This window comes from Arachis hypogaea, chromosome 18 (assembly GCF_003086295.3).
Source record: "Arachis hypogaea cultivar Tifrunner chromosome 18, arahy.Tifrunner.gnm2.J5K5, whole genome shotgun sequence".
NCBI classification, from domain to species: Eukaryota; Viridiplantae; Streptophyta; class Magnoliopsida; order Fabales; family Fabaceae; genus Arachis; species Arachis hypogaea.
Window position 1 is genome coordinate 100280592 of NC_092053.1, and position 144179 is coordinate 100424770.

Sequence of the window (144179 nt, forward strand, 5' to 3'; positions counted from 1 at the left end):
AAAGCCTGGAACAAGGAATTGGGCATCGAACCCTCACCGGAAGTGTATCCGCTCTAGTCGCTCAAGTGTATAGGGTTGATTCACTCAATTCTCTTCTAATCATGCTTTCCATGATTTATTTTTCATCTAACAATTAACAGTTATTCAATGCATGCATACAATTATCATGAGGACTTATTCAAAGGTTGTAATGGGTTTAGGGTAAAGGTAAGGATGCATATGGTCAAGTGAGTTTGAAATTTGAATCTTTGATTAACCTAAGCTCTCACCAAACACATATAACAACCTATACAATTCTAATACAATACCTAGCTACCCATGATTCCCACTTTTCTCACATACTCATGCATTCTCTTTAATTCACATTCCATATGCATTGTTATTATTACTTTGCTTTGGGGCATTTTTGTCCCCTTTTTATTGCTTTTCTTTTTCTCTTTTTCTTTTTCTTTTGTAGATATATTTTTTTCCTTTTTATTTTTCTTTATCATTTTTTTTCTTTATCATCATTTTTTTTCAAATTATATACAAACATATCAATGCATATGGTTTTACATATTTAATGCATGAGCATGTACCCTCTCCCATGATTTTCAACAAAAATATAAAAAACACACTTTTACCTCAACCAATGTTCCCAAATTTCCCATACTCATACGATACACACCCTCACTAGCCTAAGCTAATCAAAGATCCAAATTAAGGAACATTTATTGTTTTCACTTAGTGGTAATGATGTGCTAAAATTAAGAACAAAAGGGATTAAATAGGTTTAAAATTGGCTAACAATGGTTGATGAAAGGTAGGCTATTTGGGTAAGTGAGCTAAATGAAATGATGGCCCCAATCATATAAATTCATGTATACATGGAATAATGGACATAAAGAATCAAACAAATCAAAGATTACAATCATAGAAAGAGAATAATACACACAAGAATGAAAATAGTGGTTATATGATGTAACCACACAATTAGGCTCAAAACTCACATGCTTGTGTGTTCTTAGCTCAAAAACCATGTTCCAAAATTTACTCCTTCAAGCTAGTTCAACAAAAAAAATTTCAAATTGGTAGGGTGCCCGAAAAACAGTTTCTTGGAAAAGAAATTATCACCCTAACCAAGTAGTCCTAACAAAAAAAAAGTGGTGAAATATATACAAATTCTAACTATCATGCAACCTATCATGCAATGCAACAACTGACTTAACAAAGAAAATTAAGAATTGGTGTTCAAAAAAGGAAGTGGTTACCCACGGAGGTCGGTCGGACGACCTCCCCACACTTAGAATTTGCACCGTTCTTGGTATATGCAAAGAAGAGCAAGGTGGATGGGTTGCTACAACTGATGAGCTCCTTCAAAGGATTCTGCGGATGAACTTGTTTGTTGCCCTATTTTGAAGCTTTTCCTTTCCCTCTTGGTGGCTGGCCTAAAGGGGGAGAAAAAGAAAGAAAATTAAGCCTACAACAAAGATATCAAAGCAAATAGAACATAGGGGGGCCTATGCCAAGTAAGAGTATGATTTTTTACTACATGGTAGCTACAGCATGTGAGCGAGAAAGCAATGTAAGCTAAGGCATATCAATTAATACTTGATGCAAGAGTAAAATCAAAGCATAAGTAAATGACATGAAGAGAATACTCGAACGCATCAAGTTCAAACATGGAAGAGTGGGTCATGAAAGACAATAGGAGTTCATATCAATGCACAAAGGATACAAGAGTCATCAAAGATTAAGCATTGATTTAAAAGTTTCATCACCCAACAATATCAAACAAGTCAAGAAGCACCAAGATGATCCAAGAAATATTCAACAATTGAGTAGAAGGATTCAACACCAATATTAAAATAAGAAACTTAGAAAAGAAAATAAGAACAAGCTATACAAACAAAATTAAAATGCTATGAATGAAAGTATGCAAATGCAATAATCAAAAGAAAATGAAAAATGAGAAAAATGAGGAATGGAATTTTGAAAAGAGGGAGAAGAAGAAATAAAAAGAAGTAAGAAAGAAATTATGAGAAATGTGAGAAGAGAAGGGAAGAAAAGAAATGGAATAAGGGAAGAGAGAAGAAGAAGAAAGAAAGAAGAAGAAAGGAGAAGAAACTTAGGAGAAAAAGGGCGTGAGGCAACACGTGCGCTGATGTGCGGAAAACGATCCGACACAAAACTCACCGGCAAGTGCACCGGGTCGCATCAAGTAATAATAACTCACGGGAGTGAGGTCGATCCCACAGGGATTGAAGGATTGAGCAATTTTAGTTTAGTGGTTGATTTAGTCAAGCGAATCAAGATTTGGTTGAGTGATTTGTGATTTGCAGAATTTAAATTGCATAGAAAGTAAAGGGAATGGGTAAATTGCATGAAATTAAAGAGAACTAAAATTTAAAGTGCTGAATCTTAAAGAACAAGAAATTAAATGGCAGAAACTTAGAACGCAAGAAATGTAAATTACAGAATCTTAAAGTGCAAGAAATGTAAATGGCTTGAATTGTAAAGGGAATTGGGAATTGGATTTGCAGAAATTAAACAAGGCAAAGTAAAATTCAACAAACATAAGAGTGGAAGATGAATTGGATTGAATCGGATCTTGAAATAGAAATGTAAATGAGCTTGAAAGCGGTAAACAGAGAATGTAAAATGATAATTCAGATCTCAGGACCCAAGAGACTAGATAACCAAGTCTAGATCTCAATGCCTTCCTAGATCCAACAAAAACAATTGCAAAGGAAATGTAAATTGCAGAGAAAGTAGATGAAGAAGCAATTAACAGAAATTTAAATTCAATTGTGCAGTAAAGAAATAGAGAGGTCTCAGGATGAGATTGAAACAGAATTCCTTCAATTCTCCAACCCAAGATCCAAGACAATTGTAATTGAAATTGAAAGCAAGAAAACTAAGAGGAAGGGAATTCAATTCTCCTTCCCCGAGACTTAGAAATTAAAATTTACTCCACACCAAAAGCTCTCCGAAAACTCTCTATCCAAACTAAAGGAAAAGCTCCCCAAAAACTTAAATCCTATGCTATTTATACACTTTCTTCAAATGGTCTTCAAGCCTTCAATTGGGCCTTTGCTCTTGATGGAATTGGGTTGATAGAGGCCTTGGTTGATTGCTCTTGGAGTCTGGAGAAGAACCGAAGTGAACCGGGTTTGGAATCATGTAAGCTTGAGTAAAAGTTTGAGTAAAAGTTTGAGGCAAACTTTTACTCAAATTTTTCATATCAGCCACCCTATCTTTGCTGCTACCAACGTTTGAGCCAAAGTTTGGGGTCAAACTTTTGCTCAAACGTTGGCTCCCCCTTGCACACTCATGGCGCCAACGTTTGCCAAAAAGTTTGAGGCAAACGTTGGCGCAAGCTTTTGCTCTCCAGGGTGTGTTGTTCATGGCGCCAACGTTTGCCAAAAAGTTTGAGGCAAACGTTGGCGCAAACTTTTGCTCTCCAGGGTGTTGATTTGTGATGCCAAAAGTTTGCCAAAAAGTTTGAGGCAAACTTTTGCTCAAGCTTTTTGCCCAAAAGTTTGCACAAAAGTTTGAGGCAAACTTTTGGTCAAGCTTTTTGCTCCCTGGTTCGTTTTCACTTATTCCAAAAGTTTGAGCTAAAGTTTGAGGCAAACTTTTGCTCAAACTTTTTGTCCTCTCTTCCTCCTAGCCATTCCTTCTTGCTTCAACCTTTCTCCAAGCTTTCTTCACCTATCATTAATAAACCAAACACATCAAAGCTATGCTCAAAATCATGAGATATTCATTCTTTCATAATATGTGACAATTATAGCATAAAACCTCATGAAATTGCATTAATTCATCTATGGTTGATTAAATCAAAGGAAGCATGAAAATCTACCCAATTGGCTTGCTTATGGCTCAAGAAAGTGCATAATTCAATTGAAAACAAAAGAAAAAGGCTAGTGAAACTAGGCTAAGATGACTTGTCATCATGCGCATGGGTGATGCGCGCGTGCGAAAAGCAGAAAATCGAAGTCACGCTTAAGCGTCGTCCACGCATACGCGTGGTTTGCAGAAAAGACAAGTGACGCATATGCGTGGAGCTAAATTGTGCTCTCAGCACAAGTGCATCACCACTCCATGGCAACTCTCTGGTTTTTGTACCAGGTGTAGCAACATCAGCGCTCACGCTCATGCGTGGGTATGCAATAATGACCAGTGACGCGTACGCGTCGCCCACGCTTACGCGTGGGGCGACCCTCTTTTTTTATCATTTTTTATTTTTTATTTTTTTTCTTTTTAAGTGTAAAACAGAAACAGGGCACTCTCCTATCCTACAAACAATCTAAAGCAACCAAAATTCAAGTTTAACAACAAATCTTTTGGTTTTTGAAAAATTTTCAAATACAAAACAAACAAAACTTACACTTTAAGCAAAATACAATTCAACAACTACTATTCTAATCAAAACATGAATCTAATAAGCAACCTATCAATCAAAGCAATATGTAAAAAAAGTGTATAGAAATTAAGAAAAACTACCTACAATGGTAACTCAATTCCTTCATTGATTATATCTACAAGAGAATGGAAAGAGGTTACCATGGTGGGGTGTCTCCCACCTAGCACTTTTAGTTTAAGTCCTTAAGTTGGACACTTGGGAGGCTCCTTGTCAAGGTGGCTTGTGCTTGAATTCCTCTTGGAACTCCCACTAATGCTTGGTCTTCCAATGTGCTCCAAGATTTTCAATGAGTTGCACCAAGTCTTGATAAAGTTCCACACAAGCTAAGAGCTCCCAAAGTTGATCCTCATTTTGTATTCCTGGATCCCAAACCTTATTTTCAAACCCATCTTTAAGTTGATCATCATGATTCCATCCGGGTGGTAATTGATCCGAATTCTCATTTGAGCACCTAAACATTCTCCTAGGCCCAAGTAATGTAGCTCTACATAACCCATTGCTCTTAAACCTTGAGCTTTCAACCATAATAAACCTAGAGTGATGTTTCTAACCACTAACCATCTCCCTTTTGCTCTGTAACCACAAAGAGCTCTAAGTTGCCCATCCGTCTCAAGCAAACCATATTCAAGTGGGATAATAAAGCATAGAGATGAGAGATTTACCCACTTGAATGAAAGAATGGACAATGATGGCTTGGGGAGAGGTATCTCCAATGTCCTTGGAAGCTCTACTCCCTTGTGTTCTTCCGTGACAACTCCCACCTCTTTGCAAGCTTCTTCAATTTCAACCTCTTCCTCTTGGTAGCTTTCTTCCACTTCAATCTCTTCTTTATTGCTTACCAAGGGTATCAGAGGTGAGGTATCTTCTTCTTTAGTCTCTATGTCAAGCCCAGTGGGAGAGGATCCAATTGTAGATAGAAACTCATCAATGATTGAATCCATCTCTTGATCAATCTCTTCAAAGTTTTCAACTGTGATATGCTTTGGAGGTTGTACACCCTCCTCAACATCAATATCAAACTTCTTGGAAGAGGGTTCTCTAATTTTACATTCTCATGGACTTCCAACATCTCCTAGGTCTTCAACCATTCCTTCTGGCTCAATTGTCTCTACTCTCTCCCCTTGTTGCAATTCTTGCCTCAACTCCTCTTCTTCATCTTGAAACTTCAAGTTCACTCCCTCACTATGCTCCTTGATTGCTTCTCCACATTCAACAATGGGAGTGCCTTGATCGTATAGGCTTAAGCGGGAGGAGATCATGTTACTAACGGCTTCTTCCACGGTAACAATCATGACTTCTAGCTTCATAAACTCCTTTTGTGTCTCCTCTTGCCTTTGGATGTAAGAGCTAATATCTCTTTGTTGTTCTAGAATGAAGGCATGGAGAGACTCATCCATTGGAGGTGGTGGGGGAAGAGAGGGTTCATTGTTTGGGAGAAAGGGCTCATAATTGGAAGTTAGTTCATCTTGGTAAGGGTATGGAGATGGTGTATATGGAGGTGGTTCTTGGGAGTAGTTGTGTTGGAATTGTTGTGGTTCTATGTATGGTTCATATGTCTCATAAGGTTGTTGGTATGGTGGATAAGGGTGAGGGTCATATGGAGGTGTTTGGTGGTAAGGGACTTGTGAGTATGGTGGTTCAAAATTATGTTGAGGAGGTGGTTCATAGGTATATGGTGGTGGTTGTTGACAACCACAATGAGGGTCACGACATCCATTAAATAAATATGCATTAGGAGTGGAATTATACCTATAAGAAACCGGAGGAGGTTGTTGCCAAAAGGGTTGATTAATTCCTTGAGGTTCCTCCCATCTTTGATTGTTCCACCCTTGATGCATATTGTCATTGTAGTTTCCATTACCTACAACATAATTTGAACCAAACTCATAGACAAAGTGGTGAGAATTCATGGTGGCAAATAAAAACCAAAGCTAACAAAGATAAGCAACAAAGTCCTAAAGTTAACAAAAACTAACAAACAAGAAAAAGGAAAACATATTCACAATATTCACATATATACAATAACCAATAACAAGCACATATTTCAATTCCCCGGTAATGGCACCAAAAATTTGATAGTGAGGATTTATACCGATTAGGAATTTTAGCAAAATAATTTCGTTGTTAGCATAGCCCAAACCGATAGTCGATCCTCACATCAAATTTTAATAAATTGGTTGTCACAAGTACAAACCCCAATGAAAATTTACCGAAGTATTTAAACCTCGGGTCGTCTTACAAGGAATTGCAATGAAGTGGTCAATCATTGGCTATGAAGGAAAAAGGGGGGCTTGCTTTAGTAAAAGGTGCAAGAAAATAAATGGCAAGAGAATTATAGTAAGCAATTAAAGAAAGCATTAATAAAGAGAGACATTCATGGCAAGAATTGAGAATATAGGCTTTCTTTCCTAGTCATTAATCATAACACAATAATTATAAAAAGTTTATCCTATTTCGTCATCTTCAACATCAGGAGAAAGTACAATATCATCTCCAACATAGGAAGAAAGTCAAATAAGACTAGTTAATCTCAATCCAAAAGTTCTAATCAACTTACTAATTGAATTAGCAAGAGATTAGAGTCAATGGAAACAATATTAACTAATCACTCTAGATCATCAACATGATTTGGGTATTTATGACTCAAGATCACCTAATTTCTCTTTCCAAGCTAAGAATGCTAAAAAACCTACTCTAACATCCAACCAAGCATTTTGTCAAATACTTGGAAGGTATAAAAGGAAAGCATAATAAATTGCAAGGAAAGATAAATTCTACAACTACCAATTACAAGGAAACAATAACAACAACTCAATTAAACAATAAAGGAACATAAAACATAAATTGCATTGAATGAAGAGCCAAATCCAACAAGAGTATTCATCAACATAACAAGAGGCATAAAAGAGAAATTAACAAGAAGAAACTAGGAAATTAAAGTACCAGAACAAGAAATTGAAAGGAAAATAAGATGAAAACAAGAACTATACCCAAGATCTAAGATGCAATTAATCCTAAAACCCTAATTCTAGAGAGAAGAGGGAGCTTCTCTCTCTAGAAAACTAACCTACAAGACTCCTAAGCTAATCTAATTGCTCCCTCCCCCCCATTCCATTGCCATCCTTAGGTTCTAAAGCATCATAAATGAGTTAGATTTGGGCCTCCTTGAGCTCAGAAATCGCCCCCAGCGTTTTGCCTTTAAGTGAGTCACGTGACCAACATCACTCGTGCGTGTGGGTGACACGTGCGCATCGCTTGATGATTCTCTGGTCTCGCGTGCGCGTGGGTGACGCATGCACGTCACTGGCGAATCTCCTTCTCATGCGTACACATGGGCGACGCGTGCGCGTGACCTTCAGTTTAGCAAATCCTCATTTTTTCATGAATTCTCTATTTTTGCATGCTTTTTCTTCATTCCTTCAACCCAATATTTACCTTCTAATCCTGAAATCACTTAACAAACATATCAAGGCATCGAATGAAATGAAATTAAAGTGAATCAAAATTAGTGATTTAAAGGCCTAAAAAGCATGTTTTTACTCTTAAGCACAAATTAGGAGAAATTCACAAAATCATGCTATTTCATTGAATAAATGTGACAAAAGATGTTAAAATCCCCTAAATTCAACACAAGATAAACCACGAAATTGGGGTTTATCAAAGAGGTTAAGCGAAATTCTGATTTAATGTCGCACAACCTTTCAAAAGCTATCCCTGATAAGTTTGAAAAATTATGAGAAAAAGTTTCAAGCTAATCCCGATATTAACTTTCCCAAGAGAATAAAGAGATCCAAAATAGAATTAGAATATTTTCCAATATTTCTAACCATTAAGATGAAGAACGAATCTTAGTTCTTGAAAAATAACAATGCATTAATAAAAATAAAATAAACAATCAAATTACCAATCCATGAAAATAAAAGAGAGCTCCTAACCCTAACAATAGAGGATTAGTGACTCATGATAAATAGAAAAATAAACTAAAATTAATGAATGAGATGCTGGATGATTAATGATAGATTAGTGAATCATCTCTTCCTTATTTATATCCTAAGTCCTATCCTAAAATTCAAATTCAAAAATAAATCTAATCTTATCTTTCGAAGGAAAAGATAACTAAAACAACAATTCAAATCTAAACTAAAACCAATTTTTATCTTTTTGGAAGAAGATAACTATAACTAAACATTCAAATTAGAGAATCTTGGCTGAAAAAAAATTACTAGAAGAGAATTTTGGGCTTGGCGATATTCTTGGAGCGTGGGTGCCTAACTTGATGTTCTGTGCGCTAGACTTGGGCATTTGGTGCTAGACGCCAATGCATTTTTAGACCCCTGGGAGGTGGAACGTGTAATACCCTACCACATAGAGATTTACACTTATGTCGTAAAACAAAAGTGGTGTGGTATTATGACCACTAAAACAATAATATATATATATATATATATATATATATATATATATATATATATATATATATATATATATATATATATATATATATATATATATATATATATATATATATATATATATATATACGTATTGTTGAATGAAAGTATATCGAGGAGCCTTGAAGGAAGTTTAAAACAAATTCGCAGAAAGAAAAACGCATCGCACACGTAAACAAGAAACTTGAAGAGGAAGAAAAGCAAAGAAATATATAGATAAAGAGTGGAATAGCAAAAGATACAGAATATCAAGCTCCAAGCTCAGCTTGCGAAACTAAGACCGGCTGAAGAATATCATATACATATACATACAAAACATAAGACCAGAAACCCGTTTCTCGACGTCAACCTCTAAGAGGGACAAACACAAGTTACATATAAAGAAGATGGTCTATAAACATGAATACATAACCAAGAGTCCAAAATATAACATCCCAAAACTAAACTTTGCTTACTCAGAAACTCTAGACGCTCAGTGAGGTGCCTCTCGACCTGCATCTGAAAAATGACAACATATGTATGGAATGAGAACCAGAGGTTCTCATCAGGGTAATGGTGCCAACATAGGTAATATATAAGGTCTCAAAAAAGCCAGAGGCAATCCGAGAACTCCGTCACTCAGATTTAAAACTTAGGGTTATAAATTAAACCAGAAATCAGGTAAACTATCTAAGGTACTCAGGTTCTAACCCAAATATAACTTACACTTCAATCTCACTCTCCTCCAACCCTCTGAAACACTGGTGGAACTACCCTCGTCACTCCTCTACCAAACAAGGGATCTCTCAATTGCATAAACATATAATACAGACAAAGAAAACACAGTAGAATTCAGTTACAATAGGTAGAACATATAGCAATTAGGCATAGTTAAGCAAATAAGAAAACACAAGTAATGCACACCCAAGCAAAACAGACAAATGCATATGATATATACCTGTCCTATGGCTGATGAGTCTCATCTGTCAGTTATATAGCCAAACCTGACATGTCATTAAAAATCTATTTTTACCAAAACAAATCAAAACCCTTATATTTCCAAAACCTCAATCCATATCTAATTATTTCACATCAAACACAACCTCAATACTCCCAAAGTCATATTCACCTATTTTTTAAACACTCCTTATTATCAATTCATTCAATAAATTTAACCTAAAACAATCTTTATTCAACAATTTCATATAAACTATTCAATAAATCCTCAATTTATCATCATCAATCTTCACACAAAACACAAATCATTCAACAACCCTCATGAACAACATCAACCAACAAAAATTCATCATGAACTTAACATTATTACCAAATTTACTAAACGTTAATAATTCTACCTAGTTCAGCTAATCCTACGATCAACTAGCCTAAGTTTTTACGTAACATTATATATTATCTACGAGAAAACAAAACCATACTTTTGTCGATTCCTCTGTAAGCCTGGAACACCTCAATTATCACTGTTTCACAACCATCCAAGGCTCCAAATGTATATCAAACAGAGAATTCAGCTCCCAAGGTCCAAATTCAACAATTTAACCACCAATTGTACTTAAATCAGCATATCTCAATCTATTTTCACATTACATCACAATAATCAACACCAAAACTTACTAATTCAATAATTTCACAAAGGGTTTAAGGGTTTTTATCCTGCCCATGATTCTATGAGACAGAACCTAACAATTTCTCAAGCTAATTTTGTCCTAAAACACCAAAACCACATAATCTCTCAAATTCAAGTTCCAAATTTTCAAAATCTAGGAGAGGAGGATTGAGAAAGAAATATCAAGGCACTTACCACTTTTTTTTATGGGTTTTATAGAGCTCCACTCGGTGGTCGGGTGGCTGCAGACGGTGTGGCGAACAGAGCTCCGGATTGGAAGTTATGTGAGATTGAAATTGAGTAAGGGTTTGGGTTATGGTTCTTGGCTGTGGCTCCCCCCTTTCAGTGTGACTCCATTGTGTTTTTGGAGGAAGAGTTGCTGAGTTATGTTTCTATTTGATGGGCCTTGGACACGGTCCAACTGATTTGGCCTGTTGGCCCGGTTTTAGGCTAAGATCTTTAAAATTAGTGCTGAAATTCATATTTTTAATATTTTTACCTCTTTGGATTAATAAAATTTACTTTCCTAGTTTTTTTCATTAATAATTAATTTATTGACTAATTATTCATTAATTACGCGGTGTTTATAGAATGGTGTTCAAAGTTGGGCGCCCTTGTTGTGGAATTGCTGGCGCTGGGCACCACCCTTGAAATTGGGCTTTGGAAGCCTGGGCACTGGATGCTCACTTTCTGGCACTGGACGCCAGCCTTTGGTTGCTTCATCGAAGGTGTTGGGAGCCTTTGGGTGCTGGCCTTTGGTTCTTTAGGCGCTGGTGAAGAACTGAAGATTGATTGTTTAGAAGTTATAGTAAACTCTCGTTGCAAGTATAGTTACTAAACCAAGCAATCAACCTTTCTTACAAACGTTTGGTTGTCACAAGTAACAAACCCCTTTAAAATTGATAACCGAGTATTCAAACCTCGGGTCGTCTTCTCAAGGAATTGCAGGGAGGTGTTCTTATTATTGGTTATGAGTTGTAAATTGGGGTTTTGGATCAAGGTCAAAAGTATGTTGAATGACAAGTAAAATAAAATAATAATAACTGTAAAATAAACTCTTGGCAAGGTATAAGAACTGGAAGTCCTATCCTGGTTACCCTTATCAATTGTGACGAGAATGGATTTTTCTCCCACTTTGTTAACCTCTAACTATGAAGGTAAGTTAAGTGGACGAATTAATTCGAATCCTCAAGTCCCAGTCTTTCCTTGGGAAAAGTTAGAGTTATTGGATCTCGAAGTAATTCTTGAAGAATTCCAATTTTCAATCAACAATGAGTTTGATAACTCAAGAGTCTCCAATTATTTAACCAAAGCCAAAAGGAAAAAATCCAAATTATTTATATAAATAAAAGAAAGAAATCATAAGTCTGAAATACCTCAAAATATATTAAATAGAAAATAAATCTAAACATAGAGAGTCATAAACAAAATTGAGAAAAGAAATAAAAGAACATTGAACCTGGGATTGAGAGTCACTCCTAAAACTAAGAGAAGTCCTAAATCCTAATCCTAAGAGAGAGGAGAGAACCTCTCTCTCTAAAAACTACATCTAAAACTAAAATTGTGAATATGAAAGCTTCTCCATGAATGAATGGATTCCCCCACTTTATAGCCTCTAATCTGTGTTTTCTAGGCCGCAAACTGGGTCGAAAACAGCCCAGAAATCGCTGGAAAAGAATTCAAACACGCTGATTTCCGTTACTGCGACGTGACCGCGTGGGGCACGCATTCGCGTTGCCTAGCGTTAGAGCAACTATGGCATATTATATATCAAATCGAAGCCCCGGACGTTAGCTTTCCAATGCAACTAGAACCGCGTCGTTTGGATCTCTGTATCTAATGTTATAGCTGTTTGAGTGCGAAGAGGTCAGGCTGGACAGCTTAGCAATTTCTCCAACTTCTTGTATTCCTTCCACTTTTGCATGCTTCCTTTCTATCCTCTGAGCCATTCCTGCCCTGTAATCTCTAAAATCACTTAACACACATATCAAGACATCTAATGGTAATAAGAGAGGATTAAACATAGGGAACTTAAGGCCAAAGAAGCATGTTTTCAATCAAAGCACATAATTAGGAAGGCAAATGTAAAACCATGCAAATAGTATGAATAAGTGGGTAAAGAGTTGATAAAAACCACTCAATTGAGCACAAGATAAACCATAAAATAGTGGTTTATCAACCTCCCCACACTTAAACATTAGCATGTCCTCATGCTAAGCTCAAGAGAAGCTATAAAGATGAAGAGGAATGGTAAAATGCATGAAATGCAACCTATCTATGTGAATGCAACTACATGCAAAATTTTTCTACCTACTTAGTTAAAAGTAAACAAATCCTTCAAGAAAAAATATGAACTGGATTTCACTAATTCAAATCATGAAAATGAAGTACAAATAGACTTGCAAGAAGAAAATATCTCATGAAAGCAGGGAACAAGGAATTGAGCATCGAACCCTCACTGGTAGTGTATACACTCTAATCACTCAAGTGTTTTAGGTTCGATTCTCTCAATTCTCCACTAACCTTGCTTTCTAAGGCTTGCTCTTCATCTAATAATCAACATAAATTTAATGCACAGATACACATATCAAGAGGTCTTTTAAGGGTTGTAATGGGGTTAGGGTCAAGGTAGGATTGTATTTGGTCAAGTGGACTAAAATCTGAATCCTTAACTAACTTAAACTTTCCACCTAACTTTAGACAATCCATGTAATCATAATACCACATCTAACTATCCATTAACCATGTTTTCCACATATTCATGCATTCTAATTTCAAGTACAGTACATATGCATTCCTTTCACTATTTACTTTGGGGCATTTTGTCCCCTTTTTGCCTAATTGCTCTTCTTCTTTTTTTTTTATATATTTATTTTTTTTCTTTTATTTTTCTCAATGCATATGATTAAGATATTGAATGCATGAATCATGTTCTAAACATTTCTTTCACATTTTCATAAAGATATATAATACCCAATTCTTAAACTAATTGTTTCCAAATCCACTTTTCCCCACACTTAATTCATGAGCACTTTCACTAGTCTAAGCTAACCAAGGATTCAAATTAAGGACATTATTGTTTTTCGCTTAGAGTTAATGATGTGCTAAAGTAAAGAACAAAGGGGTAAAATAGGCTCAAATTGGTTTACAAAGGATAATGAAAGACAAGGCCATATAGTTATGTAAGCTTAGTGAAATAAAGGCCTCAATCATGTAAGTGCATGCATACATCAAACCATGGAAATATAGAATTAAGCAAGACAAAGATCACAATTTTAGAGAGAAAAACACACACCAAAAATAAAATATTGGTTGGTAAAATACAACCAATTCACATAGGCTCAAAAATCTCACAGGTTTTGTGTGTTCGAGCTCTAAACCATGTTCCAGTATAATATTTCTTCAAACAAGTGTAACATTAAATTTTTATTCAAATTAGTGAAATGCTCTTAAAGGTTTCTTGAAAAAGAAAATATTACTTCAACCAAGTGGTAAAATATGCACAAAATCAAATAAATATGCAATCAAACATGCAAATGCGACAATGAACTAACAAATAAAGTAAAATATTGGTGTTGAATTAGGAAATAACTAACCCATGGAGACCGGTATCGACCTTCCCACACTTAAAGATTGCACCGTTGTAAGACCTAGAAATTTTGAAAAGTCTTATTATGACCAAGTCTCAAATTATATAGTTATTTATAGTCTTAATTTCAGAGATTACTTTCTTAAGGATAATTAAGGCAAGTTGTGATTTATTGAATTTGAGATGAGTTATGATTATTATCCAATTTTATAATTATTGGATTATTTTCTATATTTAAATTATAAAGTTGGTAGTTGTGAAATAATAAGGATTTTATATGATTTGGAATAAGTAATTAATATTTTAAATATTAATACTGCTATTTTGGAAACTGAAGAAACTAAGTATATTATTTCTAATTATTTGATTTGAACATTTTATTGAAAATAATTTGTGAGAGTGATGAACAAATAGCATTTTCTATATACAATTAGTGTTGGATTTAATTTGGGTTTCAATTACTATATTATTTCCGATTTTATTCGAAACTACCAAATTACCCCTAACCCTAATTTTCAAATAAGGAAAACCCTAACCCAGTAACTCGCTACCCGACCCGGTTCCCTTGTGCCCACACTCAGCTCCCTAGCCCTCAGCAGCCGAAACCCTTTTTCCCCAAAAGCAACAACACACGCAGCCCCCTTTGATTCTCTAAAAGAAAGAAACGAAGAAAGGGAGGAGGGAAACGGGAGATCAGAGAAGTGGAGAGGGGAAGAGGAAGGACGGCGCCGGCGGGCATCACTGTCGCTGCGCCGTCGTGTTGCCGTCGAAGGAGAGGAAGCCGTGGACCATAGTCACGGGCGGAAGAGAAAGCGCGAGCCAGGGCATGCGAGACGGAGCCGCCACTACTGGGTCGCCGTCCAGCCTCGCCCCATCTTCTAGCCTTCATCAACACTGCGTCCACGCCGTGCCGCCGCCTCTGTTCGTCACACCGTCACTCCTAGCCGCGCCGTCACCAGTCATGCGAGAGAGAGAGACGCGCCGTGAGGGGGTAGCCACCGCGCTCTGCCGCTATCACCTCCTGCCACCATCGGAGCTCGCGTCACTGTCACCCATGGCCGTCGCTCCTACTGTGCTCCATTCGGGTTCTGGGTTGAGCGCACCACTGTTGCCACTGGAAGCTGCTTCTGAGGTCGGGATGCTATGGTGGTTGCTAATGGAGCCGCCGTTGATAAGTGTGATGCGGCTCTGCTGATTCTGAGTCACTGTGTCACTACCAAAGTAAGAAAACTCACTGGAAAAGCATCATCAGAGCTGCTGTTCAGTTGATGCCGCTTCTTAGGTCGCTACGGTACAAGCTGCTGTTGATGGAGCTGCTATGTTCAGCAGATTCCGCGAATTTTGACTTTTCAGTAAAGGTTTTAATTGAGGTTTCTGCCTTTTTGGATTTCGAGAAGGTTTTAATGCTGCTTGGTTTTTATAGTTGATCTATCGAAGCTTCTGGCCGCCGCCGGAGCTGTTGCCGGGCCTGTTTGAAATCGCAGCTGCTTCGTTTCACTAGTTCAGTAAGTATTTATATTTCGGAAAGCCTCGCGTTAGTATTACGTTATGTTCGGTTAATGAATATGAGTTTTGATAACGTGGGGTCGAGTCCTGATTATTGTATGTTGCGATTAGTGTTGCCATTGTTATTGCGCATGTGACTGGGAGCTGAGGTTTTGGTTGCCGTCAGTTCGGATTGAGGCGGAAAGGACTCTGTGAGACGTTTGGGTTATGGAATTGCGTTTTGAGGTAGGGACGCTTTCCAAAAACTATATTTTGTATATTGGAATTATTACATATGGGTACTGATGTGAGGATGTGTATTTGGTGACTGTATCAGTCCTATGTATCGTTTGGTTGTTTAGTATGATTATGGGTGTTTGTTTGACTCGACTGTTATGTGGCTTTGTGAAACGAAATGCTTTTGAAATTGATTCTTTTAAAGCTTTGAGATCGAGTTGGATCCGTTGGAAATTGATTTGAATTGAATGGATTTTCTTGAGAATGTGTAAAATAGAATACACTCTTGATTTCAGCCTGGCTGGCTTTAAATGATCTGGTTTTTGATAAACGATTGTTCCTGAACCGTTTCTTTGAAATTTTAGAAATGAGTTTATTCGGCTGATAAAGATTTGATTCTTGAAAAGGTTTCCTTGAAATATGGAATTGAGATGAATGTTGGATTTGGCTTGCCTTGAACTGACTTTGGATTTTGGGCTGTTGAAAAGGATTTTGGAACGGTTTAGTTGGGACCCGAACCGGGTGGCAAAGTCCAAGTTTTAGGGGAGGTGCTGCCGAAATTTCTATAAAATCCGAGTCTTTATTGAAATGTTGTCTGGAAAAATGGCGAGTTAAAGATTTCTACTATTTTATTTGAAGTATCAAGAAAAGGATGATTCATGCTTTTGAAATGAATTACTAAAGAGGAAATTGTAATTTAGTCTTGCTTCTTAAGAAAGGCATTGTATCTCTTTCAGGAGAAAGCTATTTAGATGAAACTTATGTTTTAAAGCTGTTTTAAATGTGACAAGTGCAATGCCTTTGAATTTGACTTGAGGGTTTCAATTAGAGGAGTTTCAATGATTTTGAAAGAACCTGAATGTCTGTTGACAAGTTTCATTTTGAAATGTTTTGGAAAGGTTTAAGTATTCTTTGAATTTTGAATTTTTGCAAGACTAAAACAATTTTGAACAGTTGAAACGCTTTAGAATTTATCATGGGGGTTAAAGCTGGTTTTGCCTAAGTAAAGGAAACGGCTTTGAAAGAAGTAAAGGATTACGTGGCTCGGTTTGTCTTAGACCCTATTTTATTACTCAAATCGGAAAGCCAAGGTTTTAATGATTTTAAATGAATTTGGCGAAATGAGTTATGTTATTCTCCCCTAAAAAGTTGGGACTCTGCCGAGAAACTTTGTTATAAAATCCCATTGATTGGATGGATGATTTTGAATGTTTCAAAATGAATGTTTAACTTTCCATGGTTATGGAAGTTTTGAAAAGAGGATACCGAGAGTGGCATGGTTTTAAAAGAGGAATTTACCTTGAGTAAAAGTGGCTTATGAGCCTGAGATGATTTGAGGAATGAAATCTTTAAAGCCAAGGCTGAAAAGAGTTGAAACTTGATTTCAAAGTGAAATGATTTGGGAAAAAGTGATTTATGGCTTAAATGTCGATTTTATGAATTGATGATGTTGACTGTGGAAGTGCTGTTTTGTTGTGAGCCGGAATGGCTGTGTATGATTATACATATTGGTTGGTTCTGGATTGAACCGTGAGCCGGAATGACTGTGTATCATATGAATATTGGCCGGTTCTGGACTGAACCGTGAGCCGGATGGCTGAGATGGATGTTGATCCATGGATGAGATTGAATGCATGTTTATGCTGAATCATTGATAAATGAGAATGTTGCACTTCCACTATCGGAGATAAGAGTTTTCCTGGGAGAAAGCAGTGGATAGCCACCACGTGCTCCAGGTTGAGATTCGAAGCTCTTTTGACCCTATGTCGTAAGTGTAGCCGGGCACTGTGAAAGTCCCGGATGAGCTCACCCCCGTAAATATTCACCAGTGAAGGTGATGGATATGGATCATGATTATGATCAAGTTTATGATGAGTATAACTCGAGTTGGGGATGCGCGACAGAGGGACAGTCCAATGGTTAGCTACTAGGACTTGTCGGGTTGGCTCTATAACCGACAGATGATATCATCAGCCACTAGGGACAAGCATGCATCATATGCATCTATGTGACATTGTTTGGGTGTGCATATTATACTTGGTGTGATTATGTGATTAATTGCTAATTGTTCTACTTGCAATAACTGTTTGTTTGTGCTTGCATCTTCCTATTTGTGTTTGCTACTAGAACTCTGTTGGACTGTGGTGATTGGTTGATGGTTGGATTGTTTGGGCCTAGGGCCGTGGTTGAAATGAGATGAACTGATGGTTGATTTCGGTTTTGTGTTTCTGGTTTGGAATAAAATATGAAAGGCTGTTTTAGTTCAGCATAGATAAACCGTTTTGAAAGGCTTTTGAGTTTTTGAGAATCGAACGGTTCTTCTTTCAGAAAAGATTTTCAGACTTTACTTTTACTGTAAACCGTTGTTTTTGGAAACGAGGCATAAGATGGTTATTAATCACTAGTACGGTTTATCTTCACGTATCCTATTACAGTAATTCCCAAAAACCCTCTACTGAGAACCCTTTCGAGGATGATGTTCTCACCCCCCTACATTTTTCCCCTTTCAGGATATGGGCGCAGCAGTTACGAAGAGCCTATTTAATTGTTGTTGTGATGCTCTGTATTGTTTTAGTTATGGTTTACTGTACCCTCGCCTTTATCTTGATATAATCTGTAAGAGGGATAGGAATTGTATTGGATTATGTTTGTAATATTATTTATATATATTTATGTATATATATGGATGTACTCTTTATGAGTTGTTGTAAGTTGAATGGTATTTATGGATGTACGTTATCGAACGAAAGTATCTTTGGGAGCGGTATTGCGGTTTAAAGTTTTAAACAGGCTCATATTTTAGTATTAAATAATATAAGTGTCATCGTAATGTCCGAGCTATCAGAGTCGCGCAGCCGGAAGCGTGAGCTTTGGTAGTTAGGGTGTTACATTATGGTATCAGAGCAGTCTTTCCTGTAGAGCCTAAGGAATGGACCGACTATGCTTCAATTGCATACTCTGAGCGTTTGTCATGTATTAGGTCTTGTCGAATGACGAGAATTAGAGCTTTATGCACATGACGGTCTATTGATTAACGCTGTTAGACTTGCATTGCATAATTCTTGGTATTAAGTTTGGCCAGCTTAATACTAGTGAATTATGTATATGAAGGCACTGATGGGTTATCATAGATATTATATGAGTTTTGAGTAAAGCGAATTGCGGGTTTTGGGAACGTTAGAAACTATTTCTCGAGGCTATTCAGCTGTGTATCTTGAATTCTGTTCGAGTCGACATGTTCTTTCATGTCCTAACTTGAAGTTATTGTTTGCTAATCCTTTTGAAAAGTAGTTTGATTCTTCAATTCTATTCCTCTATTCCTATACATTCTTGTTTGATCTTAATTAAATAGGCTTGTTTGCAATCCTTGTTACATCTATCTTTCTCTGTTTGAGTTCTTCTTGATTCAGGTATTCTTTAAAATAGTTTTGAACTTGTCTTAATGCACTGTGCCTTTTAACTCCGGGTTCTGAGTCCATTCTTTGAGAAATTGTTGATTCAGTTTTTCTCTTACTTGACAGTGATTACAGCCAATTTTGAGATTTTTATAAAAGTTGCTGTTGACTAGATATACACTTATCTATATGTGGAACTTTGAAGATTTCTTATATAGTTTAACAACTATTTATTTCTAATACCTCACCTTTACTTTTACTGGTTTGCGGAACTGCATTTACTTTAGATACAATTTGACTTCCTAGTAATTTTACTATAGTTCCAATGCACATCTTCAATTGACTATATATTTGGGGTATTTTTCAAAATTTTGGAAAGAGAGGATTTTTCGCTTTTGTTCCGGTTAAGTTTCGTTTGATAAGCTTCACTTAACTTATTTTGAATTGAGTTTGGTTTAGCATACTACATGGTTTATGCCATTGTTGTTTTTTTGAAAATATTGGACTCAGCTTTCTTCCCATGAACGGACTAAATTCTCTATTAAACCTTCCATCTCTATGAATGTCATACTTGACTTTGTTTTTAACTAATCTTTTACATCTTGTGAACATTACCATTGATCTTGGTTGTCCTCTCTTGTGAATCTCATCCTTACGTGAGTCAGTTTGATTCGTTTCAAGTTAGTGCATTGTTTATTCTCTCATTATCTCTACAAGAGTTATTAGTCAAAAATTTATCCTTGAGATATTACAAATGATTGAGTTGTCTTTTTCTATGACTTTTGTATTCTTTTGAATCAATTGAAAGCTTGTTTGATGACTCATGCCTAGTGAATCTTGTTTGAACTACTGATTTAAGATCCTTTCTTGTATGGCTTGACTCCTTTTCAAGTACATCCTAATATCCTTGAATATCCTTTTGAAATGGTAATTTCAAGTATACTTTTGGAGTCTTGTTTTGAACTTTTAAAGAAGTTTTGAATTCTCTTGTAAGAAGTTTTAAACGGAATTTATTTTCTGTTGCTTGATTTAGATTGAAACCATTGTTCAATTTTGACGAAGTTAATTTAAAGTTGGGATGCATTATTTTAAATGAAGTTTTGGAAAGTTTCCTTGTTTAGTGGAAACCGGTTCGTTTGTAACGCACCACTTGTTTCCTTTACCAATTTACAAGCAAACTTTTACCTCGGATTTTCTTTTCCAAATAAAGCTTAACTTTCTCTTTCGACCTTGCTAAGATTTTTTATACACGCTTGTTTGAATATGGACTTTGAGAATTTTTGAACAAGCATTTGATTCTCTTTCGAGTTTTATGATTGTTTTTGGTTAGGTTGTGCACCTAATTATCTTTCTAAAATATTTGAGGAAATATTTTAGCTCTTAGCCAAACTTGTGTGCATTTTGTTTTTAAAACTCTACATGATCTACTTCAGCATGAAATTGTGTTGAAGTAAAGCCACATTTATGCTTTTGCTACTCTTTTGAAGAATGTTTGTTGCTCAACTTTTCTTCTAGACTGCAAAGTAGTTTTTTTGCAAGTTTTTGACTTTTTCATGAACAATGTATTCGAAAGTATTTGTAATCGTGCTCTTGAGTTCTGTGAGCTTTGTCTTGGGTTTGATATTCATTTCTGTAAACCTCTTACTTCTTCGACTCAATTTGAATTTGTTTCGAACTAAGGTGCTGGTTCTCTTCTTATTGGTCCTATTGAATTTCTTGGATCCAAGGGTTATCTTTGGAGTTGTCAATCGATTCATTTCTAGCAAACTTCTTTGCTTGGACATCTTTGTTTATCTGGGAATTGGATACATTCTCTTAAATCTATGAGCATTATCCTTGATATTGTTCCTCCTTGCTAGAATCTTGTATCCTTCTGAGTAGACTCGAGAATTGTTTTGATATCACGTGCGACTTGTAGACATAGTAACGCGATGCGTTAGTTCTTTAAGACGTGATATGGGTATACGGAAGTTGAAGCGGTAGGTGTGCGACGTTATAAGTTGTGGGTGTTTTGTTCCTTGCGAACGGGTTTGCGGTTGTCAGGCTTGTGATCGAGTATGGGGATTGTAAAGTGCTTGATGGAGTTGGAAAGTTGAAACTTTGAGGTTGATATGAGATTAGTGTGTGGATGTTGAACACGTCGTTTTAACCCCATCATGTTTTATAGCCCTCGATGCCTTGCTTTACTATCACATGTTTGAACCAAGTCATCTTTTTGCATTAAGCCTATCTGGTAATGTTTACCTGGAAATCACACCCCTACCTTTGTATCCTTATGCATACAACCACCCAAGTATTTGAAAACCGTATATATGTTTATATTTTGACATATTTTTTCTTCTTCCTTAAATGTATTCAAGGGTGAACTGATATGAAATTTCTTTCGTTTTATAACAATTTTCGAGGGCAAAAATTTTTATAAGGTGGGTAGAATGTAAGACCCAGAACTTTTGAAAAGTCTTATTATGATCAAGTCTCAAATTATATAGTTATTTATAGCCTTAATTTTAGAGATTACTTTCTTAAGGATAATTAAGGCAAGTTGTGATTTATTGAATTTAAGATGAGTTATGATTATTATCCAATTTTATAATTATTGGATTATTTTCTATATTTAAATTATAAAGTTGGTAGTTGGGAAATAATAAGGATTTTATATGATTTGGAATAAGTAATTAATATTTTAAATATTAATACTGCTATTTTGGAAACTGAAGAAACTAAGTATATTATTTCTAATTATTTGATTTGAACATTTTGTTGAATATAATTTGTGAGAGTGATGAACAAATAGCATTTTCTATATACAATTAGTGTTGGATTTAATTTGGGTTTCAATTATTATATTATTTCCGATTTTATTCGAAACTACCAAATTACCCCTAACCCTAATTTTCAAATAAGGAAAACCCTAACCCAGTAACCCGTTACCCGACCCGGTTCCCTTTTGCCCACACTCAGCTCCCTAGCCCTCAGCAGCCGAAACCCTTTTTCCCCAAAAGCAACAACACACGCAGCCCCCTTTGATTCTTTGAAAGAAAGAAACGAAGAAAGGGAGGAGGGAAACGGGAGATCAGAGAAGTGAAGAGGGGAAGAGGAAGGACGGCGCCGGCGGGCATCACTACCGCCGCGCCGTCGTGTTGCCGTCGAAGGAGAGGAAGCCGTGGACCATAGTCACGGGCGGAAGAGAAAGCGCGAGCCAGGGCAAGCGAGACGGAGCCGCCACTGCTGGGTCACCGTCCAGCCTCGCCCCACCTTCCAGCCTTCATCACCACCGCGTCCACGCCGTGCCGCCGCCTCTGTTCGTCACACCGTCACTCCTAGCCGCACCGTCGCCAGTCGCGCGAGAGAGAAAGAGACGCGCCGTGAGGAGGTAGCCAACGCGCTCTGCCGCCATAACCTTCTGCCACCATCGGAGCTCGCGTCACTGTCACCCATGGCCGTCGCTCCTACTGTGCTCCATTCGGGTTCTGGGTTGAGCGCGCCGCTATTGCCATTGGAAGCCGCTGCTGAGGTCGGAATGCTATGGTGGTTGCTAATGGAGCCGCCGTTGATAACTGTGATGCGGCTATGCTGATTCTGAGTCGCTGTGTCACTACCAAAGTAAGAAAACTCACTGGAAAAGCATCATCGGAGCTGTTGTTCCATTGATGCCGCTTCCTGGGTCGCTACGGTTCAAGCTGCCGTTGATGGAGTTGCTATGTTCAGCGGATTCCGTGAATTTTGACTTTTCGGTAAAGGTTTTAATTGAGGTTTCTGCCTTTTTGGATTTCGAGAAGGTTTTAATGCTGCGTGGTTTTTATAGTTGATCTACCGAAGCTTCTGGCTGCCGCCGGAGCTGTTGCCGGGCTTGTTTGAAATCGCAGCTGCTTCGTTTCGCTATTTCAGTAAGTATTTATATTTTGGAAAGCCTCGCGTTAGTATTCAGTTGTGTTCGTTTAATGAATATGAGTTTTGATAACGTGGGGTCGAGTCCTGATTATTGTATGTTGCGATTAGTATTGCCATGGTTATTGCGCACGTGACTGGGAGCTGAGGTTTTGGTTGCCGTCAGTTTGGATTGAGGCAGAAAGGACTCTGTGAGACGTTTGGGTTATGGAATTGCATTTTGAGGTAGGGACGCTTTTCGAAAACTATATTTTGTATATTGGAATTATTACATATGGGTACTGATGTGAGGATGTGTATTTGGTGACTGTATCAGTCCTATGTATCGTTTAGTTGTTTTGTATGATTATGGGTGTTTGTTTGACTCGACTGTTATGTGGCTTTGTGAAACAAAATGCTTTTGAAATTGATTCTTTTAAAGCTTTGAGATCGAGTTGGATCTGTTGGAAATTGATTTGAATTGAATGGATTTTCTTGAGAATGTGTAAAATAGAATACACTCTTGATTTCAGCCTGGCTGGCTTTAAATGATCTGGTTTTTGATAAACGATTGTTCCTGAACCGTTTCTTTGAAATTTTAGAAATGAGTTTATTCGGGTGATAAAGATTTGATTCTTGAAAAGGTTTCCTTGAAATATGGAATTGAGATGACTGTTGGATTTGGCTTGCCTTGAACTGACTTTGGATTTTGGGCTGTTGAAAAGGATTTTGGAATGGTTTAGTTGGGACCCGAACCGGGTGGCAAAGTCCAAGTTTTAGGGGAGGTGCTGCCAAAATTTCTATAAAATCCGAGTCTTTATTGAAATGTTGTATGGAAAAATGGCGAGTTAAAGATTTTTACTATTTTATTTGAAGTATCAAGAAAAGGATGATTCATGCTTTTGAAATGAATTACTAAAGAGGAAATTGTGATTTAGTCTTGCTTCTTAAGAAAGGCATTGTATCTCTTTCAGGAGAAAGCTATTTAGATGAAACTTATGTTTTAAAGTTGTTTTAAATGTGACAAGTGCAATGCCTTTGAATTTGACTTGAGGGTTTCAATTAGAGGAGTTTCAACAATTTTGAAAGAACCTGAATGTCTATTGACAAGTTTCATTTTGAAATGTTTTGGAAAGGTTTAAGTACTCTTTGAATTCTGAATTTTTGCAAGACTAAAACAATTTTGAACAGTTGAAACGCTTTAGAATTTATCATGGGGGTTAAAGCTGGTTTTGCCTAAGTAAAGGAAACGGCTTTGAAAGAAGTAAAGGATTACGTGACTCGGTTTGGCTTAGACCCTATTTTGTTACTCAAATCGGAAAGCCAAGGTTTTAATGATTTTAAATGAATTTGGCGAAATGAGTTATGTTATTCTCCCCTAAAGACTTGGGACTCTGCCGAGAAACTTTGTTATAAAATCCCATTGATTGGATGGATGATTTTGAATGTTTCAAAATGAATCTTTAACTTTCCATGGTTATGGAAGTTTTGAAAAGAGGATGCCGAGAGTGGCATGGTTTTAAAAGGGGAATTTACCTTGAGTAAAAGTGGCTTATGAGCCTGAGATGATTTGAAGAATGAGATCTTTAAAGCCAAGGCTGAAAAGAGTTGAAACTTGATTTCAAAGTGAAATGATTTGGGAAAAAGTGATTTATGGCTTAAATGCCGATTTTATGAATTGATGATGTTGAATGTGGAAGTGCTGTTTTGTTGTGAGCCGGAATGGCTGTGTATGATTATACATATTGGTTGGTTCTGGATTGAATCGTGAGCCGGAATGGCTGTGTATGATATGAATATTGGCTGGTTCTGGACTGAACCGTGAGCCGGATGGCTGAGATGGATGTTGATCCATGGATGAGATTGAATGCATGTTTATGCTGAATCATTGATAAATGAGAATGTTGCACTTCTACTATCGGAGATAAGAGTTTCCCTGGGAGAAAGCAGTGGATAGCCACCACGTGCTCCAAGTTGAGATTCGAAGCTCTTTTGACCCTATGTCGTAAGTGTAGCCGGGCACTGTGAAAGTCCCGGATGAGCTCGCCTCCGTAAATATTCACCAGTGAAGGTGATGGATATGGATCATGATTATGATCAAGTTTATGATGAGTATAACTCGAGTTGGGGATGCGCGACAGAGGGACAGTCCAATGGTTAGCTACCAGGACTTGTCGGGTTGGCTCTATAACCGACAGATGATATCATCAGCCACTAGGGACAGGCATGCATCATATGCATCTATGTGACATTGTTTGGGTGTGCATATTATACTTGGTGTGCTTATGTGATTAATTGCTAATTGTTCTACTTGCAATAACTGTTTGTTTGTGCTTGCATCTTCCTATTTGTGTTTGCTACTAGAACTCTGTTGGACTGTGGTGATTGGTTGATGGTTGGATTGTTTGGGCCTAGGGCCGTGGTTGAAATGAGATGAACTAATGGTTGATTTCGGTTTTGTGTTTCTAGTTTGGAATAAAATATGAAAGGCTGTTTTGGTTCAGCATAGATAAACCGTTTTGAAAGGCTTTTGAGTTTTTGAGAATCGAACGGTTCTTCTTTCAGAAAAGATTTTCAGACTTTACTTTTACTGTAAACCGTTGTTTTTGGAAAGGAGGCATAAGACGGTTATTAATCACTAGTACGGTTTATCTTCACGTATCCTATTACAGTAATTCCCAAAAACCCTCTACTGAGAACCCTTTCGAGGATGATGTTCTCACCCCCCTACATTTTTCCCCTTTCAGGATATGGGCGCAGCAGTTACGAAGAGCCTATTTAATTGTTGTTGTGATGCTCTGTATTGTTTTAGTTATGGTTTACTGTACCCTCGCCTTTATCTTGATATAATCTATAAGAGGGATAGGAATTGTATTGGATTATGTTTGTAATATTATTTATATATATTTATGTATATATATGGATGTACTCTTTATGAGTTGTTGTAAGTTGAATGGTATTTATGGATGTACGTTATCGAACGAAAGTATCTTTGGGAGCGGTATTGCGGTTTAAAGTTTTAAACAGGCTCATATTTTAGTATTAAATAATATAAGTGTCGTCGTAATGTCCGAGCTATCAGAGTCGCGCAGCCGGAAGCGTGAGCTTTGGTAGTTAGGGTGTTACAACCGTCCTCGGTGTGCATGCTAAGATATACAAGTGGACGGGTTGCTTCAACTGGGGCTCTTTTTGTTCCTTTCCTTGCCGGTGATTTGGGAGTAGCTTTCTCTTTACCCTTCTTGGTGGCCATCCTGAAAAGGAAAAAAGAAAGTGACTTTTAATGTTAAGGGTTAAAGCAAGGAAGAGAGCGGAAAAGGTGGTAGTCAATGCACAATAAAGAAGAATGACGTTAACACACGCTCATGAATACATGTGAAAAGTCATCAATGGAAAATAGCTAGTGCATATGATGACAAGTGAATGCAAGGTGTTTATTGGCATGCTGGCAAAGGCATGAGTAGCATAGATCAAGCATTCAATGTCCAAGTTAGATTACCAAGTCTTTCAAACTAATAACATGTTTGTAATAACAATTATATTTAATTAATAAAATATAAAAAAGATTTTATGAAAAACAAGCATTTATAGTAGTAGATTAAAAGAAATCTTAAAAATAGTGCACAATGTCATACGGGCGTTTTCACAAACACATAGCATGACTGGTAAATAAGCTATTTGAAAGTATTAAATTGAACATGCAAGCAATCCTTTAAAAAGTAATATATAATTGTCAAATAATTCCTCTAATAATCCACAAGTAAAATATAGAAATAATGACCCAAATAAATTTCTAACACCAATGAAAATAATGCAATGAATGAAAGTATACAAATAAATTAAAATAAAATAAAAAGAAAAATAAGAAGAATGAGAAGGGAAAGAAGGGAAGAAATAAGGAGGGAAAAAAGAAAATAGGATTTGGGGAAGAGAAAGATAAGATATTTTGGCAATTTAGGTTGAGCTGTGCGGCGAAAGCGACGCGGACGTGTGGGGCACGCGGTCGCGTGACTTGTGCTTTTAAGTTAATCGACGCGGTCGCATCGGTCACGTGGTCGCGTGACACGTTTTGTGCTACTGGCGCGAGGGCAGCCTCGCGCTCGCACAACTCTCTGTTCAAAATCTTATTTTGCCAAATTTTTGGGTGACGCGATCGCCTGGATGGCCATTTTTGGAAAACGATGCGGCCGCGTGGGGCACGCGTTCGCGTTGGAGGGCTTGGGCTTCCAGCACAAGTCTAGCCCAATTCTAGCTCAACTTTCGGCCATACACCCTTGTTACGTCGATTTTCATGGCACGCGGCCGCGTGGGTGACGCGGTCGCGTGGGAGGCCAAAATTCCCACATGACGCGGTCGCGTGGCGTCAAATTATGCTAAAGGCGCGCCTCCAGCTACACTTTCGTGTGACTCTTGTGTTCAATTCTTTTCTCCCTAACGCACTAGTGACGCAGACGCGTCAGCGACGCTGCCGCGTCGCGTGCTTTTTTTTTTTTATGCAATATGTAGATGCAAATGCAGTGCTGATATGGATGTTATGAATAATTCCAGGTTCAATAAAAATAGAATAAAATAAAATAAAAAACAAACAAACAAAACGAAATAAAATTAAAATTGAGAAAGGAATGATTATACCATGGTGGGTTGTCTCCCACCTAGCACTTTTAGTTAAAGTCCTTAAGTTGGACATTTGGTGAGCTTCCTGTTATGGTGGCTTGTGTTTGAACTCATCCAGGAATCTCCACCAATGTTTGTATCTCCAGTAACCTCCGGGGTCCCAAACTAAGCATGTAAAGCCCTTAAGAAGCTTCAAACAGATTCTTAGGCTCCCGGGGTAACAAGTGTCAGAACAGATTCCAGGATCCCAAATCTTGCTTTTACACCCATCTTTGTCGGGATCTGTATTTTTCCAACTGGGTGATAAGTAATTTGAATTCTCACTGCAGCTACCAAACAGCTTCCTAGACCCATTCAATTGAGCTTTACACCAACCTTTGTGTTTAAACTTAAAGCTTCCAACCATGATGAACCTTGCAGGACAATTCTTACCACTGGCCATCTTCCTCTTACTCTTAATGTTACAAAGAGCTCTAAGTTGACCATCCGTCTCCAGTAGCCCATATTCAAGTGGAATTAGAAAGCTAAGGGATATGAATTTTACCCACTTGAATGTTGTGAAGGATGATGCAACTTAGGGGGAGGTGTTTTTAATGAAATTGCAAGCTCCAATCTCTTGTACTCTTCTCTGATAATTACCACCTCTTTGCAAGCTTCTTCAATTTTAACCTCTTCCTCTTGGTAGCTTTCTTCCAATTCAATCACCTCTTCATTGCTTTCCAAGGGCATGGGAGGTTGTGCTTCTTCTTCTTGAATCTCCATCTCTTGATCAACCTCTTCCAAGTCTTCAACTGTGATATGCCTTGGAGGTTGTACACCCTCCTCAGCATCAATTTCAAACGTCTTGAAAGGGGGTTCTATGACTGGACTTTCCCATGGAGGTTCTGCATCTCCTAAGTCTTCAACCACTTCTTCTTCTTCAATAATTCCGGCTTCCTCCACTTGTTCCAGTACAAAGTCATGTTTCGTACTGTTCACTGGAGTTTCTAGTATCTCCTTCATGCTACGTTCTTCATTAGATTGTCCACATGAAGCCATGGGGGTTCCTTGAGTGTCCGAACATCGAGAAGCTAATTGATTTATTGCTTGCTCCAATTGATGAATGGTTGCATGAAATCGATCCACTGTTTCCTTGAATCGATCCTTTGCTTCTTGATGCGCTCGGCTGTCATAAGTAGGATCATAGTGCTCTTGGATTGATGGATATAGAGATGGTGAATATCGAAGTGGTGGTTCTTGGGAGTAATTGGGTTGGAATTGGGGTGGTTCTATATATGGTTCATATGGCTCATAAGGTGGTTGGTATGGTGGTTGAGGGTTAGGGTCATATGGAGGTGAATGGTTGTAGTTGGCTTGTGAGTTTGGTGGTCTAAAGTTATGTTGAGGAGGGGGTTCATAGGTGTATGGTGGTGGTTGTTGATAATCAAAAGAGCGCTCACCACAGCCATTGCCTTGATATGCATCACAGAATGGTTGTTGATAGTACATTGGAGGTGGTTGTTGCCATGAGGGTTGATCAAATCCTTGTGGCTCCTCCCATCTTTAATTGTTCCAACCTTGATGCCTGTTCTCATTGTAATTTCTTCTTCCTGCAACATTATTGTAACCAGACTCATAGCCAAAGGGGTGAGAGTTCATAGTAGTGAGAGAAAATAAAAACAAAAACTAACAAAAAGAAAATATTTTGAAAAAGAGATGATTTAAAAAAATTTAAATTTTGAAAAATAAGATAAGATAAAAAATTTTAAAATAAAAATCTGAAATTTTTTTTTTAAATATTTACAATAACCAATAATAAGGCACACGTTTGCAATTCCCCGGCAACAGTGCCATTTTGAAGAACTGAAGATTGATGGTTTAGAAGTTATAGTAAACTCTCGTTGCAAGTATAGTTACTAAACCAAGCAATCAAACTTTCTTACAAATGTTTGGTTGTCACAAGTAACAAACCCCTTTAAAATTGATAACCGAGTATTCAAACCTTGGGTCGTCTTCTCAAGGAATTGCAGGGAGGTGTTCTTATTATTGGTTATGAGTTGTAAATTGGGATTTTGGATCAAGGTAAAAAGTATGTTGAATGACAAGTAAAATAAAATAATAATAACTGTAAAATAAACTCTTGGCAAGGTATAAGAACTGGAAGTCCTATCCTGGTTACCCTTATCAATTGTGATGAGAATGGATTTTTCTCCCACTTTGTTAACCTCTAACTATGAAGGTAAGTTAAGTGGACAAATTAATTCGAATCCTCAAGCCCCAGTCTTTCCTTGGGAAAAGTTAGAGTTATTGGATCTCGAAGTAATTCTTTAAGAATTCCAATTTTCAATCAACAATGAGTTTGATAACTCAAGAGTCTCCAATTATTTAACCAAAGCCAAAAGGGAAAAATTCAAATTATTTATATAAATAAAAGAAAGCAATCATAAGTCTGAAATACCTCAAAATATATTAAATAGAAAATCAATCTAAACATAGAGAGTCATAAAACAAAATTGAGAAAAGAAATAAAAGAACATTGAACCTGAGATTGAGAGTCATTCCTAAAACTAAGAGAAGTCCTAAATCCTAATCCTAAGAGAGAGGAGAGAACCTCTCTCTCTAAAAACTACATCTAAAACTAAAATTGTGAATATGAAAGCTTCTTCATGAATGAATGGATTCCCCCACTTTATAGCCTCTAATCTATGTTTTCTGGGCCGCAAACTGGGTCGAAAACAGCCCAGAAATCGCTGGAGAAGAATTCAAACACGCTGATTTCCGTCACTGCGATGCAGCCGCGTAGGGCACGCATTTGCGTCGCCTAGAGTCAGGGCAACTATGGCATATTGTATATCAAATCAAAGCCCCGAACGTTAGCTTTCCAACGCAACTGGAACCGCGTCGTTTGGACCTTTGTAGCTAAAGTTATAGTTGTTTGAGTGCGAAGAGGTCAGGCTGTACAGCTTAGCAATTTCTCCAACTTCTTGTATTCCTTCCACTTTTGCATGCTTTCTTTCTATCCTCTGAGCCATTCCTGCCCTGTAATCTCTGAAATCACTTAACACACATATCAAGGCATCTAATGGTAATAAGAGAGGATTAAACATAGGGAACTTAAGGCCAAAGAAGCATGTTTTCAATCAAAGCACATAATTAGGAAGGCAAATGTAAAACCATGCAAATAGTATGAATAAGTGGGTAAAGAGTTGATAAAAATCACTCAATTGAGCACAAGATAAACCATAAAATAGTGGTTTATCAGCTGGGCTCCCGTTTTTGATGAATCTAGGATGTTTAGCATCCGTTTTCCTGGGAGTTCACTTGGTGCCTTTCTTGTTTTCTTTTCTTCACCTTATTTCTTTAAAGAACAATCCTGAATGTACAATAATTTTAAAACAACTCTAAATATATTATTAGCTATGAAAGCTTCATTTAAAACAAGAAAACTTCAAATTAACCATAAGAAAACTACTAAAAAAGATATGTAAAAATACTAAAGATGCCAAGGCATCACAACACCAAACTTAAAAATTTTTTTGTCCTCAAGCAAAACAGAAGAATCAACAGAGGTTATCGAAGTGATAAGAATTGAAGAGTTTATTAATTCAAATCTAAATTCGATATTTAAAATAGAAAGTGGGGTTTATAATAATCCCTATCTTGATGAATCTTGCATACTTATAATTAAGAATATCCAAAAACTCTAATCCGAATGGGAATGCTTTTTTTATTTTATGACCTTGAAAGCAGCTTACTTTTCAAAAAGTTTTAACAATTTTTCTTAGCGAGAGATATACTTTAAATTTTTTACTCTAAGTTTTTCGTCTCAAGGAGGATCTTAATATATTGTTTTAATCGATAATTCCGAACCAGTTGGATCAAGTTATCGAGTGATAAAGCATCCCTCGAATTTAATCACTCAAGCCTCTCCCTGACCCAATCAACACTACAAGCATATAACTAGGAAAATCTTTTCATTTATCCAGACATAGGTGCTCAGAGCCTCTCTGGAATCTAAAGGATTTATCCCAAGGAAACTCTTAATTTAGGTTTTCAATCGATAATCTCGGCAAATTGGCCCAAGTTATCGAGTGATGAGGCACCCCTTAGATTTACTTACCCAAGTCTCTCTGATGAAGAGCCAAAGTAGGTTTGGAATTTCACAAAATAGAGTTTCATTACATGTATAGTCCAAATCCAACAATTGACCATCAATCAAAGTTTAAATCAAAGAATTGTCACAATTTAAATCAAATTAACCGGGAGTTTTAAGTCCCGGGTTGTTCTCCCTAGGAATTGCAATGAAGTGATCAATTATTGTCTATTAGAAGAAACGGGGTTTGATGGCAATAGGCAAGAAATGTAAATAGCAAGAAAGTAAATAAGCATGCAAGGAATTAAAATCAAGCAAGTAAAGCGATAAAAATGGAAATTAAATGGCAAAAGGGAACTCTTGGCAAGGGTTGAGAGTTATGGTTACCTATCCTAGTCATTGACCACAAACATATGATGATTATGAAGAGTTAATCCTACTTAGTCAACCCTAACATTGAGGATAAGTCAAATAGGCATAATTGATCTCAATCCATAAGTCATAGTCTACTCACTAATTAACTTAGTGAAAGACTAGAGTTAGTGGAAACCAAATCAACTAACTACCCTAATATTCCAATCAAGAATGGACATCAATGACTCAAGGGTCACCAAAGTCCTCAATTCCAAGCCAAGAGTGAAGAAAAACTACACCAAAGCTAAGCAAAGCATTTTATCAAATATTTGGTGTGCATGAAAATAAAAGCATATTAAATTGCAATAATAAAAATATCTAAAGCTACCAAATGCAAGAAAATAATAATAACAACTCAATTAAATAACAACAAACAAAGAAACATTAAATTGCATTAATAAAAATTCAAATTAGCAAGAGTTCATCAATAATAAAATAACTAAATAAAAGAAAATAACAAATGAAACTAAAAGAAGCAAGATGATAGAACAAGAAATAGTAAAGAAACTAAATCAAGACAAGAATTAAAGCATCAATCTAAGAGAAAATTAACTAAATCTAACCTAATTCTAGAGAGAAGAGAGAGCTTCTCTCTCTAGAATAACCTAAAACATGTTACTAAAGCTAAACCTAATTGCTCTCCCCTTGTCTCCTCTTGAATTAGGGTTAAAATAGCTTCAGAAATGAGTTGGATTGGGTTCTGGAGGCTCAAAATTCGCTGCTAGCGAATTGCATTAAAAGAGGTCACGTGCTAGGACTTGTGCATACGCACACTTGCTAATTTTTCCACTTGTGCGTACACACAAGAGGTTGTGCGTATGCAGAACTGTATACTTCCACCTGTGCGCACACACACTTGCTGAAAAGCTCTAAACTCCATTTCTTCATGATTTCTCCACTTTTATATGCTTTTCTTCATTCCTTCATTCCAATCTTTGCCTTACAAGCTTGAAATCACTCAACAAACACATCAAGACATCAAATGGAATTAAAATAAATAAAATTTAGCAATCAAGGGCTTAAAAAGTATGTTTTCCCTTTTAAGCACAATTTAGGGAGAAAAAGTTGATAAAATCCACCCAATTATAACAAATAAATACCATGAAATGTGGATTCATCACTCTCCTTGACACAATAGCATCACAAGCACATAACTTGACTCGAGTCATTGGTGCTCAGAGCCTTATTATTTTTTTTATTTTTTTATCTCCCATTTTTTTTCATTAGATGACTGCTTCATGGTTTGGACCTTGGATTCTCATAGTACTTTTCTAGATTTTTGCTTTTGAATATTCTATCTCTCTTTCTGCAAGATTTATATACATTGAGTCCATGAATGTAATCATATTCTTTTATACGTGGCCCACTTTTATTTTAACCTTCCTCTTGATCTTCAATTCCTCTCTCTCAAATACTATCATTATAAAGAAAATTTGCTGGAAGAACAAGCAAAAAAAATTTTAAACAAACTAGATTTATGAACAAAATAGGAAACATAAAGAAAAACATGATATAATTCCAAATATAAGAAGAAAAGAAAAAGTAAAAAGATAGATGAACAATGCATGCAAAATTGTTGAAAACTAATTTTTGAATTTAAGTTAAAATCCATGAAGAAAAACTATGAATGAAGGTACTTGGAGATCAATGTAAGCGAGGAAGAAATTATTGAAGGCATTGAACTTGAGTCTTTGGCATTGGACTTGAGTACCAGGCATTGGACTTGAGCCCTGGGTGCTAGGCGCCCATGCTTGTAGGTTCCCTGGCGCTAGGCGCCAACCTTGAAGTTAGGCGCCAGTTCTCAAACCTTCATCGAAGGTGCTAGGCACCCTCTTTGGGTGCTGGGTGCCAAACCCCTATTTTTTTTTTTTGGAAAACCTAATTAATAAAAGAAATGTATTTTAATGACAAAGAGAAGAAAGAGAATAATACTTTAACGAGAAATACTTTAATGAAAAGGAGAAAAAAGAGAAAAATACTTTAATACAAAAGGGAAGAAATTGATACTAACTGTGGTTGGGTTGCCACCCAACAAGCACTTTTTTAACATCATTAGCTTGACTCACAACATTACTAGGGTGGGAGTCAGACGCTTCACTACACCTTCTTCCAGTGCTTTCCTCCATTGAATGCGCATCTTCTAGATCTTCTTCCTTTTCATAGCTTAAGTACTATAGAGAGTTCTCAATGGCTCTTTTATCAACAATTTCTTGGGCTAATAAATCAATTATATCTACCCTCATTCAACTTTCTGATTCACTAGGGTATTACACGGCTTTAAAGACATTAAAAAATATTTGTTCATCATGCACCCTTAGTGTTAGCTCATCTTTTTGGACATCAATGAGAGCTCGTCTGGTGGCTAAGAAAGGTCTCCCTAAGATTATGGAAGCATCCTAAGCCTCTTCCATGTCAAGGATTACGAAATCAGCAGAGAAGATGAATTTTTTGACGTTGACTAATGCGTTTTCCACTATCCTGATTCGTGAGCATTTTGTACCCTTTTTTCCCTATTTTCTAGTTGCTTTCAGTTAGAATTTATTAAGTTTTACTATATTTTAGTGTAAAAATTCCCTTTGGATGCTACTTTGAGTTGTTTTAGTATTTTTATGATTTCAGGTAAAATTCAGAGCAATTTGGGAGGGTTTAGAGCAAAAAGGAGAAGAGTTGGTGGTGCCACTCAATTGGGCGCTTAGCGCCAGTAAGCCTTGCAACCAGGAATGCCTCTGCCTCCTTATTGACGCTAAATGCCCATCTGGCGTTTAGCGCCAGGTAGTCTAAAACCAAACCCACACTTTGGAGCATCTATAGTTGGATTTATCTTGTATTAGTTATCTTATCTTTTATTTTTGTAATTTTTATTTACAAGCAATATCTTTTAGTTTTAGGATTTATTACTTTATTTTATTTTCAAATCAAATTAGGTTAGATATAAAAGGGAAAAGATTTACGCTTTTGAGGGGATCATCGGACCTTCAGATTTTTTCTCTTCCGAACTTTTTAGAACCCTAGTTTTTCTCTATAAATTATGAGCCACTAAACCTCTTTGGTTAAGGTTAGGATCTCTGTTTATTTCTATGGATTAAGACTATTACTTTTCTATTTTACTTAATGTACTGATTCAATTTCAACGATTACTTTCGTTCTTAATTTTATGAATCTGGGTAGAACGAGAGTATGACCTTATTCTAGATGCATTCTTGTGACCCTTGGGATAGGTGATGAGCGGATAATTTATACGCTTTTTGGTATTATTTTTACATAGTTTTTAGTATGATTTAGTTAGTTTTTAGTATATTTTTTTTAGTTTTTAAATAAAAATCACATTTCTGAACTTTACTATGAGTTCGTGTATTTTTTTGTGATTTCAGGTAATTTCTGGCTGAAATTGAGGGACTTGAGCAAAAATCTGATTCAGAGGCTGAAGAAGGACTGCAGATGCTGTTGGATTCTGACCTCCCTGCACTCAAAATGAATTTTCTGGAGCTACAGAAACCCAATTGGCGTGCTCTCAATTGCGTTGGAAAGTAGACATCCAGGACTTTCAAGAAATATATAATAGTCCAAACTTTGCACGAGTTTTGACAATGCAAACTGGCGTTCAAAAGCCAACTCCTTGCCCTATTCTGGAGTTAAACGCCAGAAACAAGTTGCAAATCAGAGTTAAATGCCAGAAACAGGCTACAACCTGGCGTTTAACTCCAAAAAGAGTCTCTACACATGAAAGCTCAATCTCAGCCCAAGCACACACCAAGTGGGCTCGAAAGTGAATTTCTACATCATTTACTTATCTTATGTAACCCTAGCTACTAGTTTAGTATAAAAACTACCTTTAGTGATTTATTTCATATCTCTGGTTAGTCTTTGAATAATTTTATGTTCTGAGATCATGTTTAGGGGGCTGGCCATTCAGCCATGCCTGAACCTTCTTCACATATGTATTTTCAACGGTAGAGTTTCTACACACCATAGATTAAGGTGTGGAGCTCTGCTGTTCCTCATGAATTAATGTAAAGTACTATTGTTTTCTTATTCAATTCAAGCTTATTCCTATTCTAAGACATTCATTTACACTTTAACATGATGAATGTGATGATCCGTGACACTCATCACCATTCTCAACCTATGAACGTGTGCCTTACAACCACTTCCATTCTACCTTGGATTGAGCGTTTATCTCTTAGCCTCCATTCCAAAAGATCGGAGTCTTCGTGGTATAAGCTAGAATTATTGGCGGCCATTCTTGAGATCCGAAAAGTCTAAACCTTGTATGTGGTATTCCGACTAGGATCTGGGATGGGATGACTGTGACGAGCTTCAAACTCGCGAGTGTTGGGCGTGTGACAGACGCAAAAGGATCAATGGATCCTATTCCAACATAATCGAGAACCGACAGATGATTAGTCGTGCGGTGACAGTGCATTTGGACCATTTTCACTGAGAAAACGGGAAGTAGCCATTGACAAGGGTGATGCCCAACATACAGCTTGCCATGGAAAAGAGTATGAATGATTGGATGAAAGCAGTAGGAAAGCAAAGGTTTAGAAGGAACAAAAGCATCTCCATACGCTTATCTGAAATTCTCACCAATGAATTGCATAAGTATCTCTATCCTATTTTATATTTTATATCATAATTATCAAAATTCCATAACCGTTTGAATCTGCCTGAATGAGATTTACAAGGTGACCATAGCTTGCTTCAAGCCGACAATCTCCGTGGGATCGACCCTTACTCACATAAGGCTTGTTACTTGGATGACCCAGTGCACTTGCTGGTTAGTTGTATCGGAGTTGTGAAAAAGAATTTGAGATTATAAACGTGCGTACCAAGTTTTTTTGGCACCGTTCTAAAGATCACAATTTCGTGCACCATGTTTTTGGCGCCGTTACCGGGGATTGTTCGAGTTTGGACAACTGACGGTTCATCTTGTTGCTCAGATTAGGTAATTTTATTTTAATTTTAAGCTTTTTGTTTTTATTCTTTTTATTTTCGGAAAAATCATTCAAAAAAAATTTCAAAAAAAAATAAATTATTCTATGTTCTTCAGAATTTTTAAGAATGAATTCTAGAGTTTCATGGGATATGTTGAATCCTGGCTGGCTGTTAAGCCATGTCTAATCTTTTGGACCGAGGTTTCAACTATCCTTAGAAGAGCTTCTTTGTCTTTCTCAGCAATTTAGCTGTTGTATGTAATGATCTGCTAAAGCTTGGCTGGCCATTGGCCATGTCTAGTGTTTTGGACCGAAGCTTTCACTGAAAGCTTGGTTGGCTAGTAAGCCATGTCTAATTCCTGGACTGGAGCTTTAGACTAACGTTGCATGGTTCCTGGAATTCTCATTAAAAATTTTGAAATCCTTATTTTTCTTTTTCCAAACAATTTTTGAAAAATACAAAAAAAAATTAATAAAATCATAAAAACCAAAAAATTGATGTTTCTTGTTTGAGTCTAGTGTCAATTTTTAAGTTTGGTGTCAATTGCATCTTTTTAATTTTTCTTTAAATTTTCGAAGAACACCTGCATGAAACTGTTCTTCATGATCTTCAAGTTGTTCTTGATGATCTTCTTTGTTTGATCTTTGCATTTTCATATTTTGTGTCTTTTCTTGTTTTTCATATGCATTCTCAATTTGTTAGTGTCTAAAGTTTGAAAATTTCTAAGTTTGGTGTCCTGCATTTTTTTCTTTTCTTAAAAATTTTCAAAAATAAGTCTTGATGTTCATCTTGATCTTCAAAGTGTTCTTGGTGTTCATCTTGACATTCAAAGTGTTCTTGCATGCCTCATGTGTTTTGATCTTGAATTTTTATGTTTTGCATCATTTTTATATTTTTCTCTCTCCTCATAAAAAATTCAAAAATAAAAAATTATCTTTCTCTTTTTCTTCTCATAAATTTCGAATATTTGAGTTTACTTTTTCAAAAATTTTTCAAAATTTAGTTGTTTCTTATGAGTCAAATCAAATTTTCAATTTAAAAATTCTATCTTTTTCAAATCTTTTTTTTTAAATCAAATCTTTTTCATTTTTCTTTCATATTTTCAAAAATTCAAATTGATTTTGAAAAATCTTTTTCTTATTTTATTCCATATTTTTCAAAATATTTACTAACAATTAATGTGATTGATTCAAAAAAATTTGAGTTTGTTACTTGCCTATTAAGAAAGGTTCAATCTTTAAATTTTAGAATCATATCTTTTAGTTTCTTGTTAGTCAAGTAATCAATTTCAATTTTCAAAATCAAATCTTTTTAATTTCCAATTCAAATCTTTTTCAAAATGATTTTCAATCATATCTTTTTCAATTTCAATCATATCTTTTTCAAAATCAATTTCAAAATCTTTTCTAACTTCTCACCCTTTCAAATTTGATTTTCAAATCTTTTTCAATTAACTACTTGACTTTTTAGTTTATTTTTAAAAGTTTTCTATTTCAATCATATCTTTTTCAAAACCACCTAACTAATTTTCTCTCTCTAATTTTCGAAAACTCCTATCCACTTTTTCAAAATTTTTTCTAATTAACTAATTGTTTTAATTTTTAATTTTTAATTTTACTCCTTCTCGTAATTTTCGAATTCTAACTACATTTTAAAATAAAAACAAAAATATTTTTCCTTTTAGTTTAAATTAAATTCGAATTTTCTCCCCCCCTCTCTCATCTCCTTCTATTTATTTAATTATATACTAACACTTCTCTTCTACTCATAATTCGAACACCATCTTCTTCTCTGTGTTCGAGTTTTTCTCTTCTCCTCCTTCTATTCTTCTCCTCTTATACTCACATAAGGAATCTCTATATTGTGACATAGAGGATTCCATTATTTTTTTTCTGTTCTCTTCTTTTTCATATGATCAGGAACAAGGATAAGAACATTCTTGTTGAAGCTGATCCTGAACCTGAAAGGACTCTGAAGATGAAGCTAAGGGAAGCTAAAGCACAACTCTCTGGAGAGAACCTGACAGAAATTTTCGAAAAAGAAGGAGACATGGCCGAACCTAATAACAATGGTGGAGATGCAAGGAAGATGCTTGGTGACTTTATTGCACCCTCTTCTAACTTCTATGGAAGAAGCATCTCACTTCCTGCAATTGGAGCAAACAACTTTGAGCTTAAGCCTCAATTAGTTTCTCTAATGCAACAGAACTGCAAGTTTCATGGACTTCCAATGGAAGATCCTCATCAGTTTTTAGCTGAATTCTTGCAAATCTGTGACACTGTCAAGACCAATGGAGTGGATCCCAAGGTCTATAGGCTTATGCTTTTCCCTTTTGCTGTAAGAGACAGAGCTAGAACATGGTTGGATTCACAACCTAAGGATAGCCTGAACTCTTGGGATAAGCTTGTCAGTGCTTTCCTGGCCAAATTCTTTCCACCTCAAAAGATGAGCAAGCTTAGAGTGGAAATCCAAACGTTCAGACAGAAGGAAGGAGAATCCCTCTATGAAGCTTGGGAAAGATACAAGCAACTGATCAAAAGGTGTCCTACTGACATGCTTCCAGAATGGAGCATCATAAGTATATTCTATGATGGTCTGTCTGAGTTGTCAAAAATGTCATTGGACCATTCTACAGGAGGATCTCTTCACATGAAAACCCCTACAGAAGCTCAGGAACTCGTTGAAATGGTTGCAAATAACCAGTTCATGTACACCTCTAAGAGGAATCCTGTGAACAATGGGACACCTCAGAAGAAGGGAGTTCTTGAAATTGATACTCTGAATGCCATATTAGCTCAGAACAAAATATTGACTCAGTAAGTCAATATGATTTCTCAGAGTCTGAATGGATTGCAAGCTACATCCAACAGTACTAAAGAAGCATCTTCTGAAGAAGAAGCTTATGATCCTGAGAACCCTGCAATAGCAGAGGTGAATTACATGGGAGAACCCTATGGAAAAACCTATAATCCTTCATGGAGAAATCATCCAAATTTCTCATGGAAGGACCAACAGAAGCCTCAACAAGGCTTCAATAATAATGGTGGAAGAAATAGGTTTAGCAATAGCAAGCCTTTTCCATCATCTTCTTAGCAACAGACAAAGAATTATGAACAGAGCCATTTTAGCCTGGCAACCATAGTCTTTGGTCTATCCAAGACCATACTATGTTTCATGAATGAAACAAGGTCCTCCATTAGAAATTTGGAGGCACAAGTGGGTCAGCTGAGTAAGAAGATTACTGAAACTCCTCCCAGTACTCTCCCAAGCAATACAGAAGAAAATCCCAAGAGAGAATGCAAGGCCATAACCTTACTTGGTGTGGCCGAATGCCCAGAGGAGGAGGAGGACATGAATCCCAGTGAAGAAGACCTCATGGGACGTCCTCTGAACAGAAAGGAGTTCCCCTTTCAGGAACCAAAGGAATCTGAGGCTCATACAGAGACCCTAGAGATTCCATTGAACCTCCTTCTGCCATTCATGAGCTCTGATGAATACTCTTCCTCTGAAGAGGATGAAGACATCACTGAAGAGCAAGTTGCTAAGTATCTAGGAGCAATCATGAAGCTGAATGCCAAGTTATCTGGTACTGAGACTTGGGAGGATGAACCCCCCTTGTTAACCAATGAACTGAATGCATTAATGAGGCAGAAATTACCTCAGAAGAAACCGGAACCCGGAAAATTCTTCATACCTTGTACCATAGGCACCATGACCTTTGAGAAGGCTCTATGTGACCTGGGGTCAGGGATAAACCTCATGCCCCTCTCTGTAATAGAGAAACTAGGAATCTTTGAAGTACAAGCTGCAAGAATCTCACTAGAGATGGTAGATAAATCTATGAAACAGGCTTATGGACTAGTAGAGGAAGTGCTAGTGAAGGTTGAAAGCCTTTACATCCCTGCTGATTTCATAATCCTAGACACTGGGAAGGATGAGGATGAATCCATCATCCTTGGCAGACCTTTCCTGGCCACAGCAAAAGTTGTGATTGATATTGACAGAGGAGAGTTGGTCCTTCAGTTGAATGAGGACTACCTTGTATTTAAGACTCAAGGTTCTCCTTCTATAACCATGGAGAGGAAGCATGAGAAGCTTCTCTCAGAACAGAGTCAAACAAAACCCCCACATTCAAACTCTAAGTTTGGTGTTGGGAGGCCACAACCAAACTCTAAGTTTGGTATTGAGAGGCCCCAACATTGCTCTGATCTTCTATGAGGTTCTATGAGAGCTCACTGTCAAGCTATTGACATTAAAGAAGCACTTGTTGGGAGGTAACCCAATGTTATTTAATTATATCTATTTATTTTCCAATGCTATTTTATGTTTTCTTTAGGTTGATGATCATATGAAGTCACAAAAATAGCTGAAAAATCAAAAACAGAATGAAAAACAGCATTAAAAATAGCTCACCCTGGAGGAAGAGCTTACTGGCGTTTAAACGCCAGTAAGAAGCATCAAACTGGCGTTTAACGCCAGAAAAAAGCATCAAGCTGGCGTTAAACGCTAGAAACAAGCACCAAACTGGCGTTTAACGCCAAGAATGGGAGAAAAGCTGGCGTTAAACGCCAGAAACAAGCAGCAAGCTGGCGTTTAACGCCAGACATGCATTCTAAGGGTGTTTTGCATGCCTAAATGGAGCAGGGATGCTAAGTCCTTGACCCTTCTGGATCTGTGGACCCCACAGGATCCCCACCTACCCCACCTCTTCTTCTCTCCTCTTCACACCTTTTCATAACACTCTTCCCCAAATACCCTTCACCAATCACCTCCATACCTCTTCCTCAAATACCCTTAACCACTCACATCCATCCACTCTTCCCCATAAACCCCACCTACCTCCAAAATTCAAATTTTTTTACTTCCCAAATCCAACCCTAATGGCCGAAACCTACCTTCTTCCACCCCTATATAAACCCATTAACACTACTCCATTTTCATACATCACAAACACTACTTCCCCCTCTTGGCCGAATACACTCTCTCACTCCATCTCCTCTATTTTCTTCTTCTTCTACTACTTTCTTTCTTCTTTTGCTCGAGGACGAGCAAACCTTTTAAGTTTAGTGTGGTAAAAGCATTGCTTTTTGTTTTTCCATAACCATTAATGGCACCTAAGGCCAGAGAAACCTCAAGAAAGACGAAAGGGAAGGCAATTGCTTCCACCTCTGAGTCATGGGAGATGGAGAGATTCATCTCAAAGGTCCATCAAGACCACTTCTATGAAGTTGTGGCCAAGAAAAAGGTGATCCCTGAGGTCCCTTTTAAGCTCAAAAAGAGCGAGTATCCGGAGATCCGACAAGAGATTAGAAGAAGAGGTTGGGAAGTACTCTCCAATCCTATTCAATAAGTCGGAATCTTAATGGTTCAAGAGTTCTATGCAAACGCATGGATCACTAGGAACCATGATCAAAGTATGAACCCGAATCCAAAGAATTGGCTTTCAATGGTTTCGGGGGAAATACTTAGATTTCAGTCCGGAAAATGTAAGATTAGCGTTCAACTTGCCAATGATGCAAGAAAATGCATGCCCCTACACTAGAAGGGTCAACTTTGATCAAAGGTTGGACCAAGTCCTCATGGACATATGTGTGGAAGGAGCTCAATGGAAAGTTGACTCAAGAGGCAACCCGGTTCAATTGAGAAGACCGGACCTTAAGCCTGTAGCTAGAGGATGGTTGGAGTTTATCCAATGCTCTATCATTCCTACTAGTAACCGATCCGAAGTAACTGTGGATCGAGCCATCATGATCCATAGTATCATGATTGGGGAGGAAGTAGAAGTTCATGAGATCAAACCTCAAGAACTCTACAAGGTGGCTGACAAGTCCTCCACTTTGGCAAGGTTAGCCTTTCCTCACCTCATTTGCCACCTCTGCAATTCGGATGGAATTGACATAGAGGGAGATATCCTCATTAATGAGGACAAGGCCATCACTAAGAAAAGGATGGAGCAAACAAGAGATCATGGACCTCAACAAGAGCATGAGGAAATTCCTCACCATGAAATCCCTGAGATGCCTCAAGGGATGCACTTTCCTCCACAAAACTATTGGGAGCAAATCAACACCTCCCTAGGAGAATTAAGTTCCAACATGGGACAACTAAGGATGAAATACCAAGAGCACTCCATCATTCTCCATAAGATTAGAGAAGATCAAAGAGCTATGAGGGAGGAGCAACAAAGGCAAGGAAGAGACATAGAGGAACTCAAGAACACCATTGGTTCTTCAAGAGGAAGAAGACGCCACCCTCACTAAGGTGGACCCGTTCCTTAATCTCCTTGTCTATTTATCTTTTCTGTTTTCATTCTCTATGCTTTATTTTTATTTATGTTTGTGTCTTATTACATGATCATTAGTATCTAGTGTCTATGCCTTAAAGCTATGAATGTCCTATGAATCCATCACCTCTCTTAAATGAAAAATGTTCTAAAAACAAAAGAACAAGAAGTACATGGATTTCAAATTCATCCTTGAAGTTAGCTTAATTATTTTGATGTGGTGGCAATACTTTTTGTTTTCTGAATGAATGATTGAACATTGCATATTTTTTATATTGTTGTTTATGAATGTTAAAATTGTTGGCTCTTGAAAGAATGATGAAAAAGGAGAAATGTTATTGATAATCTGAAAAATCATAAAAATGATTCTTGAAGCAAGAAAAAGCAGTGAAAAGCAAAGCTTGCGAGAAAAAAAAAATAAAATGGTGAAAAAAAGAAAAAAAGAAAGAAAAAGAAGAAAAAGCAAGCAGAAATAGCCAAGAGCTCTTAAAACCAAAAGGCAAGAGCAAAGAGCCAATAACCCTTTAAACCAAAAGGCAAGGGTAAAAAGGATCCAAGGCTTTGAGCATCAGTGGTTATGAGGGCCCAAAGGAATAAAATCCTAGTCTAAGCGGCTAAACCAAGCTGTCCCTAACCATGTGCTTGTGGCGTGAAGGTGTCAAGTAAAAAGCTTGAGACTGAGTGGTTAAATTCGTGATCCAAAGCAAAAAGAGTGTGCTTAAGAACCCTGGACACCTCTAATTGGGGACTCTAGCAAAGTTGAGTCACAATCTGAAAAGGTTCACCCAGTTATGTGTCTGTGGCATTTATGTATCAGGTGGTAATATTGGAAAACAAAGTGCTTAGGGCCACGGCCAAGACTCATAAAGTAGCTGTATTCAAGAATCAACATACTAAACTAGGAGAATCAATAACACTATCTAAATTCTGAGTTCCTATAGATGCCAATCATTCTGAGCCTCAAAGGATAAAGTGAGATGCCAAAACTATTCAGAGGCAAAAAGCTACTAGTCTTGCTCATCTGATTGGAGCTAAGTTTCATTGATATTCTGGAATTTAATAGTATATTCTCTTCTTTTTATCCTATTTGATATTCAGTTGCTTGGGGATAAGCAACAATTTAAGTTTGGTGTTGTGATGAGCGGATAATTTATACGCTTTTTGGCATTATTTTTACATAGTTTTTAGTATGATTTAGTTAGTTTTTAGTATATTTTTATTAGTTTTTAAATAAAAATCACATTTCTGGACTTTACTATGAGTTCCTGTGTTTTTCTGTGATTTCAGGTAATTTCTGGCTGAAATTGAGGGACTTGAGCAAAAATCTGATTCAGAGGCTGAAGAAGGACTGCAGATGCTGTTGGATTCTGACCTCCCTGCACTCGAAATGGATTTTCTGGAGCTACAGAAACTCAATTGGCGCGCTCTTAATTGCGTTGGAAAGTAGACATCCAGGGCTTTCCAACAATATATAATAGTCCATACTTTGCACGAGTTTTGACGATGCAAACTGGCGTTCAAACGCCAACTCCCTGTCCTATTCTAGAGTTAAACGCCAGAAACAGGTTTTAAATCAGAGTTAAACGCCAGAAACAGGCTACAACCTGGCGTTTAACTCTAAAAAAAGTCTCTACACATGAAAGTTCAATACTCAGCCCAAGCACACACCAAGTGGGCCTAGAAGTGGATTTCTACATCATTTACTTATCTTATGTAACCCTAGCTACTAGTTTAGTATAAAAACTACTTTTAGTGATTTATTTCACATCTCTGGTTAGTCTTTGAATAATTTTATGTTCTGAGATCACGTTTAGGGGGTTGGCCATTCAGCCATGCCTGAACCTTCTTCACTTATGTATTTTCAACGGTAGAGTTTCTACACACCATAGATTAAGGTGTAGAGCTCTGCTGTTCCTCATGAATTAATGCAAAGTACTATTATTTTCTTATTCAATTCAAGCTTATTCCTATTCTAAGACATCCGCTTACACTTTAACATGATGAATGTGATGATCCGTGACACTCATCACCATTCTCAACCTATGAACGTGTGCCTGACAACCACTTCCGTTCAACCTTGGATTGAGCGTTTATCTCTTAGCCTCCATTCCGAAATATCAGAGTCTTCGTGGTATAAGCTAGAATTATTGCCGACCATTCTTGAGATCCGGAAAGTCTAAATCTTGTCTGTGGTATTCCGAGTAGGATCTGGGATGGGTTGACTGTGACGACCTTCAAACTCGCGAGTGTTGGGCGTGTGACAGACGCAAAAGGATCAATGGATCCTATTCCAACATGATCGAGAACCGACAGATGATTAGCCGTGCGATGACAACGCATTTGGACCATTTTCACTGAGAGGATGGGAAGTAGCCATTGACAACGGTGATGCCCAACATACAGCTTGCCATGGAAAGGAGTATGAATGATTGGATGAAAGCAGTAGGAAAGTAGAGGTTCAGAAGGAACAAAAGCATCTACATACGCTTATCTGAAATTCTCTCCAATGAATTGCATAAGTATCTCTATCCTATTTTATATTTTATATCATAATTATCAAAATCCCATAACCATTTGAATCTGCCTGACTGAGATTTACAAGGTGACCATAGCTTGCTTCAAGCCGACAATCTCCGTGGGATCGACCTTTACTCACGTAAGGTTTATTACTTGGATGACCCAGTGCACTTGCTGGTTAGTTGTATCGGAGTTGTGAAAAAGAATTTGAGATTATAAATGTGCGTACCAAGTTTTTTTAGCGCCGTTGCTAAAGATCACAATTTCGTGCACCAATAGGTCATTCACCTCAACATAGTTTGAAAGAAAATTCTTCCAAAATTTCTAATTACTTGAACTAATCTGGATATGTGACATATAATCCATTTAACCTTGGGTAATTAGGGTTTTTATGGCCATAAACTAGATTTGAACTTAGCCTTCTATTCAGAATCAAGTGACCAAGAGATTGTCGGTTAATGAAGGTTAGAGGAGACTAAATCACTAAGGGATTACGGTTTAGTCAATTACAGTTTGCCATTAAATGAATCTTGCATCATTAAAATAGTTAGTAAGAAACCTAAATCCAGAAAAGTAAACATCTCTGATACTTTAAATATTTCTCTCATTAATTTCTACACCAAATTCATTATTTGCTTTCTTTACTCTTGTTCAATTATTTAATGCTTTTACAACCCACCAAACTAACTCTTCTGTTTACCTGACTAAGCCAATCAGTTGACCATTGTTGCTCAATTCCTCAGTCCTCGTGGGATTGACCTTCACTTACCTAAAGTATTACATGGACGACCTGGTGCACTTGCCGGTTCAGTTGTGGACATTCTAAATTTTGCACCATATCCCATATGGAAACTTTATTGATCTGTTGGCCAGTTGCAAGGATACTTTTGTTGGCTTCACTTTTTCAATTTGTAGCTTTCTCATCATAGACAGGGGCATCAAATTAATGCTTGCCCCTAATTCACAACATCCTTTTCGATTGTGACATCCCCAATTATACAAGGGATTTAGAAAATTTCGAAATCTTTCAGCCTCTGTGGTAGTTTTCTTTGAACAAGTGCACTGCATTCCTTGGTGAGTATCACTGTTTCATCCTCCTTGAGGGTTTTTTTTCTTGGATTCAGTTCCTTCATGAACTTAGCATAGTGCGGCATTTGTTCTCAAGCTTCTGCAAAAGAAATGTCGATTTGCAGCTTCTTAAACACCTCAAGAAATTCAAAGAATTAATTCTCCTGATTCTGCTTCTATAGCCATTGAAGATATGGAATTCTTGGTCAATAGGCTTTCACATTCTCCTTTTTTATTTATGTAGGAGCAATCTTCTTTTTTTTATTTCTCATCCTTTTTCTCTTTTGAAGGCTCCTCAACTTGTCCTTCATTCACCTTGGGAATCTCCCTGTTAACTACTATTCCATTCTTTAATTTGATAGCCTTGTACTCCTCTCTAGGATTTGGTACTGTGTCACTTGGAAAGAAATTTGTTGGCTTCTCTATCAATTGCTTGGCAATCTGTCCCACTTGCACTTCTAGATTTTTGATAAAAGCTTATTGATTTTGAAATTTACTCTTGTTTCTTACAAGAAGCTTTGGGTTTATTGAACAAATGCATTAGTGGATTGGGGAAGTTTTTATATGGCAAGCTCAAAAGGTAATGATTTCTGAGAGTTTACTTACTTTTGGTATAGAACATTGAAGGAAAATTAGGGTGATTCTTCCAGTCAGTCAGGGTTGTAAGATTTTGAAAACGGATTGTTCTCTGGCTTTGAGGAATGTCCCGTGAAATTCACTTTCTCATTGAATGGACGAACTTCTTTGAATAATTCACACCCTTCACTTTGATGTGCCCCTCCACACAAGTCACATGTAGCTTGTATTCCAATTACTAAAACTTGCCTCTGTTTTAGTTGTATTGTGAACGAGAAGATTTGTTAAGACATAATTCTATTTTGTGCTAGGATTGTGTACATGGTGTCCAATGCCATCACTCCCTTTTTTGAGGTTCTTTCGGATGAGTACATGAAATTATTGGCTGCCACTATTTCGATCAACTCCAATGCTTCTTCCGGTGTCTTTCTATGTAATGAACCTTTTGCCGATGAGTCGATCATGGTTCTTGAGGCTTCTGAGACTCCATCATAAAAATTTTATATTTGCATCCACTCAGGGAAAGTATGATGTGGGCATTTTTTGAGTATCTCCTTGTATCTTTCCCATGCTTTATAGAGTGATTCATCATTCTTTTGGGAGAAAGAATTTATGTTATTCCTCAACCGAGCCAACTTCTAGAGTGAGAAATATTTAGTTAAAAATTTGTTAACTAAATCCTTCTACGATGTTCTGCTACCCAGAGGTTGAGCTTGGAGCCATTGCTTATTTCTATCTTTCAAAGAGAATGGAAATAGTCATAACTAAATGGGTTTGGGACTAACTCTATTACTCTTTATCGTGTTGCAAAGTTGCAGAAAACTAGCTATGTGGACATTAGGATCCTCTAGAGGGCTACCACTAAAATGATCTTGCTGCACTACATTAATTAGTGAGGGTTTTAGTTCAAAATTGTTTGCTTGAACCATGGGCCTCATTATGCTGCTTCCACAGCTATCAATGGTAGGTGTGGTATAATCACCAATGGTCATTCTCACATTGTTGTTCTCCTTTATCATTCTCTCTTCTTCTTCTCTCTTAGCACTTTATTTCCTCCTTAATTGTGCAAATGTTATTTCTATTTCAGGATTAAAGAGTGTGAAATTTTCTCTCCCTTACAAACAAAAATACAAAAATAAATAAATAAATAAAATTCACTATATAGAATAAAGAAGAAGAATAAAAAGAAGATTGAAAGATCTAATTTAGTGATTCAATAAAATGTGTGTTGTCTAAAACTTCACATGTCAAAACTTGATGGCACTACTCTTGCCAAGTGCACCAAATCGCTTCAAGTAATACCACAGTGAGTGGATATCATTTTCACGAGGATTAAATGATTGAGTAAGCAACTTCTAATTAGATCAACCGAACCTTTACAAGAGGATGGATATGAATCTTGAAATAGTAAAGTAGAGTGTTTTGTGTGAATGAATTCGTACGAAATAGTTAGAGAAATAAACAGTGGAATGAGATGTTAAGGTTCACCAATTCCTTAGTCAATCAATTAAGAAAAGAGATTAAGCACAATTCCAATTTAACATCGCACAACCTTTCAAAAGCTATTCCTGGTCAGTTTAAAAATTATGAGAAAGAGTTTCAAGCTAATCCCGATATTAACTTTTCTAAGAGAATAAAGAGATCCAAAATAGAAGTGGAATATTCCCTAATACTTCTAACCATTAAGATGAAGAACGAAACTTAATTCTTGAAAAAGTATCAATGCGTTAATCAAAATAAAATAAACAATCTAATTACCAATCTATGAAAATCAAATAGAGCTCCTAACCCTAACAAAAGAGGATTAGTGACTCATGATAAATAGAAATATAAACTAAAACTAATGAATGAGATGTTGGATCATTGATGATAGATTCGTGAATCATCTCTTCGTTATTTATATCGTAAATCCTATACTAAAATTCAAATTCAAAAATAAATCTAATCTTTCGAAGGATAAGATAACTAAACCAACAAATCAAATCTTAACTAAAACCAAATCTTATCTTTCGAGAAGAAGCTAACTATAACTAATCATTCAAATCTTAAAAAGTCTGGGCCGAGTAAAAAATTTTTGGAAGAGAATTTTGGGCCTAGCGCTGAAGTTGAAGTCTGGGCGCCTAACTTGAAGACTTGATGTTCTGGGTGCTAGACTTGAGCATTTAGCGCTGGACACCAATGCATTTTTTACCTATGGGAGGTAAAATAGTCTTCAAATTTAGGCACCAAGCATGGGTGCTAGGTGCCCTTCGGTGGAATTGCTGGCGCTGGGCACCAGGCTTCAGAAGTTGGGCGCCAGCCTTGAAATTGGGCTTTGGAAGCATGGGCGTATGGTGCCCACTTTCTAGCATTGGGAGCCAGCCTTTGATTGCTTCACCAAAGGCGTGGGTGCCTTTTGGGCACTGGGCTTTAGTTCCTTGGGTGCTAGGATTTGGTTCCTTAGATGCTGGGTGCCCTTTTTTATGAATCTTGGGCGTTTAGCACCATGTTTTTCTACGAGTTCACTTGATACCTTCCTTGTTTGCTTTTCATCATATTATTTTTTTAAAGAACAATCCTGAATGCACAATAATTCTATAATAACTCTAAATATATGATTAGCTATGAAAACTTCATTTAAAATAAGGAAACTTCAAATTAAACATAAGAAAACTACAAAAAAAGATATGTAAAAATCACTAAAGATTTCAAGGCATCAACATTCCTATTACTAAGACATTAATCAAAACTTTTTAGCTGAAAAAGGCAAAATATTTATCAATAACTCAACAAATTAACAGAAAATAACTGATGCATCTTGATAATATAAAATTACCCAAAAATCAATTAAGTTTCTGATGAGCCAAAATTTAATGTGCTCGGATATTGGCAAGTGCACCAAATCGTTCAGGTAATACCACGGTGAGTATCGTTCCCACGAGGATTAACAGATTGAGGCAGAAACGTCTAATTGAATCTCTAATTAGATCAATCAAACCTTGGCAAGAGGATTGTGGATCTTAAAGAAAAAAAAGAACGAATAAGAGAGAATTGATTTTGTTTAGATTATTAGGCGAGAAAAGGCTTAGAGAATTAAGAAGTAATCTATGAATGAGAATGTTGAAGGCTTTGGAGATGTTTGATTCTTAGAAGAACAATGCTTATGCTTTCTTATTTCAACTTATACAAAAAATCTTTTCATAGTAAATCATTGATAACTAAATTCCAATTCCTTGATAATTCAATTTCTCTTTACATAATAAATTGCCAATCCCTTGGTCATCTAATCAAGAGAAGAGGTGAAGAACGGTTTCGATTTTAAGCCACACAATATTCAAAAACTATACCTAGTTGAATTATATGTTAGGTATTCAGAGACTAGTTCTAAATAATTGAAGATTATGAGATGAGTTTCAAGCTAATTCCAAAATTAATTTTTCTAAAGTAATAACAAAATCTAAGACAGAATAATAATATTTTCTAATACTTCAAACCATTAGTAATGAAGAACGAAACTCAATCTTAAAAAGTAAAAAAGCATGAAATAAAATAAAGAAAACACTCACATTATAAATATATAAACCAAACAGAGCTTGGAGGTTTACTTACTCATGATAATAAAGAAAACTAAAGAGAAGAGTGGAAGATGAAGGTATGAGATCTTGGTTTGGGATCCAAAGATCTCCGATCCCCCAGATGCCTCCCTCTGTGAACTACGTTCACTTATTTATATCCTACTTCTACCTAAAATTCAAATTCAAAACTAAATCTTATATTATCTTTAGAAAGAATAAGATAACTAATATTAATAATTCAAATCCTAACTGAAACTAAAATCAAATCTTATCTTTCTAGAAGAATTTAACAACAACTAATCACTTAAATTTGGAGATTTGGGCTTAATTCGAAACTTTCTGGAAGGTGGATTTGCCTCGGCACTAGGTTTCATGCTTTTGGGTGCTAGGCTTGAGGTTTTGGGTGTTGGGCGCCCAATTTGGATGCTGGGATTCACATTTGGGCGCCAAGCACTGGTAGTTGGGCGCTGGACGCTGGTGTTTGTGCACTGGGCACCGATGGAAAAGAATTGTGGCGTGCACGGCTCATACTCAACATCCACTATAGACATATGCATATCACTCTGAAGCTCTAGATGTTAGCTTTCTAACGCATTAGAACTACCTCATTTAGACCTCTATAGCTCAAGTTATGATTACTTGAGTATGAAGAGATCAGGATCAGCATTTGCAAATTACTCTTTAGTTGTAAATTTTCTTGAAAATATAACCTGAATCCACAATAATTCTAAAACAGCTCCAAATTTATGATTAGTTATTAAAACTTCATTTAAATTATAAAAACATAAAAAAATATTTAATATAAAGGATAAGAAAACTACTAAAAAATATATAAAATCACTAAAAATGTCAAGACATCAGTTTCTAAACAGTTGCTTATGAGTTAACACACATTAGAAGCTACTACTTGAAATTATATATCCAGAAAGATTAAGGTGAGGGCCAGAAACATCAAGGAGTACCTTGTATAATGGTGATATGAGGGTTGAGCAACAACGAAAGTTACAAGAGAAGGACAGTTACGGGTTGTCAGGGGAGAGGCAGCGACGGGTGCTGATCCATGAAGGGAGAAGCGATGACTGAGTATTTGTGAGAGAGAGCGAGCATCGACGAAGGGTTTGCAAGAGAGAGTGAGAGTTGAGGGAGGATTTGCAAGGAGAAAGTGAGTATCAATGGAAGATTACGGGTTTACAGCGCCGACGGAGGGAGCGCTGACGAAGGGAGCACCGACAAAGGGATTGTGAGAGAGGGTTGTGGTGCACGAAATTGTGATCTCTGAAACGGCACCAAACACTTGGTACGCATGATCTTAATCTCAACTCTTTTCACAACTCCGCACAACTAACCAGCAAGTGCACTGGGTCGTCCAAGTAATAAACCTTACGTGAGTAAGGGTCGATCCCACGGAGATTGTCGGCTTGTAGCAAGCTATGGTTATCTTGTAAATCTCAGTCAGGCATATTCAAATAGTTATGAGGTTTTGATAATTAAAATATAAATAAAATATAAAATAAGATAGAAATACTTATGTAATTCATTGGTGAGAATTTCAGATAAGCGTATGGAGATGCTTTGCTCCTTCTGAATCTCTGCTTTCCTACTGTCTTCATTCAATCATTCATACTCCTTTCCATGGCAAGCTATATGTTGGGGGATCATCGTTGTCAATGGCTACCATCCGTCCTCTCAGTGAAAATGGTCCAAATGCGCTGTCACCGCATGGCTAATCATTTGTCAGTTCTCGATCATGTTGGAATAGGATCCATTGATCCTTTTGCGTCTGTCACTACGCCCAACACTCGCGAGTTTGAAGCTCGTCACAGTCATCCCTCCCCAGATTCTACTCGGAATACCACAGACAAGGTTTAGACTTTTTGGATCTCAGGAATGGCCGCCAATAATTCTAGCATATACCACGAAGACTCTGATCGTGAACCAGGAGGCTAAGAGATACACACTCAAGCTATTGCAGATAGAACGAAAGTGGTTGTCATGCACGCGTTCATAGGCAAGAATGATGATGAGTGTCACGGATCATCACATTCAATAGGTTGAAGTGCGAGTGAATATCTTAGAATAAGAATAATCTTGAGTTGAATAGAAAAACAATAGTACTTTGCATTAATTCATGAAGAACAGCAGAGCTCCACACCTTAATCTATGAGGTGTAGAAACTCCACCGTTGAAAATACATAAGTGATGAAGGTCCAGGCATGGCCATGAGGCCAGCCTCCAAACCTGTACAAAGGTCTCAGTTTCGAAATATGAAAACTGGATTCAGAATAGATCTCTAAAAGTAGTTTTTATACTAAACTAGTAGCTATGGTTATAGAAAATAAGTAACTAAGTGCAGATAGTGTAGAAATCCACTTTCGGGGCCCACTTGGTGTGTGCTTGGGCTGAGCATTGAAGCTTTCAAGTGTAGAGACTTCTCTTGGAGTTAAACATCAGGTTGCAACCTGTTTGTGGCGTTTAACTCTGGTTTGTAACCTGTTTATGGCGTTTAACTTCAGAATAGGGTAGGAAGTTGGCGTTTGAACGCCAGTTTGCGTCGTCAAAACTCGGGCAAAGTATAGACTATTATATATTTCTGGAAAGCTCTTGATGTCTACTTTCTAACGCAATTGAGAGCGCGCCAATTGGGTTTCTGTAGCTCCAGAAAATCCATTTCGAGTGTAGGGAGGTCAGAATCCAATAGCATCTGCAGTCCTTTTTCAGCCTCTGAATCAGATTCTTGCTCAGGTCCCTCAATTTCAGCCAGAAAATACCTGAAATCACAGAAAAACACACAAACTCATAGTAAAGTCCAGAAATGTGAATTTTGCATAAAAACTAATAAAAACATAGTAAAAACTAACTAAATTATATTAAAAACTACCTAAAAACAATGTCAAAAAGCATATAAATTATCCGCTCATCAGGTTGGAGTAAGGTTGACCAATGAGGGTTGAAGGGTGCCCCAACAAGATAATGATGAGCTTTGTTTTTTTCAAGATTATTGTGTTTCTCAAGGTTGGGGCTCTTTTATCTCAATGAAGATAGTATAAATGTCACCAATAATTATTTACTAGCAGATTTTAGGAATTTGATGTTTCGAGGGTAATTACTTCAGAGTGGCCATTTTTATTTGCTATTACTGTTGGAAAAAATTCTACGATAGATAAAGTTGGCGGTGGGAGGAGACATGACAAAAAGTTGCTACGATACTCCCACAATAGTAGCAACGAGAGAGGAGGGTTACAGCAGCCAAACGGAGGAGGGAGAAGGAAAAAGAAGAGAGAGGAGGAGAATAGAGGAAAAGAGGATTCGCAGAATGAGAGAGAAGGGGTGCGTTTCAAATTTCTCCCAAATTTATCGTTGGATTCACTGGCGAAAGATCTGATGGAAACAATTTGCTAGTTATCAAAATGACGCATTTCATTTTTTAACGTTACCGTCAGATTTTTTCATCGGTAAATTCGATGGTAATGTTGGCACCATCAAATTACCTATTCACGCCAAAACGTACCATTGGATTTTGGGGCGGGCTACCAAATCCGATGATAATATTTTGGCCAAACAAAATATTATACAAATCCTACATAAAATCTAACGATAGTGTCAGTTGTTCAAACCAAGTTCTTGGAGCTTGCTTAGAACCATGAAGAGCTTGTATCTACTTGTATGTATTGTATCTACTTGGTCAAAACAATTTAATTTTCAAGAAAGTATATAACAAATAGGGCTAAAACAATATGCAATCAATGTAGTCCCATGAAAAAGTTTGAGTTCTAAAAAGAATGAACAACTTGCAAGATAAGAGATCATAATAGTTGGAAACATAGAATTGAACAATCGAACCCCTCACCGGATATGTATACTCTCTAATCGCTCAAGTGTATAGGGTTGATTCACTCAATTCTTCTCTAATAATTTTTTCTAAGATTTGTTACTCATCTAATTAACAATCAATAATTATTCAATGTATGCATACAAATATCATGAGAACTTTCCCAATGTTATAATAAGGGTAGGGTAAAGGTAAAGATGTATATGGTCAAATAGACTAGAATTTGAATCTTTGATTAGCCTAAACTTTTACCTAAGCTATGATAACCTATTCAACTATAATGCAACCTAACTACCCATTATTCACTTTTTCACATACTCATACATTCTTTTCAATTTACATCACATATGCATTAATTTTTCATACTTTTCTTTCGGGGTAACCTTTGTCCCTTTTTTATTATTTTCTCATTTTTTTCTTTTTTTTTCTTTTAAAACATAATATAGACACAAACTTTTTTTCAAAAGATAAATGCATATAGTTTAAGCATTTAACGCATGAATATGTATTCAATTCTCAAAATTTTAATAAAAAATGCACCCATTTTTTCTTTCTCCCAAGGTTCCCAAACTATTCTCTTACAATCTCAAAGAAACTAAAATTGAAAACTCTCTAGAAACAGTATATGGGTTACAAATGAAGCACTGAGTTACTCCAATGATATCTCTCAAATTTGAGAATAAAATCACCTGAAAACTTACGAAATGAACAATATAAGAACATAAGTATTTGGTAGTGTATGTTATGAAACAATACCCCAAGAATCTCCTTTTACAGAATTCCAAACCTTCATAAATGTGGAAGGTGGTTGGGATACGTTTTAAAAAATCAAAAACATATTCTTATTTTGAAATAGAAGCCCCACAGGATTGATCCATAATCGATCCTCCCTTTACATATGGATGGATCCTTTAAATTCAAATTTTTATTCGTATGAACATATGAGGATTGATCCTTCCATTCATATATCATTTTTCATCTTCTATTAATCAAGTAATTTATATCATTATATATACTTTTATTTAAAATAAAATTAATAATTTAATAAATTCTAAATTCTAAATCATAATTTTATTCTTATATGGCATGGATTATTGACACTACAACAAATAAGGCTTTTCGCAACGGTTGAAAACCGTTGCTATAAATCAGAAAACCATTCCTAAAACTTTAGGCAACGGTTCAGCAACGGTTTTTGACCTGTGGTATATGCGACCGTTGCCAATGCTCAAAGGCAATGATTTTTTATCTAAGGCAACGAAAACAAAAAAATCGTTGCCATAGTGACTGCTATAGACAACGGTTTTGACAATTATTTTTAAGGAATGGTTTTGAACCGTTACTGTATAGACAACGATTTTGAACCGTTGTCTTTGATAAAATCAACGTTTAATACCATAGCTAAATAGGCAACGATTTTAAACTGATGTAGTTTTGTTGTTTACAAAAACAACGGTTTTAAGTTGTTGCCTTCATTTTTTGCAACGGTTTTAATACCATTGTCATTGTGTGTCTGCCTTTGGCAACAGTTTTAAGACCATTGTCTTTTGTAACTTTTGACAACGATTTTTGTAATTATTTAATTCTTTATTTACAACAATTTTCTCATGTTGTAGTGAAATTAGTTCCAACTATTTTTTTAATTTAGTGTCAATAAATGATCTTAATTATTTGAATCAAATTATTAAAAAGAAGTAATTGAACATTTACCATCAAATATGATATATAAAGTATTATGTAAAATCCACAATCTTACATTACATCATCATTGCAAAATGCCATAATACTAGTCTAAGTCATAATTACTTCTAATTGTATTATCATCATTTTTCAAAATACCATAATACTAGCCTAAACCATAACAACCTGGAACTATATCATCTAAATTTGCAAAAAATATAATAACAAAAGAGAGTTGAAAAAGCTAAGTAACAAGGAGGTTTATCATCATCATGTCCACAAATTCATGACTTTTACTCTCTAACATTTGCACTTCAAAATTTGTGACCTTAATTAAGTTCGATTTCCCCTTCAACATGATTTTCCTGTAAACAAAACAAAAAATAGTAAATAAAATATAAAATTACACATTTCTAATACTAATAATGTTTGCTAAGAAAATATTTGAGAGAGAAGATAGAGGTATATAAAACATTCTTCTATTTGGATACAAAAAACGATTGAATCAATTTCAACATAAATCAACAATTATTTAAAATATGATCACTTATAGCAAGTTTTATAACAAATAATACCTTCTCATTAGCATCATTGTTCGGACTGCCTGGAGTGCTTCCTAGTTGAGCAGCTAAAATCTCAAGGTCCACTCCTGAGCTTTTTTGTTGCAGCATTATCCTAACAAGAGACTTTAGTTCATCTACTTCTTTTTGCATCACATCAACCTTACCCTCTAATGTTGCTTTTTCAGCTGCATGTTGCTGCTTAAGGGTGGCAATTTCTTCATTTTTCTTCAACAAAGTTGGTGTGGTAACTCTTCCGTGGTATCGCACTCGCCCTGCCTTCTCTTTCCCAAATATGGATTGGAAAGCTCTAATTGCCGATTCTTTAGACTTTTTATTCTCAGCTTGTAGATGTGCCTATGTTAATTTAAAGAAAAATAAGAATAATAAAAAAAATAATGTAACTAATTAAACAATTGGACTAAAAATATATATTGACAATATCCAAGCAAATACTACAAATTAAGAATATCATCAGGGCACAAGAAACCATAACCTATTTTACCTAAATTAACTCCCAATACTTACAATAACATCCAAAGTGTCTTCATCCAATGATTTGCCCTTTATGTTTTGGCGAGTCTCAACAAACATTTCTGCTTGAGTAGGTGATTCATTATTTTCCTTAGAAGCAGCCTGTAAGTTCAGTTCCAATAGCATTTATATAGAGTTAAAATAAGTTTAGTTTCTTAAATCAACATATACTTGATACTCAAAGACACATACTGCAAGAGACACAAATATACAAGGTTTAAAAATTGTACCAATCTTGCACGTATATTCTTGCAAAACTTATTGGCTCCTTCCGATGCACAAATTTCTGTTGTGCCCTATTTTTCTTATTTTGCGCAGACATTTTCTACATAGCAAGAGACAAATATTATAAAAAAGTCATCACTTTTCGGTCATAAATGTATATAATATAATTGCATAAATAATTAAACTAGGTTTCACATAGCTTACCTTAACTTTCTCAGTTCTCCAATAAGCAATCAACTTTCGAAAATGACTCTCAGGTATGCTTTTAGGACGATTTTTCAGCATCTCATTAATACATTTGTATGGCAAAAAGTGAGTTTGCTTGATTGTGGTCTTATACCGTCTCCAATTGTCATTGACACGAGCAAGCACCATCTTTTTTCCTTGAATTGGAATATTGAATTTAGCCTACAAAATACAAATATTATTTGATAGTAAGGATAAAATATATGTGCATGTTTTCTTAAGTTTTTAAAAAAAAACAAGACTAATATTCTCACTTGAACATATTCCCAAATAACCTCTTTATCCTTAATCCCCTTCTAATTTGTGTAAATTAATGGACAAAAATCTGAATTTCTTGCCACCGTGCCCAAAAATTTGCTCAAGTTGTTTACATCTTCATCAGTAGGACCAATTGCCTCTCCTTCAATATCTAGAGTAATTTCTTCTTTATCTTCCAACTGTCTTACATGAATCTTCAAGCACTGCGTAGGTCCTCGTGTTTTTCTCACAGTTGTCTCTATACAAATATACTAATAAAATTACAAAAATATATTTAAAGAGACTAAAATACCACAACATATTTAAAAAGGCCAAAAATTTACCTTTCAAAAAAATATAAACAAAGACTAAAAGATACTTCATATATAATGTGTAGTTTGTACACATTTGCACCATGTATATATATATATATATATATATATATATATAGTGCATTCTTTAAATATATACTGTGTAGTTTGTATATATTTGCACCGTGTGTGTGCAGAAACCATGTATATATATAGTGCATTCTTTAAATCATATATATATATATATATATATATATATATATATATATATATATATATATATATATATATATATATATATATATAGTGCACTTAAATATACACATGTGCACCATATATAAGTGGTGCATTTATATATACACATGTGTGCAGAAACCATGGATATATATAGAGATTTTATATATACACGTGCACCGTATATAAGTAGTGCTTTAATATATACACCCTAGTCTTATGTTACGAGATTCTTGATGCCAGGGCATCTTGGCCAGTTTCACTGACTTTTTCTTTACTATTTTTAGGTTAGTTTCATTCATTCCCTTAGGAAATAAGTTAGTTTTGGGTAGATATTCACTTACACCTTGATTCAAGCATACATTGTGCATTTTACATTATTTCATGAGGATTTTGCATGAGTTTAGTGACAAATTATATGTTGCATTGCCCATGACTTGGACTAGAACTTTGATGCGCTCTATTGCTTGATTTCAGGACCAAAGGAAGCAAGGAATGGGAGGTAACTTGCAAAGTTAATGAGAAAAGTGATTGCCAATAACGCTCTCGAAGCCATCATTGACCACGTTAAGAGTCACGTTAACTAAGTTAACGTGAACTCTAACGTGGAGAGGGGAAGTTGAACCAACGTTAGTGACACTTAACATTGTCACTAACGTTGGCAAATGCTCATAAGTGGCCACGTTAGAGTCCACGTTAACTTAGTCAACGTGGCCTCTAACGTTAAAAGGGGGGAAGAAACGCCAACGTTAGTGACATTCAACATTGTCACTAACGTTGGCCTAAGGAGAAACATACCACGTTAACTCCCACGTTAACTTGGTTAACGTGGGAGCTAACGTAAGAAGCAAGAGTGGTCGACAACGTTCGTGACACCCAACATTGTCACTAACGTTGGAAGCAACCACACAACCCCCCAAGGAGCCACGTTAACTTAGTTAACGTGGAAGCTAACGTTGATGAGTGAAAGAAATGCCAACGTTAGTGACATTCAACATTGTCACTAACGTTGAGGATGGCTAAGCATGGCCACGTTAGAAGCCACGTTAACCTAGTTAACGTGGACTCTAACGTAAGACATAGGGGCACCTTGGAACGTTAGTGACAATGTTGAGTGTCACTAACGTTCTCGAAGGATGGCAAGCCCACGTTAAAGAGCCACGTTAACTAAGTTAACATGGGCTCTAACGTGGGAACAAAGGAGTCTTTTCAAAGTTATTCGAAATGTTAAGTCTCAATAACGTGTGCGAAGGACTTAGAGGCAACGTTAGTGGCAACGTTTGTGCCACTAACGTTGAAGTTAACGTGGCTTTTACTTAGGAACGTTAGTGAGAAAGTTGATTGTCACTAACGTTCTCGAACTCATATTTTCACTAAACGTTAACACCCCTAACGTCCTGAGCTAAAGTCTCTGCCCACTTCACACTTTCTCTCTGCAAGTAAAGCCAAGCCCAAATGAAGAAGAGAACTGCTTCAAACTCAAGATCCAAAGGCCCAAGACTTGAAGAGCCAACTAGAAGCTGAGAAAAGTAGTATATATAGGAGTAGCTTTGAATTGTTTAAGGAGTTCTGGAAAGTTAGAAAAGAGAACTACTCTATGTATTTTACCTTCTCTGCATTCTTCTAGTTTTATGATGTATTCTCCATCTTTGTTTTTATTTTCTAGAGCTATGAACAACTAAACCCCTTTCATTGGGTTAGGGAGCTCTGTTGTAATTTGATGGATCAATACTAATTTGCATTATTCTTCTTCTATCTTTTCTCTTGATTTTACTTGAAAGCTTTCGATCTTCATCCAATTGAGTAGTTATCTTGGAAAAGAAGCTATTCAAACTTGGATCTCTTCTGAACCTTGAAAGAGGAATGAAGAGATCAAGCTAGAAATGCTTTCTCATGCTGGACTAAATTGGGTTTGGATGGGTATGTGACTATAACCCTCTCAATACTTGATTTGGGAAATGCATGTGGTATAATCAGTGACCATACTTCATCTCTTCTCATGAGCAATTGACCAAGGAATTGGCTATTGATCAAGATTTGAGAGATTGAATTGCAAGAAATTGTAATTCAATCAATTAAGATTGCCAAGGAGATCAATGAGTGCATTGATTGAGGAAGAGATGAAAATGAACATGATCCGGAGAATTGCAACATGTCCTGAGCCCAATGAACTCCCCATCTCTGATCTTACCCATTCTCTTTAATTTCTGCCATTTACTTTTATGAGCAAATCCCCCATTCCCATTTACAATTCTGCAATTTACTTTCAGTCATTTACTTCCAGTCCTTTAATTCTAGCATTTACTTTTCTGTTATTTACATTCCCGCATTTTATTTTTTGCAACTCTCAACCCAAATTCTGGATTCGCTCAACTAGAACATTCTTCTAATTAAAGTTGCTTGATCAATCAATCCCTGTGGGATTCGACCTTACTCTATTGTGAGTTTTTACTTGACGACAAATTCGGTACACTTGCCAAAGGAAATTTGTTGAGAGACAGTTTCCACCCGCATCAAGTTTATGGTGCCGTTGCCGGGGATTGATTGTGCATCAACAATGATTAAATTGGAAGATCACTAGATTGAGCATTTTTATTTTGTGAATTTCATTTTCTGTTTGAGTGATTTACTTTCTGTTTTAGTTAAACTTCTTCCCTTCCCCCTCTACTCTTTTGTTTTTCTTTGTTATTTTCACTTCTGTTTGCTAACCCACTAACTGTTTGATATATTGCATCACCCACAACTAACAGTAATTCTGACAAAAATACTTTCTGCACCTATCTTTTCTTGCTTGAACTTGATGGTTGTATGACAGGGAGAAGAAGCGGGGCTTGAACTTCCTTCGGTTCTGAACCTGAGAGGACCTTCCTTAGATTAAGGAGGGAGGCAAGAGGAAAGAAAGTGGTTGGTGCTGAGGAAGAAGAGGAATTCTTTGAACCAAACATGGAAGACAACATGGAAAACCATCATGAAGAAGAGGATCACAACCATGGGGGAGGAGGTAGAGTAAATCATGCTGGGGAGGATAGAAGAGTTTTGGGCTCTTACATCAATCCAAACCCAGGCAATTGTGGAAGTAGCATCCAAAAGCCAACAATCCATGCCAACAACTTTGAACTTAAACCACAGCTCATCACCCTTGTTCAGAACAACTGTTCGTTTGGAGGAGGTGTTCAAGAAGACCCCAATCAACATTTAACCACCTTTCTGAGAATATGTGACACAGTGAAGTCTAATGGTGTTCATCCTGACGCCTATAGACTGCTCTTATTTCCATTCTCACTCAGGGACAAAGCAGCCAAGTGGCTGGAATCTTTCCCAAGGGAAAGCTTGACAACTTGGGAAGACGTGGTGAACAAATTCTTAGCAAGATTTTACCCTCATCAACGAATCAATAGGCTGAGAGCTGATGTCCAAACTTTCAGACAACAAGATGGTGAGACTCTATATGAAGCATGGGAGAGGTTTAAAGACCTAACAAGGAGGTGCCCACCAGATATGTTCAACGAATGGGTGCAGCTGCACATTTTCTATGAAGGGCTTTCTTATGAGTCAAAGAAGGCCGTAGACCATTCATCCGGAGGATCTTTGAACAAGAAGAAGACTATTGAGGAAGCCATAGATGTTATTGAAACAGTAGCAGAGAACGATTACTTTTATGCTTCCGAAAGAGGGAACACAAGAGGAGTAATGGAGCTAAACAATGTAGATGCTCTGTTGGCCCAAAACAAGCTCATTACCCAGCCGCTGGCTGACCTCACCAAGAAGATGGAGAGGAACCAAGTAGCAGCAATCTCCACTTCATCAACAACCCAAGAAGGAGTGAATGAAGAAGCAGATGGTAGTCAGGAGCAAGCCAACTACATTGGGAATTTACCAAGGCAAAACTATGATCCATACTCCAAGACCTACACCCCTGGATGGAGAAACCACCCAAACTTTGGGTGGGGAAGTCAGCAAGATCAAAACCAAGACCAGAGACGTTACAACTCCAACAACAATGCAGCTCACCAACAATTCACACAGAGGACATCTCAACACCCCCACAACAACACTTCTCCACAAGCCTATCAAAACCAAAACAGCACATCTGCTCCGAATCACCCATCAATTGATGACAAGCTCTCTAAGATTGAAACCTTACTTGAAGGAGTATGCAAAGACATTCAAAACAGTAAAGCATTCTGAGAAGAAGTGCAGTCAAACATGCAAAATCAAAATGCTGCCATCAAGAAACTAGAGACATGATGAGCGGATAATTTATACGCTTTTTGGCATTATTTTTAGTATGTTTTTAGTAGGATCTAGTTACTTTTAGGGATGTTTTCCTTAGTTTTTATGTTAAATTCACATTTCTGGACTTTACTATGAGTTTGTGTGTTTTTCTGTGATTTCAGGTATTTTCTGGCTGAAATTGAGGGACTTGAGCAGAAATCAGATTCAGAGGTTGAAGAAGGACTGCTGATGCTGTTGAATTCTGACCTCCCTGCACTCAAAATGGATTTTCTGGAGCTACGAGACTCAAAATGGCGCGCTTCCAATTGCGTTGGAAAGTAGACATCCAGGGCTTTCCAGCAATATATAATAATCCATACTTTGGTCAAGAATAGACGACGCAAAATGGCGTTCAACACCAGCTCTCTGCCCAATTCTGGCGTCCAGCGCCAGAAAAAGATCCAAAACCAGAGTTGAACGCCCAAACTGGCACAAAAGCTGGTGTTCAACTCCAAGGAGGACCTCTACACGTGCAACACTCAAAGCTCAGCTCAAGCACACATCAAGTGGGCCCCGGAAGTGAATTTATGCATCAATTACTTACTTTGGTAAACCCTAGTAGCTAGTTTATTATAAATAGGACATTTTACTATTGTATTTGATATCTTTGGATGCCTGGTTCTTAGATCAGAGGGGCTGGCCATCTCGGCCATGCCTGGACCTTTCACTTATGTATTTTTAACGGTAGAGTTTCTACACTCCATAGATTAAGGTGTGGAGCTCTGCTGTTCCTCAAAGATTAATGCAAAGTACTACTGTTTTCTATTCAATTCATCTTATTTCGTTTCTAAGATATTCATTCGCACTTCAACCTGAATGTGATGAACGTGACAATCATCATCATTCCTTATGAACGCGTGCCTGACAACCACTTCCGTTCTACCTTAGATTGAATGAGTATCTCTTAGATCTCTTAATCGGAATCTTCGTGGTGTAAGCTAGAATGATGGCGGCATTCAAGAGAATCCGGAAGGTCTAAACCTTGTCTGTGGTATTCCGAGTAGGATTCAATGATTGAATGACTGTGACGAGCTTCAAACTCACGATTGCTGGGCGTAGTGACAGACGCAAAAGGATAGTAAATCCTATTCCATCATCATCGAGAACCGACAGATGAATAGCCGTGCCGTGACAGGGTGCGTTGACCATTTTCACTGAGAGGATAAGATGAAACCATTGACAAGGGTGATGCCTCCAGACGATTAGCCGTGCCGTGACAGGGCATTTGGATCATTTTCCCGAGAGAAGACCGAAAGTAGCCATTGACAATGGTGATGTATCACATAAAGCCAGCCATGGAAAGGAGTAAGACTGATTGGATGAAGATAGCAGGAAAGCAGAGGTTCAGAGGAACGAAAGCATCTCTATTCGCTTATCTGAAATTCTCACCAATGAATTACATAAGTATTTCTATCCTTTATTATTTATCTTTTAGTTATCTAATCCAATCACATTTAACCCTACCTGACTGAGATTTGCAAGGTGACCATAGCTTGCTTTATACCAACAATCTCCGTGGGATTCGACCCTTACTCACGTAAGGTATTACTTGGACGACCCAGTGCACTTGCTGGTTAGTTGTGCGAAGTTGTGAACCATGGTATTGGCATCATGTTTTTGGCGCCATTACCAGGGAAAGAAAGAGCAATGAATTTTACATAATCAAATTGTAATCACAATTTCTGCGCACCAAGACACAAATCAACATACCCTTTGCTGAAGCCATAGAACAAATGCCACTCTATGCCAAGTTTTTGAAGGAGCTAATGACTAAGAAGAGAAGCTGGAAGAACAATGAGACTATGATACTAACCGAAGAGTGTAGTGCTTTCATTCAGCACAAACTACCCCAGAAACTGAAGGATCCTGGGAGTTTTCAAATCCCTTATATTATAGGAGAAATCACAGTAGAGAAGGCTCTTTGTGACTTAGGGGCCAGCATCAATTTGATGTCAGTAGCTATGATGAGGAAGATGAAAATTGAGGAGGCTAAACCAATAAAAATGGCCCTACAACTGGCAGACCGATCGTTCAAATTTCCTCATGGGATAGTAGAGGATTTGTTGGTAAAAGTGGGAGATTTCATATTTCCAGCAGATTTTGTGGTGCTGGACATGCAGGAGGACGCCAAGACCTCCATCATCCTGGGAAGGCCATTCTTGGCCACTGCTGGGGCTGTCATTGATGTTCAGAAGGGTGACCTCACCCTGAGATTACACAATGAAAAGATGACATTCAATGTGTTCAAGGCCATGAGTTACCCCCCAGAACAATTGGGGGAATGCATGAGGTTAGATGCACATGAGGATGAAGTGCAGGAGAATTTTGAAGAAGAAGAACCTGAAGAGGACGAGAGATTGGTGGAGGAAGAATCTGAATCAAGTGAAGAGGTGGCCACAGCAGAAATTCATATACCAGATGCACCAAAAGAAGGGAACGAAAAGTCAGAAGCACCCAAACTTGAACTCAAAGCACTGCCACCCACTCTCAAATATGCATATCTAGGAGAAAATGAAAACTACCCAGTGATCATAAATTCATCCCTCAGTCAAGATCAAGAGGACGAGCTACTCAAAGTGCTGCGGGAGCATAAGGATGCCATTGGATGGACCCTTGCTGACTTGAAAGGAATCAGTTCAGCCATATGCATGCATAAAATACTGTTGGAAGATGATGCTAAGCCATCCATTCAATCCCAAAGAAGGCTGAACCCAATCATGAAGGAAGTGGTACAGAAAGAGGTTATGAAGCTTTGGCAAGGAGGGGTAATATACCCAATTTCAGACAGCCCTTGGGTTAGCCCCGTACATGTTGTGCCCAAGAAGGGAGGAATCACTGTGGTTCCCAATGAAAAGAACGAACTCATACCTACAAGGACCGTCACAGGATGGCGGATGTGCATAGACTACAGAAAACTCAATGAGGCTACACAAAAAGATCATTTTCCCCTTCCATTCATGGATCAGATGTTGGAAAGACTTGTAGGGCACGCATATTATTGTTTTCTCGACGATTATTCAGGATATAACCAAATAGTAGTTGATCCCAGAGACCAAGAGAAAACCTCATTTACTTGTCCGTATGGAGTGTTTGCCTATAGGCGCATGCCATTTGGGCTATGTAATGCACCTGCAACTTTCCAACACTACATGCTTTCTATCTTTTCAGATATGATAGAAAAATTCATTGAAGTTTTTATGGATGATTTCTCGGTATTCGGAGATTCCTTTCCTAGTTGCCTACATCACCTCGCCTTGGTATTGAAAAGATGCCAAGAGACCAATTTGGTCTTGAACTGGGAAAAATGTCACTTTATGGTGACAGGAGGAATAGTCCTTGGTCACAAGGTCTCCCACCAAGGCATTGAGGTTGATAGAGCTAAAGTAGAACTTATTGAAAAACTACCCCCACCCAGTGATGTCAAGGAAATTAGGAGTTTTTTAGGGCATGCTGGTTTTTACAGAAGGTTCATTAAAGATTTTTCAAAGATAGCCAAGCCCTTAAGCAGTCTCCTTGTATCTGATACACCATTTATCTTTGATGAAACATGCATGCTAGTATTTACACATTTGAAAATGAGGTTGTCCTCTGCTCCTATCATTTCCCCACCTGATTGGAACCTACCATTTGAATTGATGTGTGATGCATCTGATTTTGCAGTTGGGGCAATGTTAGGACAAAGGAAAGATAACTTAGTTCATGTGATATACTATGCTAGGAAAGTCCTTAATGAAACTCAAAGAAATTATACCACTACTGAAAAGGAGTTGTTAACAATAGTTTTTGCATTTGACAAATTTAGATCATACCTTATTGGTGCTAAAGTGATTGTCTTTACAGATCACACAGTACTTAAATATTTGTTTGCCAAGCAAGAATCAAAGCCAAGACTAATAAGGTGGATCTTACTGTTGCAGGAATTCAATATTGAAATCAGAGACAAGAAAGGAGTGGAGAACAAGGTGGCAGATCACCTATCCAGAATCCCTCATGATCAAGGTGGAGGAAATGATACAAATGTGAACGAGCTCTTCCCTGATGAGCAGTTGATGACAGTTCGCAAAGCACCATGGTTTGCAGATATTGCAAATTTCAAGGCAACTGGGGCATTACCCCCAGGGATCAATAAACATCAAAAAAGGAAGCTCATGAATGATGCAAAATACTTTGTCTGGGATGAGCCATATCTCTTCAAGAAGTGTTCAGATGGAATCCTTAGAAGATATGTTTCGGAAGAAGAAAGAAGAGAAGTCCTGTGGAATTGCCACGGTTCATGTTATGGAGGCCACTTTGGAGGGGACAGAACTGCAGCAAAGGTGTTACAAAGCGGATTCTTTTGGCCCACCCTTTTCAAGGATGCCAAGGAACTAGTAAAAAGCTGCAATGAATGCCAAAGATCTGGAAATTTGCCCAAAAGAAACGCCATGCCACAAAATTTCATCTTGGAACTGGAACTGTTTGATGTGTGGGTAATAGATTTCATGGGACCATTCCCAACCTCATATGCAAACAAGTACATCTTGGTGGCAGTAGATTATGTTTCCAAGTGGGTAGAGGCTATTGCAACCCCAACTAATGATAACAAGGTAGTCATGAACTTCCTCAGGAAGAATATCTTTAGCCGGTTTGGAGTTCCAAGAGCCCTCATCAGTGATGGAGGGAGCCACTTTTGTAACAAACCACTAGAAGCTCTCCTCCTACGATATGGGGTAAAATACAAAGTAGCCACACCTTACCATCCTCAAACAAGTGGGCAAACTGAGATATCCAACAGAGAGCTGAAGAGGATCCTGGAAAAGACTGTGGGTGCATCTAGAAAGGATTGGTCGAAGAAGCTGGATGATGCTCTTTGGGCATACAGAACAGCATTCAAAACGCCACTTGGAATGTCTCCATATCAACTGGTCTATGGGAAGGCTTGTCATTTACCACTGGAGCTGGAACACAAAGCTCTCTGGGCTATCAAGATACTAAATTTTGACAGCATTTCTGCTGGTGCAAAAAGGATCTTGCAGCTGCAAGAGATGGAGGAATTCAGGTCACAAGCCTATGAAAACACTAAGATGTATAAAGAAAAGGCAAAGAGAAAACATGACATGCATCTTGCGCCCAGGAGTTTCGAAAAGGGGCAGCGAGTACTCCTTTACAATTCTAAATTAAGGCTGTTCCCAAGAAAACTCAAGTCAAGGTGGTCCGGACCTTTCATGGTTACAAAAGTATCACCATATGGCCACATCGAAATCACGGATGAAGGTTCAGAGAGGACTTTTACAGTGAATAGACAAAGACTCAAGCATTATCTGGACAACATGGGGGAAAACCCCAGAGTAAAGTACCATCTCAAGTAATTAAGGACTCGTCGAGCTAGCGACGATAAAAGAGCGCTCTGTTGGGAGGCAACCCAACCTCAGGTAGTTTCACTTTCATCTTTATTTCAATAAAAATCACAAGTTGTTTCCCCTGCATTGTAAGGAGCTAAGTTTGGTGTTCCACACCAGAACAATCCAAGAGTGATAGTGTAATTCTAAGTTTGGTGTTCCACCAAAGGACATTGGTTAGAATTACACTCCACTCCAAAAGAACATTGCTAGCTCCATCCAATCAAGAGAAACCACTTAGATGTAGTTAGACTATAGGTGATCATTGCTTTGTTGATAACAAGATATGAGGTTCTCTGCATATATGCAATGTTTTGTCTGGGCAAGGAACTAAGTTTGGTGTTCACACACCAAATTGAGTTCAAGAGGCACAAGCATACATGCAAGCTAACTATGTCTCAAGTGCTTTGGGAACAAGCAACTTCCAGTAATCTTGCAGGAATCTTATGAGGAAATGGTGCACCTTCACCCAAAGAAGCGAGGCAGCAAAAACTAGGATGATGACAAAGAGAGAGGGCAACCAGAAATCATCACCCGAAGGTTGTATTGTTACTTAATTCCATTATACTCAGAATTGTTGAAAGTTGGAAGTCCGAATGCACTTTTGATTTGTAGTTACGCATATTTGAAACCTTTTTTAATTCTGTCTTTTAAGTTTTCTTTCTGAATAGATGTACGTGTGCTAGTCTTTATGTCACTGCATCCTCCTTAACTTACTTGTATGCTTGTCCCTTTAAATCAAATGAAGAGAGAATGTTTATGTTTCAAAAGACCAGAGTAGAGTTCATACTATGGAGTACATTCATGAGTTTGTGGTATGATCATAAGTTAGCTAAGTTGGTTCAACCATAAGGTGGGATGACAACTATCTGGCCTGAATACTTTGCTTTGAATATACTCATGAGACTAAGTATATGACAAGATCTTAATAAGAGAAAGAGAAAAGAATAATGAAAGTGGAAAAACAAAAGAAAAAGAGTAAGCAATAAGGCTAGGCACCAATGGTTCTGATCTTAAGATATGTGTCTGTGGTGTTCCTGTGTGAGGGATCTACTTGGATGAATAAGCTCTTAGGGGTGCTTTATCACTTGGTAACTTGGGTTAACTAACCTGGGATTATCAGCTGAAAGTCCATTATCAAGAGTAACCCTCACTACAGAGCATTTAGTAACCCAAAGAGGTGCTGGACACCAAGGTCTCAAGAAGGAAAATAAATGAACTATATGCCTGTGGTGTGTATGTATGGGGGAGAGACTTGAGGGAGTAAGTCCTTAGGGGTGCTTCAACACCTAGCACCTTGAACCAACTGTTTCGGGAGTGTTGGCTGAAAGCTTATCTTAAAAAGTTGCCCCCTTACAGAGCACTTAGCCTAAGAACACCAATAAGCTCTGAAATGACAATAAAGGGATCAATGAGTAAAAGTCTCATGGGATGTAAGCAAGGTGAGTGTTTTAGGACATGATAAAGGTCTGAAAGCCAGTAAAGGAATGAACCTAAGTTGCTATGCATGAAACCACCATAAAATCAGTGATATGACTTCCACAAGAATGACTCATCTCTCTTGGCATTCCATTCATCATTCTCTTGTTCCAGTACTTGCTTAGGGACAAGCAAGCTTTAAGTTTGGTGTTGTGATGCCAGGGCATCTTGGCCAGTTTCACTGACCTTTTCTTTACTCTTTTTAGGTTAGTTTCATGCATTCCCTTAGGAAATAAGCTAGTTTTGGGTAGATATTCACTTACACCTTGATTCAAGCATACATTGTGCATTTTACATTATTTCATGAGGATTTTGCATGAGTTTAGTGACAAATTATATGTTGCATTGCCCATGACTTGGACTAGAACTTTGATGCGCTCTATTGCTTGATTTCAGGACCAAAGGAAGCAAGGAATGGGAGGTAACTTGCAAAGTTAATGAGAAAAGTGATTGCCAATAACGCTCTCGAAGCCATCATTGACCACGTTAAGAGTCACGTTAACTAAGTTAACGTGAACTCTAACGTGGAGAGGGGAAGTTGAACCAACGTTAGTGACACTTAACATTGTCACTAACATTGGCAAATGCTCATAAGTGGCCACGTTAGAGTCCACGTTAACTTAGTCAACGTGGCCTCTAACGTTAAAAGGGGGGAAGAAACGCCAACGTTAGTTACATTCAACATTGTCACTAACGTTGGCCTAAGGAGAAACATACCACGTTAACTCTCACGTTAACTTGGTTAACGTGGGAGCTAACGTAAGAAGCAAGAGTGGTCGACAACGTTGGTGACACCCAACATTGTCACTAACGTTGGAAGCAACCACACAACCCCCAAGGAGCCACGTTAACTTAGTTAACGTAGAAGCTAACGTTGATGAGTGAAAGAAATGCCAACGTTAGTGACATTCAACATTGTCACTAACGTTGAGGATGGCTAAGCATGGCCACGTTAGAAGCCACGTTAACCTAGTTAACGTGGACTCTAACGTAAGACATAGGGGCACCTTGGAACGTTAGTGACAATGTTGAGTGTCACTAACGTTCTCGAAGGATGGCAAGCCCACGTTAAAGAGCCACGTTAACTAAGTTAACATGGGCTCTAACGTGGGAACAAAGGAGTCTTTTCAAAGTTATTCGAAATGTTAAGTCTCAATAACGTGTGCGAAGGACTTAGAGGCAACGTTAGTGGCAACGTTTGTGCCACTAACGTTGAAGTTAACGTGGCTTTTACTTAGGAACGTTAGTGAGAAAGTTGATTGTCACTAACGTTCTCGAACTCATATTTTCACTAAACGTTAACACCCCTAACGTCCTGAGCTAAAGTCTCTGCCCACTTCACACTTTCTCTCTGCAAGTAAAGCCAAGCCCAAATGAAGAAGAGAACTGCTTCAAACTCAAGATCCAAAGGCCCAAGACTTGAAGAGCCAACTAGAAGCTGAGAAAAGTAGTATATATAGGAGTAGCTTTGAATTGTTTAAGGAGTTCTGGAAAGTTGGAAAAGAGAACTACTCTCTGTATTTTACCTTCTCTGCATTCTTCTAGTTTTATGATGTATTCTCCATCTTTGTTTTTATTTTCTAGAGCTATGAACAACTAAACCCCTTTCATTGGGTTAGGGAGCTCTGTTGTAATTTGATGGATCAATACTAATTTGCATTATTCTTCTTCTATCTTTTCTCTTGATTTTACTTGAAAGCTTTCGATCTTCATCCAATTGAGTAGTTATCTTGGAAAAGAAGCTATTCAAACTTGGATCTCTTCTGAACCTTGAAAGAGGAATGAAGAGATCAAGCTAGAAATGCTTTCTCATGCTGGACCAAATTGGGTTTGGATGGGTATGTGACTATAACCCTCTCAATACTTGATTTGGGAAATGCATGTGGTATAATCAGTGACCATACTTCATCTCTTCTCATGAGCAATTGACCAAGGAATTGGCTATTGATCAAGATTTGAGAGATTGAATTGCAAGAAATTGTAATTCAATCAATTAAGATTGCCAAGGAGATCAATGAGTGCATTGATTGAGGAAGAGATGAAAATGAACTTGATCCGGAGAATTGCAACATCTCCTGAGCCCAATGAACTCCCCATCTCTGATCTTACCCATTCTCTTTAATTTCTGCCATTTACTTTTATGAGCAAATCCCCCATTCCCATTTATAATTCTGTAATTTACTTTCAGTCATTTACTTCCAGTCCTTTAATTCTAGCATTTACTTTTCTGTTATTTACATTCCCGCATTTTATTTTCTGCAACTCTCAACCCAAATTCTGGATTCGCTCAACTAGAACATTCTTCTAATTAAAGTTGCTTGATCAATCAATTCCTGTGGGATTCGACCTCACTCTATTGTGACTTTTTACTTGACGACAAATTCGAGGGGGCAGCTACCATGTGCGAGCTAGAGGAGCTCGTCCCTACCGTTCTGCCGTCGACGTTGAACCTTGACCGCCACCGTCGGAGGAGCCCGAGGAGACAGAGAGAGGATGCGACGGGAGGAAGGGGATAAGCCACCGCGACGCCGCTGGAGCTCCTGTCGCTGTCAGAAGCGGCCACCACCGCCGCGCCCAGCTGCCGCGGGCTGCTCTGCCGCTGGGAACGCCTCAGATCCGTACTGTCTCCACTACCGTTCACCGCCGCTGATGTTGGCCTTCGCTGCTTGCCGAAAACCCCCAGTGCTCCATAACGCTTCTGTTGCTCTGGGCCGCCGCTGCTGCTTGCGCTGTGAGCGGCTGCACCGCTACTGCTGTGGTTGGGGGTCTGCTGTGTATGGTCGCCAGAAAACCTTTCTGCCGCCGGAGAACGCTTTGCCGGTAAGGGTTTTATTTGAGGTTCTTGTCCTTTTTGAATTCCGAGAATACCGTAGTCACTGCGTGTTGGTTTCAGTTGGCGTGATCGAAAATTGTCGTCGCTGTCGCTTAAGGTGGCTGCTGGGCTGCCGCTGAACCGGTTCACAGACCGTCGCCGTTTCTTCTTTGGTTCGGTAAGCGTTTCGATTTGAAAGCCCTTTTGTTACTGTTCTGTTATCTTACGCTGAGGTTTGTGGCGTTAATTGCTATACGATTGAGTTTCGGTTGTTATATGTTGCGATTAGAATTGTTGAGACTGTTGCGAAAGTGGCGTGGAACCGAGGTTTTGGCTGACGGGATTTTGATTGTTGATCTCGGGTCAAGGCGGAAAGGATTCTGTGACGTGTTTGGGCTATGGTTTTGCGTTTCGAGGTAGGGGTGCTTTCCGAAAACTACAGTTTATTATTGGAATTATTACATATGGATACTGATGTGAGATATGGTGTAATTAGTGATTGTATCTGCCTTATGTATTATTTGATTGACTCGAATGATTATGGATGTTGGCTTGGCTGAATTGTTATGTGGCTTGTGAAATGTAATGTTTGAAGTTGATTCTTTAAATATTTGAAATGAGTTTAATCCGTTGAGGATTGGTTTGAATTGAGTCAATTATTTTGATGATGTGAAAGATAGAATGCTCTTAAAATTTAGCCTGGGTTGCTTTAAATGCTCTGGTTTTGATAAATGATTTATTGCTGAACTGATTCTTTAAAGCTTTATAAATGAGTTAAATCGGTTGATATTGAGTTGATTTTTGAAATGGTTTCCTTGAGGTATGCCATTGAGGCGACTGTTGGATTTAGCTTACTTTTGAATTAATTTCTGGTTTTGAGCTGTTGAAAAGGAATGAGAAACGGTTTAGTTGGGACCCGAACCGGGTGGCAAAAGTCCAAGTTTTAGGGGAGATGCTGCCGAAATTTCTATAAAATCCGAGTCTTTATTGAAATGTTGTCTGGAAAATGATGAGTTAAAGACTTCTACTATTTTATTTGAATTATCGAGAAAAGGATGATTCATGCTTTCGAAATGAATTAATAAAGAGGAAATTGTGATTTAGTCTTGCTTCTTAAGAAAGGCATTGTATCTCTTTCAGGAGAAGGTTATTTAGATGAAACTTGTGTTTTAAAGCTGTTTGGATGGGAAAAGGGTTTATGCCTTTGAATTTGACTTGGGGGTTTCAATTAAAGAAGTTTCAATGACTTTGAAAGAACCTGAATGTCTATTGACAAGTTTCATTTTGAAATGTTTTGAGAAAGGTTTTAAGTACTCTTTGAATTCTGAATTCTTGCAAGACTAAAACAATTTTGAACAGTTGAAACGTTCTAGAATTTATCATGGGGGTTGAAGTTGGTTTTGCCTAAGTAAAAGAAACGGCTTTGAAAGAAGTAAATGATTACATGACTCGGTTTGGCTTAGATCTTATTTGCTTACTCAAATCAGAAAGCCAATGTTTTAATGATTTTAAATGAATTTGGCGAAATGAGTTATGTTATTCTTCCCTAAAGACTTGGGACTCTGCCGAGAAACTTTTGTTATGAAATCCCATTGTTGTATGGGTGATTTTGAATACTTTGAAATAAATCCTTAACTTGCCATGGTTTTGGAAGTTTTGGAAAGAGAATGCCGAGAGTGGCTTTGTTTTAAAAAGGGAACTCACTTTGAGTAAATTTGGCTTATGAGCCTGAGATGATTTGAGAAACGAGGTTTCTAAAGCCAAGGCTGAAAAGAGTTGAAACTTGATTTCAAAGTGAAGCGATTTGAGAAAAAGTGATTTACGGCTTAAATGCCGGTTTTATGAATTTGATGATGTTGGATGGAGGAAGTGCTATTTTGTTTTAGGCCGGAATGGCTGTGTATGATTATGAATATTGGCTGGTTCTGGATTGAACCGTGAGCCGGAATGGCTGTGTATGATATTGATTTATGGCTGATTGCCGAATGAGTTATGGGCCGTATGGCTGACTATGAATTATGAATTTAAGCCGGATGGCTAAGATGGATGTTGATCCATGGTTGGGACTGAATGAATATATGCTTGAGATACCTGGGTAGTAGCAAGGGTTGTGGTTCCTCCCACTTGCTCCAGGTCAGAGATTGTGACGCCTGGGTAGTAGCAGTAGTTGTGGTGATTCCACTCGCTCCAGGTTGAGCTTTTAAACACCCGCCTGGGTAGTAGCCGCAGTAGTGGTTGTTCCACTGGCTCCGGGTTGAGCGGGTAGTAGCAATGGGGTTGTAGCTCAAACCTACTTGCTCCGCGAGTGGTGTTTCTGTCCATGGTTAGCTACCAGGACGTGTCGGGTTGGCTATATAACCGACAGATGATATCATCAGCCACTAGGGACAGGCATGCATCATATGCATTTATGTGACATTGTTTGGGTGTGCATATTATACTTGGTTTGCCTATGTGACTAATTGCTAATTGTTCTACTTGCAATAACTGTTTGTTTGTGCCTGCATCCTTCTATTTGTGTTTGCATCTGGGACTCTGTTGGATTGTGGTGATTTGGTTGGTGGTTGGATTGTTTGGGCCTAGGGCCGTGGTTGAATTGAGATGGACCGATAGTTGGTTTCGGTTTGGTGTTTCTGTTTGGAAAAATATGAAAGTCTATTTTGGTTCAGCATAGATAAACCTTTTTGAAAGGCTTTTGAGTTTTTGAGAATTGAATGGTTCCTCTTTCAGAAAAGATTTCCGACTTTACTTTTACTGTAAATCGTTGTTTTTGAAAAGAGGTATAAGACGGTTATTAATCACTGGTGCGATTATCTTCACGTATCCTATTACAGTAATTCCCAAAAACCCTCTACTGAGAACCCTTTCGAGGATGATGTTCTCACCCCCCTACATTTTTCCCCTTTCAGGATATGGACGCAGAAGTTACGAAGAGTTTATCTAGTTGTTGTTGAGATGCTCTGTATTGCTTTAGATTATTATTCTTGTACCCTCGCCTTTATCTTGATATAATCTGTAAGAGGGATAGGGATTGTATTGGATTATGTTTGTAATATTCTTTATATATATATTTGTATATATATATGGATGTACTCTTTATAAGTTGTTGTAAGTTGTTTGGTATTTATGGAAGTATGTTATCGAACGAAAGTATTTTTGGGAGTGGTGTTGCGGTTTAAAGTTTCAAACAGGCTCATATTTTAGTATTAAATAGTATAAGTGTCATCGTAATATCCGAGCTATCAGAGTTGCGCAGCCAGAAGCGTGAGCTTTGGTAGTTAGGGTGTTACATTATGGTATCAGAGCAGTTCTTCCTGTAGGGCCTGAGGAATGGACTGACTATGCTTCAATTGCATACTCTGAGTGTCTGTCATGTATTAGGTCTTGTCGAATGACAAGGATTAGGGCTTTATGCACATGACGATCTATTGATTTAACACTGTTAGTCTTGCATTGCATAATTATTGGTATTAAGTTTGGCCGGCTTAAAACTAGTGACTTATGTATATGAAAGCACTAATGTGTTATCATAGACGAAATACGAGTTTCGAGTAAGCGAATCGCAGGTTTTGGGAACGTTAGAAACTATTTCTCGAGGCTATTTAGTTGTGTGTCTTGAAATTCTATTCGAGTCGACCTGTTCTTTCATATCCTAACTTGAAGTTCTTGTTTGCTACTCCTTTCGAAAAGTAATTTGATGTTTCCACTCTATTTCTCTATTCATATGCATTCTTGTTTGATCTCAATTGCATATGCTTGTCTGGAATCCTTGTTGCATCTGTTTTTCTCTGTTTGAGTTCTTCCTGATTCCAATATTCCTTGATGTAGCTTTGAACTTGTCTTAATGTGCTGTGACTTTTAACTCCGGGTTCCGAATTCATTCTTAGAGAACTTGTTGATTCAGTTTTTCTCTTATTTGACAATGATTACAGCTAATTCTGAGATTTTCATGAAAGTTGCTGTTGATTAGATATATACTTATCTACACATGTGGAACTTGAAGATTTCTTATAGAGTTTTACGACTATTTATTTCTAATACATCGCATGTGCTTTTACTGGTTTATGGAACTGCATTTACCTTAAGTTACAATTTGGCTTTCTAGTAATTCTACTATAACTCCAGTGCACTTCTTCATTTGATTATGTATTTGGATATTTTTTAAAATTTTGGAAAGGAAAGATTTTTCACTTCTATCCTGGTTGAGTTTCGTTTGATAAGCTTTACTTAATTTATTCTGAATTGAGAGTGGTTTAGCATATTACATGGTTTATGCCATTGTTGTTCTTTTGAAAATGTTGGACTCATAGCTTTATTCTTATGAATGGACTCGTTCCTTCTTAAGCTTTGCACCTCTATGAATGTCATATGTGACCCTGTTTTTAACTAATCTTTTACATCTTGTGAAATTACCATTGATCTTGGTTGTCCTATCTTCTGAATCTCATCCGTATGTGAGTCAGTTTGATTCGTTCCAAAATAGTGCATTGTTTATTCTCTCATTATCTCTACAAGAGTTTTAGTCAAAAATTTATCATTGAGAAATTACAAATGATTGAGTTGTCTTTTCTATGACTTTTGTATTCTTTTGGATCAATTTAAAACTTGTTTGATGTTTCATGTCTAGTGGCTCTTGTTTGAACTACTTTAATTTAAGATCCTTTCTAGTATGGCTTGACTCCTTTTAGTGCATCTTAAACTTCTTGAATGTTCTTCTGAGATGGTGATTTCAAGAACACTTTTGGAGTCTTGTTTTGAACCTTTTAAAGAAGTTTTGAATTCTCTTTGAAGAAATATTAAACGGAATTTATTTTCTGTTGCTTGATTGAGATTGAAACCATTGTTCAATTTTGACGAAATTAATTTAAAGTTGGCATGCGCTATTTTAAATGAGGTTTTGAAAAAAAAAACTTCCTTGTTTAGTGGAAACCGGTTCGTTGTAACGCACCACTTATTTCCTCTACCAAGTTGTAAGCAAATTTTTACCTTGGAGTTTCTTTTCTAAAAGGAGTTTAACTTCCACTTTCATCCTTGCTATGAATTCTATACACGCTTGTTCGAATATGAACTTTGAGAATTTTTGAACAAGCATTTGATTTCTCTCCCGAGTTTTATGAACTGCTTTTGGTTAAGTTGTGCATCTAATTACCTTTCTAAAATATTTGAAGAAATATTTTAGCCTTTAGCCAAACCCGTGTGCACCTTGTTTTTAGAACTCGACAAAATCTATTTCAACATGAACTTGCATTAAAGCAAAGCCACGACTATGCTTTTGTTACTCTCTTGAAGGATGTTGTTAATTAACCTTTCTTTTAGATTGCGAAGTGGTTTTTCCGCAAGTTTCGGTTCCTTTATGAACAATGTATTTGGGAGTACTTTTAATCGTGCTCTTGAGTTTTGTGAGCTTTGTCTTGGGTTTGATATTCCTTTTTGTAAACCTCCTACTTCTTCGACTCAATTTGAATTTGTTTCGAACTAAGGCGCTGGTTCTCTTCTTATTAGTCCTATTGAATTTCTTGGATTCAAGGGTTATCTTTGAAGTTGTCAATTGATTTATTTCTAGCAAACTTCATTGCTTGAGCGTCTTTGTTTATCTGGGAATTGGATACATTCTCTTAAATCTATGAGTATTACCCTTGACAATTGTCTCTCCGTTCTAAATCTGGTATCCTTCTGAGTAGACTCGAGAATTGTTTTGATATCACGTGCGACTTGTAGACGTAGTAACGCGATGCGTTAGTTCTTTAAGACGTGATATGTGTACACGGAAGTTGAAGCGGTAGGTATGCAACGTTATGAATTTTGGGTGTTTCGTTCCTTGCGAACGGGCTTGCAGTTGTCTGGCCTATGATCGGATATGAAGATTGTAAAGTGCTTAATGGGGTTGGAAAGTTGAAGCTTGGAGGTTGAGATGAGATTAGTTTGCGGAGGTTAAGCACGTCGTTTTAACCCCATCATGTTTTATAGCCTTCGATGCCTTGCCTTACTATCACATGTTTAAACCATGTCATCATTGCTTTGTGAACGCCCATCTTGATTTGCATCCTATTTGGTACCTCAAGTTTTTGTAAAGCTTTGAGATCATATGACCTTGTGCATCGAGCCTATCTTGTAACGTTTGCTTTGCAATCACACTCCTACCTTTACATCCTTATGCTTATGACAATCAAAGTATTTAAAAAAATAGTATATATGATATTATTTTGAGATATTTTTGCTTCTTCCTTAAATGTTTTCATGGGTGAACTATTATGGAAGTTCTTTCATTTTGTATCAATTTTTGAGGGCGAAAATTTTTATAAGGTGGGTAGGATGTAAGACCCAGAACTTTTGAAAAGTCTTATTATGATCAAGTCTCAAATCCTACAGTTATTTATAGCCTTAATTTCAGAGATTATTTTATTAAAGATAATTAAGGCAATCTTTGATTTATTGGATTTGAGATAAGCTATGATTATTATCCAATTTTATAATTATTGAATTATTTTCTATATTTAAAGTATAAGGTTGATAGTTATGAAACAATAAGGATTTTATATGATTTGGATTAGATAAGTAATATTTTAAATATTATTACTGCTATTTGGAAAATGAAGAAATTAAGTATATTATTTCTAATTTTTAGATTTGGGCATTTTATTGAAAATAATTTGTGAAATTGATGAGCAAGTAGTATTTTCTATATACCTCTAGTGTTGGATTTAATTTGGGTTTCAATTATCATATTATTCTCAACTTTATTTGAAATTACCAAAATGCCCCTAACCCTAGCTTTTGAAAATAAAACCCTAATTCCTAAGCATAGCAGTCGCCACCCCTTTTCTTCTTCCCTTCAGCAAACCTGCAACCCAACAATTTCCTAAGAGAAAAGGAAACAGAAGCAGAAAACGCAGAGAAGGGAGAGTGCGCCGGCCAGGGGGGAGAGAGAGAGAGAGAGCTCACTGCCGCCGCGCTGTGCAGAGCCGCCACTGTTCGCTCCCCAGTTCGCCATGCCTTGTTGATGCCACGGCACCGCCGCCACCGTGCCACGCCTCGTCGTCGAAGCTCGTCATTCGCCACTGCCAATCGCGAAGAGAGAGAGACAGCAGCGCCGAGAAGGGGGGTTCGAGGGGGCAGCTACCATGTGCGAGCTAGAGGAGCTCGTCCCTACCGTTCTGCCTTCGACGTTGAACCTTGACCGCCGCCGTCGGAGGAGCCCGAGGAGACAGAGAGATGATGCGACGGGAGGAAGGGGATAAGCCACCGCGACGCCGCTGGAGCTCCTGTCGCTGTCAGAAGCGGCCACCACCGCCGCGCCCAGCTGCCACTGCCTGCTCTGTCGATGGAAACGCCTCAGATCCGTACTGTCTCCACTACCGTTCACCGCCGTTGATGTTGGCCTTCGTTGCTTGCCGAAAACCCCCAGTGCTCCATAACGCTTCTGTTGCTCTGGGCCGCCGCTGCTGCTTGCGCTGTGAGCGGCTGCACCGCTACTGCTGTGGTTGGGGGTCTGTTGTGTATGGTCACCGGAAAACCTTTCTGCCGCCGGAGAACGCTTTGCCGGTAAGGGTTTTATTTGAGGTTCTTGTCCTTTTTGAATTCCGAGAATACCGTAGTCACTGCGTGTTGGTTTCAGTTGGCGCGATCGAAAATTGTCGTCGCTGTCGCTCAAGGTGGCTGCTGGGCTGCCGCTGAACCGGTTCGCAGACCGTCACCGTTTCTTCTTCGGTTCGGTAAGCGTTTCGATTTGAAAGCCCTTTTGTTACTGTTCTGTTATCTTACGCTGAGGTTTGTGGCGTTAATTGCTATATGATTGAGTTTCGGATGTTATATGTTGCGATTAGAGTTTTTGAGACTGTTGCGAAAGTGGCGTGGAACTGAGGATTTGGCTGACGGGATTTTGATTGTTGATCTCGGGTCAAGGCGGAAAGGATTCTGTGACGTGTTTGGGCTATGGTTTTGCGTTTCGAGGTAGGGGCGCTTTCCGAAAACTACAGTTTATTATTGGAATTATTACATATGGATACTGATGTGAGATATGGTGTAATTAGTGATTGTATCTGCCTTATGTATTATTTGATTGACTCGAATGATTATGGATGTTGGCTTGGCTGAATTGTTATGTGGCTTGTGAAATGTAATGTTTGAAGTTGATTCTTTAAATATTTGAAATGAGTTTAATCCGTTGAGGATTGGTTTGAATTGAGTCAATTATTTTGATGATATAAAAGATAGAATGCTCTTGAAATCCAGCCTGGGTTGCTTTAATTGCTCTGGTTTTGATAAATGATTTATTGCTGAACCGATTCTTTAAAGCTTTATAAATGAGTTAAATCGGTTGATATTGAGTTGATTTTTGAAATGGTTTCCTTGAGGTATGCCATTGAGGCGACTGTTGGATTTAGCTTGCTTTTGAATTGATTTCTGGTTTTGAGCTGTTGAAAAGGAATGAGAAACGGTTTAGTTGGGACCTGAACCGGGTGGCAAAAGTCCAAGTTTTAAGGGAGGTGCTGCCGAAATTTCTATAAAATCCGAGTCTTTATTGAAATGTTGTCTGGAAAATGATGAGTTAAAGACTTCTACTATTTTATTTGAATTATCGAGAAAAGGATGATTCATGCTTTCGAAATGAATTAATAAAGAGAAAATTGTGATTTAGTCTTGCTTCTTAAGAAAGGCATTGTATCTCTTTCAGGAGAAGGTTATTTAGATGAAACTTGTGTTTTAAAGCTGTTTGGATGTGAAAAGGGTTTATGCCTTTGAATTTGACTTGGGGGTTTCAATTAAAGAAGTTTCAATGACTTTGAAAGAACCTGAATGTCTATTGACAAGTTTCATTTTGAAATGTTTTGAGAAAGGTTTTAAGTACTCTTTGAATTCTGAATTCTTGCAAGAGTAAAACAATTTTGAACAGTTGAAACGTTCTAGAATTTATCATGGGGGTTGAAGTTGGTTTTGCCTAAGTAAAGGAAACGGCTTTGAAAGAAGTAAATGATTACATGACTCGGTTTGGCTTAGATCCTATTTGCTTACTCAAATCAGAAAGCCAATGTTTTAATGATTTTAAATGAATTTGGCGAAATGAGTTATGTTATTCTCCCCTAAAGACTTGGGACTCTGCCGAGAAACTTTTGTTATGAAATCCCATTGTTGTATGGGTGATTTTGAATACTTTGAAATAAATCCTTAACTTGCCATGGTTTTGGAAGTTTTGGAAAGAGAATGCCGAGAGTGGCTTTGTTTTAAAAAGGTAACTCACTTTGAGTAAATTTGGCTTATGAGCCTAAGATGATTTGAGAAACGAGGTTTCTAAAGCCAAGGCTGAAAAGAGTTGAAACTTGATTTCAAAGTGAAGCGATTTGAGAAAAAGTGATTTATGGCTTAAATGCCGGTTTTATGAATTTGATGATGTTGGATGGAGGAAGTGCTGTTTTGTTATGGGCCGGAATGGCTGTGTATGATTATGAATATTGGCTGGTTCTGGATTGAACCGTGGGCCGGAATGGCTGTGTATGATATTGATTTATGGCTGATTGCCGAATGAGTTATGGGCTGTATGGCTGACTATGAATTATGAATTTAAACCGGATGGCTAAGATGGATGTTGATCTATGGTTGGGACTGAATGAATATATGCTTGAGATACCTGGGTAGTAGCAAGGGTTGTGGTTCGTCCCACTTGCTCCAGGTCAGAGATTGTGACGCCTGGGTAGTAGCGGTAGTAGTGGTGATTCCACTCACTCTAGGTTGAGCTTTTAAACACCCGCCTGGGTAGTAGCCGCAGTAGTGGTTGTTCCACTGGCTCTGGGTTGAGCGGGTAGTAGCAATGGGGTTGTAGCTCAAACCTACTTGCTCCGCGAGGGGTGTTTCTGTCCATGGTTAGCTACCAGGACGTGTCAGGTTGGCTATATAACCGACAGATGATATCATCAGCCACTAGGGACAGGCATGCATCATATGCATTTATGTGACATTGTTTGGGTGTGCATATTATACTTGGTTTGCCTATGTGACTAATTGTTAATTGTTCTACTTGCAATAACTGTTTGTTTGTGCCTGCATCCTTCTATTTGTGTTTGCATCTGGGACTCTGTTGGATTGTGGTGATTTGGTTGGTGGTTGGATTGTTTGGGCCTAGAGCCGTGGTTGAATTGAGATGGACCGATGGTTGGTTTTGGTTTGGTGTTTCTGTTTGGAAAAATATGAAAGTCTATTTTGGTTCAGCATAGATAAACCTTTTTGAAAGGCTTTTGAGTTTTTGAGAATTGAATGGTTCCTCTTTCAGAAAAGATTTCCGACTTTACTTTTACTGTAAATCGTTGTTTTTGAAAAGAGGTATAAGACGGTTATTAATCACTGGTGTGATTATCTTCACGTATCCTATTACAGTAATTCCCAAAAACCCTCTACTGAGAACGCTTTCGAGGATGATGTTCTCACCCCCTACATTTTTTCCCTTTCAGGATATGGGCGCAGAAATTACGAAGAGTTTATCTAGTTGTTGTTGAGATACTCTGTATTGCTTTAGATTATTATTCTTGTACCCTCGCCTTTATCTTGATATAATCTGTAAGAGGGATAAGGATTGTATTGGATTATGTTTGTAATATTATTTATATATATTTGTATATATATATGGATGTACTCTTTATGAGTTGTTATAAGTTGTATGGTATTTATGGAAGTATGTTATCGAACGAAAGTATTTTTGGGAGTGGTGTTGCGGTTTAAAGTTTCAAACAGGCTCATATTTTAGTATTAAATAGTATAAGTGTCGTCGTAATATCCGAGCTATCAGAGTTGCGCAGCCGGAAGCTTGAGCTTTGGTAGTTAGGGTGTTACATAAAACTTTTCAGCATCTTCGTTTGGTCCATCACCGTCTTTATCTCCTTCAAGCACATGCCTAATGTCTCGTTTAGCAACCCTTCAATGTCATCGACAAATCCTTGTTGGACCTCAACCTCTTTGGAATGAATATCCACGTGACTTATCCTCTCGCCATGATGAACCCACACAGTGTAACCTCTTTGAAATCCCTTACTTATTAGATGATCATAAACTTCATCCCTTCGCCCCCAACTAAAGTTGTTACATATTGAACAAGGACAAAGGATTTCTTGTCCTTGTGGTCTACCTTTAGAAAAGGGAAAATCCAAAAAAGAATTAACACCATGTTGGTACTCCTCAGTATGTCTTGGTAAACTAGTCCACTCTTTGTCCATTACTTTGTCAACTAAAATAAAATTTACGAACATGGACTTTAGACTAACGATAGGTGATTTTTTCAATCAAGAGCAGATTAATTTTAAAGGATTCCTATAAGTCAACTACTAATGCTTAAAAGAAACATCTCAAGTAATCATGAAACTAACAATTTGTATCAAATAAAGTATTCAAAGAAGCTTAATCAATCAATCAATCACTAAATGTTCTTAATAATTAAATCTTCAAAAGAAATCAAAGAGATAACATGTTAAATTATTTACCTGTAGTATAGTTGAATTTCTAAGATGGTGGCAGCTACAAAGAGTGGTGTAGTTGAATGCTTAATACAGTGCAATTCTCAACAGCTTGTGCTTTGTCGTTACTTAGAAAGTGCTCAAGTTAGTACTTTTGAGCTACGACATGGATGCCTTAATAATTAAGTAGAAAAAACAAGAAGAAATTTAAAAGTAATAGAAAACATCAAATTAAAAAACTAATTGTGCCATGTTTTGAAAACCAAAGCTAGTTTGGCATTATTAATATTAGTCATTAACGAATGTTAACATTTTCTCAATATTAGTGATTAGTGAATGTTAACATTTTTTCATTGAAAACTTTTCAAACAAGCTATTTGAAAATCAAAATTACAATCCATAGACATTTTCTTTATATAATCATTAATTAATATAGCTGAAATACTTTAGAATTCTTAAAAAAATAATAACGTTGCATAACTGTGAGGAAAAAAGAAATAACCGGAGCATATTATAAATTAGATAAGAAGGTTTTGGGTCGTTGAGGGAAATGACTAGTACTAAATTTGGTACTAAAATATGAATATGAGTCCTAACCATATATATACTAATCGAATTTAATATAAGTTATAATTAAATATGCAATTTTATAGTTACACGTGGTCTTAGACATGCAGATTAAAAAGTTAATTCTCCTGTACTTATTCTAAACAATTTGCTTGAATTTATTGAAATCAATAGCATATTCATTATGAGTGTGAAGATAATTAAAAACTACGGGCTAGTAAAGAGATTTGAGCTTTGAGGCAAAGAGAATAGCAACTGTTTAATGTATAGTAGGTTTTTAATGTTTTTCCCCAGCTTTTTTCGCCTTTTAATTATATAAGTCAATGTGCTCTTTTTTTCTTAAGTTTTTTCCCAGTTAAATTTTTTTACAAAGTTTTAAAAAGCACAACTTATATACATTTTGTTGTACTTATAGTATTATGTTTTATTTTCCTTTAGGTGCAATAATGGTGTTGTAACTTGTTTTTCTCTTCGAAAAAATCTAAGATTAGTTAACATAATTTTATTGTAAAATTATTTTTTTATTCTTCATCACTTTTTAAACCATTAAGAGTTTTGAATTAGAAACTTAGAATTTAGTATTTAAAATACAGGATTTATTTTAATTTCTTGATCATAAATCACAAGTTCTTATTTCTTAATTTCAAACAAGCTATTAGAAATTAAAATTAGTATAAATTTTGTCCTAGTCAACCATATTAAAAAGGCAAAAAGTTTTTTAACTTAGTTTATATCATTCATAAACCTAAAAGCAATACCTTACTTACATAAACAGTTTCTAAAAATCCCAAAATCTAATTGAAAAAGTACCTTATTTAACTATTGAAAGAATCAGCTCTAAGAGGGAGCCATTCATGAACAGCTTCACGCAGTAACCGTGAATCAACTTAGGAAAATCCCCTCCTCTTACCTGTACTAGTATTGTTTCAAATCTAGATTAGAGGAGTGAGTTATTTTCTAATTTAAAACATTGACATAGATAGATTCTATTAACAAAAGAGAACACGGTTTTCTCCATATGCCCTGCTTCTAAGTTCCTCTATGTATATATTATTATTATTCATGAATCACAAAATATTGATTTCAATTAAATAGTAGTTAACAGTAAAAGAAAAGAGAATGTAAGATCGAAGCAATATATAAGATCGAAGCAATTTATTAATAAGAAGAGACTTGAGTTACCTAAATCGGTGGTTGAGCCACAACGAGCTGAGGAGGCAAGGACCGCGCACAATTCAGAAGCAGAGCAACCACGACAGGGGAGACCACGACCCAATGCAAGGAGCGGCTTTAGCAACGACGGCCAGGAGACAACCAGTAATGACCACGCATTCTGGGAAGAGGAGAGGGGCAGACACAACCAACGTTCGCAGCGAGGAGAAGGGCAGACGCGACCTACGTATGCGGCAAGGACAGAGGCAAAAACGGAGCAATAGCGCACCACGAACGGCTTTCTTCGGCGGTGGGTTGGGGCTTCCTAGTATAGAGAAGGAAGATGGTGACTAATGGGTTATGCTGGTGGGGTTAGGGCTTGCTGATAAAGGGGTGGGAAGATGATGAATCGCTAGAGGAATGAGCGGGAATTGGAAGTCTTCTATTGGGCTCTGATAGATTAACTTTTTGGATATTTCTTTTAAAGTGTTAACGGAATATTATATTAAATTTTGGAGGAACTGAACGAAACAAAACCTAACATTTGTTTTAAATTTATTTTTTTTATAAACAATACTTATTAAATTATTTAAAGAATATTAAAAAATTATTATTTTGGATTTTTTTTAAGTGTCAAAACAATATTATATGTTAAATTTTAGTGTGAAAATTCAATGAAACAAAAATTAATATTTGTTTTAAATTTATTTTTTCCATAAATAATAATTGTTAAATTATTTAAATTACATTTGAAAATTATTTCTTAATAAAAAAATTGATGTAATGGTTATAAAACCGTTCTTTAAAATAGTCAAAGAGAACGGTTTTACTTTGTTGCTATAACATAGTGAAAAATTGAACTTCAGCGGCAACATCGTAAAAACCGTTCTCTAAAATAATCTAATAGAACGGTTTTAAAGTGTTACAATATTGGCAACAGTTTTTATGCGTATCCTTTGTACAAATATTTAAACAACAATAAAAAACCGTTGCCTAAAAACAAATCATTGTAACGGTTATAAAATCGTTCTTTAAAATAGTCAAAGAGAACGGTTTTATTTTGTTGTTATAGTATAGTAAAAAATTAAACTTCAGCAGCAACACTTTATAAAACCGTTGTCTAAAACCATCTAAGAGAACGGTTTTAAGGCGTTACAAATTTTGGCGTTGCTAAAGCCCATATTTGTGGTAGTGTGATGCGGGTCAATCGTCGGTCTAGAATTTTCTCAAAAGTATTGCGTTGTAAGTATAGTTCCAAACCAACAAATGCCCATAATCAAAGTTTAGATTAAGATTGTCACAAATCAAAACAAACAACCAGGAGATTTAAATCTCAAGTCATTCTCCCACAAAATTACAGTGAGGTGTGTGTATCATTGGCTATGAGAAGTCGAGGGTGAGATAGCAATTAACAAAAAATTAAATTGCAAGAAAATAAAGAAGCAATAAAAGGTAATTAACTAAGAAAATGAATAGAGATTCAAATGCTAAAAAGGGTCTTGACAAGGGTTGAGAGTCAAGATTTTCTATCCTAGTCATTGACCACAAACATGACAATTATGAAGAGTTAATCCCACTTAGTCAACCCTAACATAGAAGGTAAGTCAAATAGGCATAATTGATCTTAATCCACAAATCCTATTTAACTCACTAATTAGCTTAGTGAAAGACTAGCATTAGTGAAAGCAAAATCAACTAACAACTCTAAATCCCCAATCAATATTGGACATCAATGACTTAAGGTCACCTAAGTCCTCAATCCCAAGCTAAGAGTGTAAAATCTACTCTATAATTGAAAGAGACATTTTATCAAACACTTGGAAGACATAAAAGGAAAGCATCATAAATTGCATGAATTACAAAAGCTATAACTATCAAACTCAAGAAAGCAATAACAACAATTCAATTAAGTATCAATAACATCAAAAATATCAAAATTGCATTAAAGGAAAAAAATTTCAACTAGAATTCATAAAACTAAAATAGCATGAAACAAGAAACTAACAGCTAAAAACTAAGTGAATTAAAATGATAGAACAAAGAAATATAAAGAAAACTAAATTAGAACAAGATAAAAACCTAAATTTAAGGAGAATTTAAACTAAGAAACTCTAAATTCTAGAGAGAAGTTGGAGCTTCTCTCTCTAGAATTCTATTCTAAAACATGATAAAAAATCAAAATTTTTAAAACTATTCTAACACTACTCGGTTCATTTTCCCTTTGTCCATACTTTAAATGCTTCCGAAATGAGTTGGATTGGGCTCAGAATTGGCCTAAAATCACGAGTCACGTGCCATTTTAAGTGAGTCGCGTTGCAAGTCGTGCATACGCATCTGCCATACGTACGCGCAAAATTGAAGAAGATGTGTACGCATAAGCCATGCGTACACACAAATAGAAAAAGATGCGTACGCATAAGGCATGTGTACGCACAACCCAGAAATCTTCCAATCTTCATTTCTTCATAAATTCTCGACTTTTGCATGCCTTTTTTTCATTTCTTCAAGCCATCATTGTCTTCTAAACCTTAAATCACTCAAACAAATACATCAAGACATTGAATAGAAAAAAAGTAAATTAAATTTGACAATTTTAAGCATAAAAAACATGTTTTTCATAATTAAACATAATTAGAGAGAGATTCACAAAAACATACAATTTTAAAGAATAAATATAAAGTAAGTTAATAAAATTTACTCTTTTCAAACAAAAAATTATTGTAAAATATAAATTTATTAATTATTATCATTGTTAATTACCTATTAATAATGGCAATACCATGTTTTTAAATGCCTTATGAATTTTAAGATTTTACGAGTTTTGAATATATCCATTAATGGCTTGTGCCAATTTATACCATGACCCTTTTATATTTTATATCAATAGATGAAATATTTTTAACAAAATTATTTCTTCCCTCTAAAAGAATAAAAAAAATCTGTTATCCAATTTTTCAAAGTTCTAAAAAATGAACTTGTTATCGAACTTATAGAATTAGAGTTTTAAAGTCTAAAAAATCAACAAAGGTTCGAGTTCGATCCGAATATGATACAATAATGTATATATATATATATCAATCAGTTAACTCTTAAAAACTAAGCTAATTTGACTGTTTTATCAATTTTTTTAGCGGTGGACGATTCTTACACCATAAAAAATGGTATTTTTGCGACATTTTTTTAATGTTTGGCGATAGTTTTAACCGTCACTAAATATTTTTGTGACGGTTAAAAAAGCATGACAGATTTGAGCGTCGCCAACTGATATAGTAACGGTTTGGATCACTGTTGGTGATCTTCAATTTGCACTTCTTCTACCATTCTTTCAGGTTGGAAGCGTAGTTCCTCTCGAGTTCGAATACCATCAAGTTTAATAGCATTGACTTCTTTTTTTTTTCGGACTACCTTTTAAATTGAGACTTTCATTGTAACATTTGCGTGCTAGTTTTTTATCTCTCTTTATTGTAGCAATTCCTTCTGTTGTTGGAAACTTCATGTATAGATGTGGCATAGAGACAAATGCTGAAAATCAGTTCAAGGTTGTCCGACCTATTAGGACATTATATGCTGAAGTGACGTTGATCATGATGTAATCGATACTTAACGTCTTTGACCTCGCGCCTTTTCCAAAAGTAGTGTATACAGAGATATACATCGGAAGCTAGATCCGTGCGTCCCTCAGTCCGAAGAGGTTATCTAGGTATGCCTTAAGATCCTTTTCCTTCAGCCTGAATTTGTCAAAAGCAAGTTTAAACAATATATCTGCCGAGCTACCTTGATCTATAAGGGTTCTATAGAGGTTTGCGTTGGTGAGGATCATTGTTATCACCATTGGGTCGTCATGACCAGGCGTTACCCCTTGAGCATCTTCTTTAGTGAACGAGATGGTGGGCAAGTCATTGACCTGGGGGTAAGTTATCAAACCACTTCATCATGGCTTTGGTCAGAGTCGTCGAGAATGCTTTACAACGAGTAGTATCAGAGGCATCGGCTAATTACATCCGACTTTTGAAGTTGCTGAGTGTAAGACCCAGAATTTTAGGAAAATCTTATTGCAAGATAATTTCAATTTATTTATTCATTATAGATTTTATTTTCAGAAAGTATTTTATTAAAATTAATTAAATCAAGCTTTGATAGTTATATTAGAAATTTTACTTAATCTTATAATATTGAATAATTTTCTATATTTAAATTACAAAACTTAACAGTTGTAGAAGAATAAGAATTTTATATGATTTATTTTAAATAATTGAGATTTTAGAATCTAATATCTTAAATTTTATTAATAAAGAAAAAATTAATTATATTACTGTATATTTTAAATTAGAATACTTGATTGAAAGCCAATTAATAATTTAATATAATAAATAAAATTTTCAATGTAATTTTAAGAGATTAAATTAGATTTCAAATTAATACAACACACCCAAATTTTATTAAAATTACCAAACTCTAATTTTATCTAAAATCCCCAAATCCAACCCTAACTCTAACAAAACAAAACCCTAATTTTACCCTAACCTTCACCACCACTCACCCTTACCACCACTCACCCTCACCGCCACTCACCCTGCCCTCACCTATCACACACATACACACGGTAAAATGAAGGAAAAGAAAGAAAAGGGAGACGGAAGAGGGAACGAAGGAACAGAAAGAAAGGGAGGGGGAAAGATTGCGAGGGGAAGGAGGAGAAGAGAAGGAGGACGGCGCTGGCGGGTGATGAGCGGATAATTTATACGCTTTTTGACATTGTTTTTAGTATGTTTTTAGTAGGATCTAGTTACTTTTAGGGATGTTTTTAATAGATTTTATGTTAAATTCACATTTCTGGACTTTACTATGAGTTTGTGTGTTTTTCTGTGATTTCAGGTATTTTCTGGCTGAAATTGAGGGACTTGAGCAGAAATCAGATTCAGAGGTTGAAAAAGGACTGCTGATGCTGTTGGATTCTGACCTCCCTGCACTCAAAGTAGATTTTCTGGAGCTACAGAACTCGAAATGGCGCGCTTCCAATTGCGATGGAAATTATACATCCAGGGCTTTCCAGCAATGTATAATAGTCCATACTTTGGCCAAGAATTGATGACGTAAACTGGCGTTCAACGCCAGCCTTCTGCCCAAATCTGGCGTCCAGCGCCAGAAAAGGATCCAAAACCAGAGTTGAACGCCCAAACTGGCACAGAAACTGGCGTTCAACTCCACAAATGGCCTCTGCACGTGCTACACTTAAAGCTCAGCCCAAACACACACCAAGTGGGCCTCGGAAGTGGATTTATACATCAATTACTTACTCATGTAAACCCTAGTGACTAGTTTATTATAAATAGGACCTCTTACTATTGTATTAGACATCTTTTGATCATCTTAGGATCCTAGGATCTCGTTTAGGGGGCTGGCCATCTCGGCCATGCCTGGACCTTCACTTATGTATTTTCATACGGTAGAGTTTCTACACTCCATAGATTAAGGTGTGGAGCTCTGCTGTTCCTCAAAGATTAATGCAAAGTACTACTATTTTCTATTCAATTCTTCTTATTTCGCTTCTAAGATATCCATTCGCATCCAAGAACGTGATGAAGATGATGATTATGTGTGACGCTCATCATCCTTCCCCCTTATGAATGCGTGCCTGACAAACACTTCTGTTCTACATGAATTAAGCTAGAATGAGTATCTCTTAGATCTCCTAACCAGAATCTTCGTGGCGTAAGCTAGAATGATGGCGGCATTCAAGAGAATCCGGAAGGTCTAAACATTGTCTGTGGTATTCTGAGTAGGATTCAATGATTGAATGACTGTGACGAGCTTCAAACTTGCGAGTGCTGGGCGTTAGTGACAGACGCAAAAGGAGGGTGAATCCTATTCCAGCACGATCGAGAACCGACAGATGAATAGCCGTGCCGTGACAGGGTGCGTGAGCATATGATTCACTGAGAGGAGGGGATGTAGCCACTGACAACGGTGATGCCCTTGCATACAGCCAGCCATGGAAAGGAGTAAGACTGATTGGATGAAGATAGCAGGAAAGCAGAGGTTCAGAGGAACGAAAAGCATCTCCATTCGCTTATCTGAAATTCCTGCCAATGAATCTACATAAGTATCTCTATCCCTTTTATTGTTTATTTTAATCTAATAAAATATCATGTTTAAATCCGCCTGACTGAGATTTGCAAGGTGACTATAGCTTGCTTCAAACCAACAATCTCTGTGGGATCGACCCTTACTCATGTAAGGTTTATTACTTGGACGACCCAGTACACTTGCTGGTTAGTTGAACGGAGTTGTGTCCACACATAGTAAAGAGCCATAATAATGATTCCATACAATAACAAAGAGTACTACATTAATGTGAACACAATTTCTTCCACCAAGTTTTTGGCGCCGTTGCCGGGGATTGTTTGAGTTTTCGGCAAGCTTTTGGTCCGGTAACATCAGTGCCAGATTTCCTTTTGATCCGGCAACAGCACCAAGTTTTTGGCACCGTTGCCGGGGATTGTTTGAGTTTGAACAACTGACGGTTCATCCTGTTGCTCAGATTAGGTAATTTTCTTTTTTGTTTTGTTTTCAAAAATTTTTCAAAAATCTTTCAAAAATTTTCCCATTTGTTTTCGAAAAAAAAATAATAATAATAAAAATGTTTTCAAAAATATATTTTTATTCAAAATTTTTAAGAATGAATTCTAGTGTTTCATGAAGCATGTGAAGCCTGGCTGGCTGTAAAGCCATGTCTAAATTCTTTTGGACTGAGGCTTCCAAAAGATCAGTTCATGAAATTGGATGAGGAATCAACTGTTACATGTCTGAATCTACATGCTGAAGCTTGGCTGGCCATTGGCCATGTCTAGTGTTTTGGACTGGAGCTTTCATTGAAAGCTTGGCTGGCTAGTGAGCCATGTCTAATTCCTGGACTCAAGCTTTAGACTAACATTGCAAGATTCCTGGAATTCATATTAAAAATTTTGGAATCCTTATTTTTTCTTTTTCATATAATTTTCGAAAAATACCAAAAAAATTAGAAAATCATAAAAATCAAAAATATTTTAGTGTTCTTGTTTGAATCTTGAGTCATATCATAAGTTTGGTGTCACTTGCATATGCATCTTGCATTTTTCGAAAATTTCATGCATTCATAGTGTTCTTCATGATCTTCAAGTTGTTCTTGGTAAGTCTTCTTGTTTGATCTTGATGATTTGTTGTTTTGTGTCTTTTCTTGTTTTTTATATGCATTCTTGAATTCTTAGTGCATAAGCATTAAAGAATTCTAAGTTTGGTGTCTTGCATGTTTTCTTTGCATTAAAAATTTTACAAAAATGTGTTCTTGATGTTCATCATGATCTTCATAGTGTTCTTGGTGTTCATCTTGACATTCATAGCATTCTTGCATGCATCACATGTTTTGATCTAAATATTTCATGCATTGCATCTTTTTAGTGTTTTTCTCTTGCATCATAAAAATTTAAAAATAAAAAAAAAATATCTTTCCCTTTTTCTCTCATCAAATTCGAAAATTTGAATTGACTTTTTCAAAAATTTTTAAAATCTAGTTGTTTCTTATGAGTCAAATCAAATTTTCAATTTGAAAATCTTATCTTTTTCAAAATCTTTTTCAAAAATCAAATCTTTTTCAAAATTCTTAGTTATTTTCGAAAATTCTAAAAATATTTTCCAAAAATATTTTTCTTATTTTTATACCAAATTTTTGAAAATAACATAATCAATTATTGTTTTGATTCAAAAATTTGAAGTTTGTTACTTGCTTGTTAAGAAAGATTCAAACTTTAAGTTCTAGAATCATATCTTGTGATTTCTTAGGAACCAAGTCATTAATTGAGATTTTAAAAATCAAATCTTTTTCAGAACTAATTTCAATCATATCTTTTCAAAAATATCTTCTTATCTTATCTTTTTCAAAAATATCTTCTCAAAATATCTTTTCTAACTTCCTAACTTCTTATCTTTTCAAAATTTGTTTCAACTAACTAACTAACTTTTTGTTTGTTTCTTAACTTTTTCAAAACTACCTAACTAACTCTCTCTCTCTCTAATTTTCGAAAATATCTCTCCCTTTTTCAAAAATTTCTTTTTAATTAACTAATTATTTTTATTTTTTATTTTTGAATTCAAAAATTTTCGAAAAATACTAACTAATTTTCAAAAACCAATTTTCAAAAATCACTAACTCTTTTTCAAAATAATTTTCGAAAATTATTCCTCCCCCATCTCATTCTATTTATTCATTCATGTCCTAACATCTCATCTCACATTCCAATCCTCACAGTTGTGTTTCTTCCTTTACATCACATCCTTTATCTCCCCCTCTTCTTCTACTTACAAAGGGATCCCTATACTGTGGTATAAAGGATCTCTATCATTATTATCATTTTTCTGGCCATTCTTCCTTGTCATATGAGCAGGAGCAAGGATAAGAACATTCTTGTGGAAGCAGATCCAGAACCTGAAAGAACTCTGAAGAGAAAATTAAGAGAAGCTAAAATACAACAATCCAGAGATAACCTTTCAGAAATTTTCAAACAGGCAGAGGAGATGGCAGGCGAAAATAATAATAATGAAAGGAGGATGCTTGGTGACTTTACTGCACCTAATTCCAATTTACATGGAAGAAGCATCTCCATTCCTGCCATTGGAGCAAACAATTTTGAGCTGAAACCTCAATTAGTTTCTCTGATGCAGCAGAACTGCAAGTTTCATGGACTTCCATCTGAAGATCCTTTTCAGTTCTTAACTGAATTCTTGCAGATATGTGATACTGTTAAGACTAATGGAATAGATCCTGAAGTCTACAGGCTCATGCTTTTCCCTTTTGCTGTAAGAGACAGAGCTAGATTATGGTTGGATTCTCAACCCAAAGACAGCCTGAACTCTTGGGATAAGCTGGTCACGGCTTTCTTAGCCAAGTACTTTCCTCCTCAAAAGCTGAGCAAGCTTAGAGCGGATGTTCAAACCTTCAGACAGAAAGAAGGTGAATCTCTCTATGAAGCTTGGGAAAGATACAAACAGTTGACCAAAAACTGTCCTTCTGACATGCTTTCAGAATGGACCATCCTGGATATATTCTATGATGGTCTGTCTGAGTTATCTAAGATGTCATTGGACACCTCTGCAGGTGGATCCATTCACCTAAAGAAAACGCCTGCAGAAGCTCAAGAACTCATTGACATGGTTGCTAATAACCAGTTCATGTACACTTCTGAAAGGAATCCTGTGAGTAATGGGACGCCTATGAAGAAGGGAGTTCTTGAGGTTGATACTCTGAATGCCATATTGGCTCAGAATAAAATATTGACTCAGCAAGTCAATATGATTTCTCAGAGTCTGCATGGAATGCAAGCTGCATCCAACAGTACTCAAGAGGCATCTTCCGAAGAAGAAGCCTATGATCCTGAGAACCCTGCAATAGCAGAGGTAAATTACTTAGGTGAACCTTATGGAAACACCTATAACTCAACATGGAGAAATCATCCAAATTTCTCATGGAAGGATCAAAAGCCCCAACAAGGCTTTAATAATGGTGGAAGAAACAGGTTTAGCAATAGCAAACCTTTTCCATCATCAACTCAGCAACAGACAGAGAACTCTGAACAAAATGCTTCTAATTTAGCAAATCTAGTCTCTGATCTATCTAAGGCCACTGTACGTTTCATGAATGAAACAAGGTCTTCCATTAGAAATCTGGAAGCACAAGTGGGCCAGCTGAGTAAAAGGATCACTGAAATCCCTCCTAGTACTCTCCCAAGCAATACAGAAGAGAACCCAAAAGGAGAGTGCAAGGCCATTGACATAAGCGCCATGGCCGAACCTGTGAGGAGAGGAGAGGACGTGAATCCCAAGGAGGAAGACCTCCAGGGACGTCCAGTGATCAATAAGGAGCTTCCCTCTGGGGAACCAAAGGACTCTGAGGCTCATCTAGAGACCATAGAGATCCCATTGAACCTCCTTATGCCCTTCATGAGCTCTGATGAGTATTCCTCTTCTGAAGAGAATGAGGATGTCACTGAAGAGCAAACTGCCAAGTTTCTTGGTGCAATCATGAAGCTGAATGCCAAATTGTTTGGCATTGATGCTTGGGAAGTTGAACCTCCCTTGTTCATCAATGAACTAAGTGATCTGGATCAACTGACATTGCCTCAGAAGAGACAGGATCCTGGAAAGTTCATAATACCCTGTACCATAGGCACCATGATCTTTAAGGCTCTGTGTGACCTTGGTTCAGGGATAAACCTCATGCCCCTCTCTGTAATGGAGAAACTGGGAATCTATGGGGTGCAAGCTGCTAAAATCTCACTAGAGATGGCAGACAGCTCAAGAAGACAGGCTTATGGACAAGTAGAAGATGTATTAGTAAAGGTTGAGGGCCTTTACATACCTACTGATTTCATAGTCCTGGATACTGGAAAGGAAAAGGATGAATCCATCATCCTAGGAAGACCTTTCCTGGCCACAGCAAGAGCTGTGATTGATATTGACAGAGGTGAAATAGTCCTTCAATGGAATGAGAACTCCCTTGTATTCAAAACTCAAGGATCTCCCTCTGCAACCATGGAGAGGAAGCTTGAAAAGCTTCTCTCAAAGCAGAGTCAACCAGAGCCCCCACAGTCAAACTCTAAGTTTGGTGTTGGAGAGTTTCAACAAAGCTCTGCACATCTGTGAGGCTCCATGAGAGCCCACTGTCAAGCTATTGACATTAAAGAAGCGCTTGTTGGGAGGCAACCCAATGTTTATCTAATTCATATTTTTATTGTTTTTCATGTTTTCTTAGGTTCATGATCATGTGGAGTCACAAAATAAACAAAAAAATCAAAAACGGAATAAAAAAAACAGCAGAAGAAAGATCACACCCTGGAGGAGCATCTGTCTGGCGTTCAAACGCCAGAACAGAGCATAGTTCTGGCGCTGAACGCCCAGAATGGGAGCATCCTGGCGCTGAACGCCCAGAACAAGCATGGTTCTGGCGTTCAACGCCAGAAATGGCAGCAAAGGGGCGTTGAACGCCCAAAATGGGCACCAACCTGGCGCTGAACGCCCAGAGTTGTGTGCAAGGGCATTTTGCATGCCTAAATTGGTGCAGGGATGTAAATGCCTTGACATCTCAGGATCTGTGGACCCCACAGTATCCCCACCTACCTCATCATCTCTCTTCCCATTCATGATCATCCCTTCTACTTTCCATTTACCACTCACATCCATACACCCACTACCTTCAAAATTCAACATCTCTCTACCACCCAATCCCACCCATATGGCCGAATACACACTCCCATCCATCTCCTCCATATCTTCTTCTTATTCTTCTATTCTTTCTTCTTTTGCTCGAGGGTGAGCAACATTCTAAGTTTGGTGTGGTAAAAAAGCATAGCTTTTTTGTTTTTTTCTCCATAACCATTGATGGCACCTAAGGCCAGAGAGGCCTCTAGAAAGAGGAAAGGGAAGACAAAAGCTTCCATCAAGGGTCTATAGCTCAGTGGTAGAACATTTGACTGCAAATCAAGAGATCCCTGAGATACCTCAGGGGATACATTTTCTTCCACACAATTATTGGAAGCAACTAAGGGTGGAACATCAAGAGCACTCCATCATCCTTCATGAAATCAGAGAAGATCTAAAAGCAATGAAGGAGGAGCAGCAAAGACAAGGAAGAGACATAGAAGAGCTCAAGGACATCACTAAGGTGGACTCATTCCTTGTTCTTACTTTTTCTGTTTTTCATTTTCTATGTTATGTGCTTATCTATGTTTGTGTCTTCATTACATGATCATTAGTAGTTAGTAAACTCTGTCTTAAAGTTATAAATGTCCTATGAATCCATCACCTCTCTTAAAAGAAAAATGTTTTAATTCAAAAGAACAAGAAGTACATGAGTTTCGAATTTATCCTTGAACTTAGCTTAATTATATTGATGTGGTGACAATGCTTCTTGTTTTCTGAATGTATGCTTGAACAGTGCATATGTCTTTTAAAGTTGTTGTTTAAGAATGTTAAATATGTTGGCTCTTGAAAGAATGATGACTAGGAGACATGTTATTTGATAATCTGAAAAATCATAAAAATGATTCTTGAAGCAAGAAAAAGCAACAAAGAACAAAGCTTGCAGAAAAAAAAAAGGGCGAAAAAAAAAAGAAAAGAAAAAAAATAGAAAGAAAAAGAAAAAGCAAGCAGAAAAAGCCAATAACCCTTAAAACCAAAAGGCAAGGGCAAATAAAAAGGATCCCAAGGCTTTGAGCATCAGTGGATAGGAGGGCCTAAAGGAATAAAATCCTGGTCTAAGCGGCTAAACCAAGCTGTCCCTAACCATGTGCTTGTGGCGTGTAGGTGTCAAGTGAAAACTTGAGACTGAGCGGTTAAAGTCAAGGTCCAAAGCAAAAAAAGAGTGTGCTTAAGAACCCTGGACACCTCTAGTTGGGGACTTTAGCAAAGCTGAGTCACAATCTGAAAAGGTTCACCCAATTATGTGTCTGTGACATTTATGTATCCGGTGGTAATACTGGAAAACAAAGTGCTTAGGGCCACGGCCAAGACTCATAAAGAAGCTGTGTTCAAGAATCATCATGCTGAACTAAGAGAGTCAATAACACTATTCGAAATCTGAAGTTCCTATAGATGCCAATCATTCTGAACCTCAATGGATAAAGTAAGATGCCAAAACTATTCAAGAGGCAAAAAGCTATAAGTGCCGCTCATATGATTGAAGCTCTGCTTCATTGATAGTTTGGAATTTATAGTATATTCTATTCTTTGTATCCTATTTTGATTTTCAGTTGCTTGGGGACAAGCAACAATTTAAGTTTGGTGTTGTGATGAGCGGATAATTTATACGCTTTTTGGCATTGTTTTTAGTATGTTTTTAGTAGGATCTAGTTACTTTTAGGGATGTTTTCCTTAGTTTTTATGTTAAATTCACATTCCTGGACTTTACTATGAGTTTGTGTGTTTTTCTGGGATTTCAGGTATTTTCTGACTGAAATTGAGGGACTTGAGCAGAAATCAGATTCAGAGGTTGAAAAAGGACTGCTGATGCTGTTGGATTCTGACCTCCCTGCACTCAAAGTGGATTTTCTGGAGCTACAGAACTCTAAATGGCGCGCTTCCAATTGCGTTGGAAAGTAGACATCCAGGGCTTTCCAGCAATATATAATAGTTCATACTTTGGCCAAGAATTGACGACGTAAACTGGCGTTCAACACCAGCCTTCTGCCCAAATCTGGCGTCCAGCGCCAGAAAAGGATCCAAAACCAGAGTTGAACGCCCAAACTGGCACAAAAACTGGCGTTCAACTCCACAAATGGCCTCTGCACGTGCAACACTTAAGCTCAGCCCAAACACACACCAAGTGGGCCCCGGAAGTGGATTTATACATCAATTACTTACTCATGTAAACCCTAGTGACTAGTTTATTATAAATAGGACCTCTTACTATTGTATTAGACATCTTTTGATCATCTTAGGATCCTAGGATCTCGTTTAGGGGGCTGGCCATCTCGGCCATGCCTGGACCTTCACTTATGTATTTTCATACGGTAGAGTTTCTACACTCCATAGATTAAGGTGTGGAGCTCTGCTGTTCCTCAAAGATTAATGCAAAGTACTACTGTTTTCTATTCAATTCTTCTTATTTCGCTTCTAAGATATCCATTCGCACCCAAGAACGTGATGAAGGTGATGATTATGTGTGACGCTCATCATCCTTCTCCCTTATGAACGCGTGCCTGACAAACACTTCTGTTCTACATGAATTAAGCTAGAATGAGTATCTCTTAGATCTCCTAACCAGAATCTTCGTGGCGTAAGCTAGAATGATGGCGGCATTCAAGAGAATCCGGAAGGTCTAAACCTTGTATGTGGTATTCTGAGTAGGATTCAATGATTGAATGACTGTGACGAGCTTCAAACTCGCGAATGCTGGGCGTTAGTGACAGACGCAAAAGGAGGGTGAATCCTATTCCAGCATGATCGGGAACCGACAGATGAATAGCCGTGCCGTGACAGGGTGCGTGAGCATATTATTCACTAAGAGGAGGGGATGTAGCCACTGACAACGGTGATGCCCTTGCATAAAGCCAGCCATGGAAAGGAGTAAGACTGATTGGATGAAGATAGCAGGAAAGCAGAGGTTCAGAGGAACGAAAAGCATCTCCATTCGCTTATCTGAAATTCATACCAATGATTTACATAAGTATTTCTATCCCTATCTTATTAATTATTATTCGAAAACTCCATTATCAATTTATATCCGCCTGACTGAGATTTACAAGGTGACCATAGCTTGCTTCATACCAACAATCTCCGTGGGATTCGACCCTTACTCACGTAAGGTATTACTTGGACGACCCAGTGCACTTGCTGGTTAGTTGTATCGAAGTTGTGACAGACTGTAAAACTAGATCAGAGTATCTGGCCTAAGAAGCCATTACCAGAGATCACAATTTCGTGCACCAGCGGACGTCACTGTCGCCGCATCGTTGTGTTGCCGTTAAGAGAGAGTAAGTGCGAACCAAAGCCATGAGAGGGAGGAGCAGAGCCGCAGAATGAGAGAGAGATCAACGAAAGGGGTGTTGTCCCATTCATCCTCGTCGCCGTCGCCACCGCCGTGGGTCCGCGCTGTTGTCGTCCTTACCGCTGAAGCTCGAACACCGCTATAGCCACCGTGTTGTCGTCGTCATCAGATCCGCCGTTGCCTCTGCTGCGTCACCTTCGTGCTTCCATCAGCACCGAACCGCCATGCCGTCGCTGCAGCTGGGTTTTGCCGCGCCTTGCCTCTGCCACCTCTGCTGCCGAAAACTGCCGCTTCTCTGAATCCTTTGTCTTGGTAAGCTCTAACCTTGCTTCTAAATCTCCCTGTTCGTTAAGTGCATTGTTAACGTGAGCGTGTTGATGAGGCTGTTGTGCTAGGTTTATGGTTACCGCGAGTTTTCTGTTGTACACCAACACCAGAGCTGCCGCTACTTGACTAAGTTATTTCTTCTCGATTATGGTAAGCGTTTCCGTTTTGAAAAGACCTTTATTCATTATTCTGTACCTTAAGCTAAGGTTTTACGGCGTTAATTGCTACAAGATTGAGTCTCAGTAATTCTATGTTGTGATTAGAGTTGTTGTGGTTGCTGCGTAAAAGGTTTGGAGTTGAGGTTGCAGCTGCCGCTAATTGCGGGCCAAAAAGAAAGGGTTTGTTGATGCGTTTGGTTTATGGGTTACAATTATTCGAGGTCGGGGTCTTTTTTAGAATACTAAACTTTATATTTTGGAGTTGCTATATATGGATATTTATGTGAGGAATGTATTTTAGTGATTGTATAAGTCTTATGTATTTTTTGATTGTCTTTGATGGATATGAATACTTGTTTGATTGGATTATTGTGTGGTTTTGTAAAACGGACTACTTTTGAAGTGTTTCTTTAAAGTTATTTCTTTTAAAGTTTTGAAATTGAACTTAACCCATTGGAGGTTGATTTGAGTTTAAATTGGTTTGGTTGGAACCCAGAAAGGGTGGCAAAGTCCAAATTTTAGCGGAGGTGCTGCCGAAATTCCTATAAAATCCGAGACTTTATTGAAATGTCATTTGAAAAAATTATGAGTTTAAGACTTTTATTATTTCATTTGAATTGTTTAAGAAAGTTTTAGATTATGTTTTGAAATGAAGTATTGAAAAGAGAATTATGATTTAGTCTAGTTTCGTAAGAAAAGAATTATATCTCTTTTAGGAACAAATCATTTAGAAGAAGTTTATGTTTTAAGGCTATTTTAAATATGAAAAGGGTTTATGTTTCTGAAAATTGGCTTGAGAATTTCAATTGGAGGAGTTTTAGTGACTTTGAAAGAACTTGAATTTCAATTGAGAAGTCTCATTTTACAATATCTTAGGAGAAGTTTAAAGTATTCTTTAACTTCTGAGTTTTGCAAAACTAAAACGATTTCTGAGCAATTGGAAACGCTCTGGATTTAATCATGGAATTTTTAATTTGACATGATTTCTGAGTTGTTTGGGAGTTTTAGAAGGATGTTGTGAAAATATGTCTTGTTTTGAAAAAGAAAATTTACTTTTGAGAAAGGTGGCTTATAAGCTTGAAATGATTTGAGAAAAGAGGATTCTTGAAGTTAAGACAGAATTGAATTTGATTTTGGTTTTTAAAGAAAAGTGATTTGAGAAGAAAGTGATATATGGTAGAAATGATGTTTTTAACTTGATATGAAGTGTTAATGAAGTGCGGAAATGATGATGAATGAATATGTGGCTTTTGCACTTCTTTTATCCAAGATACGAGTTTCCCTGGGTAAAGTACCATGGCTTGCCACCACGTGTTCCAGGTTGAGACTTGATACTCTGTTGACCCTACGACGTAAGGGTGACTGGGCACTTATAAATTTCCGAGAATGGTACCCCCATTGAGCAATTTGATATATATATATATATATATATATATATATATATATATATATATATATATATAAGAGAAAAAGTTATGCATAGACTCATGGAGATGCGTGTCGGGAGACAGTCCAAGGGTTTAGCAAACCGAACTTGTCGGGTTGGCTTGATAACCGATAGATGAGACTCATCAGCCATAGGATAGGCATTCATCATATGCATCTTTATGATATTGTTTGGGTGTGCGTATTGTACTTGGTGTGCCTATGTGAATAATTATGTTTAATTGCTAATTGCTCTACTTGATGTAACTGCTTGATTGTGTTTGAACTTTTCTACTTGTGTTTGTGACTGAAATTTGGTTGGATTGTGGTGTATTGGCTGTTGTTTGGATCGTTTGGGCCTAGGCCATGGTTGATTATGAGATGGGCGGAAGGCCGTGTTTGATTTGAGTTTTTGGTTTAGAAAGGTATGAAAAACTAAACTGGTTCAGCATAGACTTAATGAACTTATGCCTCGAACAGGTTGGTCATTCATGCTGTTTAGGAAAAACCTTTTGAAAGGCTTTTGAATTTTGAAGAAATAACAGTTTTCTCTTTCAGAAAATATTTCAGATTTTAATGGTAAATCTTTGGCTTTTAAAAGGATGCATAAAACGGTTATTAATCACTATGCTTTAAAAAGAGTTTTATTTCACGTATCCTATTATAGTAATTCTTTAACCCCATAGTGAGAACCGGCGAGGATGATGTTATCACTCCCCTACAGGTCTTTTCTTTTTCAGGTTAAGGGCGATGAAGTTTGGAAGAGCCTATTACTTTTCTATTTATCCTATGTTTTGTATTGTTCTAGTATTTATGTTCCCTCGCTTTTAATTTTACAAGTTTTGTAAGAGGGATAGGAAATTGATATGAAATGCTTGTAAATTAATAATATGTATATATATGTATTCTTTGTGAGTATTGTAATTTGTAATGTATGTATGGATGTAAGTTTTGTAAAAATACGGTTTAAGTTTTTTTAACAGGCTCATATTTTAGTATTAAATAATTTAAGAGTCGTCGTAATACCCGAGCTATCAAAGTGGCATAGCTGGAAGCGTGACATTTTGATAGTTAAGGAGTTACATTATGGTATCAGAGCGGTCCTTCCTATCGAGCCTGAGGAATAGACCGACTTTGCTTCAATTGCATACTTTGAGCATATGTCATGTAACAGGTCTCGTTCAGATAACGAGAATTAGAACTTACATGACGGTCTATTCATTAATGCCATTAGTCTTGCATGGCATAATTCCTGATATTATGTTTGGCCGGCTTAACACTAGTGAATTATGTTTATGGAAGCACCGATGGGTTATCATAGATGATATGCGAGTCATAGATAACGCAAGTCGCGGGTTTGGGAATGTTAGAAACTATTTCTCGAAGTTACTCAGTTAAGTGCCTTGTTTCTACTGATGTCATGTTACTTTGGAGTCCTCAATTGCTATTTCTTTTGGGGAGTAAATTCATGTTTCCCCAATCCTATTCTTCTGTTCATATGCTTTCTCCTTTGATTCTAGTCGCATATGTCTGCTTAACGTCCTTGGTGTGTTTACCTTTCTTTGTTTAAACTCTTTTCTTGATCCATGTATTCTTTGGTACAACTTTGGTCTTGTTGATGCAGTGTATTCCTTTAAGCTCCTATTCCGACTTCTTTCTAAAGTTGTGATTTAACTTTTCTCTTACTTGACTATATTTACAACATTATTCTTAAACCCTTTATAAATTTGTTTTTGATTTGATATAACCTTCTCTATATAAAACTTTGAAAATTCTGTGCAATTTAAAATCTATTTACTTCCAATATCTTGCCAGTTCTTTTACTGGTTTATGAAAATATGCTTATTTTAATATATATATATATACAACTTGACTTTCTAACAACTATATTACAGTTTTTATGAATATTTTTATCTGATTATGTATTTAGATACTCTTCAAAGAAAGATTTTTGTCTCTTTCCAGTTGATTTTCGTTTAATAAACTTCACCTAATCTATTTTTAATTTAAATTTGGTTTAGCATAGCACGTTAATTATGCATTCAATGTTCTTTTGAAAATGTTGGACTCATATCTTTCCTTTTAAGAACGGACTAATTTCTTTTTGAGCTTTTCATTTCTATAGATGATATACTTAGTTCTACTTTTAATTATTCTTTTATTGTTATGAACATCACCATTAGTCTTAGTTCTCCTTCTCTTGTGAATCTCATACTTATCCAAGCCAGTTTGAATTTGTTTCAATCTAGTGCACCGTTTGTCCTCTTAAATGTCTTTCTTTAGTCAAATGTTCTTTCTTGAAAATTCATTATTGATTGAGCTATCTTTTCTTATGAGATTTGTATTCTTTTGTCAATTGAAAGCAAGGTTCTGAAAATCAGACCGGACCGGCCGATTCGATCGGGTTAACCGAAAACCGGTCAATAGGTAGGTCCGGTTAATGTCTAAAACCGGCAAAAAATTGGCCGAACCGGTGGTTATCCAGTGAACCGGCCGAGTTTTTTGAAGGTCCGGTTCTCCTATTCAGCATAAAACGGCGTCGTTTTGGTTAAAAAAAAGAAAAGAAAAACACGTAGAAGACCCCAATCCCCTCTCCCTTCTATCTCACTCTCAATATTCACCAAAATGGCGAAATCCCTAATCCTATCAAAGCAAACAGCCGCTGCTACTCTGTGCTCGCCGTGAAGCCCGCCTCTGTCCACACCGTCATTGGCCGCCTCTTTCTCGTCATCGAAATGCCTCTGTCTCCGAGCCATCTCTCTCTCTCTCTCTCTCTCTCTCTCTCTCTCTCTCTCTGTTGAGCACCACTCTCAGCGTAGTGCGAACGTATCCGTGCCGCAGTGGACTCTTTGCCGTCGCCGTGAGTTCTTCAATCTTCGCCGTTCTTCAACATCTTCTTCGTGCTCTTCTTTATTTTCTCTGATTTTCTCCCTTTTTCACTTTAGTTTTTTATTTGTTTCCTCTGTTGTGGGTGGAACGAGTTATTGATTTTTCATTTTTTTTTTGTTAATTTTATTTATTCTGATTTTCTCCCTTTCTCACTACATTGTTTATGTTGAAGATGGTCAATCCGTCACTCACTAAAAAATCCAAGATCTCATCGCCGTCACTTTCTTTCTCCCTCACTGCCGTACGTCAATATATTTTTGCTTGTTTTTAATTATTTTTAATAATACTGATTCTGTGATTCTGAGTTGTTGGTTTTACTATTTTGAGTTACTGAGTTAGTGTAATACTGATTTTGTGATATTGTGATTCTGGGTGCGTGGAATTAATATTCTGAATTGCTGCTACTTGTTCAAGTTAATTTTGTTGATGGTTAATTTTGTTAGTTTCTGATTTTCTAATTTGGAAGATGCAATCACAAAATAATTTTTCGAGTTAAATTCGTTTCATACAATAAAAATATATGTTAATGTTGTTTTTTGTTGTAGAACATTATGTTATTTTTATGCATTTTGATTTTGTTTATTGATAAATTTTGTTAATATATGTTTGTTATTTTTTGAGTTTGGATAATTTTGTGTTTTGTACTGTTGTAAGAATTGAGACTAATTGATTATGGAGGTTAATTTGTTTGAATTTGGGTAAATTGTGTTGTTTTATTTTGTTTTGTTTGGATGGTGCTGGCTAAAATTGAAGGAGCATATACAGTATTGCATTGATCACCTTGAGGAGATTATAAGCAAGCTTGCCAAGGTTCAGAAAAAGGTCTCTGAAGTTAAGGGTGTCATGATCAAGAATATTGAAAAGGCTGTAGAAACGTGAGAACTTTGTTTCAATTAGATATGCAGTTTTATTTTTCCCATAGTATCTGTTGATTTGGTTTTGAAACTTTAATAAAAATAAAACAGGAAACTTTAGTTTTGCATGTAGTTTAGCCAACTAATTTAGAAAAAAGGAAGCCTTTAGAGGAATAGGGCCAGGTTGAGCAAGGAAAATTTGGTATATTTAAAATTATGTATTGAATTTTTATATAATTTTAGTGTATATTTAATTAAACCGGTTCGACCACGGTTTGACTCCGTTTAGACCATTAAACTATTGAACTAGTTGCTTGACCAGTTCAATGACCGGTCCGATTTTTGCAACCTTGATTGAAAGCTTGTTTGATATCTCATGCCTAGTGGATCTTGTTTGAAATCCCTTGATCTAGGATCCTTTCTCATTTGGCCTGATTTCTTTTTAAGTACATCTTAATATTCTTAAATGTTCCTATGAGATGGCGATTTCAATCATATTCTTGGAGTTTTGAGGTGATCTTTTAAAACAAGTTTTGGATTCCCTTCTTAAGAAACTTTAAATCAATTTTTCTTGCTTAATTGCATCCATAGCCATTCTTTAAATTTGACAAGATTGTTCTGAAGTTGGCATTCACTATTTTACATGAAGTTTAGAAAGTTTTCTTATTTAGCAGAAACCTGTCTATTTGCAACGCACCACTTATTTACTGACTTATAAGGAAATTTTACCTCGGAAATTTCTTTTCTAAATGGAGTTTGAATATGAACTTTGAAAGTTTATGTAGTTTAAAATTTTGCTCCGAACTTTCCTTTTTTTCCAATAAAATTTGATTTCTCTCCAATTTTGCTGCGATTCCATTGCACAACTTTATTTGATTTAGTACCTAAATGTCTTTTGAGAATTGTGCGAAACTAATCTGGCCTTAACATAATTGAGCTTCATTTTTCAAACCTCACCTATTCTGCCTTCTACTTGGAAACTGTTTGGACGAAATACAATTTAATTTTCTTTTAGCTATATTGTAGTTTGGATATATGTTTCTGTTATCCTTTTGCAAAAAGCAGGTTGCATACTTTTTCTTTTAAAACATGAGGTGATCTTCCTTAAAATTTTTCATTCTTTATATTCAAATGTATTAGAAGGTGTTCTTAATCATAAATTTTTTAAACCTTGTGAGCGTCATCACTGACTTTAGTTAATCTTCTTCTATGATTTTATACTTTTTTAACTCGACTTGACTTTGTTTCAAACTACCACAATACTTTTCCTTTCATTGTTCCTATCGGTCTTCTTTAGTTGATATTAGACTTGTGACCGGTAGTGAGTTTGCGAAGTGATTGATGAGGTTGAGAATTTTTAGATGTTTTGCTCAATAAAGTACATTTGGGAGTTGTGATAGTGGTCTATGTTAAAACCATTGATGTTGACACCATGTAACTTCTTTGTGTTGAACCTATCTTGTAACTTCTGTCCTACACCACACTCTTCCCTTATATCTAAGTTTTATAGTTTATCCGGTATTTAAAAATTTATATATATGCCAAAACTTCTTATTTTTCTAGAGTATTCAAAAGAAAAGTACTAAAACTATGTAATATGTTATGTATTACTTTAATTTTCGAGGACGAAAATTTTTATAAGGAAGATAGGATGTAAGACCCATAATTTTAGAAAAATCTTATTGTGAGTTAATTTCAATTTATTTATTCGTTAGAGATTTTATTTTCAGAAATTATTTTATTAAAAGTAATTAAATCAAGCTTTGATAGTTAAGTTAGAAATTTTACTTAATCTTATAATATTAAATAATTTTCTATATTTAAATTACAAAACTTAACCGTTGTAGAAGAATAAGAATTTTATATGATTTATTTTAAGTAATTGAGATTTTAGAATCTAATATCTTAAATTTTATTAATAAAGAAAAAATTAAATATATTATTGTATATTTTAAATTAGAATATTTGAATGACAGCCAATTAGTAATTTAATATAATAAATAAAATTTTCAAAGTAATTTTAAGAGATTAAATTAGATTTCAAATTAATACAACATACCTAAATTTTATTAAAATTACCAAACTCTAATTTTATCCAAAATTCCCAAATCCAACCCTAACTCTAACCAAACAAAACCCTAATTTTACCCTAACCCTCATCGTAACTCACCCTCACCGCCACTCACCCTGCCCTCTCCTATCACACACATACACACGGTAAAATGAAAGAAAAGAAAGAAAAGGGAGACGGAAGAGGGAACGAAGGAACAAAAAGAAAGGGAGGGGGAAGATTGCGAGGGGAAGGAGGAGAAGAGAGGGAGGACAGCGCCGGCGGGCGTCACTGCCACCGCGCCGTCGTGTTGCCATTAAGAGAGAGGAAGTACGAACCAAAGCCATAGGGGGGAGGAGCAGAGCCACAGAATGAGAGAGAGATCGAAGTAGTGGCTATTGTCCCGTTCATCCTCGTTGTCGTCGCCGTCGCCGCCGCCTTGGGTCCGCGTCGGTGTCGTCCCCACCGCTGAAGCTCGAACACCGCTACAGCCACCGCGTTGTCGTCGTCATCAGATCTGCTGTTGCCTCTGCTGCGTCACCGTCATGCTTCCATCAGCGCCGAACCTCCATGACGTCGCTGCTGCTAGGTGTCGCCGCACCTTGCCTCCACCGCCTCTGCTGTCGGAAATCGCCGCTTCTCTGATAAGCCCTAACCTTGCTTCTAAATCTCCCTGTTCGTTAAGTGTATTGTTACCGTGAGCGTGTTGATGAGGCTGTTGTGCTAGGTTTATGGTTACTACGAGTTTTCTATTGTACACCAACACCGGAGCTGCCGCTACTTGACTCAGTTATTTCTTCTCGGTTACGGTAAGTGTTTCCATTTCGAAAAGCCCTTTAGTCATCATTTTGTTACCTTACGCTGAGGTTTCGCAGCGTTAATTGCTATAAGATTGAGTCTTGATTATTCTATATTGTGATTAGAGTTGTTGTGGTTGCTGCGTAAAAGGTTTTGAGCTAAGGTTGCAGCTGCCGCTGATTGCGGGCCGAAAAGAAAGGGTTTCTTGATGCGTTTGGTTTATGGGTTTCGATTATTCGAGGTAGGGGTCTTTTTCAGAAAACTAAACTTTACATTTCGGAGTTGCTATATATGGATATTTATGTGAGAAATGTATTTTAGTTATTGTATAAGTCTTATGTATTGTTTGATTGTCTTGGATGGATATGAATACTTGTTTGATTGGATTATTGTGTGGTTTTGTAAAACGGAATGCTTTTGAAGTGTTTCTTTAAAGTTTTTTCTTTTAAAGTTTTAAAATCGAACTTAACCCGTTGGAGGTTGGTTTGAGTTTAAATTGGTTTGGTTGGACCCCGGAAAAGGGTGGCAAAGTCAAAATTTTAGGGGAGGTGCTGTCGAAATTCTGATGGAGGAAAAATGTCGGCAAATATTTTCACAAAAATTCGCTTTGCAAGTATAGTTCTAAACCGACAACTAAACCTCAGTCAATGTTTAAATTGTTTGTCACTTAAGCAAACCCAATAAAATTAATCGAAGTATTTAAACCTTGGGTCGTTGATTTTAGGGGATTTTATCATCTTTTCTCACATTTATTCAATGAAATAGCATGGTTTTGTGAATTTCTCCTAATTTGAGCTTAAGAGTAAAAATTTGCTTTTTAGGCCCTAAAATTGCTAATTTTAATTCAATTTAATTCCATTCGATGTCTTGATATGTTTGTTAAGTGATTTCAGGATTAGAAGGCAAAGATTGGGTTGAAGGAATGAAGAAGAAGCATGCAAAGATCGAGAATTCATAAAGAAATAAGGATTTGCTGAACTGAAGGCCATGCGCACGCGTCACCCCACGCGCACGTGTGACCAGAGAATCATCAAGCGACGCGCACACGTGATGTTGGTCACATGACTCACTTAAAGGCAAAATGCTGGGGGCAATTTCTGAGCTCAAGGAGGCCCAAATCCAACTCATTTTTGATGCTTTTGAACCCAAGGATGGCAAGGGATTGGGGGGGGGAGGGAGAGTCATAGTGTAGTTTTCATCATGTTGTAGGTAGAATTCTAGAGCGAGAAGCTCTCCCTTCTCTCTAGAATTTAGGGTAGTTTAGGTTAAATTCTCTTAGATTCACTTTTAATTCTTGTTTTTATTTCAATTCTCTTTATCTTTTGTTGTTCCATTGTCTCAATTCTTTTAGTTTTCCTTGTTAATTTCCTTATTTTGCCATTTTTACTTTCATGAACTCTTGTTGAATTCTATTTTCTTTCAATGCAATATTGCAATTTGATGTTTTCATGTCCTTTTATGTTTATCATGGTTGCTATTGTTGATTTCTCGCCTGTGTTAGTTATGGGTTTCAGTAATTCTTGTATTTTGTGATGTTTACTTTTCTTGCACTCTAGGTGTTTGATGAAATATTTTCTCTAGTTTTAGAGTATTTTTCTTGACTCTTGGCCTAGGCTAAGGAAATTGGGTAAGCTTGAGTCATTGGGTGTACTGAATTGGTGATTTGAGAACCCCTAGTGGTCAATATGATAACCATTGACTCTAACCTATTAGTAAGTTAATTAGTAGTTAGGTTAGGACTTATGGATTGATGTTGGTCAAGCCTATTTGACATACTTAATGCTTTGAGGTAGACATTATACTTACTTCAAGCATAGGAGTAGACATAATAGGTTAGTCCCTCATAATTATCAATGTATGGTTTGTAGATAAGGATGGTGATCTCAATTACCTATGTCTAGCCAAGAGTTCTTTCCTTTATTTTATTAGTTCTTGTTATTTACTTTCTTGTTATTATATTTTCTTGCCAATTGAAAATCAAACCCCCTTGTTCTTCATAGCCAATAATTGATCACTTCATTGCAATTCCTTGTGAGACGACCCGAGGTTTAAATACTTTGGTTAATTTTCATTGGGATTTGTACTTGTGACAACCAAAACAAATTTTGATTGAGGATTGTTTGTTGGTTTAGAACTATACTTGCAACGAGACTTTATTTGTGAAATTCTATACCGACAGAACTATTCCTTTCATCAGTCGTCTCTCAAGGAATTGCAGGAAAGTGTATTTATAATTGGTTATGGAAAAGTATTTTTGGGGTTTTTTGTGATAAGAGACAAGTAATGTAAATAATAAGGAAATAAAATAACATTAAGAAAAGTCCTAGCAAGGATTATTAATTAGAATTCCTATCCCCATTATCATAGTCACTTGTTATGGTAATTGCCTTTTGCTCTCACTTAGTTAACCTCTAACAATTGAAGGTAAGTCAAGTGAGCAATTCAACTTGAGTTCACAAGTCCTAATTAAAGACTAGAGTTAGTGAAGCTCAAGCCAACTAGCAACTTTCAATCACCAACCAACAAGAGACTTTGACAATTCCAGAGTCTCCAATTTACTCAATCTAAGCCAAGAACATAAAAATCTAACGTAAAATCCAACCAAGAATTTTATCAAACACTTGGAAGGCATAAAATAAAAACATGGAAAACTAACAAGACATAGCAAAATCTAAAACCAACCAAAGCAAAGAAATAACAATAACAAAGCAATTGAACAATAAGAAACGTGAAACATAAATTGCATTAATGAAAATTGAGAGTAACACATAAAGTAATAAAATAAATTAGCAAAGTAAAGGAATCAATGAGAGAAGTAAACAAACCAAAGTACTAGAACAAATGAAAGGAGAAGAAAACTAAATAAAAGCAAGGTCGAAATCTGAATTTGAGAAAAGCTAAATCTAAAAAACCCTAAAACCTAGAGAGAGGAGAGAACCTCTCTCTCTAGAAAACTATATCTAAACCTAATAATTGTGAATGAATGTGTGAATGATTAATTCCCCCTTTCAGCTCCACTCTGCAGCCTCTAATCAGTATTTTCGGGCCTGAGACTGGGTCCAAAGCAGCGTAGAAATTGCCCCCAGCGAATTCTGATATCTGCAGCACGTGACGCTTTGTCACGCGTACTCGTCGACGACACGTATGCGTCGCTGGTCTTTTCACTAGCCACGCATAGGCGTCAGCCACACGTGCGCGTCGTGTGTCTGTTGCTCAGGTCACGCGTACTCATCGCCCATGCGTGCGCGTCGCTACCAGATTCTGAAATGCTTCATTTCTTGTGTTCCTTCTACTTTTGCATGCTTCTGTTCCATCCTCTAAGCCATTCCTGCCCTATAAGCTTGAAAACACTTAACACACATATCACGTCATCGAAAGGTAATAAGAGAGAATTAAAATTAGCGAATTTAAGGCCAAAGAAGCACGTTTTCAATCATAGCACAAAATTAAGAAGGAAAATGTAAAACATGCAAATTATATGAATAAGTGTGAGAATAATGGATAAAATCCACTCAATTCAATACAAAATAAACCATAAAATAGTGGTTTATCAAATTATGAGTTTAAAACTGTTATTATTTCATTTGAATTGTTTAAGAAAGTTTTAAATTATGTTTTGAATTGAAGTATTAAAAAGAGAATTATGATTTAGTCTAGTTTCTTAAGAAAAGTATTATATCTCTTTTGGGAGCAAATCATTTAGAAGAAGTTTATGTTTTAAGGCTGTTTTAAATATAAAAAGGGTTTATGTTTCTGAAAATTGGCTTGAGGATTTCAATTGGAGGAGTTTTAGTGATGATGAGAGAATAATTTATACACTTTTTGGCATTGTTTTTAGTATGTTTTTAGTATATTTTAGTTAATTTTTATGATGTTTTTATTAGTTTTTAAATAAAAATCACATTTTTGGACTTTACTATGGGTTTGTGTGTTTTTCTATGATTTCAGGTATTTTCTGGCTGAAATTGAGGGATCTGAGCAAAAATCTTATTCAGAGGCTGAAAAACGACTGCAAATGCTGTTGGATTCTGACCTCCCTTCATTCGAAGTAGATTTTCTGGAGCTACAGAAGCCCAATTGGCTCGCTCTCAATTGCGTTGGAAAGTAGACATCCTGGGCTTTCCAACAATATATAATATTCTATACTTTGCCCAAGATTTGATGGCTCAAACTGGCGTTCCAAGTCAGCATAGAAATTCTGGCGTCAAAACGCCAGAACTGGCATAAAAGCTGGAGTTAAACGCCCAAACTGGCACAAAAGCTGGCATTTAACTCCAAGTAAAGTCTCTACACGTGAAAGCTTTAATGCTCAGCCCAAGCACACACCAAGTGGTCCCGGAAGAAGATTTCTGCATTAATTACCTATTTCTGTAAACCCTAGGCTACTAGTTTTCTATAAATAGGACCTTTTGCTATTGTATTTTAATACTTTTGATACACTTGATCATACTTTCATAGCCCTTTTCATGTTTGGGAGCTGGCCTCACGGCCATCCCTAGACCCTGTACTTATGTATTTTCAACGGTGGAGTTTCTACACACCATAGATTAAGGTGTGGAGCTCTGCTGTTCTTCATGAATTAATACAATTACTATTGTTCTTCTATTCAATTCACGCCTACTTCTTCTCTAAGATATTCATTCGTTCTTCAACTTGATGAATGTGATGATCCGTGACACTCATCATCATTCTCACCTATGAACATGTGCCTGACAACGACCTCTGTTCTACTAGCAATAGCTTGAATGCATATCTCTTGGGTTTCTAATCCAAGATTGGAACCTTCGTGGTATAGGCTAGAATTATTGGTGGTCATTCTTGAGATCCGAAAAGTCTAAACCTTGTCTGTGGTATTCCGAGTAGGATCTGGGAAGGGATGACTGTGACGAGCTTCAAACTCTCGATTGTTGGGCGTGTGATAGACGCAAAAGGATCAATGGATCCTATTCCAACATGATTGAGAACCGACAGATGATTAGCCGTGCGGTGACAGCGCATTTGGAATATTTTCACTGAGAGGACGGGAAGTAGCCATTGACAACGGTGATGCCCAACATAAAGCTTGCCATGGAAAGGAGTATGAATGGTTGGAAGAAGGCAATAGGAAAGCAGAGGTTCAGAAGGAACAAAGCATCTTCATACGCTTATCTGAAATTCCTACCACACAATTACATAAGTATCTCTATCTTTATTCTATGTTTTATTCATCTTTTAATTATCAATCCTCCATAACCATTTGAATCTGCCTGACTGAGATTTACAAGATGACCATAGCTTGCTTCAAGCCGACAATCTCCGTGGGATCGATCCTTACTCACGTAAGGTATTACTTGGAGGACCCAGTGCACTTGCTGGTTAGTTGTGCGGAATTGTGACAAAGTGTGATTCACGTTTGAGAGCTCCAAGTCTTTGGCGCCATTATTGATGATCACAATTTCGTGCACCAAGTTTTTGGCGCCGTTGCCAGGAAGGGAATGAACAACAATTTCACATTTGTTTCTGTAAGACCCGGTTAATTAATGGCTAATTAACCCATAAATGAGAATTTATTCTAGGAAGCCAAAAATGTTATTTTTATGGCTAAATGTGATAGAGAAAATTGAGACGAGAATTTTGGTACCAATTTTATAGAAATCGGACCAAGATTGGACCGAACGGGCCAAACCGGACCAACCGGACCCAAAGTGGGCCCTTGGCCCAACATAACTAAACCAAAACCCTAGTTTTCAGCACTCTCTCTCCTCACACAACACCAAAACACGCTGAAAATTGAGATGGAAGGGGGAAGAACACTCTCTCAACTTCCTTCTCTCACTTGATCTTCAAACCACCATAACTTTTGATCTAGAGCTCCGATTGCCGCTCCGTTTGCCGCCACGCGTTCACCGCGGAGAGCTCTACAAAACCCATACAATCAATCTTGAGGTAAGCCACGTTTTACTGTTCGAAATTCTAGCCCTTGATTTCGAGTTTCATGAGCAAAAATGTTGAGATTTTGGGTTCTTTGATGTTATAGGACCCAACTCTCTTGAAGGAGAAGGTTAATCTTGTCTCCTTGGACCTTGGGTGTGGTAAGATTCTCAACCCTAGTATAATTTGTTGTTCTATGATGTTTGGGTATTGAGATGTTGTGTATGGGTATGATGATTGTGGCTTAGGTTGTGTATATGTGAATATTGGAGCTTGATTGGTGATTTTGGAAAGCTTGGAAGAGGGTTTTGTGTGATAAAATCTGTTCTTGGAGGTGTTGATACCTTGAGAGCTTGTGGACAAGTGGTTTGGAAGTGCTCCGGTTGAGCTTGGGGAATCGGCTAAGGTATGGTTTTGGTTTCCCGTATCTAATATGTAATGTGGTAGGAAATACTTAGGCTAGAGGCCCTAAGATAGGCATTGAATTGTTGGTGTTGTTGAATGGTTGAAATATATGATGTGTTCATATATGTGATTATGAATATTGATGCCTTGATTGTGTGAAATATGAGAAATGCATGTTGTGATATATGCTTGATGGATGATTGATGTTGAATTGATGGGTGGTATCATGTTGATGGTGAGTATGATGTTGATTATGTATAATGATGGTTAATTGAAAATGGTATTATTGGAAATTGGGATGAGGAAGGATGTATGACATGATATTGTGTTTGTCCTTTAGCCATTTGATTGAGAAGTGTTAAAATGGTTGGATGTGGTTTTGGAAACCTTGGTAAAGTGTCAATGTGTGAGTTGAGGATGGCTTGTTGTTGATTTTGGTACATTTTGAATGATTTTAAAGAGAAGGGTTGAAATTGGCATGTTTGATTGATTTTGAAAAGAGTTAAAAGTGGCTTGTTTTGAAAATGGCACCTTGTGGTTTTGTATGAAAACATGGTTTTTGGGCATACTTTGACGAGACATAACTTGGACTACGGATCTCTAATTTGTGCCAAATCTGTTTAGAAATGAAATTGGATCCGGTATGTCCATGCCGTTCAAAGAACGGGTGAAAAACGATTTAAAATGAGGAAGTTATGTCCGTCGGAAGATTGGGGTTTGAATCTGTAAATTCTGCAGCTTTTAACTTAGAAAATTTTTAGCAGAATGACCCCTCGCGCGTAGGCGCACTTGGTGCGTACGCGCCGTTCTTCGAGAAAGCGCCATCCACGCGTGCGCATGGAGTGCGCGTACGCGTGGACCTATTTTCATCCCAAAGTTGATTTTTGAGTTTTAAAAGCCAAATTTCATACTTCTAAGCCTCCGATCTCACCACTTATGTCTTAAATCATTATGATATGCCTAGCATGAGAAAAAGGGCTAGTGAATGTGGTAACTTGCGAGTGAAGCAAGGGAAAAATGAATGATCATTGAGGATCAAAGATGATTATGTGAGATGCGGAGAATGGCGGTGGAAGTGCTTGTTGTGCCATGGGCCGAAGGGCCGTAATTGTTAATGAATTGGCTGGTTATGGATTTAACCGTGAGCCGGATGGCTAGATTATTGCCGTGTTACGGCGGAGCCATGTTTATGGCCAAGTATAAATGCATATATGATGTTGATTGAATTGTGAAGGTTTGCACTTCCACCATTGGAGATGAGGGTTTCCCTGGGTAGTAGCAATGGCTAGCCACCATGTGCTCCAGGTTGAGACTCGAAGCTCTTTTGACCCTATGTCGTAAGTGTGGCCGGGCACTGTGAAAGGCCCGGATGAGCTCGCCCCCATAAATATTCACCAGTGAGGGTGATGGATATGGATCATGATTATGATCAAGTTTATGATGAGTATAACTCGAGTTGGGGATGCACGACAGAGGGACAGTCCAATGGCTAGCTACCAGGACTTGTCGGGTTGGCTCTATAACCGACAGATGATATCATCAGCCACTAGGGACAGGCATGCATCATAAGCATACTACATGAATTGTTTGAGATTGCCTATTTGACTGCATATTACTTGCTAATTGCCTAAATGCCTTATTTGTTCCTATTTGTAAATCTCTTGTCTGATATAACTGTGTTTGCTATATTATACTCCTGCTGGTTGTTGGGAGGTCTGAAGGAAGTAGAAAGGGAAGTATTAGTTAGACTGAAGGATCTTTAGTTAGTTGCCGCTTACGGTTTAGCTTGTTTATAAGCTTTGATATTTTCTGGGGGAAGTTCTAGGATTGCCTTCGGCTTTCCTCTATTATTATGTATTATATATGTGGAAGCTGTTACCGTACTGGGGACCTCTGGTTCTCACCCATGCGGATTTTGTGGTTTTCAGATGCAGGACGCGAGGCTTCTCGTTGAGGCATGCTGGGGACTTCTGGATTAGCGAAGATTCTTGTTCTCGGGACTCTATCTTGATTTATATATCTTGTTTAGATACTTTTATCTCCATTAAATAATACAAACTGTGATGACTCCTTCTAGAGGGGATTTTGGAGATTAGGTTTTCGGTATTTGTGTCCCTTTGGGTTTTCCTTGGGGTTTTCCTTATTTTATTATATGTATATATTGCTATGCTCGAACCGGTTACCTTCGCAGCCGGATTTTGAGTCTTGATATTCCTGTTTTTGATACTCTTTATATATATGATCTTGCGTTAGCTTATCCTTTGCTCGTTGTGTTAGTGATCGGAGTGTTGCGCTTTCGAGTTGCGGTTTTTGTTTACCCTTTTTTTTCTACAAGGCTCCTAGTTATAATCAATCATTCATACTACTATACGTACTAAATTTTTGTTTTAGAGGTCGTAATACCTTGCCATCTCTGAATTATGACTTAAGCATAAGTCTCTGTATGGTAGGGTGTTACATTATGGTATCAGAGCAGTTCGTTCCTGTAGAGCCTGAGGAATGGACTGACTATGCTTCTGTGCATTCTCTGTATGTGTGTTATGTGCTGTTAGTATATCTACTTGATATAGTTGGCATAAACGTTCATGAGCATGCATTTGGGACTTTAAAGTACTAAACTTCCGATATTGAGACTGATCAACTTAATATCGATTGTTTGGTGTGTATAGGAACCAGATGGCGCCTCGTGGACGCGGTAGAAGCCGTGGGAGAGGTCGTACTAATGCTCGTGCGCCGGAGACTAACCCTAATGACCCGGTGAACTTTATGACTGCGTTGGAGAATATGGCTGCTGCTATGCAAGCCACTGCTGAGGCTCTTGGTCAACAGATGAACAACCATGGTAATGACGGAGGTGGAGTTCAGAGCCCGATGACACTGGCAAACTTTTTGAAGGTTAATCCACCTAAGTTCAAGGGAACTACTAGCCCGACTGAGGCCGATACATGGTTTCAGGCTATAGAGCGAGCACTGCAAGCACAAGTGGTACCTGAAGGACAGCGTGTCGAGTTCGCTACCTATATGCTCACAGGTGAAGCGTCGCATTGGTGGCAAGGTATCTGTCGTCTTCTGCAGCAGGGTGATGATTATATCACCTGGGATGTCTTCCAAGAAGAGTTCTATAAGAAGTACTTTCCGACTTCTGCTAGGACGGCCAAGGAGCTTGAATTGTTGCAGCTGAAGCAGGGTACTATGTCCGTATCTGAGTATACTGATAAGTTTGAGGAGCTGTTCAGATTCTCTCGTATGTGTCAAGGGACTCCGGTGGAATATGAGGAATGGAAGTGTGTTAAGTACGAGGGAGGACTCCGGAGTGATATTTTCGGTTCGGTGGGGCCAATGGAGATTAGGACTTTCTCCGAATTGGTGAACAAGTGTAGGGTTGCTGAAGAGTGTGTGAAGAGGGCAGCCGCTGAGAAAGAAAGTCACAAAGGATCATTTCCACAGAACCGAGGGAAGAGCTTTGCACCTAGAGGTCTGTCTTTCAAGAGGGGAGGTTCTTTTAGGAGGCCCAACAACAACTACTCCCAAGGGAAAAGGTTTGGGAAGCAGCCTCAGAATGATCAAGCTTGTACTAGGTGTGGGAGTCACCATCCGGGAGTACCATGCAAGGCCGGATGGGGTTTGTGCTACAATTGTGGAAAGGCGGGGCATAAAGCCGCAAGTTGTCCAGAGAAGCAAAAGCAAGGTGCTGGGAAAGCACAACAGACTGGTCGGGTGTTCACCACCTCAACTGTGGGTGCAGAAGGATCTGAGACACTCATTCGAGGTAACTGTGAAATGGCTGGTCAAACTTTAAATGCTTTATTTGATTCGGGAGCATCGCATTCATTTATTGCATTTGAGAAAGCCCATGAGTTAGGATTGAAGATCGTAACCTTAGGTTATGACCTAAAGGTACATAATGCTACCCATGAAGCCATGGTAACTAGGCTAGGATGCCCGAAAGTTTCGTTCAGGTTCAAGCAGCGTGATTTTGTCCATAATTTAATCTGCTTACCGATGATCGGTCTTGATCTTATCTTGGGATTGGACTGGTTATCTGAGAACCATGTCCTGCTTGATTGTTCTACAAAGTCGGTGTACTTTATGCCGGAAGATACAGAAGGGCCAGTCGTGGTGAATAATTATTACTTGAATTCGATGATGGTGAACTGTTCTGGAATCGAATGTCAGGGTATTCTGTTGTTAACCGCTGGTGTTTCGGGTGATGATCAAAAGTTGGATCAGATTCCGGTAGTGTGTAAGTTTCCGGAAGTGTTTCCCGATGATATTGAGGAATTTCCACCTAACCGAGAGGTCGAGTTTGCTATTGAGTTGGTGCCTGGGGCGGGACCAATCTCAAGTGCTCCTTATAGGATGTCACCGTTAGAGATGGCCGAGCTAAAGTCTCAGTTAGAGGAATTGTTGGGTAAGAACTTTATCCGACCAAGTGTTTCCCCGTGGGGTGCTCCAGTATTACTGGTAAAGAAGAAAGATGGAAGTATGCGGCTCTGTGTGGATTACAGGCAGCTGAACAAGGTCACCATAAAGAATAAATACCCATTGCCGAGGATTGATGATCTCATGGATCAATTACAAGGAGCTGGGGTTTTCTCCAAGATCGATTTGCGATCCGGTTATCACCAGATAAGGGTGAGGGGTGAGGATATCCCTAAGACTGCTTTCAGGACTCGTTATGGTCATTACGAGTATACTATAATGTCTTTTGGGTTGACGAACGCTCCTGCAGTGTTTATGGATTACATGAATAGAGTGTTCCGTCCGTTTCTGGATAAATTCGTTGTTGTCTTCATTGACGACATACTAATTTACTCCAAGACCGAAGAAGAGCATGCGGAACACTTGCGGACCGTGTTGCAAATTTTAAAGGAGAAGAAACTCTATGCGAAATTGTCTAAGTGTGAGTTTTGGAAGGATGAGGTAAAGTTTTTGGGTCACGTGGTGAGTAAGATGGGAATAGCCGTAGATCCAACTAAGGTGGAGGCTGTGATGGAATGGAAGCAACCAACCACAGTAACTGAGATAAGGAGTTTTCTGGGTTTAGCTGGCTATTACCGAAGGTTCATCAAAGGCTTTTCGCAATTAGCTTTGCCGTTGACAAAGTTAACTCGCAAAGACACTCTGTTTGTTTGGACTCCTGAGTGCGAGGAGAGCTTTCAGGCATTAAAGAAAAAGTTGACCACTGCACCTGTGTTAGTGTTACCTGAGCCGAACGAGCCTTTTGAGGTGTACTGTGATGCATCGTTGAAGGGTCTAGGGTGCGTGCTGATGCAGCATCATAATGTGGTGGCGTATGCCTCACGACAGTTGAGACCTCATGAAGTTAGTTACCCTACGCACGATCTGGAACTCGCTGCGGTCGTATTTGCCTTGAAGGTGTGGAGGCATTATCTCTATGGGGTTAAGTTCCAAGTCTTTTCCGATCACAAGAGTTTGAAATACCTCTTTGATCAGAAAGAGCTTAATATGAGGCAAAGGAGGTGGATGGAATTATTGAAGGACTACGACTTTGAGTTGAATTACCATCCGGGAAAAGCGAATATAGTGGCAGATGCGTTAAGTCGGAAGTCGTTATATGCGTCTTGGATGATGCTTCAAGAGGAGAAGTTGCTCAAGGGATTCGAGAGTCTAAAAATTGGTGCTCGAGAAGTATCTGGAAACTTGTGTTTGAGCCGATTAGAAATCTCAAGTGACTTTAAGTCCGAACTCCTAAAGGCTCATGAAAATGATGAAGCATTATGGAAGGTGTTACCGGCTATCGAGCAAGGAAAACAGTGGAGAGTGTCGGAAGAAAAAGATGGGTTATGGAGATTCAAGGGTAGGATCATTGTGCCGGATGTTGGTACTTTGAGACAAGATATCTTAAGGGAGGCACACAAAAGTGGATTCTCCATTCACCCGGGAAGTACTAAGATGTACCATGATTTAAAGGTGATGTTTTGGTGGCCGGGTATGAAGAATGATGTGGCGGAATATGTTTCAAAGTGCTTAACTTGTCAAAAGGTAAAGATTGAACATCAAAGAACTTCCGGGATGTTGCAACCTTTAGAGGTTCCGCAATGGAAGTGGGAAAGTATTGCAATGGACTTTGTGTCGGGATTGCCAAGGACTAGGACTGGTTTTGATGCTATCTGGGTGATTGTGGACCGACTGACGAAGTCAGCTCACTTTTTGCCCATTCGGATGACTTACACCCTTGAGGAGCTAGCTCGGTTATACATAAAGGAGATTGTGAGACTCCATGGTGTACCTGCTACTATAATCTCTGATAGAGATCCTCGTTTCACTTCGAGGTTCTGGGGTGCATTTCAGAAAGCTTTTGGAACCCGATTAAGCTTGAGTACAGCTTACCATCCTCAAACAGATGGTCAATCTGAGAGGACGATCCAAACACTACAGGATATGTTGAGAGCTTGTGTTTTGGACCAACCGATGAGTTGGGATCGATATATGCCGTTAGTGGAGTTTGCATACAATAATAGTTACCATGCGAGCATCGGAATGGCTCCGTATGAGGCATTGTATGGGAGGAAATGTCAATCTCCACTATGTTGGTATGAAGCTGGAGAGAAAGGCTTGTTGGGGCCAGAAATGATAGCTGAAACCACTGAACAAGTCAAGAAAATCCGAGACAGGATGCTTACGGCGCAGAGTCGCCAAAAGAGTTACGCCGATCAGAGGCGGAAGCCCTTGGAATTTGAGGAAGGAGATCATGTTTTCCTGAAGGTTACTCCGACCACAGGAGTAGGTAGAGCGATTAAAGTAAAGAAGTTGAATTCTCGATACATTGGTCCATTTCAGATCCTGGAGAGGATTGGGCCGGTGGCGTATCGGGTGGCTCTACCACCTCATCTTTCGAACCTGCACGATGTGTTTCACGTGTCACAGCTTCGGAAGTACACTCCTGATGCTAGCCATGTGTTAGAACCTGAATCAGTTCAGTTAAGAGAAGATTTGACGCTTCCAGTGGCTCCAGTTAGAATTGACGATACTAGTATCAAACGATTGCGTGGAAAAGAGGTTTCATTAGTTAAAGTGGCTTGGAGTCGAGGCGGTGTTGAAGAACACACTTGGGAACTTGAGTCGGAGATACGAACGGATTATCCGCACTTATTCTCAGGTAATTGAATTTGAATTTTGTGGGCAAAATTTCCAATTAGGTGGGTAGAATGTAAGACCCGGTTAATTAATGGCTAATTAACCCATAAATGAGAATTTATTCTAGGAAGCCAAAAATGTTATTTTTATGGCTAAATGTGATAGAGAAAATTGAGACGAGAATTTCGGTACCAATTTTATAGAAATCGGACCAAGATTGGACCGAACGGGCCAAACCGGACCAACCGGACCCAAAGTGGGCCCTTGGCCCAACATAACTAAACCAAAACCCTAGTTTTCAGCACTCTCTCTCCTCACACAACACCAAAACACGCTGAAAATTGAGATGGAAGGGGGAAGAACACTCTCTCAACTTCCTTCTCTCACTTGATCTTCAAACCACCATAACTTTTGATCTAGAGCTCCGATTGCCGCTCCGTTTGCGGCCACGCGTTCACCGCGGAGAGCTCTACAAAACCCATACAATCAATCTTGAGGTAAGCCACGTTTTACTGTTCGAAATTCCAGCCCTTGATTTCGAGTTTCATGAGCAAAAATGTTGAGATTTTGGGTTCTTTGATGTTATAGGACCCAACTCTCTTGAAGGAGAAGGTTAATCTTGTCTCCTTGGACCTTGGGTGTGGTAAGATTCTCAACCCTAGTATAATTTGTTGTTCTATGATGTTTGGGTATTGAGATGTTGTGTATGGGTATGATGATTGTGGCTTAGGTTGTGTATATGTGAATATTGGAGCTTGATTGGTGATTTTGAAAAGCTTGGAAGAGGGTTTTGTGTGATAAAATCTGTTCTTGGAGGTGTTGATACCTTGAGAGCTTGTGGACAAGTGGTTTGGAAGTGCTCCGGTTGAGCTTGGGGAATCGGCTAAGGTATGGTTTTGGTTTCCCGTATCTAATATGTAATGTGGTAGGAAATACTTAGGCTAGAGGCCCTAAGATAGGCATTGAATTGTTGGTGTTGTTGAATGGTTGAAATATATGATGTGTTCATATATGTGATTATGAATATTGATGCCTTGATTGTGTGAAATATGAGAAATGCATGTTGTGATATATGCTTGATGGATGATTGATGTTGAATTGATGGGTGGTATCATGTTGATGGTGAGTATGATGTTGATTATGTATAATGATGGTTAATTGAAAATGGTATTATTGGAAATTGGGATGAGGAATGATGTATGACATGATATTGTGTTTGTCCTTTAGCCATTTGATTGAGAAGTGTTAAAATGGTTGGATGTGGTTTTGGAAACCTTGGTAAAGTGTCAATTTGTGAGTTGAGGATGGCTTGTTGTTGATTTTGGTACATTTTGAATGATTTTAAAGAGAAGGGTTGAAATTGGCATGTTTGATTGATTTTGAAAAGAGTTGAAAGTGGCTTGTTTTGAAAATGGCACCTTGTGGTTTTGTATGAAAACATGGTTTTTGGGCATACTTTGACGAGACATAACTTGGACTACGGATCTCTGATTTGTGCCAAATCTATTTAGAAATGAAATTGGATCCGGGATGTCCATGCCGTTTGAAGAACGGGTGAAAAACGATTTAAAATGAGGAAGTTATGTCCGTCGGAAGATTGGGGTTTGAATCTGTAAATTCTGCAGCTTTTAACTTAGAAAATTTTTAGCAGAATGACCCCTCGCGCGTAGGCGCACTTGGTGCGTACGCGCCGTTCTTCGAGAAAGCGCCATCCACGCGTGCGCATGGAGTGCGCGTACGCGTGGACCTATTTTCATCCCAAAGTTGATTTTTGAGTTTTAAAAGCCAAATTTCATACTTCTAAGCCTCCGATCTCACCACTTATGTCTTAAATCATTATGATATGCCTAGCATGAGAAAAAGGGCTAGTGAATGTGGTAACTTGCGAGTGAAGCAAGGGAAAAATGAATGATCATTGAGGATCAAAGATGATTATGTGAGATGCGGAGAATGGCGGTGGAAGTGCTTGTTGTGCCATGGGCCGAAGGGCCGTAATTGTTAATGAATTGGCTGGTTATGGATTTAACCGTGAGCCGGATGGCTAGATTATTGCCGTGTTACGGCGGAGCCATGTTTATGGCCAAGTATAAATGCATATATGATGTTGATTGAATTGTGAAGGTTTGCACTTCCACCATTGGAGATGAGGGTTTCCCTGGGTAGTAGCAATGGCTAGCCACCATGTGCTCCAGGTTGAGACTCGAAGCTCTTTTGACCCTATGTCGTAAGTGTGGCCGGGCACTGTGAAAGGCCCGGATGAGCTCGCCCCCATAAATATTCACCAGCGAGGGTGATGGATATGGATCATGATTATGATCAAGTTTATGATGAGTATAACTCGAGTTGGGGATGCACGACAGAGGGACAGTCCAATGGCTAGCTACCAGGACTTGTCAGGTTGGCTCTATAACCGACAGATGATATCATCAGCCACTAGGGACAGGCATGCATCATAAGCATACTACATGAATTGTTTGAGATTGCCTATTTGACTGCATATTACTTGCTAATTGCCTAAATGCCTTATTTGTTCCTATTTGTAAATCTCTTGTCTGATATAACTGTGTTTGCTATATTATACTCCTGCTGGTTGTTGGGAGGTCTGAAGGAAGTAGAAAGGGAAGTATTAGTTAGACTGAAGGATCTTTAGTTAGTTGCCGCTTACGGTTTAGCTTGTTTATAAGCTTTGATATTTTCTGGGGGAAGTTCTAGGATTGCCTTCGGCTTTCCTCTATTATTATGTATTATATATGTGGAAGCTGTTACCGTACTGGGGACCTCTGGTTCTCACCCATGCGGATTTTGTGGTTTTCAGATGCAGGACGCGAGGCTTCTCGTTGAGGCATGCTGGGGACTTCTGGATTAGCGAAGATTCTTGTTCTCGGGACTCTATCTTGATTTATATATCTTGTTTAGATACTTTTATCTCCATTAAATAATACAAACTGTGATGACTCCTTCTAGAGGGGATTTTGGAGATTAGGTTTTCGGTATTTGTGTCCCTTTGGGTTTTCCTTGGGGTTTTCCTTATTTTATTATATGTATATATTGCTATGCTCGAACCGGTTACCTTCGCAGCCGGATTTTGAGTCTTGATATTCCTGTTTTTGATACTCTTTATATATATGATCTTGCGTTAGCTTATCCTTTGCTCGTTGTGTTAGTGATCGGAGTGTTGCGCTTTCGAGTTGCGGTTTTTGTTTACCCTTTTTTTTCTACAAGGCTCCTAGTTATAATCAATCATTCATACTACTATACGTACTAAATTTTTGTTTTAGAGGTCGTAATACCTTGCCATCTCTGAATTATGACTTAAGCATAAGTCTCTGTATGGTAGGGTGTTACAGTTTCTGGCAACAACAGTGCCAAGTTTTTGGTCCGGCAACAACACCAAGTTTTTGGTGCCGTTGCCAGGGATTGTTCGAGTTTGGACAACTGACGGTTCATCTTGTTGCTTAGATTAGGTAATTTTATTTTATGTTTAAGCTTTTTACTTTTTATTTTCGAAAAAAATTTTCAAAAAAAAAAAATTCTATTCTGTTCTTTAGAGTTTTTAAGAATGAATTCTAGAGTTTCATGATGATTTGTTGAAGTCTGGCTGGCTGTGAAGCCATGTCTAATCTTTTAGACCGAGGTTTCAACTTATCATCACAAGAGCTTGTTGATTTCTATCAATTTTGCTGTTGAAAGTAATGATCTGCTAAAGCTTGGCTGGCCATTGGCCATGTCTAGTATTTTGGACCGAAGCTTTCACTGAAAGCTTGGTTAGCTAGTAAGCCATGTCTAATTCCTGGACCAGAGTTTTAGACTAACATTGTAATGATTCCTGGAATTCTCATTAAAAATTTTGAATCTCTTTATTTTCTTTTCCATATACTTTTCGAAAAAAATCACAAAAAAATTTTATAAAATCATAAAAATAAAAAATATTTTATGTTTCTTGTTTGAGTCTAGTGTCAATTTTTAAGTTGGTGTCAATTACATGTCTTTATTCTTCTAATTTTCAAAAATTACATGCATTATGTTCTTCATTGATCTTCAAGTTGTTCTTGATGATTTCAATGCTCTGATCTTTAATTCCTCTTATTTTGTGTCTTTTGTTGTTTCTCATATGCATTTTTAAATTGTTATAGTCCTTAGTATACAAACTTCTAAGTTTGGTGTCTTGCATGCATTGTTTACTTGATCTTAGTTGCATCCTTTTTATTGTTGTGTCTCATCATTAAAATTCAAAAAAATTTTAAAATTATGTCTTTTCAAGTCAATAACACAGAGAATTGAAGATTCAGAACACTCAGCAGAGGAATTACACAGAAAAATCTGGGCGTTCAAAAACGCCCAGTGAAGAAGGAAAACTGGCGTTTAAACGTCAGCCAGGGTACCTGGCTTGGCGTTAAACGCCCAAAAAGGTAGCATTTTGGGCGTTAAACACCAGAATGGATGCCATTCTGGGCGTTTAACACCAGAAGGACACTAGAGGGAAGATTTTGTTTTTAATTCAAATCTTTTTCAAATATTCATAATTTTTCAAAATCAAATTTTTTTCAAATCCTATCTTTTCAATCATACCTTTTCAAAATCAATTTCTTTCCATTTTTTTAAATTATTACTATTTTTGAAAATCCTTGCTACAATTAGTGATTTAATACAAAAATTTCAAGTTGTTACTTGCCTATTAAGAAAGGATCAAAAGTTTTAATTCTAGAATCATATCTTCTAATTTCTTGTTAATCAAGTAATCAACTTTAATTTTACAACTTTCTCTTTTTAATTTGATTTTCAATCATATCCTCTCAATCATATCTTTTCAATCACATCTTTTTCAAAATTAAGTTTCAATCATATCTTTTTGATTTCTAATTTCAAAATCTTTTTCAAAAATCACTTAATTTCTTTCCCAATCTTAGTTTTTGAAAATCAATTACCAAATTTTCAAAATTTCTTTTAATTATTTCAAAATCTTTTACTTTAATTTCAAAAATACTTCCCCTCTTCTCACACCCTTCTATTTAAGGACTAACACTCCTCCTCAATATGCAATTCGAACTCTATCTCCCTTGATAATTTCGAATTCTCTCTTCTCTACCTCTTCCTTCTATTCTTCTTTTCCTCTGACACCTCAAGGAATCTCTATACTGTGACATAGAGAATTTCATATTTTCTTCTTCTCTCTTTTCATATGAGCAGGAGTAAGGACAAGGGCATTCTTGTTGAAGCTGATCCTGAACCTGAAAGGACCTTGAAGAGAAAGCTAAGGGAAGCTAAAGTACAACTCTCTATAGAGGACCAAACAGAACTTTTCAAACAAGAAGAAGCCATGGCAGCCGAAAATAACAACAATGCCAACAATGCAAGGAAGGTGCTTGGTGACTTTACTGCACCTACTCCCGACTTCTGTGGGAGAAGCATCTCAATCCCTGCCATTAGAGCAAACAACTTTGAGCTTAAGCCTCAATTAGTTTCTCTGATGCAACAGAATTGCAAGTTTCATGGACTTCCATTGGAAGATCCTCATAAGTTCTTAGCTGAATTCTTGCAAATCTGTGACACTGTCAAGACCAATAGGGTTGATCCCGAGGTCTACAAGCTTATGCTTTTTTCCTTTGCTATAAGAGACAGAGCTAGAACATGGTTGGATTCACAACCTAAAGAAATCCTGAACTCTTGGGAGAAGCTAGTCAATGCCTTCTTGGCAAAGTTCTTTCTACCTCAAAAATTGAGCAAGCTTAGAGTGGATGTTCAAACCTTCAGACAGAAGGAAGGTGAATTCCTCTATGAAGCATGGGAAAGATATAAGCAATTGATCAGAAGGTGTCCTTCTGACATGCTTTCAGAATGGAGCATCATAGGTATTTTTTATGATGGTCTATCTGAACTGTCCAAGATGTCATTCGACAGCACTGCTGGAGGATCTCTTCATCTGAATAAGACGCCTGCAGAAGCTCAAGAACTCATTGAAATGGTTGCAAATAACCAATTCATGTACACTTCTGAAAGGAATCCTGTGAATAATGGGACAAATCAGAAGAAAGGAGTTCTTGAAATTGATACTCTGAATGCCATATTGGCTCAAAACAAAATATTGACTCAACAAGTCAATATGATTTCTCAAAGTCTGTCTGGAATGCAAGCAGCAACAGGCAGTACCAAAGAAGCTTCATCTGAAGAAGAAGCTTATGATCCTGAGAACCCAGCAATGGAAGAGGTGAATTACATGGGAGAACCCTATGGAAACACCTATAATCCTTCATGGAGAAATCATCCAAACCTCTCATGGAAGGATCAACAGAGGCCTCAACAAGGCTTCAACAACAATAATGGTGGAAGAAATAGGTTTAGCAATAGCAAGCCCTTTCCATCATCTTCTCAGCAATAGAGAGAGAATTCTAAGCAGAGCCACTCTGACTTAGCAACTGTAGTCTCTGATCTAATTAAAACCACTCAAAGTTTCATGACTAAAACAAGGTCCTCCATTAGAAATTTGAAGGCACAAGTGGGTCAGCTGAGCAAGAAAGTTACTGAACTCCCTCCTAGTACTCTTCCAAGCAATACAGAAGAGAATCCAAAAGGAGAGTACAAGGCCATCAACATACCCCACACGGCCGAACCTGGAGAGGAGGAAGAGGCAGTGATCTCCAGTGAGGAAGACCTCAATGGATGTTCACTGGCCTCTATAGAGTTTCCTAATGAGAAACTATGGGAATCTAAGGATCACATTGAGACCATAGATATTCCATTGAATCTACTTCTACCATTCATGAGCTCTGATGAGTATTCTTCCTATGAAGAGGATGAAGATGTTACTGAAGAACAAGTTGCTAAGTACCTTGGAGCAATCATGAGGCTAAATGCCAAGTTATTTGGTAATGAAACTTGGGAGGATGAACCCCCATTGCTCATCAAAGAACTGGATGACTTGACCAGGCAAAGATTACCTCTGAAGAGACAAGATCCTGGAAAGTTCTCAATACCTTATACCATAGGCACCATGACCTTTGAAAAGACTCTGTGTGATCTAGGGTCGAGCATAAACCTCATGCCTCTCTCTGTAATGGAGAAATTGGGAATTTTTGAGGTTCAAGCTGCAAGAATCTCATTAGAGATGGCAGACAATTCAAGGAAACAAGCTTATGGACTTGTAGAGGATGTCTTGGTAAAGGTTGAAGACCATTACATCCCTGCTGATTTCATAATCCTAGAGACTGGAAAGTGTATGGATGAATCCATCATCCTTGGCAGACCCTTCCTAGCCACAGCAAAAGCTATGATTGATGTTGACAGAGGAGAATTGGCCCTTCAAGTGAATGAGGACTCCCTTGTGTTTAAAGCTCAAGGATTTCCCTCTGTAATTGATGTGCGGAAAACGATCCGACACAAAACTCACCGGCAAGTGTACCGGGTCGCATCAAGTAATAAAACTCATGGGAGTGAGGTCGATCCCACAAGGATTGAAGGATTGAGAAACTTTAGTTTAGTGGTTGAATTAGTCAAGCAAACAAGTGTTGATTGTGTGAAATTGTGTTGACAGGAATTAAATTGCATAGAATGTAAAGGGGAGTGGGTGATTTGCAGGAAATTAAAGGGAACAAAAAAAAGAAAAAGAGCTGAATCTTAAAGAACAAGAAATTAAATGGCAAAAACTTAGAACGCAAGAAATGTAAATTGCAGAATCTTAAAGTGCAAGAAATGTAAATTGCTTGAATCATAAAAGGAATTGGGAATTGGGATTGCAGAAATTAAACAAGAAAAAGTAAAATTCAACAAACAGAAATATAAAAGATGGATTCAATTAAACCAGATCTCAAATGACAATAGCAATAAGCTTGGTGTAGCAATGAAACAAGGAAATTGAAACTGAAAGATGTAGATCTCAGGACCCAAGAGACTAGATAACCAAGTTTAAATCTCAATACCTTCCTAGATCCAAATTTAGAATTCAATTGCAAGAAAAGTAAAGATCAAGCAGTAGAAGAAAGGAATTCAAATATTGATTTCTCAAAAAGTGTAGTAAAGAAAACAGAGAGATCTCAAGGTGAGATTGAGACAGAATTTTCTCAATTCTTCAACACCCAAGACTCAAAATCTCCAAATAGCTCAAAACCCAAATGCTCTCCAAAAACTATTCAGCAAAACTAAAAAGGAAAAGCTCCTCTAAAACTTCAAATCCTAAGCTCTTTATACACTTTCTTCAAATGATCATTAAGCCTTGAATTGGGCCTTTAGTCTTGATAGAATTGGGTTGATAGTAGCCTCCGTTGATTGCTCTTGGTGTTGGGAAGAAATCCATTTGTGAACTGGGCCATGAACCATTCACGTTTGAGTCAACGTTTGAGGCAAACGTTGACTCAAACGTCTTCGTGAAACCAATTATGCAGCTCGGCCACTTGCTGTCATCCACGTGTGAGCCAACGTTTGAGGTCAAACGTGAGCTCAAACGTGGTTCCCCCATGCTACTCCTTTGGCCAACGTTTGGCCCAACGTTTAAGGCAAATGTTGGCGCAAACGTGGCTCAATTAACTCATCAATCAGGGACTCTTCTTTATGCTAAATTGGCGCCAACGTTTGACCTCACGTTTGAGGCAAACGTTGGCGAAAACGTTGGTTTACTCCAGGGGTGCTTTTTCTCTTCTTTTTGGTGCCAACGTTTGACCTCACGTTTGAGGCAAACGTTGGCGCAAGCGTTGCCTTCCCTTGCTTCTTCTTCAGCCAACATTTGCCTCAACGTTTGAGGCAAACGTTTGGCACAAATGTTGGCTCTTCTCCAGGGTGTTCTTCATCTGCTTCTCACGTTTGAGTTAACGTTTGAGGCAAACGTTAGCTCAAACGTGAATCCCTCTTTTCAAGCCCATTCTTGCAACCTTCTTCCAAGCTTTATTTCACCTATCATCAATCAACAATTGTATCAAAGCTATGCCATAATCATGAGAGTTGTTCTTCTTCTTGTCATATGAGCAATTATGGCACAAAAACTCATGAAAATGCATCAATTTATCCATGGTTGATTGAATCAAAGGAAACATGAAATTCAACCCAATTGGCTTACTTATGGCTTAAGAAAGTGCATAAAACTAAATGAAAACAAAGGAAAAAGACTAGTGAAACTAGGCTAAGATGACTTGTCATCACAACACCAAACTTAAAACTTGCTTTTCCCCAAGCAAGAACAGAATTATTAAGAAGAAAGAATGAAAACAAAAGAGAATGCTCATGTTAGCAGAGTATTATTGGTAGCTCATGGGGTTTTATGCAGATATGTAACTACTCACTTCTTATTGACAAGTAGGCCTAGAAAGTTCTCTCTAAGCATCAAGCAACACACTGCTATGACCTCTCATTATTCCTTTGTCCATGTTTACTGAATTCTTTTCTTTATAAACTTTAGTTCAGTGTCATGTGTAACAAGCTCTTTTCTTTATTTATGCTTGACACATTATTCACTTTAGACACTTGGCTCACATGCCTTCTTAGAATATTGATGCCCAGCACCTCTTTGGGTTACTAAATGTCTTGTAGCCAGGTTGCTCTTGATAGTGGACTTTCAGTTGATAATCCCGGGTTAGTTAACCCAAGTTACCAAGTGTTGATGCACTCCGAAGAACTTAATAATCCAAGCAGATCCTAGTACAAAGACACCATAGGCATATATTCTAAGGTTCAAGCTATTGGTGTCTAGCTTTGTTTCTTTTTTTTTCTTTTGTTCTGTTGCCACTTTTGGCTTTTTCTTTTCTCTTTTTGTTTTTTTTTTCATTCAAGGACTTTTATTTTGTTGAGATCCATAGACAGTGAACTACTTTCTTCTTAAAAAGAGAACAGTCTATTCCTTTTATTCACTAATAGTGAGTTGCCATACAATCACACATACATGCCACCACTTACTCTTATTTGACTTCTAGCTAGCAATGAACCATCTTACTCCATGTTTCAAACATTTCTTTTATTGAATTGAAAAGATGCAGGGGACAAAGCATGCATTAGTTAAGTGAAAGTAAACACACAAGTACACTTAGACTAGCATTCTTATTGACAATAATATTCAAGATGCATAACTACTGAACTAACAGTTACTGCTAAGATGGGCATATTCAAACTTCAAATTTAGAAAAATTGCATGCTGATGGAGTTAAGTGTCAATACAACCTTTTGGTGGCATCTTCTTCTTACTCTCAACTGATGGTGTGAAGCCCTCCCGAGAAAGTGTTTGAATCCCTGCAGAATTAAAGGGAAGTTGCTTGTTTCTCAAGCCCTTAGATAACTAGTTAGTGTGCAGGACCTTCTTATGGGCTTTTGAACTTACTTTGGTGTGTGAACACCAAACTTAGTCCCTTGCCACTACCTTTGATGCATCGAGTTGATCATATGTGAATTCCTAGTGTCTTAGCTAAAAATAATAAAACTACAAAGTAGAAGCAAACAATGATTAAATGATTCATCTGATTGCTTGGAACTAGCAACCCTTTATGCAGAAGGTGAGAATGTGTTTTTAAATTAGATTTTTGGTGGAACACCAAACTTAAAATCCTTCATTCTCCTTTAAATTGTTTTGGTGTGTGACACCAAACTTAGCTCATTGCACTGCAGGTGAATCCACTTAATCTTTTTATTAAACTAGCATTGAAAGAAAATGACTACCTCAGGTTGGGTTGCCTCCCAACAAGCGCTCTTTTAATGTCACTAGCTTGACATTCTTTATTTTTGCTTCAAGGACGTTGTAATCTCTGAACCTCTTTTTCCTTGTCCCAATGTCCTCCTAAGTACAGCTTTGCTCTGTGACCATTTGCTGTGAATTGACTCTTTGTTGCTTCATCTAGCAATTCAATACTTCCATAAGGAAAAACCTTGGTTACCAAATATGGACTAGTCCACTTAGATTTAAGCTTGCCAGGGAATATCTTGAGCCGTGAGTTGTACAAAAGTACTTGCTGCCCTGGTTTGAATTCTTTCTTCATGACCTTCTTGTCATGCCACCTCTTGGCTTTTTCCTTGTATATCTTGGCACTTTCATAGGCTTCTAGCCTAAATTCATCCAGCTCATTTAGCTGCAACAACCTTTTCTCACCTGCTGCTTCAGAGTCAAGGTTTAGGAGTTTAGTAGCCCAAAAAGCTTTGTGTTCAAGCTCCACAGGGAGGTGACATGATTTGCCATATAATAGCTGAAAGGGTGACTTCCTAATGGAAGTTTTGAAAGCTGTCCTGTATGCCTAGAGTGCATCCTCCAGCTTCCGAGCCCAATCTTTTCTTGAACTTTCTACTGTCTTTTCCAGAATCTTCTTCAATTCCCGATTTGCCAATTCAGCCTGTCCATTGGTCTGGGGGTGATATGGCGTGGCTACTTTATGAATCACTCCATATTTATGGAGGAGCTTCTCCATCTGTTTGTTGCAAAAATGGCCACCACCGTCACTCACAAGACCCTTGGGAACCCCATATCTAGTGAAAATATGCTTCTTAAGGAATTGAAGGACAATTTGTGCATCACAGGTGGTTGTGGCTATGGCTTCCACCCACTTTGAGACGTATTCTACTGCCACCAAAATATATCTGAAAGAATAGGAAGGGGGGAAAGATCCCATGAAGTCAATACCCTATAAATCAAATAATTCCACTTCCAGAATGAAGTTTTGAGGCATCTCATTCCTTCTTGTCAAGCCTCCTGTTCTCTGGCATTCGTTGCATTGGTGAACAAATTCTCTAGCATCTTTGAAGATAGTTGGCCAATAGAACCCACTCTGTAGTATCTTTGCAGCTGTTCTTTCTGGCCCAAAATGTCCACCATAGGCTGAGCCATGACAATGCTACAGTATATTTCTTATTTCACTCTCAAGAACACATCTCCTAATTACTCCATCAGAGCATCTCTTGAACAGGAAATGTTCATCTCACAAGAACTTCCTTGCTTCATTGATTAACTTCTTCACTTGTTGCTTAGATAATTCTTGAGGTATCTTCCTCCCTACTTTGTAGTTTGCTATGTCAGCAAACCAAGGTGCTTGTTGAATCTGCAGCAAATGTTCATCTGGGAAGCTTTCATTCACAGGCTGTGAGGCTTCTTGGATTGTTTCTTGTGGTAGTCTTGATAAATGATCAGTAACTTGGTTTTCAGTGCCCTTCCTGTCCTTTATTTCAATATCAAATTCTTGCAAGAGTAATATCCACCTGATAAGTCTTGGCTTAGCATCCTGTTTTGACATTAAATACTTAATGGCAGCATGATCAGTATAAACCATAATTTTGGATCCTATCAAGTATGATCTGAACTTATCAAATGCATAAACTACAGCTAACAATTCCTTCTCTGTTGTGGTGTAATTTTTTTAAGCTTCATTCAATACTTTACTTGCATAATATATGACGTGATGCAATTTTTCCTTCTTTTGTCCAAGCACAGCACCAATTGCAATGTCACTTGCATCACACATGAGTTCAAAAGGTAGTTCCCAATCTGGGGGTGTGATGATTAGTGCTGTTGTGAGTCTATTTTTTAAAGTTTCAAAGGCATGCTGGCAATTTTCATCAAAAACAAAAGGAGTATCAATCATAAGCAGACTGCTCAAAGGTTTAGCTATTTTAGAAAAATCCTTGATAAACCTTCTATAAAATCCTGCATGCCCCAAGAAACTTCTAACAGATTTCACATTAGTTGGTGGAGGGAGCTTCTCTATGATTTCCACTTTTGCCTTGTCAACTTCTATCCCTTTTCTTAAAACTTTGTGACCAAGAATAATCCCTTCGGGCACCATGAAATGGCATTTCTCCCAGTTCAAAACTAAATTAGTTTCTTGGCACCGTTTCAAGACGAGAGTTAGATGTTTCAGGCAAGTATTGAAATTGTCACCAAAAACAGAGAAGTCATCCATGAAGACCTCTAGAAACTTTTCGACCATATCAGAGAAGATGGAGAGCATACACCTTTGAAATGTGGCTGGGGCGTTACAAAGCCCAAAGGGCATCCTCCTGTATGCAAAGACTCCAAATGGGCATGTAAAGGCAGTCTTCTCTTGATCCTTGGGGTCCACCACGATTTGATTATACCCAGAATATCCGTCCAAAAAGCAATAATAGGCATGGCCGGCCAATCTTTCCAGCATCTGATCAATGAATGGGAGAAGAAAATGATCTTTCCTGGTGGCGTCATTCAATCTTCTATAGTCTATGCACATCCTCCACCCCGTCACTGTTCTAGTAGGGATTAACTCATTATTCTCATTGGTGATGACCATCATTCCTCCTTTCTTTGGTACAACTTGGACCGGGCTTACCCATGAGCTGTCGGACATTGGGAAGATTATCCCTGCATTCCACAACTTCATTACTTCCTTCTGGACAACTTCCTTCATCGTGGGATTTAGCCTTCTTTGAGGTTGAACTACTGGCTTGGAGTTATCTTCCAAGAGGATCTTATGCATACATACTGCAGAGCTGATGCCTCTCAGGTCGTCAATGGTCCATCCTAAAGCGTCTTTGTGAGCTTTGAGTACATCAAGAAGTTCTCCTTCTTCCTTTTTTGTTAATGACGAATTGATGATCACTGGGAAGTTCTCTGATGCACCCAAGAATGCATATTTGAGATGGGTGGGTAATGGCTTTAGTTCTTGTTTTCGTACTTCTTCCTTCTTGTCTTGTTTTTCCCCTTGCTCAATAGACATCTCGGCTACTTGTTCCTCTGTTGTCTCTTGATTTTCTTCTTGCTCTTGAGGATTATCTTCCAACATTTCTTCCACCAAACTCTCTATCATATCCACTCTCACGTAATCCTCTTGCTCAGGAATGTGTTGCATTGACTTGAAAACGTTTATGACCATTTGTTCATTATGGACCCTGAAGATCATCTCTCCTTTTTCTACATCAATGATGGCTCTTGCTGTGGCTAGAAATGGCCTTCCCAAAATGATTGAATTGTTTCCTTCCTCTTCATTATCCAAAATCACAAAATCTGCTGGAAAAATAAACTCCCCAACCTTCACCAACAGGTTTTCCACAATTCCATTGGGTGTCTTGATCGATCTATCAGCCATGACTAGTGACATCCTGGTGGGTTTGAGTTCTTCTATAGCAAGCTTCCTCATCATAGACAGGGGCATTAGGTTGATACTAGCTCCGAGATCACAAAGAGCCTTGTCTAATGTCATGTTGCCTATGGTGCAAGCAACTACAAAACTTCCTGGATCTTTAAGTTTTGGTGGGATTCCCTTTTGAAGCACCGCGCTACATTCTTCAGTGAGAAGTATAGTTTCCTTCTCCAACCAGCTTTTTTTCTTGTTAATGAGTTCCTTCAAGAACTTGGCATATAAGGGCATCTGTTCCAATGCTTCAGCCAGGGGAATGTTGATTTCCAGCTTCTTGAAAGTTTCCAGGAATTTGCGGAAGTGTTGATCCTTGGTTTCTTTGTTGAACCTCTGAGGGTATGGTAGTGGAGGTGTAATGCTCTTCTCCACTTGCTGCTGTCCCGGAATTGCTTCCTCTGAACTATGTGGCTGGTTGTCTTTCTCTTTGAGCTTCTCTGGGGCATTTCTTCTTGTTGTCATGTCTTTGTTGCTAGCTTCCCCTTTCTCTGATGATTCTTTATTGCTATCCAAAGGCTTCTTGGTTACCTCCTTGTTGTTGTCTACCAATGTCTTTCCACTCCGTAGTTGTATAGCTTTGCACTCTTCTTTTGGATTAGGAATGGTGTCACTTGGTAGTGAGCTTGAAGGTCTCTCAACAGAAATCTGCTTGGAGATTTGCCCAATCTGCCTCTCTAGGCTCTTCATGGAGGCTTCATGGTTCTTGGTTGTCATTTCTTGGTGTTTCCACATTTTGTCTATCAAGGTTTCCAAGTTAGTGATTCTTTGAGATTCTGGTGATGCTTGTGGTGGGTTGTGAGATGTGGATGGTGGATGGTAGGCATTTTGGTTGGTGGGTTGGTTATTGGATTGATAATGGTTGGGGTTGGGGTAGTTGTTTTGAGGTTTTCTTAAGGGTTTTGGTTAGTTTGCTGCTGGTTGTGGTTTTGGTTGTTCCTTGAAGTGTTTTGGTTTGAGTTCCTCTGCCATGGTTGTTGGTTCTGGTTGTGATTGTCTCTCCATCTGAGGTTTGGGTGGTTCTTCCAGGATGGATTGTAGGTATCACCATAAACTTCATTCTGTCCAGAGTTTTGGTTATGCATGTACTGCACTTGCTCCTGTTGTTGCTCTTCTTGGCTTTCTTCATTTTGCACCCATACAGTTGATGGGTGGCTTGTGTTCACAGCTGCTACTTGAAGGCTGTCAATCCTTTTTGCCATTTGTTCAAACTGTTGTTGAATTTGTTGTTGCATCATCTTGTTTTGAGCCAAAATAGAGTCTACTCCTTCCAGTTCTAGTACCCCCTTTCTCTGTGATGGTTGGCGGTTTCTTTGATAAGAAAAGAAATATTGATTGTTGGCCACCATGTCCACAAGATTCTGGGCTTCCTCAGCAGTTTTCATCAGTTGTAATGAACCTCCAGCAGAATGATCTAATGCCTCTTGAGATTTCAATGTCAGGCCTTCATAGAAATTCTGCAGCACGTCCCATTCATTGAACATCTCTGGAGGACACTTTCTGATTAAGGCTTTGTACCTCTCCCATGCTTCATACAAGGATTCGGCATCTAATTGTGTGAATGTCTGTACCTCGGTTTTCAGCCTGATGATCCTTTGGGGTGGATAGAATTTGGCTAGAAATTTAGTCACCAAATCATCCCAACTAGTGATACTTCCTTGGGAAAAAGTTTCAAGCCATTGTGCGGCCTTGTCCCTTAATGAGAACGGGAACAACAGAAGCTTGTAAGTTTCAGGATTCACGCCATTGGATTTGACAGTGTCACAAATCCTTAAGAAGGTAGATAGATGCTGGTTGGGATCTTCCAATGGGCTGCCTCCATAGGAACAATTGTTCTGGACAAGTGTAATGAGTTGTGGTTTTAGCTCGAAGTTGTTTGCATTGACATTGGGAGTTAAGATGCTGCTTCCACAGTGTCTGGGATTTGCAAAAGTGTAGGAGGCCAACACTCTCCTCTGTGGTGGATTGGGATTAGATGGATCTCCTTCCATCTCGTGATATTCTTCCTCAGATTCTTCCTCTCCAACAATACCTTTCCCTCTCTCAGCTCTTCTTAATCTCCTGAGAGTTCTCTGGTCAGCTTCGGATAAGATAGGAGTAGCTCTCCCTGTACCTAACATACAAACAAAACAAGAAACACACAACCAGTGATACTTCAATCTATTGCTAGAATGAAGTTTTAGTTAGCTTAAGCAAAAATTCAAACAGTTAGTAGGTTAGTCAAAATTAAAGAAAAAATGCTTGATCTAAACTACCACCTCACTTAATCATTGTCAATCTATTCAATCCCCGGCAACGGCGCCAAAAACTTGATGTGCAGAAAACAATCTGACACAAAACTCACCGGCAAGTGTACCGGGTCGCATCAAGTAATAAAACTCACGGGAGTGAGGTCGATCCCACAAGGATTGAAGGATTGAGCAACTTTAGTTTAGTGGTTGAATTAGTCAAGCAAACAAGTGTTGATTGTGTGAAATTGTGTTGACAGGAATTAAATTGCATAGAATGTAAAGGGGAGTGGGTGATTTGCAGGAAATTAAAGGGAACAAAAAAAAAGAAAAAGAGCTGAATCTTAAAGAACAAGAAATTAAATGGCAAAAACTTAGAACGCAAGAAATGTAAATTGCAGAATCTTAAAGTGCAAGAAATGTAAATTGCTTGAATCATAAAAGGAGTTGGGAATTGGGATTGCAGAAATTAAACAAGGAAAAGTAAAATTCAACAAACAGAAATATAAAAGATGGATTCAATTAAACCGGATCTCAAATGACAATAGCAATAAGCTTGGTGTAGCAACGAAACAAGGAAATTGAAACTGAAAGATGTAGATCTCAGGACCCAAGAGACTAGATAACCAAGTCTAAATCTCAATGCCTTCCTAAATCCAAATTTAGAATTCAATTGCAAGAAAAGTAAAGATCAAGCAGTAGAAGAAAGGAATTCAAATATTGATTTCTCAAAAAGTGTAGTAAAGAAAACAGAGAGATCTCAAGGTGAGATTGAGACAGAATTTCCTCAATTCTTCAACACCCAAGACTCAAAATCTCCAAATAGCTCAAAACCCAAAAGCTCTCCAAAAACTACTCAGCAAAATTAAAAAGGAAAAGCTCCTCTAAAACTTCAAATCCTAAGCTATTTATACACTTTCTTCAAATGATCATTAAGCCTTGAATTGGGCCTTTAGTCTTGATGGAATTGGGTTGATAGTAGCCTCCGTTGATTGCTCTTGGTATTGGGAAGAAATCTATTTGTGAACCGGGCCATGAACCATTCACGTTTGAGTCAACATTTGAGGCAAACGTTAACTCAAACGTCTTCGTGAAACCAATTATGCAGCTCGGCCACTTGCTGTCATCCACGTTTGAGCCAACGTTTGAGGTCAAACGTGAGCTCAAACGTGGTTCCCCCATGCTACTCCTTTGGCCAACGTTTGGCCCAACGTTTGAGGCAAACGTTGGCGCAAACGTGGCTCAATTAACTCATCAATCAGGGACTCTTCTTTATGCTAAATTGGCGCCAACGTTTGACCTCACGTTTGAGGCAAACGTTGGCGAAAACGTTGGTTTGCTCCAGGGGTGCTTTTTCTCTTCTTTTTGGCGCCAACGTTTGACCTCACGTTTGAGGCAAACGTTGGCGCAAACGTTGCCTTCCCTTGCTTCTTCTTCAGCCAACGTTTGCCTCAACGTTTGAGGCAAACGTTGGCGCAAACGTTGGCTCTTCTCCAGGGTGTTCTTCATCTGCTTCTCACGTTTGAGTTAACGTTTGAGGCAAACGTTAGCTCAAACGTGAATCCCTCTTTTCAAGCCCATTCTTGCAACCTTCTTCCAAGCTTTATTTCACCTATCATCAATCAACAATTGTATCAAAGCTATGCCATAATCATGAGAGTTGTTCTTCTTCTTGTCATATGAGCAATTATGGCACAAAAACTCATGAAAATGCATCAATTTATCCATGGTTGATTGAATCAAAGGAAACATGAAATTGAACCCAATTGGCTTACTTATGGCTTAAGAAAGTGCATAAAACTAAATGAAAACAAAGGAAAAAGACTAGTGAAACTAGGCTAAGATGACTTGTCATCAGTAATCATGGAGAAGAAGCATGAAAAGCTTCTCTCAATGCAGAGTCAAACAGAGCCCCCACATTCAAACTCTAAGTTTGGTGTTGGGAGGCCATGCTCTGAGTATCTGTGAGACTCCATAAGAGGCAACTGTCAAGCTATTGACATTAAAAGAAGTCGCTTGTTGGGAGGCAACCCAATTTTTACTTATCTATGTTAAATTTCTATTTTCTATTGTTATTTTATGTTTTCTGAAGGTTGATGATCATGTGAAGTCACAAAAACAACTGAAAAAGTAGAAACAGAATGAAAAATAGTATTCAAAACAGAACACCCTGGAGGAGAAACTTACTGGCGTTTAAACGCCAGTAAAGGTAGCAGAATGTGGCACCATTTTGGGTGTTTAACGCCAGAAAGGGGCACAGAGCTGGCGTTTAATGCCAGAAATGGGCAGCAACCTGGCGTTTAACGCCAGGATTGGCAGAAAAGGGCATTTTGCACGCCTAATTGGTGCAGGGATGAGAAATCCTTGACACCTCAGGATCTGTGGACCCCACAGGATCCCCACCAACCTCAACTCACTCTCTCTCTTCTTCACACCTTTTCATAACACTCTTCCCTAAATACCCTTCACCAATCAACTCAATACCTCTTCCCCAAATACCTTTCACCAATCCGCATCCATCCATCATAAACCTTACCTACCTCACCTTTCAAATTCAAACCACTTTCCCTCCCAAACCCACCCTATATGGCCGAATCCTAACCCTCTCTCCACCCCTATAGAAACCCATCCTCACTCCTTCATTTTAACACAACATAAACACTACTTCTCCCCCTTGGCTGAAACACCAACCCACCTCCATCTTCTCAATTTCTTCTTCTTCTACTCTCTTCTTTCTTCTTTTGCTCGAGGACGAGCAAATCTTCTAAGTTTGGTGTTGTAAAAGCATTTCTTTTTGTTTTTCCATAACCATTTATGGCACCAAAGGCCGGAAAAACCTCTAGAAAGAGGAAAGGGAAGGCAAAAGCTTCCACCTCCGAGTCATGGGAGATGGAGAGATTCATCTCAAAGGTGCATCAAGACCACTTCTATGAAGTTGTGGCCAAGAAGAAGGTGATCCCCGAGGTCCCTTTCAAACTCAAAAAGGGTGAATATTCGAAGATCTGACATGAGATTCAAAGAAGAGGTTGGGAAGTTCTCACCAACCCCATTCAACAAGTCAGAATCTTAATGGTTCAAGAGTTCTATGACAATGCATGGATCACCAAGAACCATGATCAAAGTGTGAACCCGGACCCTAAGAATTGGCTTACAATGGTCCAAGGGAAATACTTAGATTTAAGTCCAGAAAATGTAAGGTTGGCATTCAACTTGCCCATGATACAAGGAGATGCACACCCCTACACTAGAAGGGTCAACTTTGATCAAAGGTTGGACCAAGTCCTCATAGACATTTGTGAAGAGGGCGCTCAATGGAAGAGAGATTCAAGAGGGAAGCCGGTTCAACTAAGAAGGCATGACCTCAAGCACGTGGCTAGGGAATGGTTGGAGTTCATCCAACGCTCAATCATTCCCACTAGCAACCGGTCTGAAGTTACTATAGACCGAGCTATCATGATTCATAGCATCATGATTAGAGAGGAAGTAAAAGTTCATGAGGTTATATCCCAAGAACTCTACAAGGTGGCGAACAAGTCCTCTACTTTGGCAAGGTCAGCCTTCCCTCATCTTATTTGTCACCTTTGCAATTCAGCTGGAATTGACATAGAGGAAGACGTCCTCATTGATGAGGACAAGCCCATCACTAAGAAAAGGATGGAGCAAACAAGATATCCTACTCATGGACAAGAGCATGAGAAAATTTCTCATCATGAAATCCCTGAGATGCCTCAAGGGATGCATTTTTCTCCACAAAACTATTGGGAGCAAATCAAGAGCATTCCATCCTCCTCCATGAAATTAGAGAATACCAAAGAACCATGAGAGAGGAGCAAAAAAGGCAAGGAAGAGACATTGATGAGCTCAAGCACTCCATGAGATCTTCAAGAGGAAGAACAAGCCGCCATCACTAAGGTGGACCCGTTCTTTAATTTTCTTGTTCTTTATTTCCTGTTTTTCGAATTTTTATGCATTATATTTATTTATGTTTGTGTCTTTTATTACATGATCATTAGTGTCTAAGTGTTTATGCCTTAAAGCTATGAAAATGAGTCCATCACCTTTCTTAAATGAAAAATATTTTTAATTGAAAAAGAAAAAGAAGTGCATGAATTTCAAATTTTAAAATAGTTTAGTTATTTTGATGTGGTGACAATACTTTTGTCTTTCTGAATGAATGCTTGAACAGTGCATATTTTTTTGAATTTGTTGTTCATGAATGTTAAAATTGTTGGCTCTTGAAAGAATGATGGAAAAAGGAGAAATGTTATTTGATGATCTGAAAAATCATAAAATTGATTCTTGAAGCAAGAAAAAGCAATGAAAAGCTTGCAGAAAAAAATATATATGCAAAAAAAAAGAGATAGAAAAATAAAAAGCAAGCAGAAAAAGCCAATAGCCCTTTAAACCAAAAGGCAAGGGTGAAATAAAAAGGATCCAAGGCTTTGAGCATCAGTGGATAGGAGGGCCCACAGGAATAAAATCCTGGCCTAAGCGGCTAAACCAAGCTGTCCCTAACTATGTGCTTGTGGCGTGAAGGTGTCAAGTGAAAACTTGAGACTGAGCGGTTAAAGTCGTGGTCCAAAAGCAAAAAGAGTGTGCTTAAGAGCTCTGGACACCTCTAATTGGGGACTCTAGCAAAGCTGAGTCACAATCTGAAAAGGTTCACCCAGTTATGTGTCTGTGGCATTTATGTATCCGGTGGTAATACTGGAAAACAAAATGCTTTGGGTCACGGCCAAGACTCATAAAGTAGCTGTGTTCAAGAATCAACATACTGAACTAGGAGAATCAATAACACCATCTGAATTCTGAGTTCCTATAGATGCCAATCATTCTGAACTTCAACGGATAAAGTGAGATGCCAAAACTGTTCAGAAGCAAAAAGCTAATAGCCCCGCTCATCTAATTAAGACTGATCTTCATATATGTTTTTGGAATTCAATGTATATTCTCTTCTTTTTATCATACTTTGTTTTTGGTTGCTTGGGGACAAGCAACAATTTAAGTTTGCTGTTGTGATGAGCAGATAATTTATACGCTTTTTGGCATTATTTTTAGTATGTTTTTAGTATATTTTAGTTAGTTTTTATAATTTTTTATTAGTTTTTAAATAAAAATCACATTTCTGGACTTTACTATGGGTTTGTGTGTTTTTCTGTGATTTTAGGTATTTTCTGGCTGAAATTGAGGGGCCTGAGCAAAAATCTGATTCAGAGGCTGAAAAAGGACTGCAGATGCTGTTGGATTCTGACCTCCCTGCACTCGAAGTGGATTTTCTGGAGCTACAGAAACCCAATTGGCGTGCTCTCAATTGCGTTGGAAAGTAGACATCCTGGGCTTTCCAGCAATAGATAATAGTCCATACTTTTCCCAAGATTTGATGGCCCAAACTGGCGTTCAAAGTCAGCATAGAAATTCTGGTGTCAAAAACGCCAGAACT

At 37.7% G+C, this 144179-nt stretch overlaps 1 long non-coding RNA gene and 4 other non-coding genes across 5 annotated transcripts; 2 read left to right on the forward strand and 3 right to left on the reverse strand.

The window, feature by feature from the left end:
• The first annotated feature begins 15172 nt into the window (after positions 1–15172).
• Positions 15173–18452, forward strand: LOC140181559 (uncharacterized). Its single transcript, XR_011876349.1, has 2 exons — positions 15173–15782; positions 18284–18452. It is a non-coding gene; the product is annotated as an uncharacterized lncRNA (long non-coding RNA).
• A 21066-nt stretch (positions 18453–39518) lies between these two features.
• Positions 39519–39626, reverse strand: LOC112774402 (small nucleolar RNA R71). Its single transcript, XR_003188894.1, has one exon. It is a non-coding gene; the product is annotated as a small nucleolar RNA R71 (small nucleolar RNA).
• An 8408-nt stretch (positions 39627–48034) lies between these two features.
• On the forward strand, positions 48035–48140 carry LOC112774857 (small nucleolar RNA R71). Its single transcript, XR_003189315.1, has one exon. It is a non-coding gene; the product is annotated as a small nucleolar RNA R71 (small nucleolar RNA).
• Positions 48141–62317: 14177 nt separating this feature from the next.
• LOC112774356 (small nucleolar RNA R71) lies at positions 62318–62424 on the reverse strand. The gene has a single exon (XR_003188849.1). It is a non-coding gene; the product is annotated as a small nucleolar RNA R71 (small nucleolar RNA).
• A 65752-nt stretch (positions 62425–128176) lies between these two features.
• LOC112773903 (small nucleolar RNA R71) lies at positions 128177–128284 on the reverse strand. The gene has a single exon (XR_003188427.1). It is a non-coding gene; the product is annotated as a small nucleolar RNA R71 (small nucleolar RNA).
• Positions 128285–144179: the final 15895 nt, after the last annotated feature.